The 120,865-nt window shown below is 37.7% G+C and overlaps 3 protein-coding genes, 7 long non-coding RNA genes and 6 pseudogenes across 13 annotated transcripts in view; 8 read left to right on the top strand and 8 right to left on the bottom strand.

Moving 5' to 3' along the window:
• Nucleotides 1-16,968: 16,968 nt before the first annotated feature.
• LOC125468572 lies at nt 16,969-19,049 on the bottom strand (annotated as a pseudogene).
• Nucleotides 19,050-20,546: 1,497 nt separating this feature from the next.
• On the top strand, nt 20,547-21,431 carry LOC125468571 (annotated as a pseudogene).
• Nucleotides 21,432-25,142: 3,711 nt separating this feature from the next.
• LOC125468585 lies at nt 25,143-28,453 on the top strand. The gene is made up of 2 exons (XR_007250986.1): nt 25,143-26,881; nt 27,955-28,453. It is a non-coding gene; the product is annotated as an uncharacterized LOC125468585 (long non-coding RNA).
• Nucleotides 26,842-27,983, bottom strand: LOC125468582. The gene is made up of 3 exons (XR_007250978.1): nt 27,883-27,983; nt 27,621-27,661; nt 26,842-27,308 (listed from the first exon to the last, which is right to left on the bottom strand). It is a non-coding gene; the product is annotated as an uncharacterized LOC125468582 (long non-coding RNA).
• A 407-nt stretch (nt 28,454-28,860) lies between the features above and the next one.
• LOC125468566 lies at nt 28,861-29,555 on the top strand (annotated as a pseudogene).
• Nucleotides 29,556-34,101: 4,546 nt separating this feature from the next.
• On the top strand, nt 34,102-34,740 carry LOC125468584. The gene is made up of 2 exons (XR_007250984.1): nt 34,102-34,455; nt 34,551-34,740. It is a non-coding gene; the product is annotated as an uncharacterized LOC125468584 (long non-coding RNA).
• A 45-nt stretch (nt 34,741-34,785) lies between these two features.
• Nucleotides 34,786-58,835, bottom strand: LOC125468516 (annotated as a pseudogene).
• Nucleotides 35,795-36,077, top strand: LOC125468595. The gene is made up of 2 exons (XR_007250997.1): nt 35,795-35,880; nt 36,003-36,077. It is a non-coding gene; the product is annotated as an uncharacterized LOC125468595 (long non-coding RNA).
• Nucleotides 36,684-44,458, bottom strand: LOC125468561 (probable disease resistance protein At4g27220). Its single transcript, XM_048564535.1, has 8 exons — nt 43,939-44,458; nt 43,747-43,826; nt 42,885-42,988; nt 39,324-42,096; nt 38,433-39,197; nt 37,738-38,342; nt 37,257-37,372; nt 36,684-36,877 (listed from the first exon to the last, which is right to left on the bottom strand). Exons 4-7 carry the CDS (start codon nt 42,015-42,017, stop codon nt 37,273-37,275), a joined length of 4,164 nt encoding a protein of 1,387 aa, XP_048420492.1. The 5' UTR covers nt 42,018-42,096; nt 42,885-42,988; nt 43,747-43,826; nt 43,939-44,458; the 3' UTR covers nt 36,684-36,877; nt 37,257-37,272.
• A 3,072-nt stretch (nt 58,836-61,907) lies between the features above and the next one.
• On the top strand, nt 61,908-64,718 carry LOC125468591. Its single transcript, XR_007250993.1, has 2 exons — nt 61,908-62,531; nt 64,405-64,718. It is a non-coding gene; the product is annotated as an uncharacterized LOC125468591 (long non-coding RNA).
• Nucleotides 63,250-69,778, bottom strand: LOC125468558 (probable disease resistance protein At4g27220). Its single transcript, XM_048564528.1, has 5 exons — nt 65,990-69,778; nt 65,151-65,912; nt 64,453-65,060; nt 63,799-64,082; nt 63,250-63,419 (listed from the first exon to the last, which is right to left on the bottom strand). The coding sequence occupies exons 1-4, from the start codon at nt 68,660-68,662 to the stop codon at nt 63,815-63,817; spliced, it is 4,311 nt and encodes a 1,436-aa protein (XP_048420485.1). The 5' UTR covers nt 68,663-69,778; the 3' UTR covers nt 63,250-63,419; nt 63,799-63,814.
• Nucleotides 69,779-77,822: 8,044 nt separating this feature from the next.
• Nucleotides 77,823-79,518, top strand: LOC125468586. The gene is made up of 2 exons (XR_007250987.1): nt 77,823-77,951; nt 79,162-79,518. It is a non-coding gene; the product is annotated as an uncharacterized LOC125468586 (long non-coding RNA).
• On the bottom strand, nt 78,673-87,447 carry LOC125468559 (disease resistance protein At4g27190-like). 3 transcript variants are annotated; one of them, XM_048564532.1, is made up of 7 exons: nt 87,268-87,446; nt 86,629-86,755; nt 81,986-84,786; nt 81,129-81,860; nt 80,434-81,038; nt 79,863-79,927; nt 78,887-78,977 (listed from the first exon to the last, which is right to left on the bottom strand). In XM_048564532.1, the coding sequence occupies exons 3-6, from the start codon at nt 84,701-84,703 to the stop codon at nt 79,888-79,890; spliced, it is 4,095 nt and encodes a 1,364-aa protein (XP_048420489.1). In that variant the 5' UTR covers nt 84,704-84,786; nt 86,629-86,755; nt 87,268-87,446; the 3' UTR covers nt 78,887-78,977; nt 79,863-79,887. The 3 variants fall into 3 exon arrangements, with proteins under 3 accessions (XP_048420488.1, XP_048420489.1, XP_048420490.1); XM_048564531.1 differs by lacking the exon at nt 79,863-79,927 and having other exon boundaries at nt 78,673-78,977; nt 87,268-87,447; XM_048564533.1 differs by lacking the exon at nt 78,887-78,977 and having other exon boundaries at nt 79,376-79,927.
• Nucleotides 87,448-90,293: 2,846 nt separating this feature from the next.
• Nucleotides 90,294-92,029, bottom strand: LOC125468562 (annotated as a pseudogene).
• Nucleotides 92,030-118,938: 26,909 nt separating this feature from the next.
• Nucleotides 118,939-120,043, bottom strand: LOC125468564 (annotated as a pseudogene).
• A 555-nt stretch (nt 120,044-120,598) lies between these two features.
• The window catches only part of LOC103935142, a 4,998-nt gene continuing 4,731 nt past the window's right edge, over nt 120,599-120,865 (top strand). For both annotated transcript variants that reach the window (XR_007250982.1, XR_007250981.1), the window contains exon 1: nt 120,599-120,807. This is a non-coding gene — a long non-coding RNA (uncharacterized LOC103935142). The remainder of the gene's footprint in view (nt 120,808-120,865) is intronic.

Raw genomic sequence — 120,865 nt, 5'->3', positions numbered from 1 at the left:
ATCATAAGCTATCAGAATGTCCACCTGCAAGGCACATCTAGGAAGACCATTATTTCTATGGTAATTTTTCAGAAACTCCTTCAAAAGCATAATATCATCTCCAATTCGCCTGCCAGCGAAGAAAGCAAATTAAGAGTTGCTCACGATAGAGGGAAGGACATCCTTGATCCGATTGGCAAGAAGCTTAGCGATAATATTGTAAATAGCATAAAGAGGAATTTGTAACAATAATCCCTCAACTTTAATTGAACTGGAATAATAGTTCCTTAACTAAAAATATGTGATCATTGGTCACTTAACTCATCAAAATGTACAGCTGTGATCATTTTCGTCCACTTTGTTAGAACTTACGTCAAAATAAGACACGGGTCATGCACGTCAGGCTGAATCAAAAGGTAAATAAGAAAAATCAAATGAGAAAATTGTTGCAATGGTCCCTCAACTCTAACCCGATTGGAGCAATGGTCCCTCAATTTTAATCCAATTAGAGCAATGGTTCTTCAACATTTACCTAATTGTTACAATGGTCATTTAACTATGACTGATTTTGAAGGAAGTTCTGACGGAGTAGACGAAAAAAACCATAGTTGTACATTTTAATGAGTTAAAGGACTAATGGTCACGCGTTTTTAGTTGAGGGACCAACGCTCTAATTGGGTTAACATTGAGGGACCATTGTTACAATTTTGTTGACAAAATGGGGCCAAGGGTTATAGAAGGTAGCGGTAACAAGCAAAAACTATGGTCTTTTCTTTCTGCAGTGAAGAACAATTACTCATGAGTTGTTTTGTTGGAAGTATGCCCACAAAGCCACTCATTTGATGTAATAGCTTTTTGGAATACTTATTGTGTTAAACTTTTATATGTTTAATAGAAGGGCAAAGCTTATTGTTAATCACTATTTATAGTATCTTGTGTTTAAGCAATAAGGGAATCCAAGGAATGTATTTGATCTAAGAGACAAGTGATTTAAGTTAGTTAAATTAACGAGACCTTTCTCTTATGTTCATTCCTAAAACGTTCCTAGCCATAGGATTGCCAATTGGGCATTGACAATCCGCTAAGGTTAGTATGTGTTATGTCGACTCAAAGCGTGAGTATGAACTAGTCTCAAGTCATTTGGTGTTGGACACTAAGGCAAACACATAGGTGCTCGAAAGAGTAATCGAGTACACTGAACTACGATCAAACAAGAGTTCGAACATACATGTCATGTAAGAACTCAATAGTTGCAATATGCAAAGTAGTCCTTTGACCTGAGGCATCATTGATGTCTAATGGTTAGGTCCTTGATCTTTGATTATGTCAACGGCATTCCATTGGAGTGTCCACGGCATTGTTGGGGTCAAGCTATCTAGTCATGTAGGCATATGAATGTACAACAAGGGATCTCTAACCTTCCATGATGGAAGGAGAATACTCTAAGATATGATTCGAGAGTCTTTGGCCAAAGCATATGAATATGACTAAGGAAGATGTTCCAAATCTTATTCGATTGAATCATATAAAGAAGTATCACATTGGATAGTAGACATGAAACAAACTATCACTCAAACAATGTGATTAAGAGTATTGTATTAGAGAAGGACCGTATTGCATTGTAGTTGTAACTGGATAGGTTCTCCAACCACTTCTACTTAGCTTGGGTAACCATGACATGCTGCTAGGCGTCACCCATGGTTTGTGGAAGCCCTAAAGATTAGCAAACACTAATTTAAGGGAGAATTGAAATGTGGTTTCAATTCACAATCGATCGTTATGAGTAACATCGCCCACTACCTCGCTAATTGGAACCTAATGGATCGTACACCGAGTAAAGATATAAGTGAAGAAATTATATGAAATGGATAAGCAATTAAATGGTTTAATTGAAGAATGGTCAAGATTAATTAAATAGTTAATTAATTATACGAAACGTTCGTATTGGGCGTTTAAGTTAGTTTTGGGCTTCGGGGCACAAAAACGTTTTGGCCCACAAGGCCCATTATGTTTAAGATTGTATGACAACTAAAACAAAATGGGCAATTAAGCCCAATAACAACTAATGGCCGGCCATAACCTTAAGGGTAGTGAACTTGGCTTAATTGCAAGTTTGCCACTCCATTGTGAGGTGGTATAAATACATCTTTATAGCCATTTCACCTTAAGGAGTTTCTAATTGAATTTGGGTGAAACCTATTCTCTCATTACCTTAGGTGAGGAACATCTAGCAATCTTTCTTACCTAAGTCATCCATTTCATCTTCACACAATATCTTTGGTGTGGAGACTTAGAGACACTAAACTTTTGGTGTTTTGGAGAACAAATCCTCAAATCCTCAAAGAAGAAAAGGAGCACTAAAAGGGAGGAAATCACAAGGAAGATTCAAGGAGCAAGGAGGTGACTTGAAGGCCCTCCACTTGGGTGAATCCCTTGTGTAATCAAGGATGAGCTTCAAGGGTAAAGAATCTCTAAATTCTTATTCTCTTTAATTTTGTTAAAGAGTCTTATGGTTCACCATATACTAGGCTTTGAAAGTCATGGGTTTTATGAATTGTTTTTGAATGCATGCCTACTTTAAAGAGTTATTAGTTTGCATATGTATTCAAATGTTCTTACATGTTCTTAGCTAGGACAAAATTTTTCCTTTCAAGTGGTATCAGAGCCTAGGCCTAGTTTATGGTGGATCCTTTTGGGTTTTGTGATTTTTCATATTTTGTGATTTAAGTGTTGTAAATGTTACAAGCTTTGTTCTTGCTTTGAATATAAATTTTACTTGAAAATTTAGCATCTCAAATGTTGTAGATGTATTTCATTAAAGCATGAATAATGGAACTAAAAGTTGGTGCCAAGTGTTTTGGGAATTTCGGCCAAATCCAAAGGGTGATTTTTTGGGTTCATGTTAGGCTTGTTAAAATGGTTTTAAAGTGCTTTTTGGAACCCCTAAGTACCCTAGGATAATAACCCTCTTTTGAGTTGTGAAAATTTGAGTTTTGATGGAAGAAAACATCCATGGTGCTATTATGAGTTTTCATGTATGTTCTTCATATTTCTTGAAGTTCTTATCAAGAACAAAAAGTTTTGAAGTTTTGATTCAAAAGTTTTATGTTTTACATAAAGTTTTGATTATTAGTTGATGGGTGATGATTATGTTAAAGATATATTTTTGAATATTAGTTAATGGATGATGTTTGTAGGTAAGAAATGATTAAATGGTTTTAATTATATCAAAGGTATATTTTCTTTTCAAACCATCCCCACTATCTTTAATCTCACCCACCAAAATCCACTTACAAAATTTTATTGTATCAAAAACTCAATATATCTATGAATGGCCGGCCACCCCTCTAGTGGGGGGCTTTTGTGCAATTAAATAAAGTTTTGATACTTTTGTGTATTTGTATTATGGCCCAAAAGTTTGTGTATTTGCAAAATGGCCCAAATAGAATGAGAACAAAAATTGTTTTGTCTCTTTAATGAGAATTGGATTTTCATTATATTTAGTTCCATTTAAATCAATTCTATGGATCCAAAAACCAATTGTTTAAAGTTGCTTTCTTAGTTAATTTAGTTAATTGAGAAAAGGGTGATTATGAACCAAATGCCTCGATAATTGAGCTATGTGATTGGCCGATTTACATTATGAATGCTTGGGTTTTAAGTAATGTAGATATGAATGTAATTTGATTAGTTCAAGTTGTTGTAAAGGGCATAAGCCCATTATTTGTGTTGTAAAAGGGCATAAGCCCTTCTTATTATTTCATGTATTCCTCTTTGATTATATGTATGCAAATTGGAATAGTTGGGTCCAACGCCCAATAGGAAATAACGGTTTAATTGGATTAAACGCGTAACTAAAATCAACAACTATCTACCTTAAACCCAAGGTCCAACACAAGGCTCGTGTTGGATCAAATCAAACGGTTCATAATCATCCTAAAACCTAATATGACTATATAGTCCATATGAGGATGCAATGCGTTCGTTAGTAGTTCCATATAGTCTCGCTTGTTTCAACGAAACAGTGGGAGTATTATATGCTACTAAATCATATTAACTTGGACTAATAGTTATGATAGGGCCATGTTCTTTTAATATGATTAAAATGTTTTGATGTAGCCCAAAACTACTCCCTCAAACGAATATTAAAGTTGATAAACGAGAGATGTTTTGAACATTTCTTCGTAGGCCTTCCACCGTGGTGGGCTCCAATCGTTTGTGACTTGTACACCGGCTTCACCCTATCATGGGGGAGTACAAAGTGCATGCTTACACTCAGGAGGAGTCCATAAACATATGATGAGGTAAGTGTAGGCAACGAGGATAGCCAACATCGTATCATCGTGAGGTTATTCTTGAACCCCTACATGAACTAAGCATGGTGGGAATAACTTAACTAAGTGCAATAATGCCAACATCGTATCATCGTGAGGCAACATTCTCTAGAGGCCAAACAAGATGGGTAATTACAAACGTTGTAAATGAGTAATGCGTTATTCTCTCATCATTATTTTTGCTAACCAACATCGTATCATCGTGAGGTGGGCTTGGTAATGGTGAGTCTCCCATACCCCGCTAAGAGTTCAATATAACTCTCGAATTCCATTGAGGGATGTGGAGTTTGCCAAAAATAGTGGGTGATACTATTTGATTCAAGACCCAATCAAGTAGATTAATCAACAATCTAATACGATTTCTGTTATGTTATGTAGTTAACGACATGCCTAAAATACTACCCACCATTATACTTGACAAAATGGCCCAAGACTTTTTCCTTGCATATCTCTCGGATGATTTCTCTAAGTTTATTGTAAACTATAAAGTGAATAGATTCGATCATACTTTTAACGAGATGATTGACATGTGCTGTAAATTTGAAAGATGTTTCAAAAAGGACAGTGGGAGTAAGAATGCAAAAACAAGGAAAAGGTTTCTTAAGAAGAAGGCAAAGAAATCCAAAGGAACATGCTTTCATTGTGGAAGGGATGAACGTTGGAAGAAGAAATACAGGGTGCGCATTGCGAGCCTTATGACACGAACTTTTGAAGAGACTATTTCGGTCATAGAAAGTGCTTTTACAGTGAGCTCCAATTCCTGGATATTTGATTCAGGCGCTAGTCAACATATCTGTAATACGATGCAGGGACTAGTAGGGAGCAAGACACTGCGCAATGGGGAGATAGTTGTGCGAGTTGGGAACGGCGCCAAAATCTCTGCAAAAGCAATAGGCACCTACATGCTTAACCTACCCTCTAGGGAAGTCCTGGAACTTAAAAATTGTTTATATTTTCCTTCATGTATAAAGAATTTGATTTCTATCTCTAAGCTTTTACGAGATGGGCACTCAGTATTGTTTGACAAAATGAGTTGCACTTTATACTTGAACGGTCGTATTATCTCTCATGGAAATATGATAGAGGGACTTTTTCACCTAGAGACGAATAGTGGGATGCACTGTATTGAAAGCGGGAATACCTCAAAACCCAAAAGGGCTAGAGAAGAAGTTAACCAAGAAAGGATGTGGCATCTTAAACTTGGACATGTGAACCTTGAAAAGATTCGCAAGATGTCGAAAGACGGATATGTCCACCCATTAGGTAATGACCAGATGGGTACTTGTGAATGCTGTTTGAAAGGGAAGATGACCAAATCTCCATTCACTGGGAAAGGAGAGCGTGCCACTGAAATTCTAGGGTTAATCCACACTGACGTATGTGGACCTATGTCTACTACGTCGAGAGGAGGCTTCTCCTACTATATCACATTCACCGACGATCACTCTCGGTTTGGCTATGTGTATCTTATGAAGTACAAGTCAGAATCCTTTGAAAGGTTCAAAGAATTTAAGAATGAAGTTGAGAAGCAAACTGGGAAACAGATAAAGATCCTAAGATCAGATCGAGGGGGTGAATATCTGAGTAATGAGTTCCTAGATTATCTCAAAGAGTGTGGAATAAAATCACAGTGGACTCCACCGGGAACTCCACAACTTAATGGAGTTTCTGAAAGGAGAAATCGAACCTTAATGAACATGGTTCGTTCTATGATGAGTTCCGCTGATCTACCAGTAACATTCTGGGGATACGCTCTATATACAGCAGCTTACTTGCTTAATAGAGTACCTTCCAAATCAGTTTCACAAACGCCCTATGAGATATGGCATGGAAGAAAGCCAAGTCTTAATCACATTAAGATTTGGGGTTGTGAAGCATATGTCAAGAAGCTTGAAGCTACTAAGCTTGAAGCGAGATCAGAAAGGTGCTATTTTGTGGGATATCCTAAAGAAACTATGGGATATGAGTTCTACCATCCTGACGACCAGAAAGTCTTTGTCGCCAGAACTGCTAAGTTTCTAGAGGACGAATTTGTTCTCAAAGAAACTATAAGTAAAACGATGGAAATTAATGAGATTAATGATGAACCACAAACAAGCACTCGACATATTGACAACCCTGTTCCTGAACCCCTAGCTCCACGTAGATCTGAACGGGTCAATAAGCCACCTAGGAGGTATGGCTTAGACAATGACTTTGCGGAATTGCACCTTCTAGGTGACAATGACACAAAGGAGGACCCTAGAGACTACAATGAAGCAATGTTCGACATTGATTCAAAGAGATGGCATGAGGCCATGAAATCCGAGATGGATTCCATGTATCAAAATCAAGTCTGGACTCTTGTAGACCCTCCAGAAGGTATAGTACCTGTTGGAAATAAATGGGTATTCAAGAGGAAGATAGGCGTTGATGGGAACGTGGAGACTTATAAGGCTAGACTAGTAGCCAAGGGTTACAGGCAACGAGAAGGGATTGACTATGAAGAAACTTTCTCTCCTGTAGCCATGATTAAGTCCATTCGGATTTTACTTGCTATAGCTGCGTACCATGATTATGAAATCTGGCAAATGGACGTGAAGACAGCCTTTCTGAACGGCTACCTAGAGGAAGAGCTTTATATGGCTCAACCCGAAGGTTTCGTGTCCAAGTCTGAAAAGACTAAGGTATGCAAGCTTCAGAGGTCCATTTATGGACTTAAGCAAGCCTCCAGGAGCTGGAACATTCGTTTTGATACTGAAATCAAATCGTTTGGTTTTACTCAAAACGAAGACGACAATTGTGTTTATCAAAAAGTCGTTGGGGAAGCAGTTGTATTCCTAGTGTTATATGTAGATGACATATGCACAAGGCCTGATATCGCATATGCTGTGAGCATTACTAGTCGATATCAATCTAACCCAGGATCAGAACACTGGGCAGCTGTCAAGACGGTCCTTAAGTACTTAAGAAGAACTAAGGACATGTTCCTCGTTTATGGAGGAGCATCAGAGTTGCGAGTGGAAGGTTATACAGACGCAAATTTCCAATCTGACGTCGATGATAGAAGTTCCAACTCCGAATATGTATTCACTCTGAATGGTGGGGCTGTCAGCTGGAAAAGCAAGAAACAAAGTGTAATTGCTGATTCCACGACAGAGGCTGAATATGTCGCTGCAGCTGAAGCCGGCAAAGAAGCGTTCTGGATGCAAAAGTTCATCACTGAACTTGGAGTGGTTCCAACCATTACGTCACCAGTAACTTTGTACTGTGATAATAATGGGGCGATAGCTCAAGCCAAGGAACCCAGGGCACATCAAAAGAACAAGCATTTTGATAGGCGCTTCAATATCATTAGAAGATATGCAGCCGAGGGGAAAGTCAACATCCTCAAAGTTGCTTCAGCCGATAACGTAGCAGATCCACTAACGAAGCCAATGTCTCAAATCCAACTTGACCGCCATATGGAAAAGATGGGTATTAGATACATGGGAGGATGGCTTTGAGTGCAAGTGGGAGATTGTTGGAAGTATGCCCACAAAGCCACTCATTTGATGTAATAGCTTTTTGGAATACTTATTGTGTTAAACTTTTATATGTTTAATAGAAGGGCAAAGCTTATTGTTAATCACTATTTATAGTATCTTGTGTTTAAGCAATAAGGGAATCCAAGGAATGTATTTGATCTAAGAGACAAGTGATTTAAGTTAGTTAAATTAACGAGACCTTTCTCTTATGTTCATTCCTAAAACGTTCCTAGCCATAGGATTGCCAATTGGGCATTGACAATCCGCTAAGGTTAGTATGTGTTATGTCGACTCAAAGCGTGAGTATGAACTAGTCTCAAGTCATTTGGTGTTGGACACTAAGGCAAACACATAGGTGCTCGAAAGAGTAATCGAGTACACTGAACTACGATCAAACAAGAGTTCGAACATACATGTCATGTAAGAACTCAATAGTTGCAATATGCAAAGTAGTCCTTTGACCTGAGGCATCATTGATGTCTAATGGTTAGGTCCTTGATCTTTGATTATGTCAACGGCATTCCATTGGAGTGTCCACGGCATTGTTGGGGTCAAGCTATCTAGTCATGTAGGCATATGAATGTACAACAAGGGATCTCTAACCTTCCATGATGGAAGGAGAATACTCTAAGATATGATTCGAGAGTCTTTGGCCAAAGCATATGAATATGACTAAGGAAGATGTTCCAAATCTTATTCGATTGAATCATATAAAGAAGTATCACATTGGATAGTAGACATGAAACAAACTATCACTCAAACAATGTGATTAAGAGTATTGTATTAGAGAAGGACCGTATTGCATTGTAGTTGTAACTGGATAGGTTCTCCAACCACTTCTACTTAGCTTGGGTAACCATGACATGCTGCTAGGCGTCACCCATGGTTTGTGGAAGCCCTAAAGATTAGCAAACACTAATTTAAGGGAGAATTGAAATGTGGTTTCAATTCACAATCGATCGTTATGAGTAACATCGCCCACTACCTCGCTAATTGGAACCTAATGGATCGTACACCGAGTAAAGATATAAGTGAAGAAATTATATGAAATGGATAAGCAATTAAATGGTTTAATTGAAGAATGGTCAAGATTAATTAAATAGTTAATTAATTATACGAAACGTTCGTATTGGGCGTTTAAGTTAGTTTTGGGCTTCGGGGCACAAAAACGTTTTGGCCCACAAGGCCCATTATGTTTAAGATTGTATGACAACTAAAACAAAATGGGCAATTAAGCCCAATAACAACTAATGGCCGGCCATAACCTTAAGGGTAGTGAACTTGGCTTAATTGCAAGTTTGCCACTCCATTGTGAGGTGGTATAAATACATCTTTATAGCCATTTCACCTTAAGGAGTTTCTAATTGAATTTGGGTGAAACCTATTCTCTCATTACCTTAGGTGAGGAACATCTAGCAATCTTTCTTACCTAAGTCATCCATTTCATCTTCACACAATATCTTTGGTGTGGAGACTTAGAGACACTAAACTTTTGGTGTTTTGGAGAACAAATCCTCAAATCCTCAAAGAAGAAAAGGAGCACTAAAAGGGAGGAAATCACAAGGAAGATTCAAGGAGCAAGGAGGTGACTTGAAGGCCCTCCACTTGGGTGAATCCCTTGTGTAATCAAGGATGAGCTTCAAGGGTAAAGAATCTCTAAATTCTTATTCTCTTTAATTTTGTTAAAGAGTCTTATGGTTCACCATATACTAGGCTTTGAAAGTCATGGGTTTTATGAATTGTTTTTGAATGCATGCCTACTTTAAAGAGTTATTAGTTTGCATATGTATTCAAATGTTCTTACATGTTCTTAGCTAGGACAAAATTTTTCCTTCAGTTTGCATAAGTGGTCTCTTCTTTTCTGTAAGTCGGTACTCTTTAAGGCTATGTAAGATGTAATTCATCTGTTTGAACTTCTTTTATTGAATATTCCATACCCTTGACCAAAAAAAAAAAAAAGTTTCTAAGAAATATGAGTAAGGAAATATATATATATATATATATATATATATATATTTTCAAACGATAGATTTTGTTAGATTAGCCATCAACAGAATTTGAACCCACACTATCATGCAATGACAACTTCTTTCACTTGTGAAATTATGCGTTATCCCTCTGTTAATAGCATGGACGTACCTTTACATGTGAGTTAAAAATTGCATTTCTTTCCTTTATTATGTTCATCGTCCCTTTTCACCCTCCCTCTCTACAACTATTTTCCACCGCCAAAGGAAAATCCCAAACTAACAAATCTCAAAGCCATTTCTTTCAAATCTCAATTCAATTGTACGCCATGGGTCTTGCCTAGCTATGGGCAACGGTTATCGCGGATGGGTAACCGTGGTTATTACCCATAACCGTTTAAGCTTTTATCCGCATAACCGTTTACCTATTGGGTATTTACATAAACGGATATACCCATACCAATAACCATACCCATTTACCCATAACCGCGTACCTGTTTACTTTTTTTTTTTATCCGTCTACCTATTTTTTTAACAACTTAAAAATTAAAAATAAATTTGTCATAATTTTCTTTTTTCTAACTATTAAATACTGTTATAAGTACATTTAACATGTATTTTTATATTAACAGCAATATTATTTATGAATATACATTTAACATGTATTTTTATATTAAGGCAAGACTCTTGCCTTTGCTGCCTAGAAATCCATTTTCCAGTTTTAGAAGCTTGGTTAAAACTTTTCATTCAAACTGATCCAATCAGAGCTTTAAAATCTAAAGCCTCACAAAATTGTTTCGCGGATGGAGAGTGAGACAGAGGAGAGAGAGAAGACGGAATGGAGGTATAGAGAGACGAAGAGGGACAGGTGAGAAAAGGGCTTGGAATGGCATCGCGTGAAAAAATATAGGGTAAAATGACTAGTAACAGAAAAATAACATAACTTTTATATTTGAATATGAAACCTAAAGAACTTTACTAAAAAGTTTAAATCCAAATTTTCACAACGAAAGCTGTCTTCTAATTATTCTATCACTTGAAAATTTTATTATTTTAAAGCACGTACGTAAATCAAAACTAGTATCCACTTAACTACGCACAAGTCATTATTTTAAAAACAATTACACAAAATCACTCTCTTTTTTGGAGAAAAACTTGTGTGGGGCTTGTCATGCTACTAGACAATGCTGAGTGGTAGTCTCATACCATTCATAACTTGCCATGTGTTAAATATTGTTGCATTAGTATAATTTCTTATTTTTATTTTATATCATAATTCAAAATTTAATTAATAATATATATATATATATATATATATATATATATATATATGGAAAAGTAAATTGTTAGAAGGCTTGAACTTCAAGGACGCCACAATCACACGATAAGAGAGGAATGCAGATTCGGGTGAAGTGCAGCTACGGAAAGGATTGTCAGGAATGGGCGATGGTGGAATTGCAAGGGGCAGTGGAAATTCACCACAATTTCAAGACCACCTCCTTTTGCAACACCTGACCTGGAAAACTGAAGCAATTTCAACTCTTCCAGGAGTGATGGAATCGAAACAAATGTATTCGAATTTTGAATAATCGAATGTGTTTATATTGGAAGAATAAGCCGTCCTACAGCCGTCAAGCCGTCTTACAGCCGTCCTACCTTGTCCTACCTACACACTTGTATCATGTATATATATCCTTGTAATCTTGTAGAGAAACATATAATGAGAAAAAGTATTCTCTTCCATATTTTCCACATGGTATCAGAGCCGGAACCTTAATCGGCCTGACTCCATTGTTGTCCCTTCTCTTCTTTTGCACATTCGTTTCGATAATGGCAGAAGATAATCTTTTTGGCTCAGAAGCTGAAAGCTTCACAGCTCCTCGCCCTAGTTTTCCAGAAGCTGAAGTCAACCCAAACCAACGTTTGTGTTCTGTGTTGTTAAATGAGTTTAACTATCTTCCATGGTCCAGATCAATATCTCTTGCCCTTGGAGGAAGATCCAAACTTGGATTCGTCAATGGAAGTATTGAAGCACCTGACGTCGCATCGCCGGAGTATGAAGCATGGCTGTGCAAAGACCAGCTGGTCATGTCGTGGCTCCTCAACTCCATGGATCTTAAGCTGTCTGAAATTTTCAGTTTTTTAGAATCCTCTAGTGCTCTTTGGAAGGCAGTCAAGGACATGTATGGAAATCAAAACAATGCTGCTCGAGTGTTCCAGCTTAAGAGGAATCTTGCAAGTCTTCAACAAGGTGATAAATCCTTTGTTCATCATCTCGGTTGCATGAAAAACATGTGGAACGAACTAGAAATGTATCGACCACACACTATCGATGCTGCCGTACTGTTAAAAAGGTCCGAGGAAGACAAAATCTTTCATTTGCTTGCAAGTTTGGGTTCTGAATATGAAGATCTTAGACGCCATATTCTAATGAATCCCGAACTTCCATCATTTGCAAGTGTTTGCACTACTATCCAGCGAGAAGAAGTACACAGAAAAGTCATGAATGTTGACGTAAAACCTAGTGTGTCTGAGGCTAGAGCTTTTGTGACAAATCACAAGTCATTTGGAGATAAAGTATACAAGGGAAAAAGGCCAGATCTGAAGTGTCTACATTGTAATAATGTTGGACATCTAATAGATCGATGCTGGATATTGCACCCTGAGTTGAAGCCAAGGTTTGAGAACAAGCCTTTAAGAGATCATAAGGGCTCACATGCCAGACCACATACAAACAAGTACCATGTTGCTGCTGCTACATCCATCGGTGGGTCGATGAACTTTACAGCCAATCCGGCTGACTTGTTCAATGAGTTCTCAACCTACCTTCAAACCAGAAAAGGAAGCACAGGTGAAACGTCGACTGGGGAAAGTCAAACTGCTCTTCTTGGACAGTTTGCAGGGTTCTTAGCTGAATCTGATCATGTACCTCAAGGAGACATTCCAGGTATTATGTGTGCTCTTTCAACTGCTCTAAATGTTAGTCACTCTCATGATTTTTTGATTATAGACTCAGGTGCCACATATCACATGACAAATTAATATTCTAAGCTATACGATTTTGAAAGCCACACTAAACCATCACTAGTTTCTGTAGCAAATGGTAGAGGTGTGCCAGTTCTAGGTAGAGGGAAAGTTAAACTGATCTCAGAAACTGTTGAGTCCACAGCGTTATATGTTCCATCTTTTCCTTTTCAATTATTGTCCGTAGGAAGGATTACAAACTCTCTAAACTGTCGTGCAATTTTTTCCCCCCACAATGTTGTTTTTCAAGATCTAGCCACCAAGAAGCTGATTGGTGAAGGTCATTACCTAAATGGGCTGTACTATTTTTCAGAGGACCTCAATGTTCCAAAGGGGTTCCAAGTCAGCTCAAACCTAGAACATCGATTGTGGCATCAACGCCTAGCACATCCCTCAGAATCTGTGTTGTCTACATTGTTCCCTAGTTTATGCAAATCCTCCCTTGTATGTGAAATTTGTCATTTGTCAAAATCTACTAGACTCCTATTCAATTCTTCCATGTCTAGGACTAGCAAGTTGTTTGAGATGGTGCACTCCGATGTTTTGGGACCTGCACCTCTAGAGTCTTTTGATGGTTATAGGTACTACGTTATCTTTGTTAATGATTTCTCAAGAGCCACTTGGTTGTACCTCCTAAAATTCAAAAGTGAAGTTATGGATGCTTTCAAGGACTTTCATAATCTTGTCATGAACCATTTTTCGTCCCAAATCCACATACTAAGGTCTGATAATGGCACTGAATATACATCCAAAAATATGACTAACTATTTGAGCACCCATGGAATTATACATCAAACAAGTTGTGTAGGTACTCCTCAGCAAAATGGAATTGCCGAAAGGAAGAATCAGGACCTACTTGAAAAAACCAGGGCGCTAATGTTGCAAATGAATGTGCCTAAGAGGTTTTGGTCTCAAGGAGTTCTTGCAACCACCTACCTTATCAATAGACTGCCTAGTCGTGTTCTGGATACAAAATCACCATCTGAGGTTATGCAAAACAAAAAAATTAATCTTTCCCATCTGAGAATCTTTGGATGTACCTGTTATATTCATATTCAATCCCATCACCGAGACAAGCTTGATCCCAAAGCTGTCAAGTGTGCTTTCATGGGATACTCCTCCACCCAAAAAGGGTACAAATGCTACAATCCGTGCTCCAGGAAGATGTTTGTCTCAAGAGATGTACGGTTTGATGAAAACCAACCATATTTCAACAAATCATCAGATCAAAATCGTCAGGGTGAGCATTTCCTAGATCTCTTCCCATTGCCAAATCCAGTCGAACCAAGTGACTGTGTCCATTCACTACCTCACAACCGGGACTCTCATGCAACTCTTAATGACAACCTGCTTATTGGAGACTACACTGAAGCCTTAGAAGCACAAGTAGTTCCCCATGACCATAACACAACATTTATACAAGAGAGTGGAGCTGAACCTATTGTGATCCCAGCTCAACCCCGCAGGAATCCGACTCGAGATCGACATCCACCATCAAGGCTGCAAGATTATGAAACTTACCATGCCAGGTACCCTATTCAAAAGTTTGTAAATTACTCCAAAGTCTCTCACTCTCATGCAGTCTTCCTCAGTAAACTGTTCTATGAAAGTGAACCAAGGAACTTTCAAGAAGCCAATCGTCAAGTTGTGTGGAGGCTAGCCATGGAAGAAGAACTCAAAGCCTTGAATGAAAATAAAACCTGGAGTGTAGTTCAACTTCCCAAAGGCAAGAAGGTGGTAGGCAGTCGATGGGTCTATAAAATCAAGTTTAATTCTGATGGCTCAATTGAACGACACAAGGCAAGATTGGTGGCTCGCGGTTTTACTCAAACTTTTGGAGTGGACTATAAGGAGACATTTGCTCCCGTGGCTAAGATGAGCACAATAAGGGTTTTGTTATCTGTTGCAGTGAACCATGAATGGCCATTGTACCAAATGGATGTAAAAAATGCTTTTTTACATGGAAACCTCGAAGAGGAAGTCTACATGCAACTACCCCCGGGTCATCCACAAGCACAGAATTCAGGTATGGCTTGCAAGCTTCATAAGTCAATCTATGGCTTGAAACAATCTCCTCGTGCCTGGTATGCCAAACTGAGCTCGGTACTTGAAAATTTTGGGTTCAAGAGAAGTCATGCTGATTCCTCCCTGTTTGTTCGAATAGGATCAGTTGGCAAATTAGTTGTACTAATCTATGTTGATGATATCATCATCACAGGTGATAACATTGATGAGATTCACACTCTTAAACATTCTCTTCATCAACAATTTGCCATTAAAGACTTAGGAGTTTTAAAATACTTCCTTGGGATTGAACTGGCCACTTCCCCCAAGGGACTTTTTTTTAGTCAAAGGAAATATGTGATTGACTTACTTCAAGAAGTGAAGATGATGGATTGCAAACCAACTCGTACTCCTCTTGATAGCAAATTGAAGTTGGACTTGACAGGAGAACCTCTCAGTGATATCAGTTACTACCAACGATTGGTGGGTAAGCTTATATATCTCACCATCACCAGACTGGATATAACTTACGCTGTCAGTCTTGTAAGCCAATTCATGCATGCACCCACTGAAGCTCATTTAAATGTTGTTAAACGAATTCTCAGATACCTCAAAGGCTCCATTGGTCGGGGAATCGTCATGCAAAACAATGGTCATACTCAAATCATTGCCTACACCGATGCTGACTGGGCAGGGAATGCTATTGATAGAAAATCCACTACTGGCTACTGCACGTTGGTTGAAGGAAACCTCGTGACATGGAAGAGCAAAAAACAAAATGTAATTGCTCGCTCAAGTGCCGAAGCTGAGTATAGAGCCATGGCTTCCACTGCACGTGAACTCATTTGGCTCAAGGGCCTTCTCTCGGACTTGGGGTTCTCAATCAACACACCTATGTCTCTTTTCTGTGATAATCAAGCAGCTATGCATATTGCCTCCAATCCGGTGTTCCATGAACGCACCAAACACATTGAAGTTGACTGTCACTACGTTCGGGAACAAGTCCAGTCCAAGGTAATTCAAACCACATTCACTCGAAGCCAAGATCAACTTGCTGATATTTTCACGAAGTCTCTTGCTTCTCCTCAGTTTCAAAGTTTGCTCTCCAAGCTTGGATCAATTAACCTCCTTGATCCAGCTTGAGGGGGAGCATTGGAAGAATAAGCCGTCCTACAGCCGTCAAGCCGTCCTACAGCCGTCCTACCTTGTCCTACCTACACACTAGCCGTCCTACAGCCGTCCTACCTTGTCCTACCTACACACTAGGACGGCTACCTTGTCCTACCTACACACTAGGACGGCTACCTTGTCCTACCTTGTCCTACCTACACACTAGGACGGCTACCTTGTCCTACCTACACACTTGTATCATGTATATATATCCTTGTAATCTTGTAAAGAAACATATAATGAGAAAAAGTATTCTCTTCCATATTTTCCACAGTTTATGTATGTGACTCATTGCAAACAAACATTAGCTTTCTCATGATTCGCATAAAAAATAATCACAAGCTTATCTCTCTCTCACGGCCTTGCATGGCTGCTGGGAAATTGTGCAGATTTTAGGTAATTACTGGTTCAAAGGTTTATTAATCCATCAAAGCTGGATTAAGTTTCTGACTAACCTCATTATTTCAATTCAATAAAAAAAAAAACTTCTCATTATTTCAATGTATTATCAAATTATTATTAAGGAAGGGCATATAAATTCTGGAGAAGAACCCAATTCTCAAAGCCAACTTCGTCCACCAGTAGTTTGTCGTTTCCAATTTTCAAATATTAATAGACTATAGATGTAAAATTGAACGAGTTATAAGTAATCATTAGAGAGAGTTGAGAGATGGGAGATGAGAGACTTAATAAAGGGAGAGCTTGAAGAGCAAGGAAGAATTGACGGCGTTGTCAATCACCGGTGCCGACGAGAGAAAAGAGGAGGGTTCGCAGATGGAGGTAGATTTAACTGGGATTGTGAATTTTGTTTTTACCATTTTAGTTTTTTAAGAAATAATGATTTAAGTTTTTAATTTTATTTTCATATAAAACTAAAAATAAGAAATCATATTTAAGTTTAACACATGGCAATTTATGAGTGGCGTGTAGTGCCACTTAACATCATCCAGTGGCATGTCAAGCCACACACAAATTTTTCTCCTCTTTTTGGCACTCCATTTCATAATGTTATTTCCTAAGTAGACAACATTTCACTATTAATTAACCTCGATTTCAATGGCTTTGACGTCAGGCTTCTTCACCTCCGCCTTTTGTACGGTCACACTCAAAACTCCATTCTCCTTGGCAGCCTTAATGTGATCAACCGTTACATTCTTCGGCAGCTGAAACCTTCCCAAGAACTTGTCGCTGCTCTTCTCCACTATGTGCCACTTGTCGTTTTTGTCGTTCCTCTCTCTGCTGATTTGAAGCACCATGTTGTCTTCACCTCATCCTTCTTCAGCCCCAGAAGGTCCGTCTTGAACACGTGGGCTTCCAGGGTCTCCTTCCAGTCGACCCTAGTGTTCATAAAAGCCGAATTTTCTCGAGAAAATTCAGGAAATGCGGAGAGTGATGAGGAGGAAGGGGATGGGAAATCCTTGAAAGGGTCCCAAAGGTTGAGGCAAAACGGGTCGAAGATGCTACTGCCTCGTCGAGAGTTGGGGATGAGAGACATTTTGGAAAAAACTTGATGCGGTTTTGTTTGGATGCGGAAAACTAAAAAAGGGCTTGAAACCAAGCAGCACAAGGAAGACGAAACAGAAGTTGCTAGAAACTTCCTGAATGAAAAAAATTGGACTTCAACAAAAAAAAAATTGTTGGGATAGAAGAGAGGAAAGAATTCCACTAAACTAGCTTTATTGCACGTGCATGTGTGTGGAAGTTTTTTTTTTTTTTTTTTGGTCAAAACAATTAGGTATAAGATTGATTCTTCCAATCTTATGGTGCACAATAAAAAGCTTTGCTTCAATCTTATGGCGTATAGAACATCTACTGGTTGGGGCTTTGTGGAGGATCTTTCTTTTTAGGCTGAAATGTTTTTATGTTTTTTTAGTATATTTCATGTATTATTTTGTACATATCACATTACTTGTTTTTATTTTTTTTTATTTTTTGATTTTTATTTTTTTATGAACAAACTATCATCTGCACTAGAGGTGGGCTAGCTAGCAATAATGTGGTTCGAATTCGCCTTTGACGAGAATCGAACCTAAGAACTCTTATTTACAAATGAAGAGGAATTCCACTAAACTAGAGTACTAAATGACCATCATATTACATAAGTGTTGGTACGTAATTAGTTTGTTTGGGCTCTAACTCCTCCTGACTTTTAGATAAGCTATTTCGTGAGATGTTAAATGTTATTGATATTTAGTAGATATTGTTAATGAGATAAGATCAAGGGACACATATTTTGACAAATATCTTTACACTTCATATTATCTCTTGGATTTTTTATATTTAATGGTCATGATAAAAAGCAGTGTTCTAAAAATCGGCCTAGGCACTCGGCGGTGGAGTCCCGATCCAATTTGGGCTAAATCGTTCAGGTAAGACGGGAAGGATTTAGGCAGTTGCCTAGGCGTCTCTAGGTGCTCAAGGCGGCCTAGGCGGTGCTAGGCGGCGGTCGATGCTCTGCAAATCTCCCTTCACATCCACATGATCCACAACCCACAACCCAAATCTTCAAACCTGCGCTCTTGCACCCAACATCAATCGATGAACCCAAGTAGATTAAGAATATACAAGGATGAGCAATACACATAATCTGTCTGTTGGGTTTTACTGCAAAGAGAGAAAGGGATCTGTTGAAGAGATTTGTCCGTTCTATTGAAGAGAAGAGAGAGAAAGAGAGAGAGAGAGAGAGAGAGAGAGAGAGAGAGAGAGAGAGTTGAAAGAAAAACTGAAAATGGGAGGAAAAGAAAGGCATAACTAAAGACTAAAGAATGAGTCTGACAAAAAAAAAAAGACTAAAAGAGAGAGAGAAGGGGATCTCTCTGTAGAGAGAGAAAGAAGAGGAGATCTGTTGATAATAAATGCAAATCTGGAGCCACTAAACAAGTGATGGTTGATTGGGAATAGCATTGGAGAAACCAGAAAAGCTGTTAGTTTAATTGAAAAAAAAGGTTTTTCTTTCAAGTTGGGTCCATTTTATGGCCCACTATTTTGTTCAAAGAAAAAACAAACTAAGCCCAATATTCTTTGTATAAAATTAGAAAAAAAAAGTTCTAAAATTATACACATATACTCATATTTTATAATATATAGTGTAAATTTATGTAAATCCGCCTAAACCGTCTAGGCGCTAGTCATTAGTCCACAGCCCGACTAGCATCTAACCTTTTTTAGAATATTGATTAAAAGTTAAAATGATTGTCAATAAACATGACTTAGCATAAATTAACATAAATCTTTATTAAATATTTTATTTTGTTTTATTTTGTTGGAAAATAGTCCTATTGCATATAAAGCGCCATCTTCCTTCACGAACACCCTATTCCTTCATACCATTCTGCATCAAATAAAAATTGTTGCCGAGTCTAAAATAAACAAGGGAGAGGATAGAGATGATAGTTCTTTTGTTTTATATGATGAAACCTTAACAAGCCATTGAAAAGCTTTCTTGTCAATCAAGAACAGGGTTAAGAATTTAATGTAACCAATTTTAGGGTTTGCAAACCTGATCCTTTTCTATAAAGATTCAATTTATTTCCCAGATATTAAAATTCAGTTTCTGGGCTAAGAAGCATAATCGGGGCATCTTCATTGGTTGAACAGAAAAAAAAAAAAAAAAAAAAGGTAATTTTTTAATGGGGCAAGAGTTCTCTGAATCTATCTCTTAATAGGTAATCCCCTCTTTTTCTTCAGCCACTTTTTACTGCTTCCCATGACTTGCAAATAACCCATGAATACACCATTGATACTGAGGATGATTCAAGGGAGGATAGAAGAAAGAAGAGTGAAAAGGTCGGTTAGGTTGTACGGAGCGATCGAGATTGACGTATCCCCCATGGATGGTTGAGTTTTTATCATCTTAATTAACAATAGCCTAGGGGGTTAGAGGAAGATGGAGGCTCAGCTCGAGAGTGTTTACGTTTCCTTAACCTAACGTTTTTTCTTAAAATTTTTAAAGGAAAACTAACAAAAAGTCCTAAAAAACTTTAGTTTTAATGAAAAATGACAAATAAAGGTGTAAGTGAATAGTACCAGGAAAGGAAAAAATATAGTTTTTCGTTAAAAGTGAACAGTATCAGGAGTGTTTCGTTAAAACTCCTAATTTTTTATTGAATAAAATATTTTTATTTACAAGTCATCGCCACATCATTTAGTAATTTATCTTGAGTTATATTAGTTTTATTTAGGACCATTATCTGTGTAAAGATCCAAGAGCTAATATGGAGTGTAAAGATTTGCCAAAATATTTGTCCCTTTTTGTTCCCAAAGGTAAGAACTTCATTATATTCGAACCGAAATGTGTACATCAGAACCCAAAATATTAAACAACTACTCTAAATATTTGTCCGTTTATCCTATTCTATTGTTAATATAATGTAAATATTATTATTTATCAATAAGTCTAAATAATACATGTCAAACGGCCCGCTTATAACTTGCATGGTATCTTCAGTTTTAACCGTCTAACGGCCCATACAACCCCCGCACTTAAGTTTTTTGGTTCACCAATCACCTTTCGTCATCATCAAGTCAACTGTGTTGTGTAACTCACACAAACATCCGATTATTCTCAAGCGTCCTAAGAAAGTTCCAATTATTCTCAAGCGTCCTAGGAAGTTTGAGAGAAACTCACACAAACATTTTGCAGCCTCATCCTCAAGTCTGTTCAAGAAAATTCGTCGGTTCCTTATAAATACGCAACCAAATCTGCTCCTTTTGCAATCAGTCTAGCAAAAGCAAAAGTTCTGTAATAATTCTCAAACTTTCTCAGCATCCAAACCAACCACATCAGTTTTTTCACAATGTCGCTCATCCCCAGCTCCCGACGAGGAAGCAAAGTCGTCTTCGACCCATTCTTCCTCAATCTGTGGGACCCTTTCAAGGATTTCCCGTTCCCTTCCTCCTCATCACTCTTCGCAATTCCTGAATTTTCTCGGGAGAATTCAGCTTTTGTGAGCACTAGGGTGCCCACGTGTTCAAGGCGGACGTTCCGGGGCTGAAAAAAAGGATGTTAAGGTGGAGGTGGAAGACCACAGGGTGCTTCAGATCAGTGGAGTGAGGAACGTGGAGGAGGAGGACAAAAACGATAAGTGGCACAAAGTGGCGAGGAGCAGCGGCAAGTTCTTGAGGAGGTTTCAGCTTCCGGAGAATGCAAAGGTCGATCAGATTAAGGCTGCCATAGAGAATGGAGTTCTGAGTGTCACTATTCTGAAGGCGGAGGTGAAGAAGCCTGACGTCAAAACCACTGAAATCTCTGGTTGAAATTCTGATTTTTTTAAAGATTTTATCTATTTTACCTGCTCAGTCACAAATATGTATTAGAAATAAGAGTGCCAAAGTCATATCACAAATACGTATTTGATTTTGTTGAGTATCAATGAAATATAGACTTGTCCCTTTTTAATGAAATATAGACTTGTCGTTTTTAATGAAACATGGAGTTCTGAGTGTCACTGTTCTTCTTTGCCTACCGCAAATATACATATAATTGAAATTTTTTTATGTCAATAGACATGTCATAGCATGATGGTGAGTAACAATTAAAAAAGCTCTGGTTTCTGTTGCAATTTGTTTTAAGCTTAGTAATTTTGTGAGGAAGGTGAAGCCATTTCAACTCCTCTCATTGCCATTTGAAATAATACTCGCGAGATATTAGAAGAAACTAGAACTGAGATGCTTCTTGTTGGTCTTTGACTCAGTCTGATCTGATTACTTAGTTGAAAAGAAAACACTATATAAGCTTATTGACTACAAAAGGAAATAGAATTCCCAAAAACGCAGTAATAAAGTCTAACATTACTCTCCATTTCTGCTCTCTCTCTTCCTCTCTTTGTTTTCCACACAGCTTTTCCTCTCCAGTTTCAACCTTGAATTAGTCCTTTTCATTTCTTTCTGCATCGCTTGCATTCAGCGACTTGGAGAAGTAAAAAGGAACCATGAACCAAGAAACTCCAGCTGCCGCAACCATCACCAATGCTCTGGTAAGTGACAACCCGACGATTAATCAAGAAAACTCTTAACTGTAGCCAGACATTTTTCCAAAAGCATATGCCTAGGATTCTGGTCATAGTCCCACCGATTTCCAATGAAGCACCCAAATGTTGCGGTGTGATTGTTGGCGATTTTGCTTCTCAAGACTTAGAGCAACCTTCCACGGGGGTAATGATACGATGGAGATGCAGATGGATGCATTATTTGTGGCTTTTATCGTTCTTGAATGAATAAAGTTCATGGCAGTCGCACAATTGCATAATGGAAATGACATAATTCTGCAGAAAGAAAAATAAACGAATCAGATTTCGTCATCTTTATTTTACATTATGGGACGTAAAATTAGATGATTAGAGAAAGGTTAACGTTTTCGATATAACCAATTTGGTCACTGTTTTCTTCATTGTTTACAATCCAAGTCATTTTTGTCAATTTCAGGTTTTAAAAAGAATAATGATTGCATTTTCTTTTTTGGATGAAGTTGTTTCGTCACTTGCAAATAACGTATCTTCACAAACAAACAAAAAAATCATGATCAGGATCATTTGTTTATTTGATGCATTTGAAAGATTAAAGAATTCCATTTCGAATGAATTTTTGCAGTGATGATCTTCAAAAGAAAATTAAGAAATTGAACGGTTATGATTTTAAAATTTCTATAGTGAAGATACGCTATTTGCAAGTATGAGAGAATGAGCTCATCTCCAAAGGAGAAATGCAAGTATTATTCTTTTAAAAAAAAAATATTTCCAAAAGGATTTTAAGAATGTTCTTTTTTTTTTTTTTTTTTTTATGTGTTTCTCTAGTTGATAAGAAACACATAGTAATTGTTTGGACCCGATTTTACATTTTTGACCCAAGCAATCGAAGCCCTCGAATGATTATGAAATTAAGAGATTTTTCTTAGCATTACTATTGACTTTAATCATAGTAATTATCTTGAAAATATCCTTAAAGCTTACAAAGTTTAGAGTTATGCATGAGATTCTTTTGCAGATAATCAAGGGTTTTATCGGATTGTGGAGAAATTAAAGGAGATTGCATAGTTGGCTGCTTGCCAACCCCTTACAATCAACGCAGCAGTAAAGAGAGTTATGTGAGGGCTTGCCGTGTAGCTTTAAGATTCTATCCTAATCAAAATGGTATCTAGTCAGTTGCATGGATTCCATATTTGAATGGGTTTGCATGCAGAACCATGTGGAACAATGGTACAAGGATGCAACTTTGGATGATTAGCATATGGATATGCCATTTTATCTGTTTGAAACATTAAGAATTTAAGATGGTGATGTACCGTGAAGACTAAAAGGTCCAATGCATCGCAATGATTAACATTACAATATCACCAAAAGTTAGAGGATAATGAGTGGTAGTTCATGATTATTATTTCACAAGGTATGGTTCACAAAGGATAGCCCTTTCAAATCAACACACAAATTGCCCTGCGCAAAGCTTCTCAACAACCCTGAGATTTTTTTCCTCTCGCATTTTCTTCTCGCGAGCACATCTTCAGTTTGGATAGACATCAATGTGAAGGCAACCAGTGATATCTTCAATTTGGATAGACAACATTTGAGCCGTATAATCAGTCGACTAATGAACACCTTCAGTTTGGATAGATAGCACTGCTTCAAGATCGACTGGTTATTTATCCAAGTCACGGTCAATAAGGATTTACAAGTCTTTGTTAGTAAAGGTCATCTCATCAGCCTTCTCGGCGAAGTAAAGTGTTACCAAGTTACTACATTCGGCACATTGAAAGCCGAATTTGAAATTGAACTTCGCATAACTAGCAGCCTTGTCTTCAGGCTCTAGAACCCGAACGCTGAGACGTGTTCCTTTCTCGGCCTCAGTCGCAAGATCAAGAAGTCAGCATCGTGCCCAACGCCACATCAACATATTTTACTCCCTGGCCGAACTCAACCAAAGAGTTGGCACGCCCCGCACACAACCGAATGACGTAGTTAGCTTATTAATTACTCGGCATATGCGCCACGTAGGCTTGGCAGTTTTTAGGGTCAACAGTAATATACGGAACATCTATAGTATGTGAAAAGTATATATTCAATGGTGTGAGAATTCCGAACCAAAAAAAAATATATATATATATATTTATTTATTTATTTTGGTTGTATTTTTATTGAATGTTGAATTTAAGTAGTTTGATAATAAACTATGTTAGAAATAGAAGTTTGAAATTAAGTAGTTTGAAACATTGGAGCGTCAATTGGACTTTGTATGAATAAATTGGTATTTCAATTGGTATGAAATTTCAAATTGATATGAGGTAAACAACTTAAATTTCAATTGATACGAAATTGGGCAATAAAATTTCAGGCCAATAGCCCAAATTTTGGCCCCCACCCCAAAAATCTCAATTTTCAGCCCAAAAACCTGAAATCTAAAATTTAGTCGCAATCCATCCTGAAATATCGTAAACATATCGAAATTCCAAAAATTGAGAATACCAGAATTTCGGTTTAAGATTGGTTTTCAATTTTCCGTCCCAAAAATTTTCGATTTGAGATTCAGAATCTCATTTTTAGTTTGAAATCCCATACCGAACCACCCCTACACAAACTTACTAACTCTAACTCAAAGTTTTTTAGAAGTTTTGTTAGAAATTATATATTATAATATTTAAGTTTTGTATGAATGAAAAATAAGAGTTAAGTGTTATAGTTGAATTTAAATTAATGAGTTGCGTCTGGTCGTTAGAACGTTAGGCAACAGTCACAATGTTTCAAAAGTGGTGGCTTGAGTTCTACATAAACTCAAACATCCTACATGTCTAAATAATCGAAGAAAAGAGTTTTCTTCAATGTCTTTTATTCTTTGTTAGTCAAACTCTAAGTTGTGTCTTGAGAGTACGAAATATATGAAGTTCATCAGAGTCCGAAGATTGAAGTGTTTTGACCTCAGATTATAGATCATTGAATCCTGGGAGACGGACGCCTACCGAACTACAAACACAAGAGTAGAGGCGAAATTCTGTCTTGAGGACATTACATTTATGCAAGCCTCAATCTCCAAGTTTGTCAATTTTTCGAACTTTCTCTCTAGTTATTTATGTTAATCTCATATATAATTGATGTTGTGATTTTTTTTATAATTATTATGATTGGAATTATATTATTATTTTTTATATTTTATAATATTGCTCAAACAAGTCTTACTTGTGTTTTGTCTCCGTCTGTGTGTGATCCTTCAAATATATCTCTGATCGGAGCAGTCTGCCCCCACCACTCTCATAATTCGCATTTGCTTCGGAACTCCTCCCTCTCTCCCTCTCTCGTTCAGCAAAGCCATTGCTCGAAACTGACACACAAATAAAGACAGTGATCGAGGGAGGAGGGAGGAGGGAGACATTGATACTTTCATTGAGGATAGAGAAAAAACTTCTCCACCTACTCCATAACCCCACCATGTTTGATGTCCAAGTGCTGCAACTTTAACACTTCACCATTTCACGCCATTTCTCTTTCTGGGTTTCACGAATGTCAGCTCCCGAGGCAACCCACCACCGCCGTTCGGCCACCGGAGGCAGCGGCACGTCGGTCTCGGATGACTCCGACGACAACCAGTCCTGGCGCTCGATGTCTGACTCCGGCAATGTCCGGAGGAAGTCTTGTGAGTCAGATTGTTCAGTGGAGGAGGTGGATTTGGAGAGTGGGCTTTTGGAGGTGAAGAAGGTGGTGCATTTGAGTAAAGTTGAGAGAAATTGCAGGATTTGCCACCTGGGTTTGGAGGGAGGTAGTGGGACCGACCCTGCCTCTGGGGTCCCGATTGACCTGGGGTGTTCTTGCAAGGGGGATTAGCGTGCTGCTCATAAGCAATGCGCTGAGACTTGGTCCAAGATCAAGGGAGACACGTGAGTACAAAATTTTTCTGAGTTTAATATTCATTATTTTCTTTGGTTTTTGGTGTTTCTGCTTGAAATTATGAACACCCATTTGCTGGATTGTGAATGTTTGTTCTGCTTGAGTGTTTAATGATGGTCCGAAAACTTTAGGATTATATTTTGTTCTGTTTCTGCATTGAAGTGCAAGCACATGGATGTAATTGGTTCCCGGAGTCAGCTCTCTCACTTTTGATGTGGTTTACTTCAAACTATGAACTTACTATGGGCATGTTACAACAGATACCATCTTGGTGGTGTTTAGGTTCCTGCTTCCGAGAGTTCAGCTTATTCGAATGATTACTTGCTAATTAGCTTCTTTCTTTTCATGTAATTGTCACGATTGTTCTTATCATTTTGCTTCTTACTGGAATGCCGAATTAGGCAGATCACGTATGTTGTAGAATGCGTATGCTCATATGAAATACGAGAAAATCAAGTAAAAGAACAATCTTGTAGTCACCACAATTACAATCCATCTGAACTCAAAGATATCCATCGTTCTAGGTTCATAGTTTTTATAGTCACACTTTCTGTGGCATTTACATTAGTGGAAAGTGCGAGGTCCAATGCAAGCTAAAGGAAGTGTGTTTGTATGCAAGAATTGAGCTCCTATGTCGAAAAGTAGATATCTTGTGTGCCATGTATCTTTTCTGTATGCTTCTAATAAAGATGTAAATGTTTAAATTATGCATATGGATTAGTAAATGATGATGAGCATTTGCATTCTTTGGTTCCGTCACAAGTTTATTTCGTTTATACATTTGGGAGATTTTCTATACTCCAAGGATGATAATTTGGTAAAGTTCTTAGGACCTTGCACGCTATACCCTCTTCAAAGGAAATATCCAAACTTAGGCTACAGGAAATATAATCTAGATAAGCTGCATCACATGATAATACAATGACATACATACATCATAGATGGATTGGTGAAGACTCGCTGGGTTGGTAACCAGGATGAGGAGAAGATATGCAAGAACAGCAAGCTAGTTCAAATTTCAACTCATCATGGTAAGCAAATGGAACGACATCTTGACTACATGACTTTTTTTCCAGAAACAGAAATAGAAGATTGATGGCTTTGACATCACTTATAGTGATTGTATAGCATTCTCTTTTATATTTTTTATATTTGTATGCTGTTGGTTACACGTCATTATGTTTGTTCAAAATCCTCATGGTACGTTTCTTCATTATGTTGCGTTATGGTTGCAAATACCAGTCTTGTCTGACTAAGCGTCATTATGTTCGATTTTTCCTTCTGCATAAGTGTCTTAGCCAACAATTCCTGTCTTTGCTTTTTCCTTCTGTCTAAGCGTGTTAGCTAACAATTTACCAAAGTACCAGCACAGTTCTTGTGGGCAGCAGCCAAATCATCCTTGCAAGAACAACCCAATTCAATCGGAGCCCCGGATTCGTGGCTGTTACTCTCCAAAGCCTGATATTCATAAAACCTGTGTCAGCTTTAAAAAATCTAACTATTTTATGAATCACCAGCTACCATTCTTTAGAATCAGTTTCCTGGGAACAAAGATCATTCGAATGTCACTATTATTAAACCTATTAGCAAGAACAAAGATTCTTAAACTTCCTATTTCCATATATGAATTTAAGGAGGAGAGAAAAACAGAGTCATGCATTAATGAACTAAATGGAAACTAAACAGAGTATTGTATTCAACTTTCACAATACGAAAAAAAATAAAAATTTGTTTCCACAAAAGCCCCAAAGAGAAGCTGAAATTGCTCACCTTGAGTTACAAAACCGCAAAAAAGGAAAAACCAGGGTCCCCTGACACCGAAAACAAAACCAAAGTAAAAACCCATATGCAGCCGAATTAAACACATACATGCAGCTGAATTAAAAACCCACACGCAGGATCCGATGGCACCAACAAAACCCTCAAAATCGCAAAAAAATAAAAATAAATTTGAACAGAAAACCCATCTGCATATCCAAAATCACAGAAAAGAAATTGAAACACCTAAATTGAGAAAGCCATAAAAACTCACCAGGAAACGCTAGCTTTTCTAGGTAAAAAAATTTCTCCGAGTCCAACTGAAGAACCGAAGAAACTTCTACAGGTTAGGTGGTTTTTCAGCAAGAAAGTGCGGTTGGTAATTTGTGAGACAAAGCTCGCAGGGTCGGAGAAGGAGAGAAGGCAGCTTTGGAAAGCGAAAGGAATCGAGGTTCAAGAGCGACAGAAGCAGGGAATTGTGAGGGAAAAAAGTGGAACGGAGGGAAAAGTCGAGAAGAAAGGTCGTGCAGAGCGATGAGCGACGCGTGGACAAACGCATAATGGAGAAGAATCGGAGGGCATTTATGCCATTGAAGACGACAGAAGCTGAGAAGTGATCGACTGGTGGAGACGAAGGGCAAAGTCGTCTTTTAACTGTTAAAAAAAAGGAAAAAAAGGAAAAAAAGGCAGATAACAAAGGAATTGGAGGGCATTTTCCCCCGTTTACAGTTAATGAACAGTAATTTTGTATTGAGTTTTAGTATATGTATAATTTCATGAGATGTTAAATGTTATTGATATTTAGTTGATATTGTTAATTTAATGTAAATATTATTATTTATCAATAAGTCCAAATATTACATACCAAACGGCCTGCTTATAACTTGCACGGTATCTTTAGTTTAAATCGTCCGATTAAATCGAACGGCCCATACAACCCCCACACTTAAGTTTTTGGGTCCACCATTCATCATCATTAGGTCAACTGTGTTGTCTAAGTAACTCGTACAAACGTCAGATTATTCTCAAGCGTCCTAAGAAAGTTCTGATAATTCTCAAGCGTCCTAGAAAGTTCGAGAAATTCACACATACATTTCTAGTCTCATCCTTAAGTCTGTTTTAGAAAATTCTTTGGTTCCTTAAAAATACACAACCAAATCCGCTCTTCATGCAATTAGTCCAGCAAAAGCAATAATTCTGTAATAATTCTCAAATTTCTCAGCATCCAAACCAACCCTATCTGTTTTTCAGAATGTCGTTCGTCCCCAACTCCCAATGAGGAAGCAGCAGCGTCTTCGACCCATTCTCCCTCAATCTGTGGGACCCTTTCGAGGATTTCCCGTTCCTTTCCTCCTCATCACTCTTCGCATTTCCTGAATTTTCTCAGGAGAATTCGGCTTTTGTGAACATTAGGGTCGACTGGAAGAAGAGCCCCGAAGCCCACTTGTTCAAGACAGACGTTCCAGGCCTGAAAAAAGAGGAGGTGAAGATGTAGGCGGAAGACGATAAGGTGCTTCAGATCAGCGAAGAAAGGAACGTGGAGAAGGAGGACAAAAACGACAAGTGGCACATAGTGGAGAGAAGCAGCGGCAAGTTCTTGAGAAGGTTTCAGCTTCCAAAGAATGCAAGGGTCGATTAGATTAAGGCTGCCATGGAGAATGGAGTTCTAAGTGTCACTGTTCCAAAGACGGAGGTGAAGAAGCTTAACGTCAAGGCCATTGAAATCTCTGGTTGAAATTCTGATTTTTTTTTTTTTTTATAGATTTTATCTATGTTATACGCCACATATAAATGCATGAAAAATACATATGTGCATTATTCGACAACTCTACTGAAAAGGTACTTTGAAAAATTCAAACCAGATCTAAATTTTTGAATAGTAATTAATTTAAAACTTTATCATTTTGATCTTTTTAATAATATGTTAAAAATACATATAAAAAGCATTTTTTGTACTATAAAAAATATATGTCAAAATTAGGTCCATTAAATGTAAAAAGTAAGTACATACATTAGAGTTTTTACAAACGTGCAAGTTAACGAAACACGTATTAAAAATAAACAAATAAATTCTTAAAAATATATGGAATAATTTTGAATTGGATTAGCTTCAGAGATTGAGCTGGATTGTCTTGGTTTGAATAAAGCAAGATAATAATAGTGAAGTGTTTGTGCATTGTTAGGACTAGCCACAAACAAAATACCCTAAAATTTTGTAAGGCTCTTATGGCAACCCCTCTCGTCAACCCACTTATCGAACAAAAGTTGGACATATTTGTAAGGTTCTTATGGCAAAAGCTTCAACAAGAACTTTGAATTTTTTTTATTAAAATTTCTTGACAACGTCGAATGACGAAAAGGATTGAGGCGTGACTAATCCTGACGTAATTTCTGGCAAGATTTTCTTGACAGTTTTGAGATGAACATTGAGATGGTAATTTTTGGCGGGCATTGTCTAAATCAGGGGTTAGGTGTGGATTGATGGCGTTGAACTGATGATGGTGAAGTTAGAAACGATGGAAGAGGAAAGAATTCGTACGTAGTACAAGCTAATCTTCCACTTCTACATCAAATTGTGTAAGACCAGTTAAGGAGGTCTAGAGTCCGTACAACCACCATGCCAATCCTCCCCCTGCAATCCCTAAACCCCATTCCTAGATTTTCCAAATTTTTTTTCTAATTCTTCGTCTTCCTCAAATCTCCTTAAAATTTTCTCTTAGTTTTCGCTTTCATTGTATGGGATGGGTGGTGGTGGTGGAGAAGGAAGAAGATGGGGATGGAGGTCTTGGGTGGGAGAAGGGAGTGGGCCCCTCTTTGTTTTGTTTTAATTTAAGTTTTTGTTTAAATTGTTTTTTGTTAACAAATTATTTTTTTATGCCACGTCATCAAATATGTTGATCACGCATTTGCCACGTCATTTGCCACGTCATCACTTAACGGTCAAACTAACGGTTTAATTAACGGATGTATGAAACTGCAATAAAATTGTGTATGAGATTAAAATGTTTTAAAAATGTTGTATGAGATTGTAATTACACTCAAACCCAAGAGGATAAAATGTAATTTACCCTAGAATAATCAAATAGAACAATCCACAAAGGAGGTCGTGTCACATCCTGGCCCGGGGCGGATCACTTCTCGGGCCTGCTCCACCACCGTAGCACGATATTGTCCGCTTTGGGCTTACCATTCCCTCACGATTTTGTTTTTTGAGAACTCACGAGCAACTTCTCAGTGGGTCACCCATCATGGGATTGCTCTAGCCCCCTTCTCGCTTAACTTCGGAGTTCCTACGGAACCCAAAGCCAGTGAGCTTCCAAAAGGCCTCGTGCTAGGTAGGGATTGGAATATACATTTAAGGATCACTTCCCTGGGCGATGTGGGATGTCACAGGTCGTTTTGATCTAAGGAATGGGATCCCCACCTTGCTTGTTCATGAGCTGGGACCAAGATTGAAGACTTGCTGAAACAAAGCTAAAGATCCCTTATGAAAGTGTACTTTCGTTCGTTCTTCATTCCGTCCTTGACCCATGATCAATGACATAATCCACCCAGAAGTAGAAAACCCAAAAAACTTGTAAAACCCAAAAGAAATTATGAATTAAAGTACTCAGAAATAGAAAACCTAGAAGCTCAGAAGAAATCGAGATTTGAAATCACAGTTTTAGTATTGGGTTTTGGCTGTGCGGGCTTTCTCTCTTATGAAGTTCTGCGTTTCGTCTACCTAGCTGGCTTTTCTTCCTTCTTGGGCTCCTTCGTCGTCGGAGTCTGCTGGCTATTGAGAAAGAGGGAGAGACAGAGAGCGCATCAATTCCTTGGTTAGGAGGATTTTTCGCAGGAGCAGAGAACGACATGAACCCGACTAATTATACGAAGGTATTAGAGAAGATAACTCAGTGAGTATATTATATATACTAAAATCCAAACTTCTGGTTACTGTTCTAGGGCAGTGTTCGGACCAAAATGCCCCTCAATCTGTTTGTTAAGCCACTTTTTTGCCATCTTTTCTACAATTAAATGACTTCCTTGCCCTCCGATGCCACACGTTCATTAGGGGTGGGCACTTAGAAACGAAAACCGAAATCGAAACACAAATTAAAACGAACCGCACCGAACGGTTTGGTTTTGCGGTTTTGAAACCTAACCGCAACATAGAAAACGGTTTGGTTTTGATTTTGACTTTTGACAACCGCACCGAAGCCGAACCGCATCGCATCGCAAATATTAATAAACATTTAATTAAATGTCCATATTAGATTTCATGTTTTAATTGGTTGTTTGTTAGAATGCATACACTTAGTATGGATTCAACCACACTAGAATATCATCATTCATCACTTTCTTTCGTTCATTAACTTGAAGGACCTTTGTTATTTTATACCATCACACACACATAATTGTACTAGGGTGGACTAATCTTGTTATCAAGAGTCGAACAATGATCTAATGAAGTCCACTCATTTGAAGCATGATATCACATATTCTAGTATGAAAGTTTCACTCAAGTTTAATGAATTCAATTTTTTTCAACTTGTTTTATGATAAACATTGTAAAGGACACCCTTTTGTTGCACAAACATGTTTTAACATCACAACTGCATGCAAAATGCTAATTGTTTACATAACAAATGTCTTTTTCCTATTGCTATTGGAAAATGCTTATTAATATGTTAAATTGCAAATTGTACATTTTTTTCTTAAAAACCAAACCGAAACCGTTTGAAACCGCACCGAACCGAACCAAACAGTTTGGTTTCATTTCGATTTTGGCTTCAAAACTGCATCAAATTGAATTGCAAAAAAAAATCTGCTTTGGTTTCGGTTTCGATTTCGGTTTTGGGTTCAATTTTAAATGGGTTGTTGCTTTCAGAGTTTTCATTTGATGACAGAGATGGGGGTTTTTGGGGAGAAACTTTTAATCAGTGAGTTTTTTAGTTAGGTTGTGTTGTGGGTCTTCACAAATTTCTAACAAAAGTAGCTTGACGATGAAAAGATCTAACCAAAGGAGGGGGAGAGAGCGGGAGAGAGCTCTGTGTAGAAGAGTGTTGAAACGGCAAGATCTGCAATTGGAAAGAAGGCGATGGCGGCAGATTCTATTGTGCTAGGTACTTAGGGTTTTTTTGAAGTCACGTGATATTTTCTTTTCAAACCAGGGCTTTTGTTTTATGAGAAAATAAGGCCATATATATTTATATTTATATTAGGAGATAATGCATATTTTTTAGCATCCATGCCGTATATATTTAGCATGTTTATGCATACAGTTTTTGTTATAGTGTATGATGGATTCTGTTTTATTCAATTTTAAATGTTAGAAAATTTTAATTTTTTGGGGTTCCATTTAAATGGGTTGTTAACAACCATTGAATTGCTTAGGTTGATTTTCTGGTGAGTTTTCCGCTTTTCTGGTAGAATGCCACAACTGAGCATTATCAAATTTATGATCTGACAAATGGTTTTAGGAGTAGTTGTGCTTATGCTCGGCGACCAAGTTTGGACTGCCACTTTTGTTTTTGGTTTTGTGAGGAAATAGATATAACGGTTGGAAAATCAATCTATTAGCATTTCCTCAATTGCTTTTATTTTGTGATTTTTAGGGGGTTTTGTCTGTATGCTCGGATGCTGTTTGATTTCAGTCTTTTTTGTAGTTTGATATCAATATTATTTGTAGTTTGATATAATATTTAGACAATCAAAATGTGTCGTTCAGTCAAATAGAGCAAAAGATGTTGACAAAAGGCTCATTTCTTATTTAGGGTGAAAAGGTAGAGTAAAATATAGTTAGCCGGTGAAAGAGAGAATCAAAGAGTAGGGAGGAACTATTTTGCGATTCAAACGTGTAATCCTAGCTTAGGAGTGACACTAATCTTCTTTGTACTGTTCTAATTTTATGAGATGTCCATGAAGGAGATTTCATGGTGGGTGGCTCGCAGCAAATTTAAGAGAACATTGATGCTCAAACGATGAAGATCTTGGTTGTCAAATTGGGCTCTGATTTGCTAGGTAGTTCAGGTTTTTATTTTTATTTTTATGTTTTTTTTATTTTGTCAACTAGGGAGTTCAGGTTTCAATTTGAGCTTTTGGAGAGAGATAGCTTTTTACTTTTCTTATAAAAAGCTTTGATCCAGAATGGGTGATTGATTAATTAAGATCTCTAACGAAATCCAAAACAAAGCAGCATGATATCATGACCAATGTTCACATTTTTGGTAGTGGTAATTCAATCCAAAACTTCATAATTTTAAGATACAATCTAATTGTAGTATGAAAAAATTCCAATTGTGGTATTTTAGATGTTGGAATCGGAACATTCAGTACTAAAACGACATCGTTATATAAGAAAAAGACAAGGATTGAACTTCTACTTTGCGATGGTGGCTCCACAAGTCAAGCTAATATCTAGTTCTGCCACGGTTGACTCTACAAATCATGAATACCATATTGCTAAATCCATCAAAAAAATTCTGAACAAAAACTCACATATGACCTATCATCTAATATTTTCTCGTAGTGCGCATCAATACAAACTTGTGATCGCAAACATAACAAAATTTAGAATTATAATAAAGATTCCACGGAAGTACAAAGTTTAAGCATAGTATGATAATTTTGTATTACTATGACTGATTACCTTTTGCTGTCCGTTTACCTTTATTTTTCATTTCTATTTTAAATTTCTTTATTTCTTTTGCTTTTCTTTTTGTCTCTCCTCCCTCCTGCATCCTCTCTCCCTCTTCTCTTAGCGAGCCGCCGACTGCCGACGCAACGGCTCTGTCGTCCACGGGTCACCAAAGGCTGTCAAATTACACATCCAGAATGCTCTTGCCGTCCTTTATCCAATCCCCAAGTAAGTTTCTATAAATTCGTAGGCGATTTTCCTCAATTTCTAATTTAAGAACGGTGACCCAGGGTTTTCTGGCCAACTTCCGGCCAATATCGCAGGAATTGGACCTCGACCCAAGAGGTAGAAATGATCCTCTTCTCGTGGTCTGTTCTCCAATGTAAGTTCTTTTTCCAAATTTTCAACTTTCAGTTTTGGGATTGATTCTTGATTTCGAATTTTATTCGGTTTTCTGTATGAATGTCGGAGATGAGACTTATGGTAATTGTTGTATCTGTGAAGTTTATGAAACCCCTAACGAAGGTAATTGTTGTATCTGTGAAGTTTATGAAACCCCTAACGAAGGTAATTGTTGATAGTTGTATCTGTGAACATCGGTTGTGAACTACCTGTCTCCCAAACACGCGTTAAACTTGGCAACGTAATTAACTCCAAGTACCTCAATTTATTGAATGCTTCAATGGAGTGACTATTTTCTTCATGCTTTGGTCCCTTGAGTTGGAAAATCACTTCCATTGAATTACAGTCAATTACATAAAGTTTTTCGAGATTATCATCATCATTTGAGTTCTCCAGATTACTTGGTGTAACCTAGAAAATTAAACACGATCAACAAGATGATACAATACTAATTAAAAGTTGTAATTATAGCGGTTAATTGAACCTAATTTAAAAGCTTACCTCCAGATTAATTGGACGTGGCAATATTTCAATGGAGCGTTGGGCGTTTGGTCTTGAATATGGTGTGCATCCACATCCAGCAGGGCACCAATTTGATGAACGTGTTGGAGGAGTGCTGAAATCATGACTTGTTGAATCCTTGTCAGACTTATTTAGATGTGTATTAAAAGTGAAAAAAAAATTAATGAAATTCTTCTTTATTCGTAACTTGTACGTGAAAAATCTTATATTCGATTATCATTACATGCGAATTTGAATTATATTACATCTAGCCATTATTATTATTATCAAAACATGTTCTGTCTCATCTCACATACCAAACGTACTTTTGATGATAGATAATATCATTTATTCCAACAAAAAAAAAAAAAAAAAGAATTAAGATGTAAAAAGTGGGAGAAACCCATTTTCTTTCCTCCTCCCGTATCCACCCTCCTTCTCTTTTGCGCTGCAACAGGAGCCCCATTAAACAGCAAGCCGACGACTGCCGTGTGCCGACGCAACAGCTCTGTCGTCCACGGGTCACCAAAGGCTCTCAAACTACACATCCCGAATGCTCTTGTCGTCCTTTATCCAATCCCCAAGTTAGTTTCTATAAGTTCATAGACGATTTTCCTCAACTTCAAATTTAAGAAACGGTGACCCAGGGTTTTCCGGCCAACTTCCGGCCAACTTCCGGCCAATATCACCTGAATTTGACCTCGACCCAAGAGGTAGAAATGATCCTCTTCTCGTGGGCTGTTCTCCAATGTAAGTTATTCTTCCAAATTTTCAACTTCCAGTTTTGGGATTGATTCTTGATTTCGAATTTTATTCGATTTTGTGTGTGAATGTCGGAGATGAGACTTATGGTAATTGTTGTATCTGTGAAGTTGTTGAAATCCCTAACGATTACGTTCCCGGTTGATAGTTGAAGCATGTCTATAGCATGATGTGGGATTGAACTCTTTTGCGTAGGAATTATAAAATTCATGGAAAGAATGTGAAAATGTGGTAGGAAATTAGAAAATGGGGGTCAAAATCATGTTATGATGAAGGCAATAGCTTAGCCTGATTCCTTGTTTATTCATGTTGTATTCAGCAGCTTACTTTGGTTCTGAATTGCCTGCTGTCCAGTAGATGTTTAAGACTTAATGTGGAGGAAATTCTTTCTTGAAGTTGCCTTAACTTACCTATTTGGTAGACATTTATTTAAGAAATGTTTTTTCTTTATCAAATATTAAGCATGCCTAGATAAATATGATTTCCGTTACGTTTAGGAGAAAACCAGATTTTATGAATTAATAGCGGACCTTGTAGTGTATGTTCATATTATTCAGCTTTCATTAGTTACGGCTAGCTAGTGTATCATAATATTGTTCAACTTATATGTAATGTAAGTGATCAATATTACAGTATATTCAGCTTTCCATTCTACAGACATGTCATTCAACTTACACATGTATGGTATCACGGAATTTTTAGCATTATGAATTGAAATGCAAATATTGGTAGCTAGAGACAACATTTCCAAATTATCATTATAAATGGCAATACAAGAACTTGAGCACAAATAAGCAAAACACAAATGATGCGAATTTAGAAACAAACAGTAACAATCGCAATCGAAATTTATGGTACATAAAATAAGCAACATAAATAGTATTTTTGGAATGAAATTCTGGTGCAACAAATGTCCTTTTATTGGTTTGTACATATGATATGGTAAACGAATTGCTGTAGCCACAACGTTCTTTAAACTCTTTTCCTGCATGCATTGGAGAATATTAGAAATCACTGAAATTGGAATAAGTTGAAACGCTTATGCTTATTGTATATGGGTTTCCAAAAATAGCGGGTTAAGGACTCAATTAATTTTTAAGCCACTTAGCATTACGGTTATGTTTATTGTATATGTGTTTCTGATAAAAGTTTCTCTTGCGGCAGTTGGTAATCTGAAATGCTTCTTCCTCACACCTTAACTGCTATTAGCTACCTCGGAAAAATGAATCAGGTAGCAGATTGTGGTTTTAGATCCAAACTGTTCAATTTTTCAAGTGCTATCCATGTATGTATATATTATATAAAACATGGTAGAATATTTTTTGTGTGCTATATAGATAAGTTGGAGATGGAAACATGCTAACCTTTGTGCTTGATCAATCAATTGTGTTCGTCCTTCCTGTTGGTTTCGTCATCTTCATCCTTGCCTTCGATTTCGTCATCGTCATCCTCATTGTCGATTTCATCATCTTCATCCTCACTGTATTAGAAATAAAAGACGATGTTTTCTTGAGATATAATTGACTTTTCTAAAATATATATATATATATATATATATTTAAATACACTTTAGTGTGCACATACTCGCATACACACACATATACATTAATATATGTATGCTATTATCTAGTCTTCTGTAAAAACTTTAGAAATTCCACGTATACATCAAGATTTAAAAGTGAGATGTTAAAAAAAAAAAAAAAATCATCTTTAAATACGCACACATAAGTGATTGAAAATTAGAAACTTTAAAGTAAAGCATATCAGTGGTTGTATATTGATGATGCGGTCTTCCAGGTGGACAGAAAAGTGATTGCAAATTAGAAACATTAATCTAAAGCATACCTTGTCCATTCCTGTCGAAATGCGGGTTTTACTTGCAATCGGGGATTATGCGTGTCAACAAGCTTAGTATCAAATGGCCTTAAGTCTTGCACATTAATAACCTTCAATAACTCCAAAGACGGCAACTTCAAAGTATAAGCTTCACCACAAAAATACTTGAGTTTTGGCAGACTTTTAAGTTTGATGGACTTCACTTTAGGTAATGTAATTATTTCAGCTGTTTCTTCGTCTGCGGCAACGATTTCTTCCATCTGCTGGCACCTATCAACTTGTATGTCCTCTACACTCACAAGGAGTTTGACTATGGACGAAGAAAACAAGTATTTCAACCGGTTGCAATTATAGACCTCCAGCGATTTCAAGTTTCCGAAGCTGCTTCCTGCGAACATTGGTTGTGAACTACCTGTCTCCCAAACACGCGTTAAACTTGGTAACATAAGTAACCGCAAGGACCTCAATTTTTTGAATGCTTCAACGGAGTGACTACTTTCTTCATGCTTTGGTCCCTTGAGTTGGAAAATCACTTCCATTGAATTACAGTGAATTATAGAAAGATTTTCAAGATTATCGTCATCATTTGAGTCCTCAAGATTAGTTGGTGTAACCTAGAAAATTAAACATGATCAACAAGAAGATACAATACTAATTAAAAGTTGTACTTATAGAGGTTAATTGAACCTAATTTAAAAGCTTACCTCCGAACTAATTGGACGTGGCAATATTTCAATAGAGCGGTGGGCGTTTGGTCTTGAATATGGTGTGCATCCACATCCAGCTGGGCACCAATTTGATGAACGTGTTGGAGAAGCGCTGAAATCATGACTTGTTGAATCCTTCTCAGACTTATTCTCCAACTTCTTTCTTTGTGGAATTACAGCACCCAATGTCTTCAAATTTTCACATTTTTCCACGTGCATATTTTTTGTGGATGACCATTGAAATGTAGATCCCGCTGGACAAAGACTCGTGAGACGAGGCAGGTCTACTAGGTCAAATCTGTTCAGTTTCCTCGGATACAAAATCATGTCTTTTGTCGCCTCTTCTTCATTTTCCTCTGTGATTCTGACTATAGTTTCCATGTCTGTACATCGAGCTATCTTTACCTCTTCAAGATTCAAAAGTTCTCGGGCAATTAAATGCGAGAACACATAATTTATTCCAGAACAATATGTCAATTTCAAATATCTCAAATTTTGGAAGCCCTGGAATCCAGACGGAATGTTTTTCCACAAGTGTGTAAACGAACATTCGAATATCTTCAACTTACGTAACTGGGGACATGTTGGAGCTGTCTGGCCATCCATAACTATGTGGATTTTCAGATCAAATAGCACGCCTTCAAACTTCATATATGTCAATCGTACCTCTTTTAAACTTGGAAACCATGAAATGCACTTTGATGGAAATATTGCTTTTTCAAATATTCCTGCAGATTGATACTCAACCCTTGCCGTTGTTTCCTGAAAAAGAAAAATCATTATCAGTTAAAGAAAAATTATGCACCAACTTAACCATTTCGTAACAATTTCAAATTTCCACATATCGGCTGCCTCCTCATATCATAGAGATTGGAGAGTGGGACATACCTCTTGGTTGGAGTATAGCTTGTTGGCTTGGAAGAAACCAACCAAACTCCGTAGACGCCAGAGACTCAATTTGGTTAATTTATTGAAAGATATCATATCGGCTTCCTCTCCATGTTCCCTCCCCTGCTTCGACACAATTTCTTCCATTTGATCACATCTATCAATTTCTAATTCCTGGAGTTGTACCAAGTTTCTCGCTGCTGATAGTGAAAAGGCATATTTTAAGACATCACAATTGAACAATCGAAGGAATCTTAGGTTGGTTAAAAAGCTATTCGGAAGTTGACTAGCTGATTGTATGTGAGGAAATGGTGTCTGCTGGGTCACACTTGTTCCATTTGCAAGATACTCAGTATTTGGACAATGCTCAAGAGTCAAATATTTCAAATCTTGAAATCCCTCTTGGTCTAAATCAGTGAGGACAGAGAAATTCTTAACTTCGCACAAAAACAATTTTTCAGATTTTTTCAACAAGAGCCTAACTGCTTGACTCTCCAACTCCCTTGCATCACCTTCATCAATAATTAGTGAGTTTCTGAATGCATAAGTTGTCATCTCCGAAAACATCTCCGAAAGCATCTCGGTACTTCCAATAGCGAATTTTATTGTTGGGCTTTTCAAGACTACGTCTTTTGGCAACAAGTGGATGAAATTGGGGGGTAATTCTATGGATAGAACCTTCAAATGATCAGACAGAGACATCACCTCAGAAATGCTTGCCATCCTCTTATCTTCTCTTCCTGTTCCAAGGTCCCATTTATCAAAGCTACCCATCATATACAACTCTTCAAGTCTACATAAGCTGGAGAAGATACCATGTGGAATCACCTCAAGTTCACTGCAGTTTGTCGTATCTAACAACCTCAACTGTTTAAGTCGTCCAATTTCCCTCGGCAACTCATGCATGAAATAACAATCCCGAAAGCTGAGGATTTCTAAATTCTCCAAACTCCCAATAACTTCAGTAGACCTGCCATCAAATTTAGACCCATCTAGGCACAAGGTCCGCAGGTTCTTCAGTACTCCTAGTGATCTTGATGAGCCTAGGTCTTCCATTTTCATTCCCACCAAAGCTAAAACCTTCAGTTCTTTCATCTCATTACAAATGATGTCCATACTACCTTCTGAAAAACATCCTTTCATCGTCTGTAGAAGCTCAAGTTTTGGGCAACCAACTGGAATCTCTAGATAGCCAACCAGTGAGATTGTGTCATATGTAGCTAAATTTGGCCACTCTTTATTTTTAGCATGACTTCTTACTAGAAATCGATGTGGATCTCTTGAAGCAATCGATATGGCAACATCGCGAACTATGTCATGCATTTTTGTAGTCTCCCTGTTGCTACTATCTATCAACAAAAACCTTCTTTGTAGTTGGGCAACCAACGAATGCACTCTATTTCTTGTATCTTCCAAAGTAGAGCAGTTGCTAAAATATCCTCGACCCCACCCATATCGAACCAAATACTCAATTGGAATATCATAATCTTCTGGAAATAAACAACAAAGTAAAAGACATGAACTGGCTTCATCACTCTCCAATCTATCATAACTCCATTTTATGCTAGAATAAACTTTGTCATTCACTCCAGGGATGTTCACTGGGGTAGAATTTCGCAACTGATTAAGGGCATCATCCCATTCACGCTTGCTTTTCTTTTCTAGGGCTTTTCCAACCGTTACAATTGCAATAGGTAAACCTCCACATTCATTCACAACCTCTTTTGCAATGGAACGTAAATCAGGATCATCGAAGGATTCGCCTACCATTTCTCTAAAGAGCTCCCACGATTCTTCTGTTGTTAAAGTCGGGACTGCAATAATTGGTTGACTTCCCATCCTGTTGCAAACGTCCGAATCTCGTGATGTCAACAAAATTTTGCACCCTTTATTAGTATGCTCGTAAGGAAGTCCTATAGCCTTAAAATCAAGCTCTGTCCATACATCATCTAATACAATCAGGATCCTTTTTATTTCCGTGAGTCTCCCATATAGCTTTAGTGCTCTTACAGACTCGGGATCCTCATCAAGTTTCAAACCTATTTGGCCTGCAATTTCCGACTGGATCGTCTTAACACTTGGACTTTGAGACACAGTTGCCATTACGATTTCGCCAAACAGGTTCAGTTCTGCCAATCTTGTGATGATTTCTTTCACCATTGTGGTTTTACCCACACCTCCCATTCCACAGATCCCGATCAGTCTTACTTCTTCCCTCTTCAAACCCTCTATCACCTCATTGATCTTTGCCATTCTGGACTTAAAATCTTTAAAACCTTCTTTGAATGTTGACCATATCTTTCGTGGAGGTGCAGGATGGGCCATATTTTCAAACGTTCCTTTGTTTTGGAGCTGAAGAACATGCTGTGTAATCTTATAGGCTTTCCGACTCAAGCTCCATCGATGCACACATCGCCTTTTCTTATTAATTTCATCCTCAAAATGCGACACTTTTTGGATCATGTCGTTCACATTCTTTAGCCAACTCTGAACATCGGGTTTGATATTTTCACCGTTCCTTTGGGCAGCATCTACCGATCCTTGCACTCCATCTTTCTTGTCAAAAAGCTTTTTTATCTCACCCCTAAGACTTTCAAGGTTGGAATGGTAATGAATCAAATAGCCAAACTCTGTTCCTATTGGTGTGACCAAGCATTCTCCAATTTTTGAGGCAATTGCAATTATAATTTCCATTGCCTTCTGAAATTAAAGACTACGGCTATAATGCTCCTCTTTGCTGGTGGCTTTTGTATGTCTCCTGCTCAGTGCTCGCCTAAAACAAAACAAGCAACACAACATTAGTAATCAGATATTTTTGTCATGTTTAAATCTAGGTAGTATTTTTATTTTATGCAAAAAAAATTGTGTGCTGATGCTTTGATAGCATTCGAATATAACATCACCACTATGTTTAAAGGGTTAATGTCAGTTTACTATCTTGAAATTTTTCAATTTTTAACATTTCATACATCAAGTTTTTTTGTTCCATTCTGGCACCTAAAGTCATAATTCTAGGATTCTTTCATAAGTTTTCCATTAGAATCTATTTTAACTGATGACGTGACACCCATATGAATAATGACTGGACATCACATGTCAATATGGGCCCACGTGAATATTAAAAAATATAGAAATAAAAAAAATACTAATAAAAAATTTTATGACAAAAAAACCCAAACCCTATTGTCTTCCTCACAGTCGCCTTTCTCACCATATGTTATGAAAAAAATAACACATGCATTTGTATGGTCCCCAAACTCACTGTCACATAATATTTTATTTGTTCATTTCTGCTAGCTACCCCAATCCATTTTTTTTTTTCTGTTTAGAAAACAATAAAAATTTGATTATAAGGGTGGATTAGCTCACTTTTAGTTGATTATTTTTTAATAGGTGACGGTTTCCTTAGGTTTGTTAGTGTTGGAGCTCAGCTGAAATAAAGTATTTAGTGAGCAGTAGAATGTAAAACCAACACTTTTATTCTTGGTCAGGCAAGAGTAAAAATAAACATCTAAAACAACAAATATTGGAAAGAAATAGTTTCCGAGAAATATGTAGTACCTGTATTGTAAGTCAACACAATACAACTGTCCAGAGTAAAAGTGAAATTATGATATATATGCTTTGTTCAGCAATAAATCATATGTCTGGAACTCGTAGTGGTGCTTCACGAATTTTGACACATCCCAACCGAAATCAAGGCGTATTAGCCAACACCCAGAAGGTGACAAAAGCCATAAAGTATAGATGATGAGCAAATATTTGAATACATAAAACCAAAGCTTATAAGTAATTTAAACTAGTAGTGAGGGTGCGCTATGCAGAATGTACCCGTACTACATAAATGTAAATTCAGAGCATATATAAAAATACAGTAACATAAAGATTATTCACATTCTAGGTTGGAAAGATAATTTTACAAACTACAGAATTAAGAATTACTACATTGATTGGTGTGGATGTCAGAACTGGTGGGGAATATCGACAGTTGAATCTCACCAGGTTAATTTAAAATTTCAAATACTTGGTGCTTTATAAGTTATTAGCAGTTTGTGAAAAATAAAAGTTATTAGTTACGATCACATTAAGTATGACATTCCCTAGTTTAAGTTAGAAATGTGATGTTACCTTTCCTGAACATATATGATCGGGCCTTTTACTGGTTACAGTTCAAAGGAACTTCATTTCATATCCTTTTCTTTCTATTTAGACCACTCTCACAAATTTCTCCGTGTTTTAGGAATGATATGCAATTATGTGTTTAGTTGTTTTAAAACTGCTTTTTTTTCATTTACTTTTTACGAGGTTCCGGTCGCGGGTCACCGGATTATGCAGTTTCACGTCGGTTTTCTGGGAAAATTTTAAATCATCATAACTTCCACATATCTCAACCAAACTGAGTGATTCAGAATGGAAATGATACCTCGGAATGAGGCGAACAGATTGGTACCCTTAGCAACGGCTAACTCGCCATGATTTAACGAAAAACAGGCCGGATGGTCCCTGAAATCGACGGACAAGGGATGGACAATTTCAAAATGTCATAACATGGTCATTTCTCAACCAATTTTTACGTTCTTTATAAGGAAATGAAGCACAAGGAACAAGTTTATACCTCTTAGAACTCCAAAAAGCAGACGTAAATGTACTGAAATTGGCCTGAAAGTCTCGGCCAAAAACCCAAAGCTTCGAAACCGTGTGTTTTCGAGTTGGGGATTGCCTCCGACTTGACCCAGGGACGTTAGGGAGTTGTGTGGTGGCTTCCAACTCTTCCAAAACGGTATGGAGTGGTCAGAAAAGTGTCGAGAACTTCGTCGGGAAGTTTCTTTCTCGTCGAAGCTTCGAGCTAGAGCCTCTAGTCTCGGTCTCCTACGAAACGGAGCTCGGGTTCGAGCTCGCGAGGTCAAGAGGGTGGATGTGGTGGTGGTTTGGGCGTTTGATTCGCCGAGGTTTGGTGACTTTTGCTGCGTTACAGAGAGAAGAGAGGACGGGAGAGTTTGAGAGGGAGAAAGAGGTTTCAGTGAGTGAGAGAGATGTTACAGAGTACGAGGACAACAGAGAGAGATATAGCAGAGTGCAATTGATTGGTGGGGTGACATTCCGTTAAGGGAAGAAAAATCTTACGGGATAAATTTTCAAAAGCTAATCGGCAATTTCTCCAACAGTGTCTGCCGACACTTTCTTTTGTGAAAACGTGTGAATTTACACAAGTATACAAATTTATTGCTTGTTATCAAATTTTAAATTGTTACAAGTTTAATTTGGATTTAGTTTGTATTTATGCATACATAACGACGAGTACTCAAATATATTAAAAAATAAGACGAATTACGCATTGGCTCAAACATCCATGTAAAATTCCATTAAACCCAACAAGATCGGTTTTGTCATTTGTATTCCCTTTAACAAGAAAAGGACAAAGTGAAGAGGAAATGGATGCAGTGCTTACGAACCAAATTTTCAAACGACAATACATGGCTCGAGCCATTCTCACTCTCTCGTGGCATTACAATTTACATCATTTCACGGTAGAAGCGTGGCAATTAAAGTTGCGTATTTTTTTTATCATTGTACAAAAATATCTCAAAAAAATTTATTCTTTTGTTTTCTGTTAAATAGCTAATCTCATTAAAGATAAAGCAAATTAAAGTATAGTTTGTTAAAAGCACACTAAAGTAAAAGTGCGGTTCTTTCCAAAAGTAAAGTGAAGAAACGACCTAAAAGTAAGGTAAAATTTATTCATTTTGAGATCGTTCGTCATGCAAATTGAATGAACAATTTTAAAATAGTGATACTATCAATACACTTATTTTTACTTTTAACATATTTTTTTTTGTTAATTTTTATCCTTTAAAATAATGTTTTTTAGCCAAATTAAAACTACATAAGTAAACCCAATACATCAAATCACACAAACGCACCCCTATGTCATACATTTAAATCACACGAAGAGACAAACTTTTCACATTTTCACAATCCAAATGAAAGCTTGATTTAACGGAAGAAAAATCTCACAGCAGGAAAAATCTCACAACAGGCCAAATTAGCAACTGAAGTAAAGAGACAATAGATTACAGAATGATCCTTTGCCATCTCTACAAGTGTTGAATGAAGATCGTGAGCAAACTAATCAACGTAAAACGCACACTCATTCTCCTTCAATTCAATTGCAATTTAGTTCAACTGTAAAGCTCTATAATTTTTGGATACAAAACGACATATCATGCCAAATACCAACTGCAAAATGCAGCCTATGGTCATCCATTCAAGTACATTACTTCTCGACACTAACCTGTAACTCCAATGTTCTGCAGTCATTTTTCTTGAGCAAGCGGTCATCATCGAACCTGTTAAAATTAAAGGGATGCAAAGACACATATCTATACTGACAATATTTTAACTAAATAAGGAAAAATAAAACTGAAGCCTATTCTACGACAACAAATCGGCATTGACTGATAATATATCCATTAGTTATAATGATATTTGTCATGGACGAGTTTTCATATTTTGAAATCGTTACTTAATAACTTCATGTTTGAAATCATCAAGAATGTCTTTCTCAATATAGGCAATCCAACAATCACCTGTCATTTGATTGAGTAACCAATTCTTCACAATCCTCATAGCACAAAATGCTCTCTACACTGGGAGATGCAGCTGGTAACATGAGTGCTAATGTCAACATCAAGTAAACTAATAGGTAAACAGTTTCTTATTTTGTCTCAACCATTTTTTGTGCAAGATCCGCAATCCCATTCAATCCTAAAAACTCAATGCTGGAGCGCATGTCCATAATGTGCATCTTAAGCTGATTTTCAAGCATCGTCAAGTGCCAAAAAGTCCCTTAAAAAAAAAAAAATAGTATCATCAAGTCAAGTGCCGAAAAGTCATTCGGGTGTACTAAGCAAGCCAAATCAACTTTTGTTTGTCAAAAGTAGATATGAATATCACTTGGATTCATACATGTCACGTAAAGAAGCAACTCAATATTTGTCTCAGCAAATCGAATATTTAGCTCTTGGAGTTGCATTTCAATAACATTACAAAACATCTCAACATGATAATGATGCATTTAAGTCCCCACCGAAATTATTTTATCCCTACAGATTGAAACAAGTCACTCATGTTAGGAACTTTAATCTGATGTTTGTCACATAGAGAAAAAAAAAAAAAAAAAAAACTGATTGATAATGATGCATATAAGTTCCCGCCGAAATTATTTTATCCCTACAGTTTGAAACATGTCACTCATGTTAGGAACTTTAATCTGATGTTTGTCACATACAGAAAAAAAAAAACTGATTGAGTGAAGAATCAACCACTTTTTCAGCTCTTCCTTACATATGCTAAGTTAATGACTAAGTTAATGGCGTGTGGGAATTTTGACAAGGAAGATCACTCAGAGGATGGTTCTAATGGAATACATACTTGTTTTAATTTCTTTCATAATTTGGTTGGTTTTTCAAACCCACGCTGAAATATAAGAATACATAATCTTTGGAAAGCCAACAAAATTCGCGTAGAAATACAAACAACTTTTACATTATTGTGATAAAATGCCACCTTTATTGGATCTGCTAACATGATGGTACATGCCATTTCACATGTGGTTACCACCACTTTATTTTCTTTTTCCCTTCTTCACGTGCCCACACTCCCCACTTTCACTCCACTCCTTTGTTTCTTTCTTCCACTTTTTCTTCACATTTTTTTATTTGTCTGCCACAATTCATCACTTTTCTGCTGCTGGATTGCATGCCAGACACCACCATCTGTTTTTTTTTTTTATCTTTCTTTTACCTCTTTCTTTTTCTTTTCTGGCTCAACTTTCACCATGTTTTTGAGAGAGAATTCTGTCAGAGTGAGAATTGTGAGAATTCTGTAATTATATTTGTTTATCGTATATCGCACGATCATTTATTAAGTAATATTTATATTTAATTTTAAATAAAAAATTTAAAATAATTTATAACCGATATACAATAAATAAATATGATTAAATAATCTTTATAATTCTTAAAAAAAAATTCGACGAGAATGCTCATTCATATTTTGTTTTCTCTTTGTTTTCTTTCTTCCGCCTTTTCTTCACGCGGACTCCCCCTTTTCCTTTTCCTTTATTTCTTTCTGCAATTCCACCATCACCTTCTTTTCCTTTTTTTCCCCCTTCTTTACTTTCCATTTTTTCTTTGTCTGGCACCAAGGCTAATGGAGAAATTCATGGTCTCAACTCTCAAGGCTGAAGGGACCCTTTTGTATATATCCAACCAACTCGCGTGGGTAGCAAGTAGTTCTTTACCATAATAGTAAAAAAATGTTAAGTCGTCGTATAATTGCGGGAGTCCAAATTCGTCAGTGACTAATCACGTATAGATGTGATTAGCCACTTTATCATAATAGTAGAAAAATGTTAAACCTCTGCATGATGGTTTGAGTCCAAACTTATTAGTGGCTAATCACTCATCGATGACTAATCTAACAAAATATATTATTTGACAAAAAAAAACCAAAAAACTCTCGTGAGTATACTACGTTTAAAAGTATACAAACTTAAACCAATTCACTAAAACGACATCGTTATAGGAGAAAAATATAAGGTTTAAGCTTTTCAGATTTCTTTGCGATGGTGGCTCTGCAAGTCAGCCAGGTACCGGTTTAAAGAAAATTCAGATGCCACAGCTCGAATCCACCGTCAAGACGTGGGTTGTCGTTTCCATAGGCTAGCTTCCGATCTCAGAAGTGGGTTGTCGTTTCCGTGGGTGTCGGAGGGTCACCAAGGACTTGAAGCCCACAAGGCAACAGGCGAGACTAATTTGTACTATTCAATTATGAGAAATTTTTTGAAGTATGTAATCATAATGAAATTACAAGAGAAGGCAAAAATCGTATAGAAATTTTGTATGGAAATCTTCAATCTCCAATCGATTTTCTCCATCGGAGTTGAGGTTACCGGGAGGTTTTCCCCAGTTTTCCTCCAATGCAGATCAGGGTGGACACGGGTTGGTTCTGTGCGGTTTTGCAGTGAAACTGAATTTTTTGCTAGTTCGGTTCGGTGTGAATTTGAAGCTTAAATTAATCAAGATAAAACCAAACCATTTGATTGCGGTTTAAATCGGTTTCAAAAGGTTTTGATTTCGGTTGCAAACCATATGCAAACTAGGATGTTGTAGCAACTAGAGGCAGACCCACATGACCCTGTCTTGCCATCAATGACACGAACTGTATAGATTTCATTTCCTTTGTGTCTTCTGAATATGCCACCAATTTGTTTGTTTGGACTAACCTCAAGAAGGATTAAGAAAATGAATTTGAAATGTTGGGATCGTCATAATATAAACCACTGCATTGTAATGTTGGTGTACTACTCATCCAAGATTTACATGCTCCGGAGGAGCATCAGGTCCGGGGTGCATGCTATCATACACAGACTGGATGTTCGACGTCACCCCTGCCGCTTTTGGTTTTGGGTATTAAGAGTATCTCCAAAATGATAATCGATAACTTATGTTGCAATTTGACATTTTGTACAATATTTTGTTTCACCCGATATGTTAAATTATAATGTCATTTAATAATTTTTTTATCATTTTGTGGAGTCTAATGATTAAGGCAACCAATCAAATATTTCAAAAACATAACCACATTTATTATATATTATATTAATCCATTAAAATATCATTTAATGAATTTCACATATGTTGTCAAATTTGATAGCAAAATGCCTTGCCTTCAAATGATTCAGCGCCACGTAAGAAATTGAAGATTCGGTTGAAGAAAATTTGCTGTTATTTTTTATTGTTGTATGCCTAAGTGGCAATTTTGACATCTCATTTAAAGATACTCTATGTGGAACGTACTCTATACCTTTGAGAGTCCTTTGATAGTAATAGTAGGGGCCTTTTCGTTCAGATGCAGATATATCATCCTCCTTGATCAGCTAGTCCACACTGATATTAAATTAAATATTTTCTTAATTTTGTCGGTGTGATTCGGTTTTGGCTTGATTTTAGATGTTCAAAGGCAAAACCAAAACGTTTCTTCATACTACAGTTCGGATTCAAATCAAAATCATTTTAAAATTGTAAAAATCAAATCATTTGGTGCGATTTGATTTGATCCGTGTTTTGATTTCGAATTTCCGATTCCAAGTGCTCATTCCTAAATGCAGTGGCATATGGAATACTCACGTATAAATGAAATCCCACATAATCATTGGAGGATGGTAAGATTGTTTAAAGCCTTTGGATCCTTTGGTATGTATACCATCTTCAAGTCCAGTGTAATCCACCAAAATCCTTTAACTTAATGAAATTCCACAAAATTTTTAAGTTTTTTAGTACACATAAATTTAAATGAATTTTAAAAAGACTACCCCAAAATTTTAAACTTTTTTAGGGTACATTTGTTGTATAGGATTATCTTGAACTGGACTAGCTTTAGGGACTAAGTTGGACTGTCTTAAAATAGACTAAACTGAACTAACTTAGTGAAATATTTGGTACAGTGTCGAACTAAAAAACAGGATAATAAAAAATAAAAAATAAACTCATATATGTTACAAAATATTTAAATTATTTGCTTCAACTTCAATTTCAACCACCATTAAAATTTTCAATCCAAAATTTCAACATCCAATTCCCTAATCCAACACCAAAATGCTAAATTTCAAAATACCTAGTTCAAAAATCATCAAAAACCAATCATCCCCCTCTAGTGGAAGAACATATACACTATTTATACCGAACGATTATCTTGATTTTGTCGCCGATTACCTTAAGCAAGCTTCTAACGTTCAAGTTAATTCTTGATGCATGACCAGAAAATTCCAAAACTTGACAAGAAATGCAACTACAAATTTTCTATCTTTCAAATGAAAAATTGGGACAAATTGCAAATTGGATTTGGTAATTCGGAAAATTAGAGACAGAGAATTGGGGGAGGGAGTTGCCAAATGTCTTCAGGGAAGCCATATTTGATGAGCTCCTCGTTCTCCAACTTGTCGAGGTCTAGAAGAAAGCACAAGCTTGGAGATAGATTGAAACTTTGTCTTGATTTTGGAAAAATTGTGCGTTTGCATTTGATACCCAAGAGGAGTGGACGTTTTGAAATTCTACGTATCCAACAATGCAATTCCTAATTCCTCTTGATTATGGGAAATTTGATGTCCGTTGGGATTTAAAAACTGCGAGAGAGATGGAAGGGTTAGATAGTCTTGGATGTAAGGAGATAACTTCCTAGCATTTGGCTGCCTAGAGGAGGATGCGGTGGTCGGTGGAGTGGTATCTGGAGCTGCATGCACGATGTTCGGTGGCCTGAGAGCTGGAGCTACTGAATCAATTGATTACGAGCCTAGGAAGAATGAAAGCTTAATGGCAGTGGGTTGGGGATCTGAGGAAGACGAAGAGGAAGATGAAGCGAGCTGAGGAAGTCGAAGAGAGGAAGACGTAAACGAACCAGAAAAACCTAAGAGCTCTTAGTGAAGGAGTTAGTCGAGGCGAATCTGGCATAATTCCATTAAACGTAATCCCTATACCTGCCAAACATTGGTGTCTAGCCCAGTGAACCTTAAGGAACCCAAACAAACACACCCCGATAGTTCTTGAGTCAGCTCAAAATTAAGCGAACGATGCGTTTATTTCAACTTGCCCTCCTCCTTGTCTTACATCCGGTGGCTACTCTTAAATTTCAGGTAGACGAGCTATGGGTCCACTTTAACAACACCGATAATATCCCCACTTGGCCACTTGCTTAATCCATCAGGTGTGGAGTTTTAATACAAAAGACATCGGTGTTAGTTAGAGTATGGTTATTCTATATAAAGAGCTTATTCTCAAGCCCTCTGGCCGATGTGGGACACAGGAATTCTAACACTTCCCTGCACGTGAGACCCCATTTTATGGGTCACACGTGAAGTTCCACACATCGACAACCACGTGGAGCCAAGCTAGGGCTCACCCGTTTGCGCTGGGCCAGTGGGGACCCATCCGTTCACGTGGTATCTCTTGGCCTACGTGGAGCCAAGTCAGGGCTCACCCGTTTGCGTAGGGTCAATGGGAACCCATCCATTCACGTGGATGTACGAGCCCGTCCCCTAACTTTGATACCATCTTAAATTTCAAGTAGACGGGCCATTGGCCCATTCCAACAACACCGATACTGTCCCCACTTGGCCACCTGCTCAATCTATCAGGTGTGGGGTTTTAATACAAAAGACTTCAGTGTTAGTTAGAGTGGGGTAAATGGCTTATTCTCAAGCCCTCTGGTCGATGTGGGACAGAGGAATTCTAACATCTTAAATTTCAGGTAGACAAGTCATGAGTCCACTCCAACAACACCGATACTGTTCCTAATTAAAGACCTGCTCAATCCGTCAGGTGTGGGGTTTTAATCAAAAGGTCTCGGTGATAGTTGGAGTGGGGTAATTCTATTTAAAGGGCTTGTTCTTAGGCTTTCTAGCCGATGTATGATAGAGGAATTCTAACAGCTACCGATAATTATCTATCTTTTTCTTTTGTGAATAAACGATTATATTATAAAAGAAAGAAGAGACTAATCACAATACAACAAGCCCAATTTCCAAGATTTCATGTATCATCTATGATGTGTACATAAGAGGTGGCTAATCATCTACGGTGTGTTTACATATGGGGAAAGGAAATGGCGGAATATGAGTCATTCCCCATTCATGATTATTCCTCTGTTTACCAATTCAACCGGAATGCACAGTGTTGCGAGACCCATGTAAAATCAAGAGTCTAATTCCTAATATTGATGGAATTGGATTATTTACACGGAGGTAGTATTTGGATTCCGGGGAGAAGGCTTCATCCGGAATCAAATTTTTCTTCCCAAAGCACGCTTCACCTTCAGCACTCCCTTCCATCTACTCGTTGTCTTCCACCATCCTCTCTAACAGCTATGTGCTCCTCCGCCGTCGCCTCTCTGCACCCCATGCATTGCCGTGTCGAACTCTTTCGATTTGGGGCTCAGCTGCCGATTCTAATTCCAAAGACTGCGAATTCAGACTCTTGTTAGAATTTATAGGGGATAATGATTGCAATTGGGCATCCTTAAAACACTTGAAAGATCAACCATTCAACAACATATTAGCTTAAATCATTACGCATAACCGCATAGGGAAGGTCAGGGCAGAGCATAATCAAATCAACCAAAAATAAAAATTTACATAGAAGGCTTACCTTGAATCCTTGATGGTGAAGCAGGGAGGGAGAGCAAAGAATGGTCGAAGCCTCAGGGAGGGTAATCGCAGTCGAGCGTGAGTGAGAGGGCGAGGATGAGGCATTTTGTCAGCAGATCAGAGAATGAAGAGGACTGATCAGATTGAATTGAAAAGGACTTAAAAAGCCTTTCTCGCAGAAATTAAAAATAAAATAATTTTTTTTATTAAATATAAAAAGATTAGCATATAATATAGATTATTTAGAATAGGGGCATTTTAGTAATGACATTAGTTTTCATTCCGATGCATAACAATTAGTAAACAACTTATATGGACTCAACATCAATTCTACTCCATTTCCGGACAGTTTTAGTAAACAACTTCAATAGGAATCTGATTCTGATTCCACCTCATTTCAATTCCTCTTCAATCCAATTCCTCCTCAATTCAATTCCTCTCAATTTGATTACAGATCAGTAAACGCGACCCTAGGGTTGCCTAGCATTATATTGACTACTAGCAGTCCAGCAAACATGATGACTTAACAAGCAATTCCAATAAGATGGTTACTCTCCAATTCAAGGTAACAATCAAACATCTCAATTTTTTCGAATTCTGTCTAGACATATTAACTATGAGATGTAAATTCATCAAATTGATCAATTAATTGATTGATTTTAACCTTTTTACGGGAAATAAGACTCGATGACTATGGTTTTTACAACTTTTGCAAATGTTTGCACTAACCTTAAAATCTTTGATGCTTGACCATTCTGTGTACAGATTTTATAATGCTGGAACTGGCACCAAGACTCCAACCACTAAGATATGAGAGGTTTGGATGGCTTACTGCAACTACTAGTGAAAGCACATGATTCAAGGTCATCTTCAGCCGTCATTTGGAACACTAGGACAGCCTTGAACAATCATCGCTGTCACGGCTTAAGAAAAAATACCAAATTCCGTTATTTCCTATCGGTCTTCTGTACAAAACTGTTCCATCCCCGTCTACAAGCTTGTTGAAAGAGGACCAGAGTTGTATGTCATGGCTCGATAAACAAGCACACAACTCTGTCATTTATGTAAGCCTAGGAAACACAACATTCATGGACAGTAAAAACTAACTGAAATGGCACGAGGTTTGGCCAACAGTAAGCAGCCTTTCTTGTGGGTCGTTCGGATGACGAACAATTATCTGGAGCACTCACTTATCCTCAAGCGAGACGAGCACGTCCTTTTTGGAGAATGCCGGCACACCTTTATAAGGATGTGGGCGTTTCGGGTCTATCACTGCCTTGAGCAAAGTAACGAAAGTAAAATGCACACTCATTCTCCTTCATTATTAGTGTCTTAATACTATTCAACTCACCAAGCATATTACTTGTCCTGTGATAACCTTGCCCCGTAGCTTTGACGAGCTTAATCCATGGGTAGAAAAGAAATCATCAATAGCCGCCTTAAGTGAGTCAGCAGTATTACCAGCTGCTTGTACAACGCATAAAAAAAGGCTCGATCATATGACCATTATCCACAAAACGTATTACAATAGCCAATTGCTTCATTGAAGACATGTTATGAAGCTCATCGATAAGAATGGAAAAATGCAAACCACCAATATCATTGAAGACATGATTTCCATTGAAAAAGCAGTTGTGACCTCCTTCTGAGTATTAGGTGAAGTCAAATTCAGACCTAAGGGAGGATTTCTCAATGTGATAACTTTTAACTCCTCGTGGTGACCACATTGGAAATTCCAGAGTCCAAGAAAAACTCATTCGTTGTTTAAACCTTTATGTTCATCGCCTCCACAAAATATAAGCCCTTGATGCAAAAGAAACCTCATACAAACAATTGATACACCCAAAAAAGTTTTACATTCCTTTGGGGCTTAGTGTTGCTTTAATAAAGCATCATAGGTTCTCCAAGCTTGGTTGAGGGCGCTATTCCGTCCTCCAACATGACCCTGCAACCTTTCCTTCTTCCAATTCGAAAACCCTTTACTAACAAAGCAATCATCGCTAGCTTGCTCTCCCGTATTTAGCTTAAACAGATAACAACATAGACAATACGAAGCATCTTTTGCTATACTATCTTCCAACCAAGTTGGAAACTCATAAACCAAGCAGATATAAACCTTATCGGTCCCTCATTGGTATTCTTGTAAGGGAACTCATGGTCTCGAGTCTGAAAATGACCCTTTTGTATATATGCTCTTCGAACTTGCTCTCGAACTCGAACATTTGGGATGCTAATCCCAAATTCGAGTGCGCAACCCGGGATCAACAACAAGATCTTCCAAGTTGATTTCGACGCAAGCTTGTTTTGAGCTTTTGTCGTTCTCCTTCGAATACGATGATGACTCCATTGACTCATCAGATGATTTTCTTTTCAAATACCGCCTCTCTGTTTCAAAATTTTGGGTCTTTTAGCAAATATATCATACGAACCAAAAATTCTTCAAACTCCCAATAATTATTCCAGTATCATCCAACACGTAGAAATACTACAAAAATCTTCCTATACCACTGCAAGGGTACACAAAAAATTCATTAAATTAGATTTACAGAGGAAAAAGTAAAATAAAAACCCGGGGCTTTTTACATCTGGTGAGATGCAGAGAGCCAAAGTGAAGAGAAATTGCTTCAGATATCACTGGCGTGCGTATGAATCAGAAAGTGCGACATTTTAGAATGGCTAACCATTTTCCGAGTTAGCCACTTTCAAGCCGTTTTTCGATCAAACCACAACGAGTTAGCCATCGAAAAAAGTATCATTCTCTTCATCTCGTCGAAAAGTATGATTTTCGTTTTTGAATCACTCAATTTGTTGAGTATTGAAGAAGTTATGAACGTTTAAAGTTTACCCAATTTCCGACGAGTTTTCCAGTTTTCCCGTGGACCAGTCTCCTTTCATGCTATTTTTTGGTCATATCCGGCAACTATTGGGCTATTTTCTCTTAGTATGCATCAATACAAACTTATGAGCGCAACCATTAGAATTAAAATAAGAATTCCACGGAATTACAAAGTTTTAAGAATAGTATGATAATTTTGAATTACCATGGTTGATTGATTACCTTATGCTGTCTGTTTACCCTTATTTTTCATTTCTATTATGAATTTCTTTATTTCTTGTCCTTTTCTTTTCTTTTTGTCTCTCCTCCCTCCCTCCCGCATCTCTCTCCCTCTTCTCTTAGCGAGCCGACGACTGCCGACGCAACATCTCCGTCGTTCACCGGTCACCAACGCCTGTCAAACTACACATCCAGAATGCTTTTGCCGTCCTTTATCCAATCCCCAAGTTAGTTTCTATAAATTCGTAGGCGATTTTCCTCAATTTCTAATTTAAGAAACGGTGACCCAGGGTTTTCCATCCAACTTCCGGCCAATATCGCCGGAATTGGACCTCGACCCAAGAGGTAGAAATGATCCTTTTCTCGTGGGCTGTTCTCCAATGTAAGTTCTTTTTCCAAATTTTCAACTTTCAGTTTTGGGATTGATTCTTGATTTCAAATTTTATTCGATTTTGTGTGTGAATGTCGGAGATGAGACTTATCGTAATTGTTGTATCTGTGAAGTTGTTGAAATCCCTAACGATTACGTTCCCGGTTGATAGTTGAAGCATGTCTATAGCATGATGTGGGATTGAACTCTGTAGAACCTTGTATTATTGTTAATAGGCAATGTATGAACTCTTTTGCATAGGAATTATAAAATTCATGGAAAGAATGTGAAAATGTGGTAGGAAATTAGAAAATGGGGGCCAAAATCATGTTATGATGAAGGCAATAGCTTAGCCTGATTCCTTGTTTATTGTAGTTGTATTCAGCAGAGTACTTTGGTTTTGAATTGCCTGCCGTCCAGTAGATGTTTAAGACTTAATGTGGAGGAAATTCTCTCTTGAAGTTGCTTGAACTTACCTATTTGGTAAACAAGGCTACTCAAGGGAGAGATTATCATCATCATTTGAGTCCTCAAGATTAGTTGGTGTAACCTAGAAAATTAAACACGATCAACAAGATGATACAATACTAATTAAAAGTTGTAATTATAGAGGTTAATTGAACCTAATTTAAAAGCTTACCTCCAGATTAATTGGACGTGGCAATATTTCAATGGAGCGGTGGGCGTTTGGTCTTGAATATGGTGTGCATCCACATCCATCAGGGCACCAATTTGATGAACGTGTTGGAGAAGCGCTGAAATCATGACTTGTTGAATCCTTCTCAGACTTATTCTCCAAACTCTTTCTTTGTGGAATTACAGCACTCAATGTCTTCAATTTTTCACATCCTGTCACGTCCATATTTTTTGTGGATTACCATTGAAATGTAGATCCCGCTGGACAAAGACTTGTGAGACAAGGCAGGTATTGTAGTTCAAATGTGTTCAGTTTCGGAAACAAAATCATGTATTTTGTCGCCTCTTCTTCATTTTCCTCTGGGATTCTGACTATAGTTTCCATGTCCCAACATCCTGATATCTTTACCTTTTCAAGATTCAAAAGTTCTCGGGCAATTAAATGCGAGAACACATAATTTATTCCAGAACAAGATGTCAATTTCAAATATCTCAAATTTTGGAAGCCCTGGAATCCAGACGGAATGTTTTTCCACAAGTGTGTAAACGTACAATCGTATATCTTCAACTTACGTAATTGGGGACATGTTGGAGCTGTCTGCCCATCCATAACTATATGGATTTTCAGATCAAATAGCACGCCTTCAAACTCCATTTCAGACAACTCTACCTCTTCTAAACTTGGAAACCATGAAATGCACTTCGATGGAAATATTGCTTTTTCAAATATTCCTGCACATTGATGCTAAAAGAAAAATCATTATCAGTTAAACAATTTCAAATTTCCACATATCATAGAGATTGGAGAGTGGGACATACCTCTTAGTTGGAGTATAGCTTGTTAGCTTGGAAGAAACCAACCAAACTCCATAGACCCCAGAGATTCAAATTGGTTAATTTATAGAAAGATATCATATCGGCTTCCTCATCGTGTTCCCTCCCCTGCTTCGACACAATTTCTTCCATTTGATCACATCCACCAATATCTAATCCCTGGAGTTGTACCAAGTTTCTCACTGCTGATAGTGAAAAGGCGTATTTTAAGACATCACAACATGACAATTCAAGGAATCTTAGGTTGGTCAAAAAGCTATTTGGAAGTTGACTAACTGATTGTATGCGAGGAAGGAGTGCACTTGTTGCATTTACAAGATACTCGATATTTGGACAATTATAAAGATACAAAACTTTCAAATCTTGAAATCCCTCTTCGTCTAAATCGATGAGGGTAGAGAAATTCTTAACATTGCTCAAAGCCAATTTTTTAAATTTTTTCAACATAAGTCTAACTGCTTGACTCTCCATCAACTCCCTTGCACCACTATCATCAATCACCAAATAATTTTCGAACGTATAAGTTATCATCATCAACTTCCTTGCAGCATGTCCATCGAACGACTCCCTTGTTCCAAAGTATATATGGAATTTTATTGTTGGGCTTTTCAAGACTATGTCTTTTGGCAACAAGTGGATGACATTGGGGGGTATTTCTATGGATAGAACCTTCAAATGATCAGAGAGAGAAATCACCTCAGAAATGCTTGCCATCCTCTTATCTTCTCTTCCTGTTCCAAGGTCCCATTGATCAGAGCTACCCATCATATACAACTCTTCAAGTCTACGTAAGCTGGAGAAGATACCATGTGGAATCACCTTAAGATTCTTGCAGTTTGTCGTATCTAACAACCTCAACTGTTTAAGTCGTCCAATTTCCCTCGGCAACTCGTGCATGAAATAACAATCTCGAAAGCTGAGGATTTCTAAATTCTCCATACTCCCAATAACATCAGTAGACATGCCATAAAAGTGAGACCCATCTAGGCACAAGGTCCGCAGGTTCTTCAGTACTCCTAGTGATCTTGATGAGCCTAGTACTTCCATTTCCACCAAAGCTAAAACCTTCAGTTCTTTCATCTCATTACAAATGATGTCCATGCTACCTTCTGAAAAACGTCCTTTCATTGTCTGTAGAAGCTCAAGTTTTGGGCATTTCAAACCAACTGGAATCTCCAATTCGCCAACAAGTGAGATTGTAGTGTAATGGTCATATGTAGATAAATTTGACCACCCTTTATTTTCAGCATGACTTCTTATCAAAAATCCATGTGAATCTCTTGAAGCAATTGATATGGCAACATCGCGAACTATGTCATGCATTTTTGTGGTCTCGCTCCTGCCACCATCTAGTAACAAAAACCTTCTTTTTCGTTGGTCAACCAAAGAATGCACTCTATTTCTTGCATCTTCCAAAGTAAGATGTCAGAGGCTTGGTCTGCTTATTGCAACTACTAGTGAAAGCACATGATTCAAGGTCATCTTCGGCCATCATTTCATTTGGAACACTGGTATGGCCTTGAACAATCATCGCTGGAACGGCTTCAGAAGGAGTACAAAACTGTTTCATCCCCGTCTACAAGCTTGCTGAAAGAGGACCAGAGTTGTATGTCATGGCTTTATAAACAAGCACACAACTCTGTCATCTATGTAAGCTTAGGAAGTACAACATTCATGGATAGTAAAAACTAGCTAAAATGGCATGGGGTCTGGCCAACAGCAAGCAGCCTTTCTTGTGGGTGATTTGGATGACGAACAGTTATCTGGAGCACTCGCTCGTCCTCAAGCGAGACAAGTACGTCCTCGTTGGAGAACGCTGACAACATCTCCGTGAGGACGTGGGCATTTCGGGTCTTTCACTGCCGTGAGCAAAGTAACGAACGTAAAATGCACACTCATTCTCAATCATTATAAGTGTCTTAATAACTCACCAAGCATATTACTTGTCGCACCATAACCTTGCTCCCTAGCCTTGACATGCTTAATCCATGCGTAGAAAAGAAATCATCAATAGCCACCTTAAGTGAGTCAGCAGTATTATCAGTGGCTTGTACAACGCATAAAAAAGGCTCGATCACATGACCTTTATCCACCAAACGTATTACAATAACCAATTGCTTAATTGAAGACATGTCATGAAGCTCATCAATAGGAACGGAAAAAGTGTGAACCACCAATATCTTTAATGATTGCATTGATGATTTCCATTGAAAAAGCAGTTATGACGTCCTGAGTATCAGGTGAAGTCAACTTTAGACCTAAGGGAGGATTTCTCAATGTGATGGCTTTTAACTCCTCGTGATGATCACATTGGAAGTTCCTGAGTCCAAGAAAAACTCCTTCGTTGTTTGAACCTTAATATTCATCGTCTCTGCAATATATAAGGCCTTGATGCCATTGATGCAAAAGAAACCTCGTACAAACAATTGATACATCCAAAAGAGTGTTACATTCCTTTAGTGCTTGGTGTTGCTTTAATAAAGCATCATAGGTTCTCCAAGCTTGGTTAAGGGCGCTATTCCGTCCTCCAACATGACCCTGCAACCTTTCCTTCTTTCAATTAGAAAACCCTTTACTAACAAAGCAATCACCGCAGGCTTGCTCTCTACATAGACAATACAAAGCATCTTTTGCTATAGTATATTCCAACCAAGTTGGAAGCTCATTAAACCAAGCAGAAATAAACCTTCTCGGACCCCCACTAATACTCTTGTTGGGAAAGTCATGGTCTCAAGTCAGAAAATGACCCTTTTGTATATATGCTCTTCGAACTTAGGATGGTAATCCCAAATTCGAGTGCGCAGCAAGGGACTCTTCCAAGTTGATTTCGACGCAAGCTTGTTTCGAGCTTTTGTCGTTCTCTTTTGGAGACGATGACGACTCCATTGACTCATCAGATGATTTTCTTTTCAAGCATCTTCCATGGCAGCTCTACTTCAAAATTTTGGGTCTTTTAGCACATATATCATACAAACTAGAAATTCTTCAAAATCCTAATAATTATTCCAGTATCATCCAACAATCAGAGATACTACAAAAGTCTTCCTGTATTACTGCAAGGGTACACAAAAAATCCATTGGATTAAATTTACTGAGGAAGCAAAGAGTGAGAGAGAGGGAGTTTTTGAGTCCTCAAACGTCTGAGAGATAGAAAGGGAGGGAAACAAGAGCGAGGAAGGAATTTTGTAGGCAGCGACAGGGTAGGGGGCACTTGGGCTTAAAGGCATTTTCATGTTTTTGTTCAACCAAAAAAAAAAAAAAACATTTTTTTGTTTTTCTTTAATACAATTATATATTTACATAAACTCGTCACTCTTAAGATTCGAACCTAAGAATGAATACTATTAAATCGCAATACTAAATGTCAATTGTTAAACAATGATATATTTACACAAACTCAAAATGGACCGGACTAAAGAGTATAAGAGAGGGTCGAGTTGGCCACTTCATAGACAACAAAATTTATTTCAAGATAGAGATGTTGGGTACTACAATTCCAGTCACATTATAAATATATAATATCAATATTATTTGTAGTTTGATATAAATATTTAGACAATCAAAATTTGTCATTTGGTCAAATAGTGCTAAATAGATAAATTAAGGTCAAATGTGAAATTTTCAGAAAGATGCTGACAAATGCTCATTTCTTACTTAGGATGAAAAGGTAGAGGAAAATATTGTTAGCCAATGAAAGAGAGAATCAAAGAGTGGAGGAGGAACTATTTTGCGATTCATACGTGTAATCCTAGCGTAAAAATCACACTAATCTTCTCTGTATCGTTCTAAGTTTATGAGATGTCCATGAAGGAGATTTCATGACGGTTTGCTCATAGCGAATTTAAGAGAACATTGATGCCCGAACGATGAAGATTTTGGTTGTCAAATTGGGCTCTTATTTGGTAGGGAGTTTAGGTTTCAATTTGAGCTTTTGAAGGGAGACACAGAAGGGGTGATTGATTAATTACGATCTCTAACGAAATCCAACACAAAGCTGCATGATGGCATAATCAATGCTCCAAAACTTGATAATTCTAAGATACAATCCAATTGTAGTATGAAAAAAATTCACATTGTGGTATTTTGGATGTTGGAATCGGAACATTCGGTTCACTAAAACGACATTTATAAAAGAAAAGGACAAGGATTGAGCTTTCTAGGTTCTTTTTCTTTGCGATGGTGGCTCCACAAGTCAGGCCGATACAGAGCTCTGCAATGGTGGGCTTTGCAAATCATGGTTGCCATATTGCAAAATCCATCAAAAACATTCTCAGGGAAAACTTTCATATGACCTATCATCTTAATATTTTCTTGTAGTGCTCATCAATATGATCGTGTGAGCATAAGCAGAACGAATTTTAGAACTAAAATAAAGATTCCACGGCACTACAAAGTTTAAGGATAGTATAATAATTTTGTATTACCATGATTGATTACCTTATGCTGTCAGTTTACCTTTATTTTTCATTTCTATTTCAAATTATTTTATTTCTTTTCCTTTTCATTTTGTTTCTTTTTATTTAGATGTTTATTAAAAGTGAAAAAAAATTTAATGATATTCTTCTTTATTCGTAACTTGTACGTGGAAAATCTTATATTCAATTATCATTACATGCGAATTTGAATTATATTACATCTCGCCATTATTATTATTATCAAAACATGTTCTGTCTCATCTCACATATCAAACGTACTTTTGATGATAGATAATATCATTTATTCCCACAAAAAAAAAAAAAAGGGGAAAAGAATTAAGATGTAAAAAGTGGGATAAACCCATTTTCTTTCCTCCTCCCGTATCCTCCCTCCTTCTGTTTTGCGCTGCAACAGGAGCCCCATTATACAGCAAGCCGACGACTGCCGAGTGCCGACGCAACAGCTCTGTCATCCACGGGTCACCAAAGGCTCTCAAACTACACATCCAGAATGCTCTTGCCGTCCTTTATCCAATCCCCAAGTTAGTTTCTATAAATTCGTAGGCGATTTTCCTCAACTTCAAATTTAAGAAACGGTGACCCAGGGTTTTCCGGCCAACTTCCGGCCAATATCGCCGGAATTTGACCTCGACCCAAGAGGTAGAAATGATCCTCTTCTCGTGGGCTGTTCTCCAATGTAAGTTCTTTTTCCAAATTTTCAACTTTCAGTTTTGGGATTGATTCTTGATTTCGAATTTTATTGGATTTTGTGTGTGAATGTCGGAGATGAGACTTATGGTAATTTTTGTATCTGTGAAGTTGTTGAAATCCCTAACGATTACGTTCCCGGTTGATAGTTGAAGCATGTCTATAGCATGATGTGGGATTGAACTCTTTTGCGTAGGAATTATAAAATTCATGGAAAGAATGTGAAAATGTGGTAGGAAATTAGAAAATGGGGGTCAAAATCATGTTATGATGAAGGCAATAGCTTAGCCTGATTCCTTGTTTATTGTAGTTGTATTCAGCAGCTTACTTTGGTTTTAAATTGCCTGCTGTCCAGTAGATGTTTAAGACTTAATGTGGAGGAAATTCTCTCTTGAAGTTGCCTGAACTTACCTATTTGGTAGACAAGGCTACTCAAGGGAGAGCTAACCTGAGGTGTGAGTGGACATTTATTTAAGAAATGTTTTTTCTTTATCAAATATTAAGCATGCCTAGATAAATATGATTTCCGTTACGTTTAGTGAATGGTATTATTTAGCTTACATGTGTATGATCAATATTACATGTGTCATTCTACAAACATGTCATTCATCTTATACGTGTATGGTATTACAGAACTTTTCCAAATTATCATTATAAATGGGAATACAAGAACTCGAGCACAAATAAGCAAACACAAATGATGCGAATTTAGAAACAAACAGTAATAATCGCAATCGAAATTTATGGTACATAAAATAAGCAACATAAATAGTATTTTTGGAATGAAATTCTGGTGCAACAAATGTCCTTTTATTGGTTTGTACATATGATATAGTAAACGAATTGCTGTAGCCACAACGTTCTTTAAACTCTTTTCCTGCATGCATTGGAGAATATTAGAAATCACTGAAATTGGAATAAGTTGAAACGCTTATGCTTATTGTATATGTGTTTTCAAAAAAAGCGGGTTAAGGACTCAATTAATTTTTAAGCCACTTAGCACTACGGTTATGTTTATTGTATATGTGTTTCTGATAAAGGTTTCTCTTGAGGCAGTTGGTAATCTGAAATGCTTCTTCCTCACACCTGAACTGCTATTAGCTACCTCGGAAAAATGAATCAGGTAGCAGATTGTGGTTTTAGATCCAAACTGTTCAATTTTTCAAGTGCTATACATGTATGTATATATTATATAAAACATGGTAGAATATTTTTTGAGTGCTATATAGATAAGTTGGAGATGGAAACATGCTAACCTTTGTGCTTGATCAATCAATTGTGTTCGTCCTTTCTATTGGTTTCGTCATCTTCATCCTTGCCTTCGATTTTGTCATCGTCATCCTCAATGTCGATTTTGTCATCGTCATCCTCAATGTCGATTTTGTCATCGTCATCCTCAATGTCGATTTTGTCATCGTCATCCTCAATGTCGATTTTGTCATCGTCATCCTCAATGTCGATTTTGTCATCGTCATCCTCAATGTCGATTTCGTCATCTTCATCTTCATCCTCACTGTCGATTTTGTCATCTTCATCCTTACTGTATTAGAAATAAAAGACGATGTTTTCTTGAGATATAATTGACTTTTCTAAAATATATATATATATATATATATATATATTTAAATACACTTTAGTGTGCACATACTCGCATACACACACACATATACATTAATATATGTATGTTATTATATAGTCTTCTGTAAAAACTTTACAAATTCCACGTATACATCAAGATTTAAAAGTGAGATGTTAAAAAAAAAAAGAAATCATCTTTAAATACGCACACATAAGTGATTGAAAATTACAAACTTTAAAGTAAAGCATATCAGTGGTTGTATATTGATGATGCGGTCTTCCAGGTGGACACAAAAGTGATTGCAAATTAGAAACATTAATCTAAAGCATACCTTGTCCATTCCTGTCGAAATGCGGGTTTTACTTGCAATCGGGGATTATGCGTGTCAACAAGCTTAGAATCAAATGGCCTTAAGTCTTGCACATTAATAACCTTCAATAACTCCAAAGACGGCAACTTCAAAGTGTAAGCTTCGCCACAAAAATACTTGAGTTTTGGCAGGCTTTTAAGCTTGATGGACTTCACTTTAGGTAATGTAATTATTTCCCCTGCTTCTTCTTCTTCTGCGGCAACGATTTCTTCCATCTGCTCACACTTCTCAACTTGTATGTCCTCTACACTCACAAGAAGTTTGACTATGGACGAAGAAAACAAGTATTTCAACTGGTTGCACTTATAGACCCTCAGCGATTTCAAGTTTCCGAAGCTGCTTCCTGCGAACATCGGTTGTGAACTACCTGTCTCCCAAACATGCAGTAAACTTGCTAACGTATGTAACCACAAGGACCTCAATTTTTTGAATGCTTCAACGGAGTGACTACTTTCTTCATGCTTTGGTCCCTTGAGTTGGAAAATCACTTCCATTGAATTACATTCACTTACAGAAAGTTCTTCAAGATTATCATCATCATTTGAGTCCTCCAGATTAGTTGGTGTAACCTAGAAAATTAAACACGATCAACAAGACGATACAATACTAATTAAAAGTTGTAATTATAGAGGTTAATTGAACCTGATTTAAAAGCTTACCTCCTGATTAATTGGACGTGGCAATATTTCAATGGGGCGTTGGGCGTTTGGTCTTGAATATGGTATGCATCCACACCCATCAGGGCACCAATTTGATGAACGTGTTGGAGAAGTGCTGAAATCATGACTTGTTGAATCCTTCTCGGACTTATTCTCCAACTTCTTTCTTTGTGGAATTACAGCACCCAATGTCTTCAATTTTTCACATCCGTACACGTGCATATTTTTCGTGGATGACCATTGAAATGTAAATCCCTCTGGACAAAGACTTGTGAGACGAGGCAGGTATACTATTTCAAATATGTTCAGTTTGGGAGAGAAAATCATGTCTTTTGTCGCCTCTTCTTCATTTTCCTCTGTGATTCTGACTATAGTTTCCATGTCCCGACATCCACCTATCTTTACCTCTTCAAGATTCAAAAGTTCCGAGGCAATTAAATGCGAGAACACATAATTTATTCCAGAGCAAGATTTCAATTCCAAATATCTCAAATTTTGGAAACCCTGGAATCCAGACGGAATGTTTTTGCACAAGTGTGTAAACGAACATTTGGATATCTTCAACTTACGTAACTGGGGACATGTTGGAGCTGTCTGCCCATCCATAACTATATGGATTTTCAGATCAAATAGCACGCCTTCAAACTCCATATATTTCAATACTACCTCTTCTAAACTTGGAAACCATGAAATGCACTTTGATGGAAATATTGCTTTTTCAAATATTCCTGCAGATTGATGCTCAACCCTTGCCGTTGTTTCCTGAAAAAAGAAAAATCATTATCAGTTAAACAATTTCAAATTTCCACATATCATAGAGATTGGAGAGTGGGAAATACCTCTTGGTTGGAGTATAGCTTGTTAGCTTGGAAGAAACCAGCCAAACTCTGTAGATCCCGGAGATTCAAATTGGTTAATTTATGGAAAGTTATTGTATTTGCTTCCTCATGTTCCCTCCCCTGCTTTGATACAATTTCTTCCATTTGATCACATTTAAGAATTTGTAATTCCTGGAGTTGTACCAAGTTTTTCGCTACTGATAGTGAAAAGGCATATTTTAAGGCACCACAATATGACAATCGAAGGAATCTTAGGTTGGTCAAAAAGCTATTTGGAAGCTGACTAACTAATTGTCTGCGAGAAAAGAGTGCACTTGTTCCATTTACAAGATACTCGATATTTGGACAAATATCAAGATACAAAACTTTCAAATCTTGAAATCCCTCTTCGTCTAAATCACTGAGGGCAGAGAAATTGTTAACATAGTGCAAAGCCAATTTTTCAGATTTTTTCAACATAAGTCTAACTGCTTGACTCTCCATCAACTCCTTTGCATCACTGTCATCAATCACCAAACAATTTTGGAACGCATCACTTTCAGCAAATCGATTGATCATTTTCCTTGCCCGAGTTCGAAAGTATATATGGAATTTTATTGTTGGGTTTTTCAAGACTATGTCTTTTGGCAACAAGTGGATGACATTTATGGATAGAACCTTCAAATGATCAGACAGAGACATCACCTCAGAAATGCTTGCCATCCTCTTATCTTCTCTTCCTGTTCCAAGGTCCCATTTATCAAAGCTACCCATCATATACAACTCTTCAAGTCTACATAAGCCGGAGAAGATACCATGTGGAATCACCTCAAGATTCCTGCAGTTTGTCGTATCTAACAACCTCAACTGTTTAAGTCGTCCAATTTCGCTCGGCAACTCACGCATGTAATAACAATCCCGAAAGCTGAGTATTTCTAAATTCTCCAAAGGCCCAAAAACATCAGTAGACATGCCATCAAAGTCAGACCCATCTAGGATCAAGGTCCGCAGGTTCTTCGGTACTCCTGGTGATCTTGATGAGCCTAGGTCTTCCATTTCCATTCCCACCAAAGCTAAAACCTTCAGTTCTTTCATCGCCTTACAAATGATGTCCATGCTACCTTTTGAAAAACGTCCATTCATCGTCTGTAGAAGCTCAAGTTTTGGGCAACCAACTGGAATCTCCAGATCGCCAACCAGTGAAATTGTGTCATATGTAGCTAAATTTGGCCACTCTTTATTTTCAGTATGACTTCTTACCAGAAATCGATGTGGATCTCTTGAAGCAATCGATATGGCAACATCGCGAACTATGTCATGCATTTTTGTAGTCTCACTCCTGCCACCATCTAGTAACAAAAACCTTCTTTTTAGTTGGTCATCCAAAGAATGCACTCTATTTCTTGCATCTTCCAAAGTAACGATGCTACTAAAATATCCTCGACCCCACCCATATCGAACCAAATACTCAATTGGAATATTATAATCTTCCGGAAATAGACAACAAAGTAAAAGACATGACCTTGCTTCATCACTCTCCAAGCCATCATAACTCAATTTTATACTAGAATAAACTTTGCTGTCCACTCCATGGAGGTTCACTGGGTTAGAATTTCGCAGCTGATTAAGGGCATCTTCCCATTCATGCTTCTTTTTCTTTTCTAGGGCTTTTCCAACAGTTACAATAGCAATAGGTAAACCTCCACATTCCTTCACAACATCTTTTGCAGTGAAATGTAAATCAGGAGCATTGAAGGATTCACCTACCATTTCTCTAAAGAGCTCCTCTGATTCTTCTGTTGTTAAAATCCGGACTGCAATGATTTGTTGACTTCCCATCGCGTTGCAGACTTCGGAATCTCTTGATGTCAACAAAACTTTGCACCCTTTATGAGCATCTTCACAAGGGAGTCCTATAGCCTCAAAATCAGGCTCTGTCCAGACATCATCTAATACAATCAGGATCCTCTTTATTTTCATGAGTTTGTCATGCAGCTTTAGCGCTCTTCCGGACTCGGATTCCTCCTTCAATTCCAAACCTATTTGTGCTGCAATGTCCAACTGGATCATCTTAATACTTGGACTTTGAGACACAGTTGCCATTACAATATTATCAAACAGGTTCAGTTTTGCCAATCTTGTGATGATTTCTTTCGCCATTGTGGTTTTACCCACACCCCCCATTCCACAAATCCCGATCATTCGTACTTCTTCCCTCTTCAAAACCTCTATCACCTCATTCATGTGTGCCATTCTGGACTTAAAATCCTTAAAACCTTTCTTGAATTTTAACCATATCCCTCGTGGAGGTGCAGGATGGCCCACATTTTCAAATGCTCCTTCGTTTTGGAGCTGAAGAACATGTTGTGTAATCTTATAGGTTTTCCGATTCAAGCTCCATCGATTCATACATCGCCTTTTCTTGTTAATTTCATCCTCAAAATGTAACACTTTCTGGATCATGTCGTTCACATTCTTTAGCCAACTCTGAACATCAGGTTTGATGATTTCACCGTTCCTTTTGGCAGCATCTACCAATCGCTGCACTCCATCTCTCTTGTCAAAAAGCTTTTTTATCTCACCCCTAAGACTTTCAAGGTTGGAATGGTAATGAATCAAATAGCCAAACTCTGTTCCTATTGGTGTGACCAAGCATTCTCCAATTTTTGAGGCAATTGCAATTATAATTTCCATTTCCTTCTGAAATCAAAGACTATGGCTGGAGTGATCCTCTTTGCTGGTGTCTTTTGTATGTCTCGCGCTCAGTTCTCTAATGCCTAAACCAAAGAAGCACCCCAACACAACATTAATAATCATATATTTTTGTCCTGTTTAAATCTAAGTTGTATTATCACTTAATACTACAATCTAGTGGTATTTCTATTCATTTGTAAGTTAGAGATCTTAGGTTCGATTATCGTCAAAAACGAATTTGAACCACATTATTTTAAGCCTATTGTGAGGTTTACATGATATGGTAAGCAACGTGATATATAGGGTTTTTTCAGTTCTTTTATATCTTTATTTTTTTGTTTTATTGTTTTTTCATTCATTCTCATCCCATTACCATAGACCCCACACCTCCTCTAATTTTTTTATTTTTTTTATTTTTTAGCAGCCCTCATGGTTTGTCTCAAATTTCAAGCCTCCTTCCTCCATCACATGGACGAAGCTAATGAAGGCTCATTGGGGGCAGATACCCCCACTTAGGTAATTCGTTTGTTTAGTCGTAGACTACAATTAGATAATATACATTCCTTATTTTTAAAGAAAATATATGTATCTATATCATACGTTCATACCACTTAAACTTCATATCAAATATTATATGAGCAAAAGTGTTTTGTTCTGTTATTCAAACCGAAAAACCCCTCTCCTGCCTATCATATGTATTGATATTTTCTCATCACTTTGCCACTTTCCGCTACTATATTGAAATTTTTGTAACATTGAAATTGTGATACATCATCATTGAAATCTATCCCTATTATCATATTGGGTATAAACCATATAGTATAATAAGATTTTTTTTAGTTGTCTTTCGGGTCGTCCCCGCTAGAAAAAATTTCTAACTCCGTTCTGCTCCATCACCCACCATTTATGACAATTTTGAGCCCAGCCGGAAAACTTATCAATTTTTTTTTTTTCCTATCTTTATCTTTTGTTTGAGTTTTGTGTTGGTGTTTGTTAGTTTTCCTCTATGACTCATACCTTAAGGCTTAAGCATCACTTTGCTCAAACCTGTAACGATATGAAGCCTTGCTACAAAGTCCCACCTGATGCTTATCAAATTATCTCTTTGTTATCATTTCTTCGTAAAAAATTTTTTTTTTCTCCTAAAATTAAAATATAATTTTACGTTCAAGATAATGAAAATGATGGATGTTTATATTTTTTAAATTATTATGTCTACATTTTATTGAGAGAATTATTTTGTATACATTATTGATACGTTTATTACAGGTTTTCATACTTGATTTTGTTCATATTATCGATTGGTATGTTTAGTTTTAATTTTTGGTACGTTAAGTTTTGTATATATCGTTGATTGATAAGTTTAGTTTTAGTGTTGGTACGTTTAATTCTAGTTTATGGTACTTTTGATTTTAGTTTTGGTTTGTTTAATTTTAATTTTTGGTACATATCATTGGTTGATAACTTAATAATATGTCTCCTTGTTTTGGATTAATAAAAATAATAAATTTGGTTTGAAAAAGGCTAGATTTCGGAGCAACTTTTTGAATAAATTGGTGGATCAAAGACACTTCATGTAATTTTGAATTTTGAAAAAAGGACATTTTAGAAAACGTGGCACCAAAATTGTAGAAAATAGTTTAATAAAAAGTCTAAATGCTAGGGATGTTGCACCTAGATCAAAATTCCCCTTACTTATATCTATATATTTGAAATAATTGTAAATTAAATCTTGAACCAAATCACATTCTTTATCTTTAAGTAGGTAATATAATTTCCCCATACCTATATGTGAAATATAGGTAAAATAAGTCTTGAACCAATTCACATCCATTTTGTTGTAGGTAAGTTATTTTGCATGTATTATTACATACATTAACCGCATTTTATTGTTATTATATATGTGTGGTAAAATAATTTACCTATATTTATATAGAATATAATTAAATAATTTAAAAAAAAAAACAACAACGTTCTTATATTTTGTTGGTAACTAATGCTCATATATTTTGAAAACGGAAAAACTAAACCCAAAAAAAAAAAAAAAATCCTAATTTACGCAAATTTGAAAAGCAACTAAGGAATTTAAAAAGGAAAAAAATAAAACAAATGAAAACCCTAGCGTCATATCCTTTTGTTATTAATATGCAATGAAATCATGATTTTAAAATTTGTTTTTAATCTGACATAAGTTACTAGGGGTATTTTGGGCATCTAAAAATAGAAAATTGTGTAAAGTCAAAACCTAATCAATAAAATTGTTGAGCTGGAGCCTAGTCATAGTGTTGGAGCTTAGCTGAAATACAATATTCGACGGGCACTAGAATATAAAACTAACACTTTTGTTTCTTGGTCAAGTAGGGTAAAAACAAACGCATGAAACAACAAATATTGGAAAGAAATAGAGTTTTCGAGAAGTACATACATAGCTGTATCGTGAACCAATGCAATGCAATTATCCAGCAGAGTAAAATTGAAATTCTGAAATTTATGCCTTGTTCAACAACAAATCATATATTTAGTACTGGTAGTGGTGCTTCACGAATTTGCTAGAAAATTTGAATGTTGAATGTTAGCATGCACAAGGAGGACAGACCATGCACAACACTGCAAATATATGAGTAGATAACTTCTATGGGGAAGAGTTAATAGGAGCTTTCTAACAATATAAACAGGAGAAGCAAAAAAAATATATACATAAAGTCATTGAGTTTTTGTAAGGAAAATATACTATGATGAGTTTTAGTTAAAGGAAATTGAATTTCAAGGGGTAAAGTCATATTTTCAGTTGATGGTTTCAATGCATGTGTATATTTATTTACTCATTATTAATTTACAATATGCAAATTTCGAAGAGTTTATAATTCACCACCATATAGTAACGCGATTTTGAACTTTTTGTATTGCAATGAGAAAAATAAAAATTCATTATAAGGGGGGATTAGCTCAATTTCAGTTGACATGGATGAACATCAAAACACAATAACATATAGTACAAACACCTAAAACAACAAATATTGAAAAGAAATGGAGTTTCTAAGAAGTACATACGTACCTGTATCGTAAATCAACCCTACTATCCACTAGAGAAAAAATGAAATTCTGAAATCTATGTCTTGTTCAACAACAATATGTCTAGTACTGGACCTGGTGCTTCACGAATTTTCTAGAAAATATAATGTAAAATCAACACTTTCGTTTCTTAACACACATGGGTAACACTAAACACCTAAGACAACAAATCTTAAAAAGAAATGGAGTTTCCAATATGTACATGCTTACCTGTATTGTAAATCAACCCAATGCAACAGTTTGGCAAAGTAGAAGTGAAATTCTGAAATCTATGCCTTATTCAACAACTCATGTGTCTGGTACTGGTGTTGGTGTTTCACGAATTTGCTAGAAAATATGAATGTTGAATGGTATCATGCACAAGAAGGACAGATTATGCTACCTCAGCAATGCAAATATATGAGCAGATAATTTCAATGGGGAAGGGTTGATAAGAGTTTTCTACCAATATAAATAGAGAAGCAAACAAATACATTTAACGAGCATTACCTCAAGAGGAGGTGATTCTAAAGTAAGGTATTTTTATACTCTTACAACAAGAAAAAGACAAAGTGAAAGGAATGGGGGTACATTGCTTTCGAACCCATTTTGTATTCTCTTTAACAAGAAAAAAAAAAGTGAAAAAGATTTGGATGTTTTGCTTACGAACCATTGGGTATTCTCTTTCACAAGAAAAGGATAAAGTGAAAGAAAATTGGATGTATTGCTTCCCAACCCCAACTTCTCAAAGGACAATACATGGCTTGAGCCATCCTCTTCGTGGCATCACAATATTTCACAGTACAAACGTCACAATTAGAATTGGTATTCTATTTTGAACAATAGTAGGCTTACTATTAGTCGTAATGTATGAATTTTGTACAGATTTGTTTAAAAATGTTTTTAAATTACTGAAAACGTTTTTAGTAAAAATGTTTTTTTTCTTCCAATTACAATTAAATGAAATATGGACCAGCTTAATCCTATTAACCCATTTCCCAACAAGGTATCATAAGCTATCAGAACGTCCACCTGCAAGGCACATCTTGGAAGACCATTATTTCTACGGTAATTTTTAAGAAACTCCTTCAAAAGCATAATATTATCTCCAATTCGCCTGCCTGCGAAGAAAGCAAATTAAGAGTTGCTCACAATAGAGGGAAGGACATCCTTGATCCGATTGGCAAGAAACTTTGCAATAATTTTGTAAATAGCATAAAGAGGAATTTGTAACAATAGTTTCTCAACTTTTACTAAATTGAAACAATGGTTCCTTAACTAAAAATATGTGACCATTGGTCCCTTAACTAAAAATACCCAATTGTTACAATGGTCGTAAATTTTTAGTTGAGAGACGAATACTCTAATTGAGTTAACATTGATAGACCATTGTTACAATTTTGTTGACAAAATGAGGCCGAGGGTTACAGAAGGTAGCAGTAACAAGTAGAGATTATGGTCTTTTCTTTCTGCAGTGAAGAACGATTACTCATGATTTGTCTGCATAAGTGATCTCTTGTTTCTATATGTCGGTGTTGTCTAGGGCTATGTAAGATGTAGTTCGTTTGTTTGGACTTCTTTTATTGAATATTCCAAACCCTTGACCCAAAAAAAAAAAAAAAATTCTAAGAAATGTGAGTAAGGAAGATATTCACTCGTGAAATTACGCGTTATCAAAAGCCTTTGTACTAAGATTCAACCTAAATTATGCGTTATCCCTATGTTAATAGAATGGACGTACCTTTACGTGTGAGTTAAAAATTGCATTTCTTTCCTTTCTTCTGTTCATCGTCTCTTTTCCCCCTCCCTCTCTGCAACTATTTTCCACCGCCATCTTAAGGCCATAAAGAAAAATCCTAAACTAGCAAATCTAAAAGTCATTTCTATAAAATCTCAATTGTACTCCATGGGTCTTGCCTTTTGCTGCCTATAAATCCTTTACCAGTTTTTCTAAATTTTATGTCATTTCTTTTGTTCTATCAACAAAAAGAAATATATACTAGTGTTTTTGTGAATGTTAATTTCCTTCAAATTATCCACAAAAGGCCTGAAATTTATTTTTTCCATCAACGCCTTAATCAAAGCCCTAACAAAAATTTACTGCCAATTAAAAATTTAAAAGTTAAGAAAATTCCAGAGAAAGAGACCTTATCTCTTAGAAGCTTGGTTAAAACTTTTCATTCAAACTGATCCAGTCAGAGCTTTAAACTCTAAAAACTCACAAAATGTTTTGAAGATGGAAAGTGAGACAGAGGAGAGAGAAGACGGAATGGAGATATAGAGAGACGAAGAGGGAGAAGTGAGAAAGGGGCTTGCTATTGCACCGCGTGAAAAATATCGAGTGAAATGACAAGTAACAAAAAAATAACATGACTTTCACATTCAAATATGAAACCTAACAACCTTAACCAAAAAGTTAAAATCTAATTTTTTTTACAACGAAAGCTGTCTTTCGATTATTCTATTACTTGAAAATTTTATTATTTTAAAACACATAAATCAAAATTAGTATCAAATTAACTACGCACAAGTCATTATTTTAAAAATAATTAATATTTAGTATTACGATTTATTGATATTTCTCTTAATCTTCTCTTCTTCAGCCCCAAAACATCCCCGAAACGTCCACCTTGAACACATGGGCTTCGGGGGTCTCCTTCCAGTCGACCCTAGTGTTCACAAAAGCCAAATTTTTCCGAGAAAATTCAGAGAATGCGAAGAGTGATGAGGAGGAAGGGAATGGGAAATCCTTGAAATGGTCCCATAAGTTGAGGGAGAATAGGTCAAAGCAGCTGATGCCTCGTCGAGCGTTGGGGATAAGCGATATTTTGATAAAAACTTGAGTGGTTTTGTTTGGATGCTGAGAAAAACCTAGAGAATCAAATTGGAGCCGGCAGAGAGAGTTTTTGCTTTGCTTCACTGGTTGGTGAAGGGAGTGAGTTAGTGGCGTATTTATAAGGAGTCAAAGACGTTTCTGGAAAATTCCAAGTGCCGAAAAACTAGAATGGGCATGCAACCCAGCAGCACAAGGAAGAAAAAACTGAAGTTGCTAGAAACTTACTGAATGAAAAAGAATTGGGCTTCGACCAAAAAAAGAAAAAAAAAGAAATTGGGTTAGAAGATGGGAAAGAATTCCACCAACCTATATTTACTGCACGTGAGGGCGTGTGGAAGTTTTTTTCTTTTTTTCAATTAGGCCTATTTGATCAACCATTGGTAATTGGTTAGGTATAGGCTAGAACTGAAATTTTTTATTTTTTTATTTTTTTTAACAAAAGTGGCAAAAGAATTGATATCTAAAAAAGGGACAAACGTAGATAATATCGTTTGTTAAAAAAAAAAAAAGATGAAACCCGTCACTTAGTACTATAATCTAGTAGTAGTATTCCCTTCATTGGTAAGTAAGAAGTTTTAGGTTCAATTTTCGTCGAATACGAATTTGAACTGCATACTTGCTGACCACCGAGAGAAAGCAGCCGGGCCATTCTCAAGTCGGTAGAACTTCCATTTTTCATTTTCATCCATTTAGATCATTTTCATTTTCAATTATATAAAATTGAAACTTATGAGTTATCTGATGTGTTGGAGGTTTTTAATTGTGTAGATTCAAAGGGACAAAGAGAGTGGTTATGGAGTAGGCGCTCCAAACTATCCTCAAAATGGTCCCTATGGTGGCTCTGCAGCAGGTCGGGGCTCAAACATGATAGGTGGAAATTGCAATCAACAGTATGGTTGGCAGTAGTAAACGTTTGATCTGATCATTATAATTCATCACGATATGCACCTCCTTGGTCCAAGGGACATGAGCTCGATGGTTTAGCTAGTGTGATCCCAAGGGTTCGAGTAGAAGCATCGCTGCTAAATAATTTTTACAGGATGTGAATGAGATTGATTCATATGCAAAATATTCTCAAACTAGTGTTACGTTCTAACTTCTACCCATTAATCTGTTACTTTGAAAAAATATGCAGAAAAACGGGAAGTTGCCATATGAGTTGTGTTTGGTTTACTTCTGCAAATATTTTTTTTAAAAAAAAATTATAAAAATTAAAAGGAAAAATTGTTAACGGGTGACCAACCTATTAGCTTTACGGGTTGGTTTGGATGACCCGTTAACTTAACAAATCAGGTTAAAATCGATCCAAATCCAATAAAACTTATTGATTTACATATTTAATTCATTTATTTGGTGTAGATAATATTATGTATTCAAAAGAACAAAAAAAAATAAAACAAAAAAAAACAAAACCAAAATTCTCCACTACCTCCCTTACCCTCTTTCCCTATTTCCTTTCAAAGCTGCAACAACGGGAGCCCATTAAAGAACAGGCCGAAAACAGCCGACGCAACAGCGCCGTCGTCCACCGGTCACCAACGGCCGTCAAATTACATATCCAGACTCCTCTTTCCGTCCTCTTTCCAACCCCCAAGTTAGTTTCTAAAAATGTAAAAATGTGGTAGGAAATTAGAAAATGGGGGCCAAAATCATGTTGCGATGAAGGCAGTTGCGTAGCCTGGTTCCTTGTTTATTCTAGTTGTATACAGCAGCTAACTTTGGTTTGAATTGCCTTCTGTTCAGTACATGTTTAAGACTGGATGTGGATGAAATTTTGTTGCCGCTGTATGCATGCGTGTGTGGGTAATTGAGATTCGACTTTCCTAGTTAGGGCTGGTTTGGTATTGCTGTGCTTTGAAAAAAAGCTGCTTCTGCTGTGCTGTGAGAATAAGCAGCTGTGAAATAAAGCAGCAGAGTGTGGTAAACTTTTTTGTAAAAGTGCTTTTGAAAAAAAAAAAGCAGTATTAGAGTGTTTGGTAAACTTTTATGTAAAACAGATGTGAAAAAAAGCCGATTTTTCAAAGCTGGGTTTTGCAGCTTCTTGTTTTTGGCTTTTTTTTTCATCCAAAACTGTGAAAAAAAGCTGAAACTGAGTGTTTACCAAACACAAAAACAGCTCCCAGCTTTTTTTGATAGCAGCTTTTTTCAGAATCACCTCATTACCAAACCAGGTCTTAGTCTTGTGCTTTTTGCTGTTGATAAGGTCCTGAGGTGTATGGGTGTGTTGGAGATTCCTTGTTTGTTTATAATGCTTGTAGTTTGAGTGATTGCAAGTTTGAGTAGTGTAAAGTTTTTCTTGTTTAATCACAAGAAGTTTGACTATGGACGATGAAAACAAGTATTTCAACTGATTGCAATAATAGACCCGCAGCGATTTCAAGTTTCCGAAGCTGCTTCCTGTCAACATCGGTTGTGAACTACCCGTCTCCCAAACACGCGTTAAACTTGGCAGCTTCTGTAACTCAAAGGACCTCAATTTATTGAATGCTTCAACGGAGTGACTACTTTCTTCATGCTTCGATCCCTTTAGTTGGAAAATCACTTCCATTAAATTACAGTCACTTACAGTAAGATTCCATGGAACTATAAAGTTTAAGGATAGTATGATAATTTTGTATTACCACGGAAAATCACTTCCATTGAATTACAGTCACTTACAGTAAGATTCCACGGAACTATAAATGAAGATTTCCCGGAACTATAAAGTTTAAGGATAGTATGATAATTTTGTATTACCATGGCAGATTACCTTATGCTGCCAGATTACCTTTATTTTTCATTTTCTATTTCAAATTATTTTATTTCTTTCCTTTTTATTTTCTCTTTTTATTTAGATGTGTATTAAAAGTGGCAAAAAATTAATGTATTCCTTTTTATTTGTAATTTGTAAGTGAGAGATTTTATGTTCAATTATTATTAAAGACGAATTTAAACTATGTTACTTCTATTCATTATTATCATCAAAACGTGTTCCGTCCTATCTCATGAACCAAACGCAATTTTAGTGATAAATAATAGAGTTTATTCCATAAACTAAATGTATAAAAAAATTAAGATAAAAAAAGTGGGAGAAACCATTTTCTCTCCTCCTCGGGTGTCCTTTCTCCTCTTTTGCGCTGCAACAGAAGCCCCATTAAACAGCAAGCCGACGAGTGCCGAGTGCCGACACAAAAGCTCTGTTGTCCACGGGTCACCAAAGGCTCTCAAACTACACATCCAGAATGCTCTTGTCGTCCTTCATCCAATCCCCAAATTAGTTTCTATAAATTCATAGGCGATTTTCCTCAATTTCTAATTTAAGAAACGGTGACCAAAACCGGCCAACTTCCGGTCAATATCACCGGAATTGGACCTCGACCCAAGAGGTAGAAATGATCCTCTTCTCGTGGGCTGTTCTCCAATGTAAGTTCTTTTTCCAAATTTTCAACTTTCAGTTTTGGGATTGATTCTTGATTTCGAATTTTATTCGATTTTGTGTGTGAATGTCGGAGATGAGACTTATGTTAATTATTGTATCTGTGAAGTTGTTGAAACCCCTAACGATTACGTTCTCGGTTGAAGCATGTCTATAACATGGTGTAGGCTTGAACTCTGTAGAACCTTGTATTGTTGTGAATAGGAATTATAAAATTATAAAATTATAAAATTCATAGGAATTTTATAATTCATTGGAACACTTTTGCATAGGAATTATAAAATTCATGGAAAGAATGTGAAAATGTGGTACGGAATTAGAAAATGGGGGCCAAAATCATGTTATGAAGAAGGCAATAGCTTAGCCTGATTCCTTGTTTACTGTAGTTGTCCAGTAGATGTTTAAGACTTCATGTGGAGGAAATTATCTCTTGAAGTTGCTTGAACTTACGTATTTGGTAGACAAGGCTCCTCATGGGAGAGCTAGCCTGAGGTGTGAGTGGACATTTATTTAAGAAATGTTTTTTTCTTTATCAAATATTAAGCATGCCTAGATAATATGATTTCTGTTATGTTTAGGGGAAAATCAGATTTTATGAATTAATATCAGACCTTATAGTGAATGATCATATTATTCAGCTTACATTAGTTGTGGCCAGCTAGTGTATCATAATATTATTTAGCTTACATGTGTATGATCAATATTACATGTGTCATTCTACAAACATGTCATTCATCTTTTACGTGTATGGTATTACAAAACTTTTAGCATTATAAATTGAAATGCAAATATTGGTAGCTAGAGACAACTTTTCCAAATTATCATAACAAATAAGCAAACTCTAATTTAGAACAAACAGTAATAATCACAATCGAAATTTATAATACATAAAATAAGCAACATAAATAGTATTTTTGGAATGAAATTCTAGTGCAACAAATGACCTTTTATTGGCTTGTACATATGATATGGAAACGAATTGCTGAAGCCACAACGTTCTGTAAACTCTTGTCCTGCATGCATTGGAGAATATTAGAAATCACTGAAGTGGGAATAAGTTGAAATGGTAATGCTTATTGTATATGTGTTTCAGAAAATAGCGGTTTAAGGACAAAATTAATTTTCAAGTCACTTAGCACTACAGTTATGTTTATTGTATATGTGTTTCTCAAAACGGTTATGCTTGTTGTAGATCAGGTGAGACATGCTAACTGAAAAGGGTTATTCCAATATTATTGTGGAATCTGATAAAGGTTTCTTGAGGCAGTTGCTGATCCGAAAAGCTTCTTCCATCTTAACTGCTATTGGGTGTAAAACTTTTATTGGGCTTACATCTATATAGGAGTCCTAATTGATTAAGGATAAAAGAAAGGAAGTAATATTTGATTATTCCGGATTACTTATGGTGAAGTATAGCAATAATTTTTGGGAATATCAATCCTATTAGTTCATGGATTTTAGAGGTGCTAAAGATCTGTATTAGGGTTTTCTTTATGGGCGAGAAACCTAATACTCTCACCTATAAATATAAGGCTTAGGTCCCACTTTTATACACATTATTCTAGCACAAAACACTACCCCATATAGGAGTGCATAAGGCGTGTAGAGAGAGATGAAGATCTTTGCTTGTTCGTTGCTAATCATGGTTCAATCTTGTTCATATCAATGGCTTCTCAAGGTTAGTACTTGCATATTATAGATCGACTTGCATTGGGTACCTCAAAAAAATCAATTAGGTAGCAGAATGTGGTTTGACGATCCTTATTGTTCAATTTTTTAAGTACTATCCATGTATGTATATATTCTATAAAACATGGTAGAATAATTTTTTGACTACTTTATAGATAATTTCATCAGTTTTTACTAAACCCAGAAGAAGTTGGAGATGGAAACATGACCTTTGTTCTTGATCAATCAATTGTGTTAGACATCTTCATCCACGTCATCTTCATTTTCATCGTCACTGTACAATTTGTCATCGTTATCCTTCATGTTTTAGAAATAAAAGACATGTTTTCTTGAGATAGTATTGAGTTTTAAAAAATAAAATTACTTAAATACACTTTAGTGTGAACATATGCACATTTATATGGTATTTGACTAAATTTTGAGAAATCTTTTGTCAAACTAAATATGAACTGTTGAGTATGCTTTCCCTAAATTTGTAGTAAAAATTTTGGTGGTGTTTGCCATATTATGCTTGTAGCTCAAAACCAGAACGTATATGTTGGTTGAATAAATAGAAATTTAAGATTGAGCATATATAGCTCACTGACTGTAAATTATCAACCTAGCTATTCTTCAGTCCTTCGTAAAAACATTAAGGATCGAAAGAGTTGGAACAAACAACTTGAAGCATTACTGTTTAGGAGAAAATCTTTGTTGGTTTAGTGGTTGTATATTGATGATGCGGTCTTCCAGGTGGACACAAAAGTGATTGCAAATTACAAACATTAATCTAAAGCATACCTTGTCCATTCCTGTCGAAATGCGGGTTTTACTTGCAATCGGGGATTATGCGTGTCAACAAGCTTAGAATCAAATGGCCTTAAGTCTTGCACATTAATAACCTTCAATAACTCCAAAGACGGCAACTTCAAAGTGTAAGCTTCGCCACAAAAATACTTGAGTTTTGGCAGACTTTTAAGCTTGATGGACTTCACTTTAGGTAATGTAATTATTTCAGCTGTTTCTTCTTCTGCGGCAACGATTTCTTCCATCTGCTCACAGTTCGTAACTTTTATGTCCTCTACACTCACAAGGAGTTTGACTATGGACGACGAAAACAAGTATTTCAACTGGTTGCAACGATAGACCCTCAACCATTTCAAGTTTCCGAAGCTGCTTCCTGCGAACATCGGTTGTGAACTACCCGTCTCCCAAACACGCGTTAAACTTGGCGACGTATCTAACCGCAAGGACCTCAATTTTTTGAATGCTTCAACGGAGTGACTACTTTCTTCATGCTTTGGTCCCTTGAGTTGGAAAATCACTTCCATTGAATTACAGTCAATTACACAAAGATTTTCAAGATTATCATCATCATTTGAGTCCTCCAGATTAGTTGGTGTAACCTAAAAAATTAAACACGATCAACAAGACGATACAATACTAATTAAAAGTTGTAATTATAGAGGTTAATTGAACCTGATTTAAAAGCTTACCTCCTGATTAATTGGACGTGGCAATATTTCAATGGGGCGTTGGGCGTTTCGTCTTGAATATGGTATGCATCCACATCCATCAGTGCTGAAATCATGACTTGTTGAGTCCTTCTCAGACTTATTCTCCAACTTCTTTCTTTGTGGAATTACAGCACCCAATGTCTTCAATTTTTGACATCCGTACACGTGCATATTTTTCGTGGATGACCATTGAAATGTAGATTCCGCTGGACAAAAACTTGAGAGACGACGCAGGTCTACTAGTTTAAATCTGTTCAGTCTGGGAAACAAAATCATGTATTTTGTCGCCTCCTCTTCATTTTCCTCTCTGATTCTGACTATAGTTTCCATGGCCCGACATTCAGATATATCTACCTCTTCAAGATTCAAAAGTTCTGAGGCAATTAAATGCGAGAACACATAATCTAGACCAGAACATCCACTCACATACAAATATCTCAAATTTTGGAAGCCCTGGAATCCAGACGGAATGTTTTTCCACAAGTGTGTAAACTTACACCTGGATATCTCCAACTTACGTAACTGGGGAAATGTTCGAGATGTCTGCCCATCCATAACTATATGGATTTTCAGATCAAATAGCATGCCTTCAAACTTCATATATGTCAATCGTACCTCTTCTAAACTTGGAAACCATGAAATGCACTTTGATGGAAATATTGCTTTTTCAAATATTCCTGCAGATTGATGCTCAACCCTTGCCGTTGTTTCCTGAAAAAGAAAAATCATTATCAGTTAAAGAAAAATTATGCACCAACTTAAGCATTTCGTAAGAATTTCAAATTTCCACATATCGGCTGCCTCCTCTATCATAAAGATTGGAGAGTGGGACATACCTCTTGGTTGGAGTATAGCTTGTTAGCTTGGAAGAAACCAACCAAACTCCGTAGACTCCAGAGATTCAAATTGGTTAATTTATGGAAAGATATCATATCGGCTTCCTCATCGTGTTCCCTCCCCTGCTTCGACACAATTTCTTCCATTTGATCACATCCACCAATATCTAATTCCTCGAGTTGTACCAAGTTTCTTACTACTGATAGTGAAAAGGCATACTTTAAGACACCACAACTTGACAATCGAAGGAATCTTAGGTTGGTCAAAAAGCTATTCGGAAGCTGACTAGCTGATTGTATGCGAGGAAAGAGTGCACTTGTTCCATTTACAAGATACTCGATATTTGGACAATGATCAAGATACAAAACTTTCAGATCTTGAAATTTCTCTTCGTCTAAATCAGTGAGGGCAGATAAATTCTTAAGATTGCGCAAAGCCAATTTTTTAGATTTTTTCAACATAAGTCTAACTGCTTGACTCTCCATCAACTCCCTTGCATCACTTTCATCAATCATCAAACAATTTTCGAACGCATAAGTTGTCGTCATCAACTTCCTTGCATCACTTTCAGCACGTCTATGGATCATCTCCCAAAATGCCGTTGCCCCAGTTCCAAAGTATGCATGGAATTTTATTGTTGGGCTTTTCAAGACTATGTCTTTTGGCAACAAGTGGATGACACTGGGTATCTGTATGGATAGAACCTTCAAATGAAGAGACAGAGACATCACCTCAGAAATGCTTGCCATCCCCTTTTCTTCTCTTCCTGTTCCAATTTCCCATTTATCAAAGCTTCCAAACATATACAACTCTTCAAGTCTACATAAGCTGGAGAAGATACCATGTGGAATCACCTCAAGATTCCTGCAGTTTGTCGTATCTAACAACCTCAACCGTTTAAGTCGTCCAATTTCGCTCGGCAACTCACACATGTAATAACAATCCCGAAAGCTGAGGATTTCTAAATTTTCCAAAGGCCCAATAACATCAGTAGACATGCCATCAAAGTCTGACCCATCTAGGATCAAGGTCCGCAGGTTCTTCAGTACTCCTGGTGATCTTGATGAGCCTAGGTCTTCCATTTCCATTCCCACCAAAGCTAAAACCTTTAGTTCTTTCATCGCATTACAAATGATGTCCATGTTACCTTTTGAAAAACGTCCTTTCATCGTCTGTAGAAGCTCAAGTTTTGGGCAACCAACTGGAATCTCTAGATAGCCAACCAGTGAGATTGTGTCATATGTAGCTAAATTTGGCCACTCTTTATTTTCAGCATGACTTCTTACCAGAAATCGATGTGGATCTCTAGAAGCAATCGATATGGCAACATCGCGAACTATGTCATGCATTTTTGTAGTCTCACTCCTGCCACCATCTAGTAACAAAAACCTTCTTTTTAGTTGGTCAACCAAAGAATGCACTCTATTTCTTGCATCTTCCAAAGTAACTATGCTGCTAAAATATCCTCGACCCCACCCATATCGAACCAAATACTCTATTGGAATATCATAATCTTCTGGAAATAAACAACAAAGTAAAAAACATGACTTTGCTTCATCACTTTCCAAGCCATCATAACTCAATTTTATGCTAGAATAAACTTTGTTGTCCAGTCCAGGGATGTTCACTGGGGTAGAATTTCGCAGCTGATTAAGGGCATCATCCCATTCATGCTTCCTTCTCTTTTCCAGTGCTTTTCCAACAGTTACAATAGCAATGGGTAAACGTCCACATTCTTTCATGACCTCTTCTGCAGTGGAACGTAAATTGGGATCATTGAAGGATGCAGCCACCATTTCTCGAAAGAGCTCCCGTGATTCTTCTGTTGTTAAAGTTGGCACTGCAATAATTAGTTGAATTCCCATCCTGTTGCAGACTTCCTTATCTCGTGATGTCAACAAGACTCTGCACCCTTTATGAGCATCTCCAGAAGGGAGTCCAATAGCCTCAAAATTAGGCTCTGTCCAGACATCATCTAATACAATCAGGATCCTTTTTATTTCCATGAGTCTCCCACGTAGCCTTCGTGCTCTTCCGGACTCGGATTCCTCTTCAAATTTCAATTCTATTCCGTCTGCAATTTCTGACTGGATCGTCCTAATACTTGGACTTTGAGACACAGTTGCCATCACAATTTTATCAAACAGTTTCAGTTTTTCCAATCTTGTGATGATTTCTTTTACCATTGTGGTTTTACCCACACCCCCCATTCCACAAATCCCGATCATTCGTACTTCTTCCCTCTTCAAACCCTCCATCACCTCATTCATGTTTGCCATTCTGGACTTAAAATCCTTAAAACCTTTTTCGAATGTTGACCATATCTCTGGTGGAGGTGCAGGATGCACATTTTCAAATTTGCCTTCGTTTTGGAGCTGAAGAACATCTTGTTTAATCTTATAGGCTTTCCGACTCAAGTTCCATCGATACATACATCGCCTTTTCTTATTAATTTCATCCTCAAAATGCGACACTTTTTGGATCATGTCGTTCACATTCTTTAGCCAACTCTGAACATCGGGTTTGATATTTTCACCGTTCCTTTGGGCAGCATCTACCCATCTTTGCACTCCATCTTTCCTGTCAAAAAGCTTTTTTATCTCACCCTTAAGACTTTCAAGGTTGGAATGGTAATTAACCGAATAGTCAAACTCTCTTCCTAATGGTGTGACCAAGGACTCTCCAATTTTTGAGGCAATTGCAATTATAATTTCCATGTCCTTCTGAAATCAAAGACTACGGCTGGAATGCTCCTCTTTGTTGCTGGCTTTTGTAAGTCTCGCGCTCAGTGCTCTAATGCCTAAACCAAAGAAGCACCCCGACACAACATCAATAATCATTATTTTTGTCTTCTTTAAATCTAAATTGTATTATCACTTAGTACTACGGTTTAGTGATATTTCTATTCACTTGTAAGTTAAAGGTCTTAGGTTCGATTCTCGTTTTTTAGCGAATTTGAATCACATTATTGCAAGACTTTACACGATACGGTAAGCAATGTGATATATCGGGATTTTTTCAGTTTTTTTATTTCTTTATATTTTGTTTTATTGTTTTTTCATTCATCCTCATCCCATTACCAAAGACCTCACACCTCCTCTACGTTTTTTTTTTTTTTTTAAATTATTTTTTTTCCAGCAGCCCTCATGGTTCGTTTCAAATTTCAAGCCTCCTTCCTCCATCAACCACTGTTTATGACAGTTCTGAGAGCAGCTAGAAAACTTATCAATTTTTTTCTCTATCTTTATCTTTTGTTTGAGTTTTGTGTTGATCTTTGTTAGTTTTCCTCTATGACTCATACCTTAAGGCTTAAGTATCACTTAGCTCAAACCCGTGACGATGAAGCTTGCTGCAAAGTCCCGCCTGATGCTTACCAAATTATATCTTTGTTATAATTTCTTCATTCAAAATATTTATCAAATTATCTCTTTGTTATCTTCGTAAAAAATATTTTTTTCTCGTAAAATTAAAATATAATTTTACCGTCAAGATAATGAAAATGGTGGATGTTTATATTTTTAAAATTATTATGTCTACATTTTATTGAGAGAATTATTTTGTATATATGGTTGATTGGTACATTTAGTTTTAGTGTTGGTACATTTAATTCTAGTTTATGGTACGTTTGATTTTAGTTTTGGTTCGTTTAATTTTAATTTTTGGTACATATCACATATCATTGGTTGATAACTTAATATTATGTCTCTTGTTTTGGATTAATAAAAATAATAAATTTGGTTTGATGAAGGCTAGATTACGGAGCCACTTTTTGAATAAATTGGTGGATCAATGGCACTTCATGTAATTTTGAATTTCAAAAAGAGGACATTTTAGAAAACATGGCCCTAAAATTGTAGAAAATAGTTTAATAAAAAGTCTAAATGCTAGGGATGTTGCAACTAGATCAAAATTCCCCTTACTTATATCTATATATTTGAAATAATTGTAAATTAAATCTTGAACCAAATCACATTCTTTATCTTTAAGTAGGTACTTTAATCTACATAAAATAATTTCCGCATACCTATATGTGAAATATAGGTAAAATAAATCTTGAACCAAATCAAATCCTTTATGTTGTAGGTAAAATATTTTGCATGTATTATTGCATATACATTAATCATATTTTATTTTTGTTATATATGTGTAGTAAAATAATTTACCCATATTTATATAGAATATAATTAAATAATTTTGAAAAAAAAAATAACATTCTTATATTTTGTTGGTAACTAATGCTCACATATTTTGAAAACGGAAAAACTAAACCAAAAAAAAAAAAAAATCCTAATTTATTCAACTTTGAAAAGCAACTAAGGAATTTAAAAAGGAAAAAAAAAAAAACAAATGAAAACCTAGAATCATATACTTTTATTATTAATATGCAATGAAATCATGATATTAAATTTTTTTTTGATCTGACATAAGTTACTAGGGGTATTTTAGGCATCTAAAAATACAAAATTGTGTGAAGTCAAAACCTAATCAATAAAATTGTTGACCTGGAGCCTGAAATAGAATATCCGACAGGCACTAGAATGTAAAACTAACACTTTTATTTCTTGGTCAGGTAGGATAAAAACAAACGCCTAAAACAACAAATATTGGACAGAAATAGAGTTTTCGAGAAGTACGTACATACCTGTATCGTAAATCAACGCAATGCAACTGTCCGACAAAGCAATGAGATTGTCCGGCAGAGTAAAATTGAAATTTTGAAATCTATGCCTTGTTCAACAACAAATCATATGTCTGTACTGGTAGTGGTGCTTCACGAATTTGCAAGAAAATTTGAATGTTAGCACGCACAAGGAGGGCGGATTATGCACAGCAATGCAAATATATGAACATATAACTTCAATGGGGAAAAGTTAATAAGAGTTTTCTAACAATATAAATAGGAGAAGCAAAAAAATATATATGTAAAGTAACTGAGTTTTTGTTAGGCAAATATACTACAGTGAGTTTTAGTTAAAGAAAATTGAATTTCAAGGGGTAAAGTCATATTTTCAATTGATGGTTTCAGTGCATGTGTATATTTATTTACTCATTATTATTTTACAGCATGCAAGTTTTGAATAGTTTACAGTTCAGCACCATAGAGTAGATGCGATTTCAAACTTTTTGTATTGAGTGAGAAAAATAAAAATTCGATTATAAGGGGGGATTAGCTCAATTTCAGTTGATGTGGATGAACATCAAAACACAAAAACATATAGCACAAACACCTAAAACAACAAATATTGAAAAGAAATGGAGTTTCTAAGAAGTACATACATACATGTATTGTAAATCAACCCAATGTAACCATCTGATAGAGAAAAAATGAAATTCTGAAATCTATGCCTTGTTCAACAACAGTATGTCTGGTACTAGACCTGGTGCTTCACGAATTTGCTAGAAAATATAATGTAAGACCAACACTTTTGTTTCTCAGTCACACATGGGTAAAAATAAACATCTAAAACAACAAATATTGAAAACAAATAGAGTTTTCTAACAGTATAAATAGAGAAGCAAAAATATATATTTAACGAGCATTACCTCAAGAGGAGGTGATTCTGAAGCAAGGTATTTTTATTCTCTATGAACAAGAAAAAGACAAAGTGAAAGAGAATGGGGTGCATTACTTTCGAACCCATTTTGCATTTCTCTTTATCAAGAAAAAAGTGAAAAAGATTTGGATACTTTGCTTACGAACCACCTGGTATTCTCTTCAACAAAAAGACGGATAAAGTGAAAGAAAATTGGATGCATTGCTACCCAACCCCAAATTCTCAAGGCACAATCATGGCTTGAGCCATCCTTATTCGTTCGTTGCATCACATTATTTCACGGTACAAACATCACAATTAGAATTGATAATCTATTTCGAACAATAGTAGGCCTACTATTAGTCGTAGCATATAAATTTTGTAAGGATTTATTTTGATAGTGTTTTTGAAATTATTGAATACATTTTTAGTAATTAAAAATGTTTTTTTTTTACTTCCAATTACAATTAAATGGAATCAAACTATGAACCAGCCTAATCCTAGTAACCCATTTTCCAACCTGGTATCATAAGCTATCAGAATGTCCATATGCAATGCACATCTAGCAAGACCATTATTTCTATGGTAATTTTTAAGAAACTCCTTCAAAAGCATACTATTGTCTCCAATTCGCCTGCCTGCGAAGAAAGCAAATTAAGAGTTGCTCACAATGGTTCCTTAACTAAAAATATGTGATCGTTGGTCCTTTAACTTATCAAAATGTGCAGCTATGGTTATTTTCGTCCACAATGTTAGAACTTGCGTCAAAATGAGACACGTGTCATTCATGTGAGGCTGAATCAAGAGGCAAATAAGAAAAATCAAATGAGAAAATTGTTGCAATGGTCGCTCAACTCTAACCTAATTGGAGAAATGGTCCCTCAATTTTAACCCAATTAGAGCAACGGTCCCTCAACTTTAACACAATTGTTACAATGGTCATTTAACTATGACTCATTTTGACGGAGTAGACGAAAAAAAACCGTAGTTGTACATTTTACTGAGTTAAATGACGAATGGTTGTGCATCTTTAGTTGAGGGACCAACGTTTTAATTGGGTTAATATTGAGGGACCATTGTTACAATTTTGTTGACAAAATGGGGCCAAGGGTTACAGAAGGTGGTGGTAACAAGCAGAAAATGGTCTTCTTTTCTTCAGCGAAGAACAATTATTCATGAGTTGTTTGTGAGTTAAAAAATTACGTTATCCCTATGTTAATAGCATGGACGTACCTTTGCATGTGAGTTAAAAATGGACTAAGATTCGCTTCCTCCTATTTTCATCCCCTTCTCTCACATTCTCTTATTTTGTCTTTCTCTTGTTATAAAAAATTAATATAAGATGTTGACGTAGCTTAACCATGACCGTTCAAATAGGAGAAGATGGAAGATGAGGGAAAAAAGTGAGGAAAGGGAATCCTACTCCGTTAAAAATTGCATTTCTTTCCTTTCTTCTGTTCATCGTCCCTTTTTGCCCTCCCTCTCTACAACTATTTTCCATCGCCATCTTAAAGCCATTAAGGAAAATCCTAAACTAGCAAATCTCAAAGCCATTTCTATAAAATCTCAATTGTACGCCAAAGGTCTTGCCTTTTGCTTCCTAGAAATCCTTTTTCCAGTTTTAGAAGCTTGGTTAAAACTTTTCATTCAAACTGATCCAATCAGAGCTTTAAAATCTAAAAACTCAGAAAAATGTTTTGCGGATGGAAAATGAGACAGAGGAGAGAGAAGACGGAATGTAGGTCGGGTGAAAAATATAGACTGAAATGACAAGTAACTGAAAAATAACATAACTTTTACTTTCGAATATGAAACCTCACGAACTTTACCAAAAAGTTTAAATCCTAGTTATTACAACGAAAGCTGTCTTCCAATTATTCTCTCACTTGAAATTTTTTATTATTTTAAAACACGTAAATCAAAATTAGTATCAAATTAACTATGCACGAGTCATTATTTTAAAAACAATTACACAAAATCACTCTCTTTTTGCCACTCCATTTCATAATCTTATTATTTCTGTTCGGCCTGGACTTGTCCCTCGCACAGCTCCCCGGTTCTCTTGGCTGTCGGCAAGGTTTGCTGCAATATGAGTTTGCTGTTAGTTTGAAAGGTGCCTTTGTAGGGCCTTTGCTAGGCCTTAAGGTTCACAATCAAAACTAATATAGATCTGAGCGTGCTACTGTTATCTTTGTATAATAGATTATCTTTATTGGTTATTTACTGGTTCGACTACTTGCGCCACAAGTTACTTTAAAGTTCTTGATCTTGTTGGATTGTCACATACGAGTTAAGTCTGCATAAGGTTCTTTTTCTTGTCTTGTAAACAAGGACTTTTACTTATAATATTGTATGTCCAAAATGAATGGGGTTCAAGGCCCTTCCAACCATTTCTTTAATCATAGTTAACGTTTTAAAGAAACAAGGTTCATTAGTTTAGCTAGTTATGATCATAGATGAGACTTTGAGTGAAAAACCTCATAATTTTAAGATACAATCCAATTGTAGTATGAAAAAAAATTCACATTGTGGTATTTTGGATGTTGGAATCGTCAGTTCACTAAAACGACACTTATATAAGAAAAAGACAAGGATTGAGCTTTCCAGGTTCTTCTTCTTTGCGATGGTGGCTCCACAAGTCAGGCCGACACCGAGCTCTGCGATGGTGGGCCCTGTAAATCGTGGTTGCCATATTGCAGAATCCATAAAAAATTTCTCAGCGAAAACGCACGTATGACCTATCATCTTAATATTTTCTCATAGTGCTTATCAATATGAACGCGTGAGTGTAAGCATAATGAAAATCAGAGCTAAAATGAAGATTTCACAGCACTACAAAGTTTAAGGATAGTATAATAATTTTGTATTACCATGGCTGATTACCTTATGCTGTCAGTTTACCTTTATTTTTCATTTCTATTTCAAATTATTTTATTTCTTTTCCTTTTCATTTTGTTTCTTTTTATTTAAATATGTGGATCTCTAGAAGCAATCGATATGGCAACATCGCGAACTATGTCATGTATTTTTGTAGTCTCACTCCTGCCACCATCTAGTAACAAAAACCTTCTTTTTAGTTGGTCAACCAAAGAATGCACTCTATTTCTTGCATCTTTCAAAGTAACGATGCTGCTAAAATATCCTCGACCCCACCCATATCGAACCAAATACTCAATTTGAATATTATAATCGTCTGGAAATAAACAACAAAGTAAAAGACATGACCTTGCTTCATCACTCTCCAAGCCATCATAACTCAATTTTATGCTAGAATAAACTTTGCTGTCCACTCCAGGGATGTTCACTGGGTTAGAATTTCGCAACTGATTAAGGGCATCTTCCCATGCATGCTTCTTTTTCTTTTCTAGGGCTTTTCCAACAGTTACAATAGCAATAGGTAAACCTCCACATTCCTTCGCAACATCTTTTGGAGTGGAATGTAAATCAGGATCATCGAAGGATTCACCCACCATTTCTCTAAAGAGCTCCTGTGATTCTTCTGTTGTTAAAGTCCGGACTTCAATAATTTGTTGACTTCTCATCTCGTTGCAGACTTCCAAATTCCGTGATGTCAACAAAATTTTGCACCCTTTATTAGTATGTTCGTAAGGAAGTCCTATAGCCTTAAAATCAAGCTCTGTCCATACATCATCTAATACAATCAGGATCCTCCTTATTGCCACGAGTCTCCCATATAGCTTTAGTGCTCTTACAGATTCGGAATCCTCATCAAGTTTCAGACCTATTTGGCCTGCAATTTCCGACTAGATCATCCTGGTACTTGGACTTTGAGACACAGTTGCCATTACGATTTCGCCAAACAGGTTCAGTTCTGCCAATCTTGTGATGATTTCTTTCACCATTGTGGTTTTACCCACACTTCCCATTCCACAGATCCCGATCAGTCTTACTTCTTCCCTCTTCAAACCCTCTATCACCTCATTGATCTTTGCCATTCTGGACTTAAAATCTTTAAAATCTTCTTTGAATGTTGACCATATCTTTCGTGGAGGTGCAGGATGGGCCACATTTACAAACGTTCCTTTGTTTTGGAGCTGAAGAACATGCTGTGTAATCTTATAGGCTTTCCGACTCAAGCTCCATCGATACACACATCGCCCTTTCTTATTAATTTCATCCTCAAAATGCGACACTTTTTGGATCATGTCGTTCACATTCTTTAGCCAACTCTGAACATCGGGTTTGATATTTTCACCGTTCCTTTGGGCAGCATCGACCCATCTTTGCACTCCATCTTTCTTGTCAAAAAGCTTTTTTATCTCACCCTTAACACTTTCAAGGTTGGAATGGTAATTAATCGAATAGCCAAACTCTCTTCCTAATGGTGTGACCAAGGACTCTCCAATTTTTGAGGCAATTGCAATTATAATTTCCATGTCCTTCTGAAATCAAAGACTACGGCTGGAATGCTACTCTTTGTTGCTGGCTTTTGTAAGTCTCGCGCTCAGTGCTCTAATGCCTAAACCAAAGAAGCACCCCAACACAACATCAATAATCATTATTTTTGTCTTCTTTAAATCTAAATTGTATTATCACTTAGTACTACGGTTTAATCCTCTCATGAGCCTTTTCTCACACGTCACTCTCTCTCTTTCCACTCACTTTCTATGCACATGTTTGTGGCATAGAAAACAATAAAAAATTATAAAGAATTGAATGCATGGAAACACATGTGTACAATAAGCAACACTATTCACTTTACAAATTTTCCTCAAATTAATAGTGAAAATATTATGCAAGATTAGTAACCTGTCCGTTTTTTCTTCAAGTAATTCGTCTGATTTTTCTTTGGATAAATAGTAACAAACTATTAAATTGAAAGTTGAATAACAACGACATGGAAAACAGGGTCAAACATGTAATTTTACTGTGCAACAAAGAAAGGAACTTGAAAGCTGGGCAGCAAAAGAGGGGCAAAACCATCCTTTCATTGTTCGTGAACAGTGCTCTCTCTCATAAGATGAACAATGATTTTCTACTTGGTTTTGGTATATAGATAATTTATGCGTTCATAACGATGAGTACTGCCTAACTATAGTAAAAAATAAGACAAATTAAGCACTGGCTCAAACGTTCATGTAAAATTCCATTAAACCCAACAAGATCAGTTTTGTCATTTTGTATTCTCTTTAACAAGAAAAAGACAAAGTGAAAGAGAAATTGATGCATTGCTTACGAACCCCAAATTTTCAAACGACAATTCATGGCTCGAGCCATCCTCACTCTCTCGTGGCACTACAATTTACATCAATTCACGGTAGAAACATCACAATTAGAGTTGCGCATTTTATTTTTTATCATTGTGTAAAAATATCTCTAAAAAAATTATTCTTTTGTTTTCGGTGAAACAACTAATCTCATTAAAGATAAAACACATTAAAGTATCATTTGCTAAAAGCACACTAAAGTAGAATAAGGAAACAAGCTTCAAAAGTGAGGTAAAATTTATTCATTTTGAGGTTGTTTCGTTATGCAAATTGAATGAATATTTTTAAAAATAGTGGTGTTATCAACACATTTTTTTTTTTTCTCTTTAACACATCTTTACTAATTTTTGTCCTTTAAAATAATGTTTTTTAGCCAAATTAAAACTGCATAAGGAAACTCAATTAGGAAACTCAATACATCAAATTAACAATGCAACTGCTATAATTTTACTTTTTGCATGTATCAATACATTCAATGCACACATTCTCGTATGGGATTTCCTCACGTGACTCACTCATACAACGATATTTTACATTAATTTAATTATACACAACATCCAAATCAACATTACATATGATATTAATCTCAGCTAAAAGCAACACAAACACACCCCTATCTCATACATTTAAATCACACAAAGAGACAAACTTTTCACATTCCCACAGACCAAACGAAAGCCTGATTTAACGGAAGAAAAATTTGGAACAAATTTTTAAAAGCCAACAGACTTAAAATAAACAATGGTCTTTATGTATTGTGTGATGTAGTAGTGGTGGTTGTTATCATTCAATCAATAATGATCCATTTTAGATGGACTAGCTGTAAACACGAAAAATTCCTGAAACAAGAGACAAGAAAATCGTGTACAAAATATATTTTTTGTATTAATGATTTTGGGGTTACAATCTCTTTGTAATTTGATCCTCTGATTCTATCTTCGTAGGATGTGGGTTTGTGGATGAGTTGTTGATCCAAATGGCCGTCGGGACATGATCTAAGGATGCACAGTTGATGAATGGATCTTCAAGGGGCGTTGGGCTTGATCTTAAAGAATGGGTGTATGAGTTTGTTAAGATTGTTGATCCAAAGGGCCGTTGGGGCTTGATCTTAGGATGCACGGATGATGAATGATGAACACTTTCTTCAAGGGGCCATCGGGGCTTGATCTTGAGTTGGTTGGATGAGCGGATCTTCAAGGGCTTTTGGGCTTAATCTTGAAGAACGATTGGATGTGTGGATTTGTTGAGGTTGTTGATCCAAAGGGCCGTTGGGGCTTGATCTTAGGATGAACGGATGATGAACGATGAACACTTTCTTCAAGGGCCGTCGGGGCTTGATCTTGAGTTGGTGGAAGTTCTTCAAGGGCCGTTGGGGCTTGATCTTGAAGGGGGATTTGACGAAGAACGAAGAGTGCTTTCTTGATCCTTCGGGATTTGCTTGAGAGCTTTAGAGCTTCAATGCTTCAAGGTTTTGGTGTAATGTAAATTTCTCTTCCTTTCTTCCTTCCTTCCTTCTTTCTTCCTTCTTTCTTCCTTCTTTCTTCCTTCTTTCTTCCTTCCAAAATGAATGCCTTGGCTTCCTATTTATAGAATTCCAAAACTTGATTTTTGGATTTAAATAATCAGATGAAATAAATCATTTCTGCCAGGTATTGACACGTGTCATATTTGATGACTTTTCCAATTTATTTCGATTTTTCGTTGAATCACACGCTACATGTAAAATTTATGTGACACCTGAACGTTGAAATTTTAATTATTGGTCAACATTCATTTCATCGAAATTTTGATGTCTACAAATGCCCCCACTTCAAGGCGCGTCATAGACATGTGCTTGTCACGTGTAGAAGATGCGTTTTGAAGTCCCTTAATGTAGATGTCAACCCAAGGGCCGTCGAGGCTTGATCTTGAATTGGGCTGGAAATTTCTTCAAGGGCCATCGAGGCTTGATCTTGAATTGGGCTGGAAATTTCTTCAAGGGCCATCGAGGCTTGATCTTGAGTTCGACTTGAAGATTTTCTGGTTTCCTCCAATCGTTGATTTTCCGCAGGCTTACTCTTGAACTGGGCTGGAGGATTCTTTTGGTCTCCTCCGAAGGTCTGAACTTACTCCTTTTATCTGGAGTTGAATTTGATTCAAGGGTGGTGAACACTTGATTTTGAATCGGGCTTGTGATTTCTTCAAGGGCCATCGAGGCTTGATCTTGAACTGGGCTGGAGAATTCTTTTGGTCTCCCCCTATCATTGATTTTCCTTTGTGCTACTCTTGAACTGGGTAGCATGATTCAGACACATGGCAGGCAAGCACTAGGTGGAAGTGATGACCTGTTTCTTTGTTCAATCTCTCCAATTCGTATTGAAGAGGGTAGATCGGAAGACTGACTCCAAGTGCCGTCTGATTGCTCTTTTCACTTTGCCATGCGAGTAAGAACAAGGACAAAGGAAAGGACATGGAGAAAGCATGATATGAGATACCTTTGCTTTTGAAGAAGCAGCGAATGAATCAACATATATATTTGTTGTGCTTATCTCCACATGCTTTGATGTATCATTTTCACTTGCCTTACTTGCTCCTTTTGCAGAAGTGGTATTTCCTTATGTAGGTTTGGCATCTTCTCTTGTAGTATTTGTTCCTGATGCAGGAATGGAATGCAACCTTTGCATTTAAATGGTGCTTCAAAACATTACTTCTCAGCGACGATGAGTACTCGAGAGCAATGCAAGGTAAGCAACCAGGCAAAGGTTCCAGGCAATTAGTTCCAGGTCGGAAGTTTGATTTCAGGTTCCGACTGATAACTCTATTTCCCCTTGTCCTGCAGGTAAGAGCAAGGGTAAAGGAAAAGACAGGGAAAAAGCATGATATGAGATACCTTTGCTTTCGCCCTTGATGATATGAGATACTTTTGCCTTGGTGTCATTTGTTTGCAAGGGTATTCCCGGAGAGGAAGAAAACTGAGCATTTTGAGATGCTTTGCTGGGAGTGTACTCTCGGAGGTGAGGAAGAGTTGGGCATTTTTTTTTTTGTTTGCAGGTCTGCCTTGCCATAAAAGATGAAGATCGACATATATAGGGATTTCCCAATAGAAAGTGGTGGTATTGTTCTTTTACCCTTGTCGACAAACGTTTTGATCCCGCAAATCCGGCTTTTTGAAATAGTGACGACTCTTCGATCTTTGAATACGCCTCTTTGATTTCTGAACGACGCCTCTTCGATTTCTGAACGGGCGCCTCTTTTGACAAAGCTGCACGCGTTTTCTGAAAAGCAGAGAAAACGTCGCTGAACTTTGCGCTTGTCGGCTAAAGATGTGTAGCTGCGATGATGACTTCCACGTGATCTTTTGACAAAGTGGCACCCGTGCTCTGAAAAATCGAGAAAGCGTCGCCAACCTCCACATGTTTTCAACTTTGTCGGAGATCTTTTGACAAAGTTGAACGCGTTTTCTGAAAAGCCGAGAAAGCGTCGCCTAACTTACGCCGAAAAATCCAGCTTTTGAGATTTGCAGAGCGATGTCTCTTCACTTTTGAATAAGCGGCCCTTCGATTTCTGAACCCACGCCTTTTCGATTTCTGAGCAAGCGCCTCTTCGATTTCTGAGCAAGCGCCTCTTCCTTTTTATAGAGGTATTGATCACCTCTAACATGCACACTTTGAAGGTTGCTCATTCCTGAAAATCATCTCCGGCCTTTTGAGTTTTAACTCCATCCACCCATCTCTTTTAACACCTTTGAAAAATGGCTAACCCATCGAACCTTAGCTTAGAATTGAGTCTCAGCAGTGATCCGGTTGGGCCGCGTCAAGGTAATGTATGGTGCCCGTCTTTCTTATCTCCTAACGGTCCTCTTACAGGTGAAGACTCAGTGATGCAGGATGCAACAACAGCTACAATAGTAGCTAGGAACCTCCTCACACCAAAAGATAGTAGGCTGCTTTCAAGACGGTCCGATGAGTTGGCCGTTCAAGAGTCCCTCGCTCTTAGTGTTCAGTGTGCGGGCTCTATGTCCAACATGGGCCAACGCCTGCTTGCTCGGTCCTGTCAGGTGGAATCATTGATGGCAGAGGTGGAAAATCTTAAGCAGGAGATCAAACAGCTTAAGTACGAGAATAGAAGTTTGCATGTGCTTGCAAATAACTATTCGACAGGCATGAAGAGGAAGCTTGATGAGATGCAAGAATCTCAAGGTCGAATTCAAAGCGACCGTCAAAGGCTTGCGTCTTTCTTCCAGAGACACCTTTTTCCTGCATCATCTAGCGTTCCACCAAGCATTGGGGCCTCGAATGATCTATCTTCGATGCCTCTCGCTTCTATGCCTCTTGCTCCGATGCCTCCCGCTCCTAGAGTGTTGCCACATAGTGGGGCTTCACGTAAACAACCTTTGTGAAGGCTCCATCTTTCTCTTTCTTTGTTAGATACTTTTTTTTTTTTTTTTTTTTTTTCGTACTTGTAATTTTTCGAAAATCAATGAACATACTTCGTTTTATTTAGTGTATTGTGCTAAATACAGAGAAAACATGTACATCACCAAGATTTTTTTTTTTCCCGGTGGCACTGATCCACCAAAGTTTTTTTTTTTTTTTTTTTTTTTTTTTTAACTTTCATCATTACTTCCCAACATCATCATTTCATTTTACTTTATTTTATTATTTTTTATTATTTTATTTTATATATATATATTTTTTTTTTATTATTTTTTTCTTCTTTCGATGGCATTGATCCACCAGAGTTGTTTTTTTATTTTTTTTATTTTTTATTTTTTTATTTTTTATTCTTTATTTTCATCATTACTTCCCAACATCATCATTTCATTTTTTTATTATTCTTTTTTTCTTCTTTCGGTGGCATTGATCCACCAGAGTTGTTTTTTTATTTTTTTTATTTTTTTGTTTTTTTATTTTTTTTATTTTTATTTTTTTATTCTTTACTTTCATCATTACTTCCCAACATCATCATTTCATTTTACTTTATTTTATTATTTTATTATTATTTTATTCTACATCGTCATTTTTTTTTCTATATAAAGGATCTGTAAGAGGCTGCCAAACCGTCGAAGAATCCAAGAACGCATAAATTGTCTGCTTTGCTTGACTCAGTCTCCACGGGCCTCAAATTGCTACAAAACTTCCATTGATGGCACATGCAGAAGGCGGTTTGGTAGCTGGTGCTGTTTTTGAAAGATGCTTCCCAACATCATCATTGCTACCTCTTTTTTATTAAGGTGCTTCCCAACATCATAATAATTTTTTTTTTGTATTTATTTATATATATCGTGATCTGCAACCCAACATAATCATTATTATTATTATTATTATTATTATTATTATTTTTAGGTGGTGATCTGCAAGGCTGAGGCTGCCAAACCGACGAAGAACCCAGGAACGCATAAATTGGTGGTGTAGAAAGAGTGGTGTTGTGCAAAGATTGCAAAGGGATTTTGCTGTGTAATGCCTTTTGGTCAGTCTTCCCTTGGTAGTGACGTTGCCGTGCCTCTTGCCGCTGCTTGGAGCTTGTTGCAGTATGTCACTTTTACCGTGTGGGGTTATGCAAAAGACTGCAGCGAGTTTATGCTGTGTAGTGCCTTTTGATCATAATTTTCCTCGGTGGTGACGTTGTTGTGCCTCTTGCTGCTGCTTGCTACACCGTCATCGCTACACTGTTCGCTGCACTGTTATTGCACTGTCTATTGTCCTGCTGTTCAAGTTTTGTGGCTGTTTTTTGCTTTGTTGCGGTCATGGTATTTTTCAAATGTTTTAAGAGCAACACCATCACCATTCTCGCGAAGGAAGGTGATTCGCAAGATAGGGGAACAACGCTGAAGATTTACACCCCACTGACTGGCCTTAAGGCGCTTGCTCTTCCTACAAAAGACAACTACATGCATATTAAGTCATGGTCTTCTGAAGTATCTTGGAAGGTGGCAGACTTTGTTCGATCAAATACGGAGAAGGAGGCGTGCACACTGGGGATTCTTATCTTGAACCCTTCGCACCATGCTCGTGACAATCATCCGGCTTCGTTTAAGCTTCTCAGAGATCACATTCGCAGTGGAGCTATGGCTTGGAATGATGTCTTGTCGACTACCGGAGAAGCTGTTTTTGCTGAGTCTTATTGGGAGTGGCTTGAAGATGTCTTGGGCCGATCTAAACATGTGCTTACTAGCGTGGGCCTTTACCATGCCGTGTACGCATCTTTGTTTAGTTATGATCTCCATCATTCTGTCCTTCATGCGTTCTTCGAGCATTGGTGTTCAGCGACTAACACGCTTCATACAGCTCAAGGAGAGATGTCAATTTCACTTTGGGATCTCCACAAGATAGGGGGATTGCCAATCCAAGGCAAATTTTATGACGAGGTCGTTCCTAGTGCGGAGGAACTTTCTCTCTGCAACAACCGAGGATTGCCTGCAAGTTGTCGCTGTTTATTTTGGGCATATCACAAGCTTTCCCAAGATGCTCGAGGTGAATCAGGCGTGAAGATTTCTTCATGGATCCGCTTCTGGTATTGGGAGGACGCAAGGTACAAGAAGTCTTCGAAGAGAAGAAGTTGCAACAAAACCACTAAGCCAAAGGGAGACCCATATCCGTCTGGTGCCATTGGTTCAGCTAGGCGTCGTTCCCCTGCCTAGTTGAGAGCGTTTGAGGACCTTGGCATAGCACCAGAGCATGTGGAAGAATCTTACCTAGCTGCTTTCTTAGCTTGTTGGCTTTGTAAGTTTGTTTTTCCAATCGGCGACGTCAACTTTGTTCGTCCTGGGGTTTTCAAAGTTGCTAGCAAGATGGCTGCAGGTGAATCTTTCAGTCTTGCTATCCCGGTTTTGGCCAATATTTATAACGGCTTGAGTGTTGTTTCGAACTCGGCAAACACTGCAGATCGTGATGCGGTTTTTCCCTACCACTATGTGTATGGTTGGTTGGGTGAGTACTTCGGCACTCATTTTTTTTCTTCAACTCTAAACAAGTCAGGGCCTTTGATGACGAAGTATTCTGGCGTGCTTTCTTCGAAGAGCCTCGATGATTCCCAAGCGCAAGCACTGTTTAGAAGCTGCAAAGGCTTGAAGATGGACTATCTGGCGAGAGTTGGCTCAGTGCGGCGAGACATCATGGACGATTCGCATCTTCGCTTCTCAGACTTATCTTACCTTATAAGTCTTCGCTCAGGGTATGTTTCTTTGCGGCAAGAAGATCGATGCATTGTTCAACCGTATAGTCCCCACCGTTTCAGCAGGCAATTTGGTTTTGTCCAACATATGCCAGGCAAGTTGAAGGAAAAAAACCAATTAGACTCCTTGCAAGCCGTGTATATGCATTGGGAGTCTTGTACCCGTGCATGTACAAATGCTTCTATCACCCTGCCGGCCAAAGACGAGTTCAAGAGTAGTCCAGTAACCCGTGCTTACGTAAGTTGGTGGTCAAAGGTATATTATGAGAATTTAGGGATGGCAAATGGTACCAATTCTTCTCATTCACACCTTAATGTATTGAAGGAGGGGTGCTCTGTGGTTCCTGCACAACTGATATCTTTTGATTGCGCGAGTGCTGCTACTTTGCAAGATAGACCAGTGGTTTTAGCCCCTCAACGCCCACGCTTGTCTTCTCAACATCTGGATGTATCTGAAGAGGCTGGTGATGAAGTTGATTCGCACGAAGATGGACTTGTTTTGCGGCAGGGTCAACAAGTTTTAAACAAGCGACGTCTTGAAGGCGCTCAGGCCGATAGCGATGTCAATTTTCGTCATAAGAAGAAAGAAGTGTTTAGGCTCCCTCAACTCGATGGCAGTGTGTCATTTGAGAAAGACGTATGCATCTTCTTCTCTCTTATGACTTCTTCTGCTTTCATTGTTCTAGCTTTTGTTTCTAACAACTTTCTTTGTTTTCTTTAGGTTGGGCCTTCTTGTTCTTTTGACTTGGTAACCACAGGTATTTATTCTTATGCGGAGATGCTATTTGGGGGTGACCTACCTACAGGCGAGGAAATTGGGGATCCACCAGGTACAGAGCTTATTCCAAGTTTGTCAAGTTTCCCAAGTTTGCCGTGTGTAGGTGGAGGCATGCAAGATCCCGTCATGCATTCTATGCCTTTGCCAGCTAGCTCTGAGATCTCTCTGAGAGGGCCAAACCTCAGTGGTACTGAGCAGCTTATTCATCGCATCAATCTTCGTGCGGCAATGGATATCAAGAGCCATATTGAGGGGAGGATTTTGAAATGCCCGTTGGAGGACCTTACGTTGCTTAAGGAAGACTTGTCGAAACTTATTTCTGTAATTGACAATCTTAACATTGATTCTTCATCCTTAAAGATCAAGATTGCTGAAATTATGGCCGCCTCAACTGGGTATTCTTCCTTGCGTGTTATTTCCTTGAAGAAGTTGAGTCCAGATGTTAGAGCTCACCAACTTGCTGCAATAGACTTGTCACTAACCCAAGCCCGGTCTTCTCAGCAAGCTGAAGGAAAATTTGTGAAAAACATGTTCATTTAAGCAACATCAATAGCATGCAATTAACAATTAAAGGCGGAATCATGCTTGTATGCACTTAAAACAAAACATTTACCCATGAAATTCAAAGCCTAGTAGATAGGTGAACCAAGACTCAACTCAAAACAAAATGAGTTGAGAAATCAATACCTTTGTAGATTCCTCTTTGCATAAGCAAAGGCTAATCACCCAAAGAGAGGGCCTTCATTCCTTGCATCTTGGATCCATGGATTTGGATGGATGAAAAGGTTTCTCCAAGTTCCCAAAATTGAGAACCTCTAAGTCTCCACACCAAGGTATATTGTAGAAGAAATGAGTGACCTAGAGGAAGTAAGATTGCTAGCTATTCCCCTCTAGATTGGCCGAAATTTTAGAGAGAAAGGAGAGCTTGTGTTCTCATCCTTTCCCCCAAAAATAACCCTTAGTAAATTTTAGGCTATAAAGTCCTTTATATAGTCCCTTCAAATAAGTGACCTAATAGACCAAAAGCCCTATTCTTTTACACATGGCTAGCCTATAGGTTTATTGGGCTTTCAAGCCCTTTGTTTTATTCAAGTTGTCATACAACTTGAGTTAATGGGCTTGACATTCAAATCCTATTGGGCCTTGCGGCCCAAAACTAACCCGAGGTCTTTAACGAACTTATTCGTTTGATTAATTAACATATTAATTAATCCTAGCCTTAGATAAATAATTAAACCATTTAATTATTCTTACTCATCTCCGTTGAATCTTCAATCTCTACCTTACACGGTGTACGATCCATTAGGTTCCTTTTAGCGAGGCAGTGGGCGATTCAAACTCTTTCAAATCGATTGTGAATTGAAACTTACTTTCAATTCTCCCGTTAGTGATAATACACTTTTAGGGTTTCCACAAACCATGAGTGACACCTAGCAGCATATCATGGTTACCCAAGCTAATCAGAAGAGGTGGAGAACCTATTCAGTTTAGGATTACAAATGCAATACGGTCTTTCTCTAATACAATACTCTTGACCACATTGTTTGGTTTGATAGTTTATTCATGTCTACTATCCAATGTGAATCTTGTACTTATATGATTACCTTGAATGTGATCTGGAACGCATTCCAACATCTCATTCATACTCTGGCCAGAGATTCTAAATCATATCATAGAGTATTCTCCCTCAAACAGTTTGAAGGTTAGAGATCCCTTGTTGCGCATTCACTTGCCTCCATGGCTAAGTGGCTTAACCCCAACGATGCCGTGGACACCCTGATAGAGTGACTTTGACATAATCAAAGATTAAGGACCTAACCACAAGACAACTGTGATGCCTCAGGTCAAAAGACTAATTTGCATTATCCCAACCATGAGTTCTCATGTGACATGAATATGAGAACTCTTCGTTGATCGTGTTTAGTGAACTCATTCTCTATTGAGCACCTACGTACTTGTCTTGATGTCACACACACCAATGACTCGAGACTAGTCACTCTCCCTGAGAGAAGACATAGCACGTACTGATCTTAACGGACTGTCAATGCCCAATTGACAATCCTATGATCAGGAACGTTTAGGATGTGTCAACGAAAGAATGGTCTCATGAATCTAACTTCTTTAGATCGCATTCTTCCAATCACATATTCCTTGGACTTATCGTTTAAGCATATAACATTTATATGAGACGGCTCAAACAATAATGTTTGCCCTTTACATTTAAACTACATTAGTTTGAAATGAACTACATTAGTTTGAAATGTCCGTAAAGTATCATCATATGATTGGTTTTAGGGCACATTTCCAACACAAGCTGCTTCGGGAGATTATCAATCCACAGAGACTTTTTTAGCTTCAGTCCAGGTACGTTTAGATATGTTGATGCGAGAACAAGAACAGCTGGGCATCGAGGCATCAAAACTTGAAAGTGTTCTCGGGGAGCAGGGAGCTACACTTTCTCAATGCCAAGAGGAGATTTCACGCCTAGAACAAGAGAAAGACATGGCTATAGAGTTGCCCATCCTGTCTCTCACCGAGGTAGAGACTTTGAAGGCTTTGGAAGGCTTGCTTGAAGACCGCCTTCTTAGTTTTAGGGACATAGTTTTCAAGTAGTGTCTTCTGCCTTTTTTCTTTTGTAATCAGACTTTTTCCTTTAAAGAAATAAAATGTTTGCTTTCTTGAGTTTGCTCTTTATTCTTCAAAGTGTTTTTTTTTTTTTTTGATGTGACTGTACTTAAAGTTTTGAAGTTTCAAGTTGCCTACGTACCCTTGGTTGAGGAGGGATCAAGTCATGACGTAGTTCAAATGAGTGATGGTTTTAATGGTGATTTTGCCGTACACAGTTTATGCTCTTGCGGGCCAGGAGCATGGTGCGTTTACTTTAGGGGTAGTAGCGCTTCAAAAATCTGTCGTTGATGGGGTCGATCTTCAACCCGTCTTCTGCCATGATTAAGTATGCGCCATTGGTGTAGATCTCTTGTATCACGTAGGGTCCATCCCACTTTGATGTGAACTTGCTTTTTGTCTTATGAGTTGTAATGATGGGCCTACGCAATGCCAGCACGAGATCTTCGGCTTGGAAAGACCTTGGGCGGATTTTCTTGTTGAATGCCTTGGATAACCGTGCTTGGTAGCATTCCAAGTGTTGTTGAGCTTCGAGCCTTCTCTCATCCAGCGCTTCCAACTCCTGAAGGCGCAACTTTGCATTTTCTTCATCAGTCAAGCCTTCTTGTATAGCCATCCTTAGTGAGGGGATTTGACTTTCGAGCGGTAGAACAGCTTCTACGCCATATACAAGAGAATAAGGTGTAGCTCGGGTAGGAGTCCTATGTGTAGTCCTATATGCCCAAAGTGCTTCACTTATTCTTTCATGCCAGTCTCTCTTTGTTCGGCCGATTACCTTTTTTAGGAGGTTGCACAGCGTATTGTTGAATGCTTCTGCGAGACCGTTGGCCGGAGCATGATACATGGAAGACTTGTGCTGCTTGAACTTGTATTTGTCGCAAAGCTCGTCCACGAGTCGGTTGGAGAACTGCTTTCCGTTGTCAGTGATAATATAGCGAGGCACCCCATATCGGTGGATGATATGCTCCTTGATGAAACGAACAACAGTTTCCTGTTTTACTTCCCTTAAAGGTATGGCTTCAGCCCACTTGGAGAAGTAATCTGTTGCAGCTAGGATGTAAGCTTCCCCTGCAGATGACTTTGGCGTAATTGGTCCTACAACGTCCAATCCCCATGCGTCGAACGGCCATGAAGCAACTGTATGGTGTAATGGTTCAGGCGGTTGATGTATGAAGTTGGCGTGGAATTGGCAGGCTTGGCACCTTTTGGCGTGTTCCAGGCAGTCCTTCACCATACTTGGCCAGTAGTAACCCATTCTTTTAAGCCGAAAATGTAGCTTTGGTCCAGACTAATGTGCCCCACACACACCTGAATGTGCTTCTTCCATAGCTTGATTAACTTCTTCCTCACCTAGGCATCTCAGGAGTACTCCTTCAAAAGAGCGTCGGTAGAGTGTTCCTTTGTAGTAAAGGAAGCGAGGTGCTCGTCGACGTATTTCGGAACGGTGTCTAAGATCATCTGGAAGCTTTCCGTGCTCTAAGTAGTCGATCAACGGCTGTCTCCACTCTTCAGCATCGACTGGAAGTATTGAGATGACATTTGTATCATCTAGTGACATTTCATTAACGAGCGGAATCACCCACCTTTGGCAAACTGGCACGTCTGCAACTTCATCTTTTCCTAGTGTCATACTCGAGGCTAGATTGGCGAGAGTGTCTGCCATTTGATTTTCCTTTCTTGGCACATGTTCCAGTGTCACAGCTTCGAACTTTCGTAGCAGTTGGGTCGCTAGCCGGAAGTATGGGACGAGATCATCTTTCCTCACCTCATATTCAGTTAAGAGTTGATTGATTATGAGCTTGGAATCGCCATAAACCTCAAGAGCTGTGACTTCCATGTTGATCGCCATTTGGAGCCCGATTATCAATGTTTGGTACTCAGCAACATTGTTGGAGTATAGCTCATTCAGTTGGAAGGAGTAAGGTAGTATTTGCCTTTGTTGCGTTATGAATACTACTCCTGCCCCCGCTCTGTCTGCTCGTGCAGATCCATCGAAGAACATCGTCCATGTCAGGAAAATATTGACGTAGAACACCTCTTCGTCAGGCAAGTCGTCTGAGATTTTCCAATCAGCCGGGATTGGATGATCGGCAAGGAAGTCTGCTAGCGCTTGCCCCTTGACGGCTTTAGCTGAGACGTAGATGATCTCATATTAATTAAGAAGCAAAGCCCATTTAGCGAGTCGCCCCGTCAAGACTGGCTTAGACATAATGTATTTGACAGGGTCGGCTTTAGCAACCAAGTGGATGGTGTAAGCATGCATGTAATGTCTGAGTTTCTGAATGGCAAACACCAAAGCGAGGCACATCTTTTCTATTGGGGAATAGTTCAACTCAGCGCCGGTAAGAGTCCGACTGAGGTAGTACAGTGCTCCTTCTTTTTGGGATTCATTCTCTTGCGCCAAGAGTGCTCCGATTGAATTTTCCTGAGCAGCAATATACAATATGAGTGGTTTCTCGGGCACAGGTGCCCCCAGGACAGGTGGACTTGACAAATATTTCTTTATGCTTTCAAAAGCATTATGGCACGCTTTGTCCCATACTAATGGGACATCTTTCTTCATAAGGCGACTGAACAGTTGACAACGCCCTGCGAGGTTGGAGATGAAGTGTCTAATGAAGGCTAGCCGTCCTTGTAGACTTTTCAGCTCGTGCAGGTTTCTTGGCTCGGGCATGCTTTGAATGGCCTTGATCTTTGATTGGTCTACTTCAATACCACGGTGCTTGACGATGAAGCCGAGGAATTTTCCAGAGGTGACGCCAAACGCACACTTTAACGGGTTCATCTTGAGGTTGTATTTTCGCAACCTTTCGAACACTATTCGCAGATCCTTCAAGTGGTCTGATCTTTTCTTCGTCTTAACCACCACATCATCTACGTAACATTCTACGTTCTTGTGTAGCATGTCATTGAAGATTTTCTGCATTGCGCGTTGATACGTAGCTCCAGCGTTCTTTAGGCCAAAGGGCATCACCTTGTAGCAATAGATACCTTTTGGAGTACGAAAGGCTTTTAGCTCCTCGTCTTCGAGGGCCATGCGAATTTGATTGTACCCAGAAGAACCATCCATGAATGATAATGCCTCATGGCCAGTGGTTGCATCCATCATGATTTCAATGATTGGCAAGGGGAAGTCGTCCTTTGGGCAAGCATCGTTGAGGTCCCGAAAGTCTACGCAAACACGTATTTGTCCTGATTTCTTAAGGACAATGATGATGTTGGAGATCCACTTGGGTTATTGCACTTCTCGAATAAAGCCTGCTTCGATTAGCTTGTCGATCTCGACCTCAATTTGTGGGATAAGCTCAGATCGATAGCGTCTTTGAGTTTGCTTTATCGGTCGTGTTCCAGGTCTGACCGCAAGATGATGAACAGCGATGATAGGGTCCAGGCTGGGCATTTCTTTGTAGGTCCAGGCAAAGACGTCTTTGTATTCTAACAACAGCTGATAATACTTCTCTATCTCGTCTGTACTTAATAATGCACTTATGAAGATAGGCTTTGGTTCCTTGCTTGTACCTAAGTTGAGTTCCTTGAGATCATCGACTGTGGCTTGCCCCCCATCTTCGAGCTGTGGTGGTGCAGCAATGACATCTTCCTCGGGGATTTCGTCTTCTTTACTTTCTTGAACCGTGATATGGAAAACATCTTGGATCTCCTCTTCAGTGCTGTCTTCTCGAGCTTGTTGGCATAAGGATTGTCTGGTGTGGATGATAGTACGCCTTCTCACTTTCAGTGGTCCCTTTGTGTCGACCTCTAGGATTGCTTGGCGCTTCATCCTTGAAGGAATCAAGCTTCGAACGTCATCTTTTTCTCCTAACCCATCGAGCTTTTCTTCCTTTGGTGTTGTCTTCCTCTTTCCAAAAGGCTTCTCATTATCTTCAAATTTTTCTGAAGCTGATCGTCGCAGAGGAGAGATAACTGTGCTGCTTTGTTTCTTAAGCTTTAACAACCGTTCAAAAACAGAGTTTTGGGATGTTGGCGCGTTAAGCCTCTTGAAGACAGAGGTTTGGTCTTGACCACCAATGCGATTAAACACTGACGTTTTGGAGCTTGAATGGCTCATCCTATCGAAGACCGACGTCCGAGGGAAGGGTTTAGGCTCTTCTTGTTCTTGTTCAATGCTCACGCTGATGTGTTGAGCGCTAGTATTTTTCGCTTTGTTTGAAATCATCGCAGGTGCATTTGGTGCGAAACCAAGTCCGGCTTTGTTGTTGTCAACTCCGTAACCATGCTCCTTCAACTTCTTTTGAGTTTTGGTAAGGTTACGTTCTTCGTCATTGACGGTGTTTGAAACCTTCTTTCCTGCCACTGCAGAAGAAGCGAAGTCGTACCCGGCCTTTGACATGAGTTTGTAGGCGTTAGGGTCGAAACCTTCCTCGGTCCTTTTGGTTGGAAGAAAGCTTGATTCCACCTTCTTTGGTAGAGCTTTTATGAAGCCTTGTGGTAGTCTTGCGACCTTAGCACCCCCTAGCTGTGTCAAAGGCAAAACTGCATTTGTCTTAAGCAACTTCACATTATCCGCGTGCCACTGTGTGTCGGCTTTTCTTGTTCCAGTTTCGAATGGAGATTCACCATTCTTTCTTCTTGACATCGGGATATATCGGAATATGGGTGCGTTCGGTCCCTCTGACGGTATCCTACTCCCTTCAGTTGTTGCAGGTTTAGCGAACTCGTCATCGTCTTTGCTTGAAGATGGCACAGTCTGCTCTTTTTGCTTTTTAGGCATGACTTGCCACTCCTGCTTTTTAGGTGCTGCTTTGCCCGTGGATTTGATATCTTCCGGAAGGGCTTCGGGTACCACGTCTTCATCCATGTAGAACTTGGCGTCTGCAAAGTGTGATTCGGCTTCGGTGAATGGCTTGGTATCACCTTGGATCACCTTCACTCCTTCTTGGTAAAATTTTAGGCATTGGTGAAGGGTGGACGGCACTACCCTATTTGCGTGGATCCAAGGTCTTCCTAAGAGCAAGCTGTAGGAAGTTCTTGCATCAATCACGTGGAATATCGTGCTTGATTTGAGCTCACCAATGGTCATCTCTACTCGGATCATGCCCATCGCCTTTTGTCCTCCTTGGTTAAAACCCTGGATCAGCAGACGGCTCAGGGATAGTTCATTCACCTTGATGCCGATTATGGTCATTGTTGATTTTGGCATGATGTTTATGGCCGACCCACCATCCACAAGCATGCGGTTGACTTTATATTCCCTTACGTACCCTGAGACGAAGAGATGACGGTTGTGAGGCTTTGATCCCAGCAGTAGGTCTTCGTCAGTGAAGTTAATTGTGTCATGGGTGGCACAACGTGTGGCACATTCATGTGGCTGAAGCTTCAAGCCTTCGTCGTTACTTTCTCGCACTTCGTGGTCGTCGGGACCTGCCAGGACTGCTGCTAGTGCTCTTCGTATCCTTTTTGGCAATGGTAGCGCTTCCTCAATGCTAAAGTGTGTTGGCAGACCTTCTTCGGGTGTGAGGGTCTTTTCTACCTCAGTGGCGATAGCTTTGCCTTTTGAGGGCTCTTCTATTTCTACTTCAACCATGTGACAGGCCACGGTAGTGCACTGTTGGAAAAAGTCATTCGGGAAGTACTCATGCAAGGAAACGGGAATGCGTGGCTTCTGCTCCATAGGTTCCCTAGCATATGTTGTTTTATTATGCTTTATGTTTCTTTTAGGCTTCGCATTGTTGCGGCCGTGGTGATTTCTTCTTTGTTCCACATTTGGCTGTATGACTCGTGGTCTTGGTTTCCTTGTCTTTTTGTAGGTTACCAATATCCATCCTTTTTCATTATCAGCATGTGCATCTTGGTCGCTTCTCTCCAGTGATGGTTGTGTAGGGGGTGCCGTGCAACTTGAGCATTCACGGGAACAGTCAGGTGTCGTTTGGAGAGGCACGGGATTAAATGATCTAAACGCAATTGTAGTGGTATGCGTTGCGGCCGTTTCCTCAAGATCGAGCTCAATTTGCCCTTGTTGTGCTAGCTTCATGATGAGTTCTTTAAGAACGAAGCACTTGCCAACAGGATGGCTCACAATACGATGGTACTTACAGTACCTAGGATCGTTTGTGCAATTCATTTCTTCAGGACGCTTGCATTCGGGTAGCTCAATCACCTTTTTTTCCAGCAAGTCATCTAACATGGCAGCCATGTCAGAGTCAGGAAATAGGTACGTTTTCTGTTCCAACTCTCTCAAGGTGCTCTTGTATCTGTCTTGGGTGCGAGGAGGCTCACTTGTCTTTATCTCCTTCGCTTTCTTCTTGGAGGAGGTCTTGATGGGCGCTGAGGAGGTCTTGATGGGGGTAGTGTTGATGGTGAAAGCTTCCTTAGCGGGCTTTTTCCCGGTCTTGTCTACATTTGGGGCGAATACTTTATCCTTATTGAAGTTAGTAATCGGCTCCTTTTTCCCGTGATTAGCGATACTCAGCTCCATGTCGTGGGAACGAGTTGCTAGCTCTTCGAACGTTCTTGGTTTTATGCCTTGGAGGATGTAATGTAACCCCCAGTGCATGCCTTGAATGCACATGTCAATGGCAGAGGTTTCAGAAAGTCGATCTTTGCAATCCAGACTTAAGGAGCGCCATCTATTTATGTAGTCGATGACAGGTTCATCTCTCCACTGTTTCGTACTGGTCAGCTCTAGCATGCTTACAATACGACGAGTGCTGTAGAAACGGTTGAGGAATTCCCTTTCTAGCTGGTCCCAACTGTTGATAGACTCAGGTTCGAGGTCAGTGTACCAGTCAAAAGCGTTATTTTTCAGCGAACGCACGAACTGTTTGACGAGGTAATCTCCTTCTGTCCCAGCATTGTTGCAAGTTTCAATGAAATGGGCGACATGTTGCTTCGGGTTGCCTTTTCCATCGAACTGCATGAATTTTGGGGGCTGATAACCCCTTGGCATCTTCAAAGCATCAATCTTCTTGGAGTAAGGCTTTGAGTACAGTACGGAGTCATGCGAGCTTCCTTCGTACTGTGTCTTGATAGTGCTTGCGATCATCTCCTGTAGCTGCTGGATAGATAGAGATCCCATGGATGTCGTTGCTTGGTCTAGCTTCGGCTTCTCTTCGACTTTCTCCGCTGGTGGCTCCTCTTCTTCGTCGCCTTCTTTCTTTAATAGGCCAACAATTGGGTCGACTTTCACGTCGGGCAGCGCATCTAGTTGGTTGACAAGTGCGGCAATCTGCAAGTCATTCTCTTCCACAGTCCGTGTGAGCTTTGCGATTGCTTCATTCATCTGAGCTAGCTGCTCCTCGATTGAAGTTGCTCCAGTGGTCATGACTTGCATGGTTGTACTGCCGCTCGAATCAGCGTCGGAGAGTAGGGACTCTGAGTATTTCTTCGGGCTTCCCCCTTTTGATGCCCTTAGCGAGGCTAGGGTGATCACAGGTTCGTACCTCAGGTGCTCTTGTTCCTTTGACAGAGTTAATGCAGGGGCGGAAGCCGCGGCAAAAAGATCTCTTGCCTTACTTCGGGTTATGATGCCTGAAATATCACCACTTACGGCGATGATGTTCTTGTTCTTTGCTTTGATTGCAGGAACAGCTTGATCCTTTCTTGATGCCATTTGCATTTTTCGATGATTTGAGGATAGAGATGAGAGGTAGAGATGGTCCCACCGGGCGTGCCAAATTTGTAAACACGAAAATTCCTGAAACAAGAGACAAGAAAATCGTGTACAAAATATATTTTTTGTATTAATGATTTTGGGGTTACAATCTCTTTGTAATTTGATCCTCTGATTCTATCTTCGTAGGATGTGGGTTTGTGGATGAGTTGTTGATCCAAAGGGCCGTCGGGACTTGATCTAAGGATGCACAGTTGATGAATGGATCTTCAAAGGGCGTTGGGCTTGATCTTGAAGAATGGGTGTATGAGTTTGTTGAGGTTGTTGATCCAAAGGGTCGTTGGGGCTTGATCTTACGGATGATGAATGATGAACACTTTCTTCAAGGGGCCGTCGGGGCTTGATCTTGAGTTGGTTGGATGAGCGGATCTTCAAGGGCTTTTGGGCTTAATCTTGAAGAACGATTGGATGTGTGGATTTGTTGAGGTTGTTGATCCAAAGGGCCGTTGGGGCTTGATCTTAGGATGAACGGATGATGAACGATGAACACTTTCTTCAAGGGCCGTCAGGGCTTGATCTTGAGTTGGTGGAAGTTCTTCAAGGGCCGTTGGGGCTTGATCTTGAAGGGGGATTTGACGAAGAACGAAGAGTGCTTTCTTGATCCTTCGGGATTTGCTTGAGAGTTTTAGAGCTTCAATGCTTCAAGGTTTTGGTGTAATGTAAATTTCTCTTCCTTTCTTCCTTCCTTCCTTCTTTCTTCCTTCTTTCTTCCTTCTTTCTTCCTTCCAAAATGAATGCCTTGGCTTCCTATTTATAGAATTCAAAAACTTGATTTTTGGATTTAAATAATCAGATGAAATAAATCATTTCTGCCAGGTATTGACACGTGTCATATTTGATGACTTTTCCAATTTATTTCGATTTTTCGTTGAATCACACGCTACATGTAAAATTTATGTGACACGTGAACGTTGAAATTTTAATTATTGGTCAACATTCATTTCACCGAAATTTTGATGTCTACACTAGCTTTTATGCATGCGCATTTTTTGAATCACGGTTTGTTTCGTATGATTTACACATTTTAAATGTATTTATATGCGTAAATTGACAAAAGAAAAGTCAAATATTTGAAATAAATGAATAATTTTAGATCATGCTAGAAAAAACCCCTCAGAAACCAATTATAGCAGTTGAATCCACATAATTAAATCGATCTCTATAAAATTTACATTAAGAATAGATAAAATAATATTTAATAAACAACTTATTGAATCACATTATTGATAGTTCATTGTGAGGCTAAGCCTACCCCCTCCCCCTTAGTGTAGATAATATTGTTTGTTAAAAAAAAATCATTTGACAACTAATTTAATCATATTATTATCCGCGTGCGAAAGACTTTTTTTATAACCGGCATTATACGCCTCTTAAGATGTTTTGAATGTGTTTAAAAATAGAGAAAATAATATTAATTGAACAGCTGATTGAATTACATTATCGCTAGCCTATTGTGAGGTACTAATGAAAAAAAAAGTACAAAAAAATTAATTATTAAAAAAACACTGTTAAAATGATAAAAATACCCCTGTGTGATAGCCCATCTCGAATTACTTGTATCGTAGGTGTGAAATGACGATTTTGCCCCTGGACGTTAATTAGCGTTGTAGGGTGTTTGATTTGTTTTTTTTGGTTGGTGAACTCGTTTGGACCACACACTCACACACACCCATCTTTCCCGTGACTTCCTTTCTCTTCTCTCTCTCAGACTTCTTCAATTTTCTTCCATTTCCTTTGCAAGTGTACGGACAACTTCCATCCAACCATTTCTGGCACGGATCGTGTTTATTGTTGGTGTTTTTGGACTCCTCTTGAGCTCAAGATTCGATTGGTGGTCTTGGTTAGACGTGAAACCTTCGAAAACCCGAGAACCTGAGAACCCAATTTTGGTGCATTGTTCATGCACTCGTGATCGTAAGGTTTTTAGAAGTTTCTGAGGTTGTAGGAAGCTTTAGGACATCTTCACAAAGCTTGGGGAGTTATTTTGAAGTGTTTTGGACGTCAGGAAGTTCAAGTTCTTCGAGTTGCAGGTTTGGCCAGAATATCGAGGTTTCTCCGGCGAGATTCCGTTGGTTTTAGGTTCCCAAAGTGGTAAGGTTTTGTTCTACTCGTTGTAAGCTTCATTTTGTTACCAATTTCATGGAATTTGGTTGAGAAATGAAGAAGATATAAAGGTTTGAAGTTTTTCCAGAAACCGGCGAAATTTCGAGTTGTAGACGGCGGCGATCGGCGAGGCTCACCGGAGAAGGAGGCGAATATTTCGTCAGAGTTAACGGAATATTCTAACGACGTTAGGTAATGGCCATTAACTTTGGTTAGGGTTTTAACGGAATATTCCCTAACGGTGTTAGGGTTCCACATATGTGCCAGGCACGTGCCGCTCGTGGCCGGCGCTTGGGAGGTCAGAAAATTATTTTAAAAATATAAGGATGGTCATGAGGTTGAGTAGAGCTCGTTGGTATATTCAAACACCCTAATTGAGCAATGTATGAGAAGTTATTACCTAAGGTTGGTTATGTGCGTTAATTAACGGTTTTATAGTTGTTTCGCATATAGGTGAGGACTATCCGGAGGACGAGCGCAGCCACGTGAAGCTTGGGGCTTACGACCCCTTCTACGTATTAGTGAGTGGGCTTTTGTTTTCAGTATATATATATATATATATATATATATATTATGATTGGTATATTTCCAGAAATTACGTTTTAATGGTTTTATATTTGAAATGCCATGTCGAATATCGTCGATATTATTATTATTATGATTGTGTTGGTTATGCTTTGGTGCTACTGACGCTCAGGTAAGTCAGATGAGTATATTGTTAGTGATAGATGTGGTGTTGATGAGATTGAGTTATAGCTTATATTCCTGCACCTCGGTGATTGTGCTCCGCCAGAGTAGGGCCTAGCCTTCACATGATCATTCACCTCCCGCACCGTACGCTCACCTTGGATCCAAGGTAGGTGTCAGCCTATCGTACAGACCACTGTAGGTGGTTTCGACTCGTAGGTGACTTGCGATACATCGCACAGCTTTCACGTGATCGTAGCACTGAGTGTAATTAGATACACCAGCCTGTCGTACATACCACTTTAGGTGGTTCCGACTCGTGTGCAGGATAGTGGTTGAGGAGTTATAGTTTCAGTCGTACAGGTCACTTTAGGTAACTTCGGCTGATGTACTAATATTATTGACATATTATGATTTGTGTTATCTCACCTGCTTGGTGCTTATACTATTTGTTTGGATATTCTGACACGGCATATTTCTAGCATGACATATTTGAGCTTTATTGTTTTAGTGTGATTTGATATACGAGTACGTATAATATTTTCTGGAAAGTATACGTGTTTTACAAAGAGGGGTTATTACTTGATATTGAAATGGTTTGGAAAAGTTTGTTTTTGCCCACTCACGTTTTCTGTTTTGCGCCCCTCCAGGTTTTAGGTAGCGAGGACGTGGGTGACGAAAGAGGCATCGAGGCATTTCTGATAGAGCACCCTCCATGTAGGATTTTCTAGTTATCACTTGTGTAGTGTTTGTTTATTCTGGACTGCACCTAGGATACTTGAACTCCTACTTTGCATTTTCCTTTCGTGTTTGTCACTAGCACTCACTAATCTTGTTATTGTAAATTATCTTGTTGACTTTATTTTTCTCGTATTTTCACTATTTTGCTTTCGCATTGTGCACTTGGCTACGTCACCCTCCCGTGACGGCTAGCACGCCCCAATTTTTGGATCGGGGTGTGTCACATGCCACATCTGATGCCTTATTTTGGGTTGCTTTTGAAGTTTTTTGTTTGAGAGGTATTTTTATCCAAATTTTTTTATTGAAGCTTGTGACACCAAAAAACTCTATTCATCTTTAGTGTTGGCTTTATATATAGAAAAAGCATATGATACAAAGGTGATGAAATAGAGAATGGGGCCCGTGATTTGTGCGTGCAAGCTGGAAAAAGAATAAAATATTTAAAATTATTTATAACTGCAGAATGTGAAGTGAACGATCAAGATGAATTGATATTTTACGCGATCCGCAAAGAAGGATTCAGAAAGGATAATGGCCCACAGCTTCTTACGTGCACACTCGTGTGAATTTCACACAATTTTGTGTCCATATTTACCCGCTTATTAAACAAGTGTAGTTTCTTTGTTACAAGTCCAATTTGGATTTAGTTTGCTCTCACGCGTTCGTAATGATGAATAATCTCTCAATATACTAAGAAATGAGACAAATTAAGCACTGGCTCAAACGTCCACGTAATTGTTGAACCCAACAGGGGAATTTTAGTCAATTCCCACTTTTCAATATTAAAATTCAATAAAGTCGGAACGCTTTGTCACAAACTTGTTAGAGAATTTGAATGTTGAATACAATCATGGACAAGGAGGACATATTATGTTACCTCACCAATGCAAATATATGATCAGATAACTTTATTTAACAGGGAAGAGTTAATTAGAGTTTTCTAACAATATAAATAGAGAAGCAAAACAATATAAGAATTGTTATTGGCACTTCAAAAATCTCATTTTGCATTCCTATAATTAAAAGGAAAAATATAATTGTAAAGAGTGTAGAATAAAATTTTAAAAGTATTAATAACAGTTTCCAAAAATATATGTAAAAAACATCACCTCAAGTAAGGCATTTTGTTTTTATTTTTTCTTATTTTTGTTTTTTTTGGAAAATCTTGGCTACAAAAGCTTCTTTTTTAATTTTTTTTGGCATTTTGTTTTCTCTTTAAGAAGAAAAAAATAAACAATAATATTAGATGTAATGAAGTACATATTTTGTTTTGACAATACGATATTACACACTAATTTAATTATGGGTAAATTACATTTTCATACCTTAGGTTTGGGGCCTATTTCAATTCCTCACAACATCTTTAAAACATTTTACTTTCATACCTTAAGTACTATTTTATTTCAAAATAATACATCCGTTACATTTTCCATCCATTGATCCGTTAAATGCTGACGTAACTGCCACATATATGCCACATGGCAAAAAAAATAATTTTTAATTTTTTTTAATAAACATAAATCTTCTAAATATTAAAAAAAAAAAAAAAAAAACTAAAACCGTATCCCCCTCATCCTCCTCTCTTCTCCCCGCAACCCCCAAACCCATCTCCCCATCTTCATTTTCTTCCCTGCAACCCAGAAAAAAAAAAAAAAAAAAAAAAAAAAAAAAAAAGAGTTAGAAAACTAGATCCCATCACCCTACCCCCCCTCCCGCTGAAAACAACCCCCCCCCCCAATACGTAAACCTTCAACTGAAAAAACAAAAAAAAAAAAAAGAAAGCCCAGATCCCGTCAAACCCCCTCCCCTCGCGGTGTCGAAGCCTCATCATCTTCCATCCGTCGTTCGCACCCAATGTAACCCGCCAAGCGCCACGAAGTGAACCGAATCCAAATTCGGGTTCAAATTCGAGAGAAACAGAGAATTCTCATGCCCAAAACCAAGTCGACCGAAGTCGCATTTACCCCAAATCCAAAGCTTACCATCCACGAACAGCGATGAGTGGAACAACCCACTAGAAATACCCACCTCCACAGTACCGTTGTCGGCATTGTTCTTTTAATTCGAGCAATTGGGTGCTTGAATTCGGCCCTGGGTTGGTGCAAGAGTGAAGGATGAGGTGGGAACGACGAGGTTGGCGACTGGAGTTAGGTAGAGCTGGATTTCTTCGATGTTGTCGCCGAGCTGGCCGGAGGCGCCTCTACCCCATGAGAGGAGTTGGAGGGTTGTGGTGGGGACGTCATCGTTTTGGGTGGTGGTGGGGGCGGCGGTGGGTTCGTAAAGGTTGGGGATTTTGGAGATGGTGCTGGTGGAGAAGGGCGAGGAGGAGAGGCGGCAATTGAGGTATGCGAAAGAGCGGTGGTGCCGTGGCGGAGAGACAGATGGACACTCATGTTTACTGCTTTGTTCTCTTAATTGAAAATGGAGGTTTGTTTTTAGTTTTTTTTTTTTTTTTTTAGAAGATTCAGGTTTTTTTTTTTAATTAAAAAATTATTTTTTTTGCCATGTGGCAGCCACATGGCATATATGTGGCAGCCACATGGCATATATGTGGCAGCCACGTCAACACTTAACGGATCAATGGATGGAAAATGTAACGAAGGTATTATTTTGAAATAAAATAGTACTTAGGATATGAAAGTGAAATGTTTTGAATATGTTGTAAGGAATTGAAATAGCTCCCAAACCTGAGGTATGAAAATGTAATTTATCCTTTAATTATACTGAAAATATGACTTTAGCCTATAAAACTTAATTTTCTCTGCATAAAACCCAAAATAAGTTTTTTTTCTTGAATAAAACTCATTGACTAGATTCCACATCAGCAAATTCATTAATTATGTTTGACTTCATACATTAAAAAAAATTTGGATGCCTAAAATACCCCTATTTGAATTTTTTTTTTTTTTATATTTATAAACCCTCTTTGAATGTTTGATGTATATAATTAATGCCATGCGGATGGATGGTAAGAGAGAATTAATGATTTTACAAAAACAAAAAAACATTAATGTTATAAATTCATTGCCTAATAAATAATAACATAAAACATGTCTAATATTTGTTATTATACATGCGTAATTAAGTCAATAAAATTATATTTTACATATTAATGTAGGTAAATTATTTTTCACACACACATATATATGCCTAATATATGTAAAATTCATACAAAATAATTTACCTACAAAAAAAAAAAAAAGTACATTTGATTCAAATAGTGCACCTACTATTAAAATTTTAAAATGTTAGATTGCTTAAAAAAACAAAAAAATAATATACCCAGTATACGTAAAATACATGAAAAATAATTTACCTACGTAATAACAAACCCATATATCCAAACTAATTTACCTTATAAATTCATTATTTTATTTTTAAAAGAAACAATGTTTCTACTAGTTTGTTTGTTTTTTTATTTTATTTTTTCCAAAAATAAAGTACCTATTATTCAATTTTTACGAAAATTGTGTACCTATTGTGTAATTTAAATAAACTAATTGTTTAGTTTTTACAAGAAACAATGTATCTACTAGTTTATTTTTACCTTTTTTATTTTATTTTTTATTTTCACAAGTTAATGTATCTACTTTTTCAATAGAATGTATATTGAACTAATTAAATTTGGATTAGGCGATTTCAAATAAAAGAAGAAAAGAACTTTTTTTTCAATTAAATTAAAAGAAAAAAAAACTTAAACTAATTGAATGTTGTTTGTCACATCCCAGCCCGGGCGGGACGACTTCCCAAACCCACTCCACCACCATAGCACGATATTGTCCGCTTTGGGCTTACCATTCCCTCACGGTTTTGTTTTTTGGGAACTCACGAGTAACTTCCCAGTGGGTCACCACTCATGGGATTGCTCTAGCCCTCTTCTCGCTTAACTTCGAAGTTCCTATGGAACCCGAAGCCATTGAGCTCCCAAAGGCCTCGTGCTAGGTAGGGATGAGAATATACATATAAGGATCACTCCCCTGTGTGATATGGGATGTCACAATCCACCTCCCTTAGGGGCCCGACGTCCTCGTCGGCACACACGCGGCCAAGGTTAGGCTCTGATACCAAATTGTCACATCCCGGCCCGGGCGGAACGACTTCTTGGGCCCACTCCACCACCGTAGCACGATATTGTCCGCTTTGGGCTTACCATTCCCTCATGGTTTTGTTTTTTGGGAACTCACGAGCAACTTCCCAGTGGGTCACCCATCATGGGATTGCTCTAGCCCTCTTCTCGCTTAACTTCGAAGTTCCTACGGAACCCGAAGCCAGTGAGCTCCCAAAAGGCCTCGTGCTAGGTAGGGATGAGAATATACATATAAGGATCACTCCCCTGTGTGATGTGGGATGTCACATTGTTGACAAACAAAAGACAATAAATTAAAAGTCTACAAAAAAAAACCGTAACAGCCATATTAATGTTGGTGGCATGGTGTTGTAAATAAATTTAGATGTATGGACATCTTTTATCTTACATAGCATCAAATTCAAAATTTGGATTGTATTGAGATGTTTTAATATAGATGAGTTTATGTCTGGAGTTCAACCGTTGTAAGAAGCAAAATCTAAACACCCCTAATTATATACAACATCCAATTCCATATTACATATTCTCAGCTAAAAGCATCACAAATACAAAACTTTTCACATTGGATCCCATCACCTTAGTCATCGCCTAAAATTTGAAGGAAAATTTTTGAAATAGATCTAATTTTTAGTGACTTTTAACTTTTGAAATATGTTTAATTTTTAATTACTTTGACCCATATCAAAAAAACTCCAAATTTGAATAACCCCAACATCGTGCCTACTGGTGACAGCAGCCTCCTTAGGAACAGTCACATTCGCATTGAGCGGTACATTGCTCATGAACGCCTTGAGCTCCTCAATCCTTGCGTCGTCCGGCAGCTTCATCCTCGTCGTGAAGCTGCCACAGTCGGCATCTGATCTGGAGCACTCGCTCGTCCTCAAGCGAAACAAGCACATCCTCGTTGGAGAATGCCAGCAGAGTTGCCGTGACGACATGGGCGTTTCCGGTCTCTCTCCGGTTGAGTCGGAAGTTTACTGAAGAAAACGGATTGAATTCTCTGAAGATGTTGGAGATCGGGGAAAGGAATGGGAATGGGAAATCTGTGAATGGTTCCCACAGGTCAGCCGAGGGCCAACGAGGGTCGTCGAAGACGGTGGAGCCTTGTCGCTTGTTGATTGGGATGATCGACATCTTTGTTTGGAAAAAACTAGAGGGGAAAGTGAGGAACTCGGACGTTGTTTGTGAAGTGAGACATGGTGGTTGGCGGTTTTGAGTACTGACACGTGGATTGATTGGAAGGAGCTCGCAGGTTCTAGAAAGTAGGTGGGAGTCATTTGGTTGGACAAAATGGTCCATGAAGATTTGATCAAACAAACAAAGAATTTGCGTCAGGAAATCGGACTGAACCGGAGGGAGGTGAGAAATTGGGTTGGAAAATTGAATGAAATGGTGATTCAGACAAGCCGGTTCAATTCTGCCTGGTTTGTTATTTTTGAATTGTGGTGTCAAAATCCGAGAATATACATTTTGTTTGGTGCATCATTTCTGCGTAAATTAGCAACTAAAGTAAAGAGATAATAGATTTCGGAATGATCTTTTGCCATCTCTACAAGTGTTGAATGAAGATCGTGAGCAAACTAATCAACGTAAAACGCACACACATTCTCCTTCAATTCAATTGTAATTCAGTTTAACTGTAAAGCCCTATAATTTTCCGATACAAAACGACATATCATGCCAAATACTAACTGCAAAATGCAGCCTATGGTCATCCATTCAAGTACGTTACTTCTCGACACTAACCTGTAACTCCAATGTTCCGCGGTCATTGTTTCTTGAGCAAGCGGTCATCATCGAACCTGTTAAAGTTAAAGGGATGCAAAGACACATATCTATACTAACAATATCTATATATACTAAAACCCAATCAGGGTGGTACTGTGGATGACCAGTGGGCGAACGATTTTGCCCCTGGCTTTTTCCTCCGGTTATTCTTCTCTTTGGTTTTTGGGGAAGCAAAATGCCACTTTTGCCCATTGCTTCCATGCGTCTATCATTGATGGATCCTCTATTTGGACCGTGTGTTCTCGATTTTTCTTTTGCTTTCCATTTCTTTCTCACATCTTTCTCACAGATCTCTCTTCTGCTATTCTCGGGCTTACTAAATCTCGCCTTCGATTCCAACAAGTGCGATCAATCTTGCCCCTCAATTCCCTTTACCTTTCTGTTGCCTTCTCTCTTTCGCCGTCGATCTCTGCTTCGATCCGTCTTCTCTCTCACAAATCTTTGCTTCTGTCCCCTTCGAACCTTTTCTGGGTAAGCTATATAATTTATGTTTTTGTTGTTAGATTTCTTTTTTTTTTGGGCAGATTTT

The sequence above is a fragment of a genome, unplaced genomic scaffold, assembly GCF_019419815.1.
Source record: "Pyrus x bretschneideri cultivar Hongxiangsu unplaced genomic scaffold, Pyrus_bretschneideri_v1 Contig39, whole genome shotgun sequence".
Taxonomy (NCBI): Eukaryota; Viridiplantae; Streptophyta; class Magnoliopsida; order Rosales; family Rosaceae; genus Pyrus; species Pyrus x bretschneideri.
This window is presented reverse-complemented; position numbering and strand designations above follow the sequence as displayed.

Bases quoted from the DNA above. Each gene is read 5' to 3' on its own strand.
- LOC125468561 (XM_048564535.1), bottom strand. From the start codon at position 42,017: ATGGAAATTATAATTGCAATTGCCTCAAAAATTGGAGAATGCTTGGTC. The intron at 38,343-38,432 runs GTAAGCTTTTAA...TTAATTTTCTAG, and splicing joins CACGTCCAATTAGTTCGGAG to GTTACACCAACTAATCTTGA. The intron at 37,373-37,737 runs GTATGCTTTAGA...TTTCTAATACAG, and splicing joins TTTCGACAGGAATGGACAAG to TGAGGATGAAGATGATGAAA.
- LOC125468558 (XM_048564528.1), bottom strand. From the start codon at position 68,662: ATGGAAATTATAATTGCAATTGCCTCAAAAATTGGAGAATGCTTGGTC. The intron at 65,913-65,989 runs GTATTTCCCACT...TTCTTTTTTCAG, and splicing joins AGCTATACTCCAACCAAGAG to GAAACAACGGCAAGGGTTGA. The intron at 64,083-64,452 runs GTATGCTTTAGA...TTTCTAATACAG, and splicing joins TTTCGACAGGAATGGACAAG to TAAGGATGAAGATGACAAAA.
- LOC125468559 (XM_048564531.1), bottom strand. From the start codon at position 84,703: ATGGAAATTATAATTGCAATTGCCTCAAAAATTGGAGAGTCCTTGGTC. The intron at 81,861-81,985 runs GTATGTCCCACT...TTTCTTTTTCAG, and splicing joins AGCTATACTCCAACCAAGAG to GAAACAACGGCAAGGGTTGA. The intron at 78,978-80,433 runs GTATGCTTTAGA...CAATGCATGCAG, and splicing joins TTTCGACAGGAATGGACAAG to GACAAGAGTTTACAGAACGT.